Here is a 144,179-nt window from a genome sequence, read left to right as displayed (position 1 = left end):
ACTAACTAAAGCCATTACAGTATATAGGCCACACATTGTTTGTTCATTCACTTATTGCTTAAAAGTCTTAAAAGCTTACCGGTGTCTATCTTTGTTTCCACACAAGTGAGGTGAACAGGAAGCAGTCTTTCTATGCATTCTCAGTATATTTGCTCTTCTCGCTCTTCTCTACAGTTTTAGAACACACAGCTCTCTAGACGTTCCATGTGCGAAAAGCGCCCCTGACTCTGAAACACTGACAAGGTCTACTACCCTAAAGCACACACAAACTGAGCTAGACTGCCTTATCAGCTCACCTGTGTCTCTGGGTTGTGTTAGTTTAAAGTGATAAACCTTCGGTCCCTCCACCCTGATTTATCAATATCTCTGTCTGTGCGTCTTCTCTCTTGTGACCGTCTTCTCTCAGGTAGTCCTCTAGTCCCAATAATCTCTGGAATAGAGGGTCAGCTCTTATTGTGGAGGTGTGACAAAAGAGGAGGGGTGTATGACGCTCAGGTGAACTCTTCACTGCTAGGGTTTCTTTCAACGAAGGCAGGGAAAGGGGGAAGTGTTCTAGATTATATCACTTGCCCTGTGGGTCTCAACTTCCTGTTGAGAGTTAGAATATTACAATACACAAGGTACAATTTGGTAGTGCTTCAGCAGTTTTTTTCTCTAGAAAGTTAGTTTAGCCAGCTACCTACACGTGGTAGTAATCATGGCCGAATAACTGACCAGGCCGGCAGGGCATGTGCCCAGGGGCCCTAACCTCCAGGGGGCCGACATTGATTTTGTTAGTCACTCTCACTCAGATATCATATGAACATGACATGGCAAGTCATGGAAAAATGTGTAGAATTGCAGGAACATTTTTGCAGTTTTAAAGCTATTTCATATTCACCCCATTGCACAATGAGTAGAATTGCATGAAATTAGTTTTAAAATTGCAACATTTTATCTCTGCCCCATGGCAAAACGTGTAGAACTGCATAAAATGTGCTTTAAAACCAAAACGTTTCTTTATGCCCCATGGCAAAATGCATAGAATTGCAGAAAATTAGCTTTAATAAAACAATTTTGTTTCTCTCTGCCATCGAGGGGGACCACTAAAATATTATACCCCAAAAAGCTAGGGCCGGCCCTCCCTCCTCTCCAAACACACACCACCTCCGTTTCCTCAATCCACTCGGTATTCATTAAAAAGTTATTCTCTGCTCAGACACAATGTTCAGCTTGCCATAATAGTCCTAAATGATGTAATTCATCTCTCACTACGATGATAATGGTATGCTACAAACACTGACTCAGAGCATCTTATATCATGCATTGATAAATGTCTTTCTCATTTTCTTGCCAATTTGTGGATTTGAGCATTATCATAGACTTTTATGGTCATTTCTGAATTGTGCCTTTTCAAGGCGCACAACATTTTGTTTTGCAAAGTAAATGATCAGTCTGGTCCTGGGCTTTTACAGATCATGACCAGTGAAAAAATGTACCCCTCCAATATTAAAAAGGAATTGCATTACAAAATCACCAGTTGAACACCTTGATTTCTTAGAGGCGGCTGTTAGATACACATGGTCAGGGGACCTGCATTCCAAACCCTGTTTGCTTCTCACATTCATTAGATAAGGACTGGTTGCATAATCAGCTTGATCTAATATGAAAACAAACTCTCTTTCTCACACCTTAAGAACATGCTGTCTCTCTGAAGGGTATCAATCAAATATCAACCAAAATGAATATATAACCTACCATTTAAGGACCGTTTAGATTCTATACACATTTCTCCTTAGCAGCAGAAGGAAGGAGATGAGCAATGCCAAATGAATCTGAAGCTTGTGAAAAATGCACAGAGGCAGGTTCTCACACATTGCACTCCATAGACCTGCTGTAGCCAATATGGAATGCCAATCACCAGATAAGCTCTTTTGTTCACTTGTGTCAGTTACTGTTACTGTGGGCTGTGGAAAGAGAGCAAGCAAACAACCAAATAATAAAACTTACTTTGCCAGTGACCAGTGTTCCCTCTCATTTTTTTCGGCACTGAGCAAATTTCAGGTCTGCTGAGCGCAAACTTGAATGTTGTGGAAAATTCTGTGCAACTTCCAGCAAGCATTTACTGTGAGTACTGAGGCTGTGCCCGGCTTTCAGTTTCCGTTTTGACAGTGTTCAAGTAGGTTACTGTGGCTAGTCGATCATAATGTAGGCCTACCAGAGTTGCCTACCATCAAAAACAATGGAGATAATGCATCCCATAACATTTTATCATGGAAATAGCTGTTCTATCATTCAGCCTACAATAGTAGCCAATGTGTGGTGTTCAATGTAGACCTACATTCCATGAGAAGTTTGAAAAAACATGCAGGGCTTGACATTAACCTGTTAATCCACTTGTTCTCCAGATAAGGAGGTGACTGGAAATGCTTTTGTGATGTGTGATGCAAGAAACCACTTTACAAAATAAAATGCATTATTATTCCCATACCATTATCAGAACCAGACAAATTATGCTACCCTCTGCATATTGGCTACTTAGCTTATTCAAGCCTAAAAAACAGTGCTCCTTTAAGACCAAAAACAGCTCTTTATCTGACTCGCTTTTCAAAGATATCTAGAGTTGTACACATTTTGTGCTCTTGTGGGAAGCCATCACTCCCCTATTGCTGACTACAAAGGATCTACAGTGCATTCGGAAAGTATTCAGACCCCTTGACTTTTTCCAAATGTTGTTACGTTTCAGCCTTATTCTAAAATTGATTAAATTGTTTTTCCCCTCCAATCTACACACAATAGCCCATAATGACAAAGTGAAAACAGTTTTTTCTAAATGTTTGCAAATTGTGTAGAGGCACAGATCTGGGGAAGGGTACCAAAAAATGTCAGCAGTATTGAAGGTCCGCAAGAACACAGTTGCCTCCATTATTCTTAAATGGAAGAAGTTTGGAACCACCAAGAATCTTCCTAGAGCTGGCCGACCAGTCAAACTGAGCAATCGGGGGAGAAGGGCCTTGGTCAGGGAGGTGACCAAGAACCTGATGGTCACTCTGACAGAGCTCTAGAGTTCCTCTGTGGAGATGGGAGAATCTTCTAGAAGGACAACCATCTCTGTAGCACTCCACCAATCAGGCCACACGTTTGCAAGAGGAATACAGTAGATTGGAACATTGCCGTCATAAATAAATAGCATTTGATGAGAAAACATAACACAAAAACACAACTGGGCTATTTTTATTTTATGATTTATTGAGGCCTCAAAAAATACATGATACCAAATGTGCAACATACTATAGGATTTGTCACAAGCAACAATTTAGTAACACAGTAGTACAGTAGTGAATGTAGCTTCATCAAAGTGCAATTTGTTTGAATGTCTCCAAATTATATTTTACTGTAAATACACTATGACATCAGTACTGTAGGCACATCTAATACTGTAGCCACGTCATATTATATAATCAACAATTAAATTACACCGACATATGTTCTAGAGAAAAAACATACAGTGTATCCTTACCCAAGTTATCACTGACCATAGACACCCCTCCAATCAACAAACACACAGTGAATCCTTACCCAAGTTATCACTGACCATAGACACCCCTCCAATCAACAAACACACAGTGAATCCTTACCCAAGTTATCACTGACCATAGACACCCCTCCAATCAACAAACACACAGTGAATCCTTACCCAAGTTATCACTGACCATAGACACCCCTCCAATCAACAAACACACAGTGAATCCTTACCCAAGTTATCACTGACCATAGACACCCCTCCAATCAACAAACACACAGTGAATGCAGTAGTTCAGGTCTAATTGACTGGTGAAAACACTCATGCATTGTTGCAGCGAGACCAAGTGGTTAGTAACAACTTTCACATGATGGTGTCCCTGTTCAGACACCAAACCATTGTTTACCCCACGCCTGTCATGGTCACCACAGAGAAGCCCACCTTCTCCAGCTTGTCCAGAACCGCCCGGGGAGGCTCGTCCACATGGTAACCACCTTCTCCAGCTTGTCCAGAACCGCCCGGGGAGGCTCGTCCACATGGTAACCACATGGTAACCACCTTCTCCAGCTTGTCCAGAACCGCCCGGGGAGGCTCGTTCACATGGTAACCACCTTCTCCAGCTTGTCCAGAACCGCCCGGGGAGGCTCGTCCACATGGTAACCACATGGTAACCACCTTCTCCAGCTTGTCCAGAACCGCCCGGGGAGGCTCGTCCACATGGTAACCACCTTCTCCAGCTTGTCCAGAACCGCCCGGGGAGGCTCGTCCACATGGTAACCACATGGTAACCACCTTCTCCAGCTTGTCCAGAACCGCCCGGGGAGGCTCGTCCACATGGTACTCCCAACTGGAAATGCAATGATCTCATTATTTGACTGAGAACACATGGCATTAGTACTATACATTTGCACAATGTAAATCCATGGCAGCCAAAGGTTTTACATTTATAAACCAACACTGTGGTGTTTGGGTATTTGTTGTAAATTCATACAGAAATTCAGTAAATGGAGAAAGCATAGTTAGGGTCCATGAAGTAACACTAAGGAATGTGTTTTTACACTACACATTTTTTTACACTACACATTTTCTGTAGATTCTGAGCTTCTTTTAAAAAGCAGTAAATTACGCAAATTACTCACAAGTTGTTCCCCAATATGTTGGTCTTTCTGGCTCCTAGCTTCCCAGGTGTTGGACGTTTTGCTGTCTCTCTGTGTGGCTAAATAATGTTCTGTGGTTTGGGGATGCTTCAGTTGATGGAGCTGGGTGAGTTGTGTGTGTACTGACTAAAATCAGCAATTTCCTGCATTGAGAAGGCATCACCAACACAGATACTATCTTTAATATCCTCAAGGCTGTGCTACAGAGAAAATGACAGACAGATTAAACAAACTGTCTGTAAACTTGTCATTCTGTGCAGACTGCAGAGCAATATTAATGGACATTGAAAAACATGTTTTTCTAGAACCCTTTCATTTCACGCAACAAATAAATCAATGGAATCACCGCAACTATGGGAGTCTGTTGGGACATGGGGCTGACTTGTTACCAAGTACAGGAATTCCTCCACAGAGTTGCAGCAGACAAGTTTTTTTAAATTAACCTCTGTCTTGCTATGCTTTCCTACTTTAAAATGTTTTTGTCTGTGGTTTTATTTGATATTTTATTAAACAATTATTGATTAGCAAACAAATAAAACAAGACAAACATATGTACATGGTAAGAGTCTAAGAATTTACATTTTATAAGTATCAATGCATAGCGACTCGGGGGTTCATTTAAAAGACTTTAGTGTGCACCCAATCCTATGCTAACTAAAACGTGTCTCGGTTTCCACTATTGGCTGTCTGGAGAGGAAGACTGCTTTGGCTGTCTGGAGAGGAAAGCAGCCGGTTGTGATACAGCCTGGAATCAAACCAGGGTGTCTGTAGTGACGCCTCTAGCACTGAGATGCAGTGCCACTGCACCACTCGGGTCTTAGACCATTCCTCCATACAGAATCTTTCCAGATCCTTGATATCCTTCGTCTGCACTTATGGACTGCCCTCTCAATTCAAACCACGGGTTTTCAATGGGATTCAAGTCTAAAGACAGATGGCCATGGCAAAATGTTGATTTGGTAGTCTACTAACCATTTCTTTGTGGATTTTGAAGTGTGCTTGGGGTCATTGTCTTGCTGGAAGATCCACTTGCGGTCAACTTTCAGCCTCCTGGCAGAGACAACCAGGTTTTGGCTAAAATGTCCTGGTACTGGGTAAAGTTCATGACATCATTGACCTTAACAAGGGTCCCAGGACCAGTGGAAGCCAAATAGCCCCATAACAAAGTTCCACCACTATATTTTACAGTAGGTATGCGTTTCTTTTCTGTTTATGCACCCTTATTTTGATGCAAAACCCTCCACTGGTGTGCATGGCCAAAGAGATATATTTTCATGTAATCCAACAAATGTAAACGCCTGGAGTCTGCTAAACGGAATTGGCCCTTAAATTGGAACAGGTGCTTTGGTCAGATGACATGAAAATAGAGCTCTTTGGCCATGCACACCAGTGGTGGGTTTTGCATCAAAATAAGGGTGCATAAGCAGAATATATATATATATATTTTTTTTAATCGTCGCAAGGTGAGGTATTAAATTTGACCCTAAAATGTCTCTGAGCAATTGTATTATTACAAAATATAATTTCCCCCAATTTCTTAGTAAACAATATAGCTCAGTATTTGAATTATTTATTTTTGCTCCTCTTTATTACAGGTGTCAATTTCAGAAGCCACTTCATATCACGTCACTGTGACATGGTTCAATATGGTTTAAGCCATTATATTGCAGTCCCATGACAGCTCAATTGGTGTCAATACCGCTGAGATGTCTTTTTGTGATACAGAAATATTACTTTAACATTCTAATACACAGTCCTTTCAAATGGATGCCATGTCAATTGGTGGAATCATGTAAACAGAGTTAAAATAACTTATATGTAGTCAGGAGATCTAATGATAAAAAATTTTAATACAATGAGTCTTATACAGAAACTATGGTTCTTGAACGTACAAACAAATAGAGAAAATGTAGTCGTTAAGGGTGTCAAACCTTGTTAGTAAGGGGGCATGTACTGATGTTTATTCTATTAAGAGCAGATGTTTGACAAATAAATAGAATTGATCTATTGATGTAGTTGAATGTCAAATCCAAAGATGGTTTAAATGAAAAACACTGGTAGAAAAATCAGACACCCTCGAAAAACAAAATCAAACAAAACAATACCACAAACATACATCTAAATATGTCCACGTCTACCAGTGTAGTTAGATAGAAATATTATTTTACAAGTCCATTGGGTTGGTGAAAAATGTCACATTTCTGTGAAGTTGAGCTCCCTCTGATTCTCAAAGCCGCTATAGGCCCATATACTGTATAATACAAAATGAGTATCCAGTGTAAGCCTAAGCATGGGCAAATCACTGTGCTCCTTAGGGCAATAGGCAACATTCTCTATGCACAGTACCCTCTTGTACTGTAGGAATGCATTCTTCCCTCAGTAATGGGACAGTCCAAAATCATATCAACACAACAGTTATGGCCAGCATCTCCCTATTAGTCATTTTCTTAGCTCTTACCTCAGGGAAGTGTGTACACACAAACACAAGAGCTGCCATTGTGCAAGTCTATGGTAGCGAGTGAGGGGCATAGCCACATGCAGCCATGCTCTCACTCCCTGGTATGGTGCCATCTGAGCTCAGTCCTTGGCGTCACCCACCCCATCTGCGTTGATGGCAAACATGGCTTCAGACTCAGGGAGGCAGGGCGAGTCGTAGATTTTGCAGATCCTTGTTTCGCCGCGGCCTTTCCTCAAGTACAGTCTGAAAACAAGGAGCGGTTTTTAGCTTGATAGCTAGCTGTATTCTTTTAGAACCCAGTGGCTTAATGACTGGTATGCTATGTTTGAAACCATGAGAATGTGAACAAGAGTACAAGTAGTAGTACAAGAGAGTCAATGGAGCCACTCACCGCGTAGTGGAGGCATGTGCCATGATGTTGCCCCCGATAGGTTTTTTAGGGTCTGCTGAGAACATGGCGGCACCGTCTACCTGGGCCACCACCTGATTGGTTATCACCACAGCAACACCAAACTGTGACAAGGCGAGAGTCAAAACAATTTTTTTGCGTTACGACCATACCATGAACGCTAAAAACATCAAATGGATGTACAGAGAAGGGTTCAGAACATTGCTGATATAAACATATTGTATTAGACCGACACAATAGGTAAGGAGTTCAGCGACCAGACAAAACCCCTGTAATTCTAGCCCTGGACTTACCTCGTCTGCTAGCCTTAGCAGCATTCTCAGGAAGCGTCCCAGGTGGCCTTGCCGTGCAGCGAGCTCTCCCCTCCCGGAGTAGTCGGTTCTGTAGAGGGCTGTGGCACTGTCCACTATCAGCAGGGCATACCTGAGAGAGAAGGGGCCATATGGTTAGAGACCTATAGCACTGCAGACTAGAGGTAGGAGTACTTTACTAGGATTTCTTTGAGGGTACTGCCATTATTCCAGATCACTAATTCATGTCATAAACAACAGTATTTACATGGAAGGAAAGCAATTAATGTGAGAAATGGAAAAACATCTGAATGGTCGGAAACCTCAGGAAGAGGGAGGGAGATGGGCCTGACCTGGACTCTGCCATCATGGCTGAGGCTTGGTAAAGCAGCTGGGTCTGGTGGTCTGTGTTAAAGGCCCTAGCGTAGGCTACGTTGTCCAGAACGTCACTCCCAACAAGTCCATACCTAATAAAAGACAACAGTATCTTCTGGTGTGATACAGCTTTTTGAAGGAAGTACTGCATTTGCAATGGTAACTCTGAACAGACAGAAATTGATGCCCGTTATTCCTGTAGAGGAATAGTGTGGCTCCAAATTTCAATCTCTGTCAGTGTCATTTAACCCAGTAGTTACTCCATTGTTATTGTGTTGATCCATGAGAGAACTCACCGCTCTGCTACAGCCAGTAACCTCTCTGGTCTGAAGGTCCCCTCTGTATCAATGTACATGGCTTTTCCCTCTCCACCACCCTGGTCAATGGGCAACTGAGTTGGGGAAAAGCACAATAGATCAAAAACGGAATGTTCTGAGTGCTATCGTCATATTCTGTGAGCAGATGTGATTGGTATGAGATAGGAGTATACAGCCAAGTCTGCCTTTATTAGTATGGGGGAAAAAAATGGCATCATCACAAGTACCTGGCAGGTGACTGCAAGGGTGTGGCACAGCTGTGTTTTTCCTGTCCGGAACTCTCCAAACATTTCTGTGATGGAGCCTGTCTCTATCCCACCTGAGAGAGAGAGAGAAAGCCTTTTTCACGCACACGATGACAAAAAATACATCTGGGCAACTCAAAAATCATGTCCCGAGTCATGACAACAGTTCTAAAAATCTAGGTAACTGGCATAGATCCCAGCCTCACCCTGTAGCAGCTTGTCCAGCTCTTTGGATCCAGTGGAGATCTGGATGATTTCAGCTCGACGTTGGTGGAACTCTGTTGCTGTGGTGAAGCCCATGGGCACTAGTTTGGCAGCTTCAGCCTGGAGAAAATACCATAGAGGAAGATCAGCCACAGTCATAATATCAGACCTAATGTGAACTGTGGGCAACCCAAAATGAGCAGAAAATAAAAACTCAGATTGGAAAATGAAGGTGACCTAACCAGAACTTTGTCTGCTTTGGCCTCACTGATCCCCTTGATGTTAAGCAGCTCCTTCTTGGGGGCATAGGCCACTGCCTCAATGGTGTGGAAGCCTGCATCCTCCAGCTTCTTTATGTCACTGGCACTGATGCCACATTGCTGTGTAGGAAACATTGCAAATGTAGGCCGTCATTGTAAATGAGAATTTGTTCTTAACTGACTTGCTTAGTTAAATAAAGGTTAAAAAAAATATTTAAAAAATGCACCAACACCTACCTCAAGTCTGCTCAGTAGCTGTGGTCCAAAGCTCTCCTCCTCCTCTACCTCCACTCTGGCCTCGCTCCTCACAGCCATCTTGATTTATGGACAGGTGAGGTATGTCTTTCAAAGGGGAGAACGTTTTGACGGTGCAAGAGTTATAACTCTATATAGCTAGTAAACAAGTATTTTTCACTGAGGAGAAAACAACTGCGAGGCAAATATTACTTTCCATTGTGTTAGTTACTGAAACACACTTGATCACGACAGGATTTTTTCCCCGATCGGGAATAAGAAATTATTCTAACTATCAACAGAAGTTACACAACCGGAAATTGCAACCAACAGTTGAGTACAGTACAGTAACGTTAGCTGGTCAAGTTGTTGATGTTGACCTTTCCAGCCTGTTCATGCATCTAGTAATCAAAGAATTATTCACTTACTAAGTGAAATAAGATTTAGCTAGCTAGTTCACCTACTAGTAAGTGTTGTATTTCTTGTTTAGAGACTTGTACAGTCTTTGAATGTGACTGATATTCATGAAATGTAGCGTTACCTAGCATTATTAGGCTAATTCGTTCAGCTGAGCTACTGAATTACATGATCTGGCATGTCTGTGAGTGACTTGGCTTACATCCAAATGTTTAACTCAAAATAGTAGCTAGCTCATGTCGAACCAGAATTCATGGGATAGGATTTATCCAAACGTTAGATAACAGCGTCCACTTACCTCTAGTTTTTATTGCTTGAACTAAAATCTCCCGCTCGCTAGTCAACGTACTTGTTTAACAGGCTACGTAATTACGCTAACCCTTCCCTCGAGTGCTGGGATTGGACAGTGTTGGGCTGCATCCCAATGAAAAACATGTACTTCCTCACTCCCGTTTCATTCCCTTGATCTGCATCTGAAAAATCAATATATGGAAGCAAGCTAAATGTAGTGGTCAGTAAGCACTATATAACCAAGGCTTTTGCTATTTCTAAAAACGTTTGGCTGGTGTGCCGTCATCCATCTGAGCAGTCAGCTGTGAATGCCCTCACTGGCTTGTACAATTATGTTGACTGTGATTTGGGTTCTGACCCTCCACAGGATGTGCGGTAAGAACAATGCTGACAACCTTTTAAGGGTTGTTTTCCTTTTCCTCTTAGCACACACATACTTTTGGTCAGTTCATATGAATCTTGACTGGGAGTGAATCTTGGTGGAATAGGATTTGTGTTAATCCGAATGAATTGTGGTTCGACAATTACAATTACTGATACATAACAGTATCAGTAAAGCGTGATAATTATGATAATTATGCTATATAGACAGGATATATGAACATGAATGAATAACCATAATATTACGCTATTATAACAGCTATAAACAGGGCTATAATCTTAGTAGCATAAACAATAACCTAAAGATGAACCTCTTGTCAGAGAAAGAGAAACCTATTACTGAGACTGACAAAATAAAGACTTATGGCACCCTCTCTCTCCGGCCTGGTGCGAGAGCCTGCTGTGCTGAGGTCTTATCTGATCTGCCCTTGAGCCACAGGGTCGCAAATTACTCTGCGTATGTGCGACCTCCAAGACCTGTCTGGGAGAAGCGCAACAACCGCTTTAATTAACTAAGGCTACTATGGTAAGCACTACAGTATCATACACATATGAAAACTATGTTACCAATAAAACAATGACCTCCAAGACCTGTCTGGGAGAAGCGCAACAACCACTTGAATTAACTAAGGCTACTATGGTAAGCACTACAGTATCATACACATATGAAAACTATGTTACCAATAAAACAATGACACGTATGGCAATGGGCACAAGGCTACATTCTATGAACAATATGCCAAGCAGTATTGGCAACACCAACATGAAATAATAGTAACAACGGTACAATAGAACATATGGTTGAAACTGATCAAAGTTACTAAGTCATTTGTGGTAATTACCCATTATTACACATGTAAAAAATAAATCCAATAAACCCACCTCCAACTTACATTACGATGCACACACCCAATTAATGTATTCTTGTTACTGTCCACAACAGTCCTCAGAAATGTGTCTAACACTCTGATGTGTGCGTGGGTGGGTGCAGTGTCCAGATGTGCCTTTTCAAGCACTCTGATTGGTTGGGAATGGCAGCTATGGATTATTTTATTTTTTTACTTAACCTTTATTTAACTGGGGATGTCAGGTAAGAACAAATTCTTATTTACAATGACGGCCTAACACAGCTGAACCCTCCACTAACCCAGACGACGCTGAGCCAATTGTACACCGCCCTATGGGACTCCTGTTCACGGCCAGTTGTGATACATCCTGGGATCGAACCCGGGTCTGTAGTGACACCTCTACCACTGCGATGCAGTGCCTTAGACCGCTGCGCCACTCAGGATCCCTTAAAACTAAGATAACTAAGGCCAAACAGCCAAACTAACTGGACTGTGCGGGAAATTTAGGAAGAGAGGAGGGGAGCAGGACAGCCTTTTTTTAAAAACAATATTACGACACATTACAAATCAGAGGAGACAATGAGAGGAGGCCACTGTAGACTATTGAGATGCAGCCATATGAGCATACCAGTAATTTCACTGAGGGGGTTTGATTAATCCCACCCAGGCACGCCAGTGTAGGCGTGTTTTCGATTGGCTGAAAGTTGATTGCATTCGAGACCCATTCAAAGCCCACGCCAAAATCGGCTCAAAAACAAGTGAGGTAATAAAGCAATGTGTAGTAATTACTAGGATTCTGTTTTCTCATGCAAAAGAGATTGCTTTTGATAAAAATGCTATATCTGCCTTCCCAATGAAAACTAGTTGACAAAATGACTGAGCAGCGCGGTTTGATTTGAGAAAGGCGTGCCTCCCTCCCTGCTTTTGCCCAATTACTTAACGGGTCTATGCCCGGTGCCGCACGGATCAGCATAATCAAATCGGCCCAATGTAAAAATCCTGTTGACTTTCCATACTATGAAATGATAAATAGTACCAGTCAAAAGTTTGGATACACCTATTCATTCAAGGGTTCTTCTTTATACTATTTTCTACATTGTACAATAAAAACAAAGACATCAAAACTATGAAATAACACATATGGAATCATGTAACCAAAAAAAGTGTTAACATTTTAGTCTTCAAAGTAGCCACCCTTTGCCTTGATGACAGGAGTGATGAGTGCTGCATCAGATGACCTGGCCTCCACAATCACCTGACCTCAACCCAATTGAGATGGTTTGGGATGAGTTGGACCGCAGAGTGAAGGAAAAGCAGCCAACAAGTGCTCAGCATATGTGGGAAGTCCTTCAAGACTATTGGAAAAGCATTCCAGGTGAAGCTGATTGAATGCCAGTGTGCAAGGCTGTCAAAGGGTGGCTACTTGGAATAATCTGAAATATATTTTGATTTGTTTAACACTTTATTTTGGTTACTACATGATTCCATGTGTTATTTCATAGTTTGTCTTCACTATTATTCTACAATGTAGAAAATAGTAAAAAGAAAAACCCATGAAAGAGTAGATGTCCAAACTTTTGACTGGTACTGTATATATTTGTATGACGGCCAGATATGATCTGAAACCCCCATTTGTTCAGAGAGAAAACTGAAGAGCCAGGTTAACAATTTTATGTTAAACCAGTGATTGTTATCATACAGAGAAAACATGGGTAAAAGTTGCAGTTACATTTTAATAATGATTCAGACAATTAACAAAGACTAAATGTTATTGTACTCAAGCTTGTTTCAGTTATTGTAATTCTTGCCATAGTTTTGCTAGAGGAAATACATCAAAGATGTTTGAAATGGCCAACTATTACTATTGATCCCTTATGAACAAAAATTATACAAATTATCAAAACTTATGGTAGAAAACATGTACAATTAAAACAAAAGACAATGTGGCATTGAACATTTACAAATGAAATTGAAACATACACACATTTTAATTCACTACATCAGGGCTGCCCAACCCTCATCCTGGAGATCTACTGTCCTGTAGGTTCAGTCCAACCCTAATTTAGCACATCTGATTCAGCCAGTCAAGGTCTTGTTGAGCAGCTACTTAGTAGAATCAGGTGTGTTAAATTAGGGTTGGACTGAACCTACAGGACAGTAGATCCCCAGGAAGAGGGTTGGGCAGCCCTGCACTACATAGAATAGCCATTGACTGGAACTGGTCTCAGCACAGCAGACTTTCATGGATCCTCTTGACAATCTTGGTCAAGTAGTTCTTGGCTGGTGTGACTGATGATACAATGTCTTCCACCTGGTCTTTTCTGTATATAAAAACACGTATTATAGTGTTAGTTGTTAAAAGGTGCACTGTTGCAACAATGTACAAGTAAAACTAGAAACAAAATGTGTGTCAGAAGACAAATATTAAGTCTTACGTTGCGTTTCCAATGTGATTTTGGAAGTTTTGCACATGAAAGAGACCGAAGGGGTAGGCGGAGGTGACGGCTACTGTCATCTCAAACTTACTAAACGACTTGAGACTGGAGAACAGGATTCGAACTCTGAAATAAAGAGGACAAAACAATAATGAGTTTTGCATTCAGAAAGCTGTTATATGGAACTACATCTATAAAATTCCCTAGAAACATTTAAGTCAATATTCTCTGGTGGTCTGATGGGGAATCTGTCCAGTCTAGGAGTTGTATTTCTATGGTGTTTGAGCTTACTGTGTGTCCACACAGCTGATGTCCAGGATGTCCAGCCTCAGAGCGCCCCACTTCTTCATCAGGTGGATCTCTTCTCCCAGGAGGCGACAGCGGCTTACCACCAGACCCACATCATGCAGCAGCTGGAGAGCGAGAATCAGATATTATACAGCCAAAACGGAACCTCTGTGGACATGCAATGCAATAAAACACCAACCCCTTTTCTGGACTTCACGTCATGTGGATCGTCCCTTTAAACCAAGCCTCACACTTACCACGGGAATGTATCGACTGGTGGGGTACTTCTTGAACCAAGTGGTTTCACTGCCTATGTACTGGCATAGCAGATTGTGTACAAGCCGAGAGTAGCACTGTGACTTTTCATCTGTAAGAAAGAAAAGCTGAGTTGGAAAGGCAAGAGTCCTGTGTGTGGCGAGAACCAAGAAAATATTCTACATTAGTGTCCAAGCTTAATTTCTCCCACCATCCATTTGGCGTTGAAATGTGATGTCCATGATGTTACGCTCAGTCTGTTCACAGACCTCTCCTAAATAAAAGAGCAAAGCATTACAAAAATATTGACATTTGTCTTAAAGCAACCCTTCGGAAAAAAAACTGCAGAGCAAAACTACTATAAACATACTAGCACTTTTGGTGCAAGGAAAGTTATACTATCAAGGAATATATAGCACTACATCATACCGTTAGGTTTCTCAAACTGCACCTCCAACAGCAAGGACTCGTAGAGAAAGCTGTAGACTGTCTTCATGTCATCTTTCTGCACAAACTTCCATTCATTCACTCTGAAACCAAAAGAGGCCAAAAGTGTCATTCAAAGTTGAATGGAATAGTAGGTGTATAAGCAGGGAGGAAAAATATCTGGAAAATGAGAAACGGACCTATCCAGCATGGCAATATGTTTCTCAAGTTCCAGAGTTTCCTTTCGGAGTCTGTCCACTTTGTCCACAGAGTTTATCTTCTGTAGTTTCAATTCACACATTTGCCTGTGGAGAAAAACAAATGGTTTCCATTTCTCGGCACATCCAGTGGAAGGCAGTAAAGTAATACAAATTAAAATCTCAATAGAGACCGTAGCTCTGGCGACGACAAAGAAAAATCCAATTTATTTGCACTAAATTATGATTCAAGCCATGTAGACTTACCTTTCACTTTTAGCAATTGCTTTGTTGACCTTCTCCAACCCTGATAGAACGTAATTCAACATTAAAATGTCAAATACCAAGCACACCATTGATTAAAAATGAAACATTTCATTTAAAAAAGATTGTGGCGTCATACGTTACCTTGCTGCCTTGCTTTCAAGGTTGGCTCACAGTCCTCTACCCCTGTGCCCTCCACAGCTGCAAGTTCTGTGGCAGACAGAAGAAAGAATAAGCATGACAAAACCTCAAATTCAAAATCAATTACCACCACTAATACCTCAATTATCTTAACAGACAAGCATGCATTGTGAAAAATGATATTAAGTCCCTTGGTTCAAATTGAATTACAGTAGAGAATATGAAAGGCTCAAAAGGAGATGAACTCAAATCCAATATACCAGCTTCCAGGTCATGTAGACATTCATCAAGGTCTCTCAGACACTGATCGGTCTTCTCAATATTTCCTCTCAAGTTATGTTGTGCCTCCTGTGAAGATGTAATGGGACATCAACGAAACAGTTTTTTTTTTTTTTACCCCCCTTTTCATGGTATCCAATTGTTAGTAGCTTATATCTCATCTCATTGCTACAACTCCCGTACGGGCTCGGGAGAGATGAAGGTCGAAAGTCATGCGTCCTCTGATACACAACCCAACCACACTGCTTCTTAACACAGCGCGCATCCAACCCGGAAGCCAGCCGCACCAATGTGTCGGAGGAAACACCGTGCACCTTGCGACCCTGGTTTGCGTGCACTGCGCCCAGCCCGCCACAGGAGTCGCTGGTGCGCGATGAGACAAGGATATCCCTACCGGCCAAGCCCTCCCTAACCCGGACGACACTAGGCCAATTGTGCGTCACCCTAGGACCTCCCGGTTGCGACAGAGCCTGGGCGCGAACCCAGAGTCTGTGGTGGCACAGCTGACGCTGCAGTGCAGTGCCCTCAACCACTGCGCCACCCGGGAGGCCAATGAAACAGTTTATTAGCCGAGTTTTACACACACACACAATACACACAAATGTGGAAAGCGTAAGTATTTTTCAGTCAAAGGTAACGAGCAACAAAGCGAAGGGATTTTTGTTCTCATCAGGGGTCTTACCCGAGTTGTGTGCACAAGGTCAGAGTACAAAACTGTTTTCATTTCATGAGATCGCACTTTGCTTCTCTTTCTGAAGAATGTCCTCCTCTCTTTCAACTTTGAACCAACAAGCAGCAACTGGGGAAAATAAGCCACAACATCAAGAGGGGTGGTCCAAAATGGATTAAACTGACTAGTAATAGCAAGAGGGAAATCAATAAATTAAATACCTCTTCATCTGAAAAGCCCTTCGCCGCCTCCCAAAGTGTTCCATTAACAATTTGCAGAAGACTGTCTTGGTCTCTCAGACGTGCTTTCAACCTGAAATCAGAAAGTACACCAAATGGATGAACACACATGGCTTGTTATTTACTAAGCAGGTTACAGATTTGAGCATTGTTTTTTTTATTTATTTTTTTACTTCATCTTACGGTAAATAAAATGCTATGTAAAGTGTCACAATGACATGCATAATTAAACATACCCCTCCACCATTTCTGTGAGTATCTGGCAGTCTGTCTCATACACCCTCTGTTTGGGACGGTTGATATGTTTCTCGATTAACAAGTCCTCTGTTTTGCGATCGAGATCCGACACAATCTATAAGGAGATGAAAATCTGTATTTAGCACCTATGTTTATTGTGAGCGTCAGTAAGTATTATTCTTTGTAATAATTCCTCAAAAGTTAGTATTTTTTTGTGTGTGTGTCAAAATTAAATTCTAAAGACAAAGGTTTAGGATTTACTCTCGCAGGCAGAATACTCTGTCGAGGTTTATGGATGACAAAGTCGATGCTGAAGAGCTTCAGGAACTCAGCCACTGTAATGCTGCCATCTTGGAGTTTCTGAAATTAAATGTGACAGAGCAGTGAAAACACAGTATATCGGAAATGGTATCAGGAAAAGTCCATATAAAAGGGAGTTGTTGACATACCTTCAGTCCATCAGATGTGTAGTCCCCGGTGTTGTCAAGCAGGGACTCGAATTGGCTTTGTCTGTAAGCTGCAAAATGGCATCAAGTTAGTATTGCCTACCTAACCTAGACGATGCACTTTAAAAGGGATCAAGACAGCCAAGGTGATGATGAATGTTTGAATGAGACAGTCGAAATGAGCAGTAAAAGCGTCTCAAAACTCACTTGACGACTCAAATGTGCCCTCACATCGGAGGTTGGAGTTGCTGCTGGAGCCATCAGCTGCAGCTCCTGTACAGGTACTGTCCCACTGAACTACCGGTGTGTGGGGGATCTGTCAGGATAAAATGTGAAAAAATAAAATGTATTAACTCGTATTGAATACATTTAACAAAATAAATGTGAACTGATTAAATGAAAAACAGTATTTACCATTTCTCTGATGTTGTTTTCTGTTGATGGCTTATTCCTCTTTACCTCATCCATGGAGTCATCATGGCCCTCTTCTGGTAGGGGCCTCTTCTGACATTGGGTAACAGTTAGGATCGGCTCTTTAAAGACCTCATGCTCCACAACATCCTTGACCACCTTGCCTAAGAAAATATTTCCTTTGTCGTCGACCCTCTGAGGTGACTTGGTGCCCATAGTTTCTGAGAAGTCCTCTTCACTGCTAATGTCTGGAAGCACTTCATCGTCAATGTTCTCCATCGAGGTGTTGCTCCTCAGTTCATGAGTGCCACCCAAGCTATTCTTCTTCAGAAGTTTCCCAAAACCTGTCACGTTATTGGACTGGTTTGATTCAGAGGGTTTGGCTATTTGTGGGAGTTTGGGCAGGAAACCACCAAATGCAAGGCATTTACTTTTCAAGTTTAAAGGAGCAGTCATATTAGGTTTGTCATTGTGAATAATATGGTCTTCCAAGTTGACACTTGTTGGTCTCTCAGTCATTAATCCCATGGTTTTAGACCCATAGTCTACAGTTGAGAAGGATTCTGTCTCTACACTGTGTTGGTCAGAGGTCCTCATCAGGTGAGATAAAGGTGCAGTGCAGCTACCCATCACTTCAGTGGATTCATTTATCATGCGGCTCATATGATTAAGTTTCAACTGCAGATCTGCCAAACTTATTCGCCTGGTCTTTGCCTTCTTCAAAGGTACATTATCTTCTGTTGAGACTGAAGAGGCAATGGGAGAGCTTTCTGGATGGTTAGGAATAAAGGAGCAGTCTTCATCTTTCAAATCAGGATCATTTCGGTCTGCCAATCCCTTTAGGTCAAAGTGTTCTGTAAGGTTAGTGGGGATTTCTCTAGGGTGACCCTCCGGTAGACACAAGGAAATTGCATTTGTGGTGGATGAAGGGCCCTTCACATTGGTAGGTGCATGTTGTTCAATTTGCGTTGTGACAGCCTTGGTCATCTCCATTTCATGATCCTCAGAAAACATTTCAGTTTCATCTCTGGCCATTTTCTTCTCCTCCAGGTTAGAGGGTACAGCTACAGGATTATTTCTGCAACGTGTCGCTTCTGCTACTCGTTTCACTTCCATATAATTTGCCTGACTAATTGACACATTCCCTAAAGGTGGATTTGTTTCAGGGGAAAACATCATGTTAATAACTTTGGATTCAATTGCAACAGTCTGGCTCCTTGTCAGTTCCATTTCATCAGAGTCAGAAGATGTAGGTGCCTTTTTACTGCAGAGGCTTTCAACACCTAACTGAAACGTAATCTCACCACGTGCACTCTGCTCTGCCGGAGGAACCATCTGCAGGGTCTTACTCACACTGGATAAACGTTGCCTTCCCCTGAAAGGGTCACGATTCCCCATCTTGATGTTTTCAGACTCAATTACAGCGGTCTGACTTCTCGTCATATCCATGTCATCTGAATCTGATGCCCAATGTTGATCAGGTTTGTGACCCACTTCCACGAAATGATTGCCCTTTGCTCCAGTGAAATTTGTCTTTGAGATTGTGGACATCCTAGCTAAGGTCTCACCCCCATGGGCAGAATGTGACACATTTGTTAATATCTGTGCAGTGAGAGCTTGAGTCATCTCCATACAATTGTTGTCCTCCCCAATAAGAGTTTTATTTGAATCCAAAAAGCTGACAAATCTTCCTCTACCACCTTGGAGTGAAGGAGTTACACCACCAAAACCTCTGGTGTCAATAACCCCTGTTTGGCTCCTTGTGATTTCCATGTCATCTGTACTAAGCTCTGCTCTAATCAGGCTCTTCTCAAATGTTTCCTTTTGGTGTTTTGATATGGGGAACAATCTGCCAGTGGTCTCATCTGTCACGTTCAGACCATTTCTGTGATCTATAGATACAGTGAGAGATTTGGTCATGTCCATACCACAGTCATCCTCTGACATATGACTGGGTCTGTTGGAAGCTGACATGAAGGATATACTTTTCCTTGTGTTTTGCGTGCGATTGACCACATTGAGGCTTTTGGTGTCGATGGCAACAGTTTGACTTCTAGTTATTTCCATGTCATCAGGATCCGATATGGCTACAGAAAAACCTTTAACCTGATCCAGCGCCCTCTTCACACTGTTAGCATCGTCTGAGAAATTGCCATATTCCATAGATGGTGGCACATAGGATAGACCCAGGTCAAACTTGGTCTTCGGTTTGCTAAGAGAAGGCTTCTCCATCACACAATATTTGGAATCAATTACAGCAGTTAGGCTTTTTGTGATTTCCATGTCATCAGGATCAGAGGATGCAGGCTCCCATACTTTATTACTTCTCTGTCCTGAAGTCATCTCCATGTTAGTACTCAGATCAGAGTGAAAGGACATCTCTGTTGTGGGGAACAAGCTCTGTAGTGGCTTATTAATTGCTATATGGCTGTTTGACACAATATTTCCAGTGAGGGCCTCAGTCAGATCCATACCATTGCCATCTTCTGAAAAAAACACACCTCTGTGAGAGGCTGGCATAAAAGACAAACTCTTCCTTGAATTCCCTAGTAAGGGAATTTCCGTTAGGGCTACACTTTTGGAATCAATGGCAACTGTTTGACATCTTGTCATCTCCATGTCATCTGAGTATGGATAAGAGGTGCTATGAAAGGTCTGTTGATTTTGCTGAACGGAGGGGATTCTGTTTTCTGGGGGAAACATCCAGGGTGATGATTCACCTTTCTTGGTCGGAGCACACACATTCTCCTGGAGAGGTACATTGAGAGCTGAAGTTATTTCCATGCCATGGTCATCACCTGAGAAAATCTGGGATTTATTGGGATCTGATGTGAAGACCACACTTTTCCTTTCAATTTTCTGAGAGGGATTTGGCCCAAACATCCAAATGGCTTTGGAGTCAATGGCAACAGTTTGGCTCCTGGTCAACTCCATTTCATCTGGATCAGTAGAGACAGTTACCTGGCTGAAAGTGCTTCCCCTAAGCCGTTGCTCTTCAGAGCTTACAGTTTGCACACACTGAAAAACTCCTTTGCCATCTATCAAAGTGGTATGGCTTTTTGTCAGATCCATATGATCTTGTTCAGTTTGCATCGTAGATGTATTCATGAACTGAGGCCCTTGCCTTTGAGGGATAATTGAGCCCACTGTACAGTCTCCCCCCGTTGCTGACAAAGCTGGGAGCTGATTCTCTTGATCAACTCCTGACCTGCGGGCATTGAGCGCAGCAAGGAAACGTCTGTTGTTCGTTTTTTCTGGAGGGGATGCAGCTCTGTGGAATGCCACAGTAGTTGAGGATTTGGGAGCTATTGGATTACACATGGGGCCACTTGACTTCGTTATACTGGCAAGGAAATGTTCAAACTCTGGATCTATACCTCTGGCTAAGGCGGAAGGGTTTTTAAACGGGGCATAATTCTCTGTTGAGTCCTGAAAACACCCAGTTTTACCTTTCTCCATTGAAAAAGTAAAATCCATGTTGTTTCCACAGGTAGGTGTAGTCACATTGATTTCATTTGGCAGAACAACTGATGATTCTGAATCATTGGCGATGAGTATTGTGTGACTGTGAGTCATATCCATAAATGCTGTGTCCTCTCCTGTGAACATCATTGTTTTCTCCCCATAATCATCCTGGTTGAACATTACATTTTCCTATTAGGAGAAACAATGACTTTAGCGTCTCATGAATAGGTAAGTACACAGCAACAGCAATTAACACAGGTAAGAAGCGCACTGGCATGGTCAATGAAATAATTGTCAATGTACCTTGGTTTTTGGCAATAGTTAAAATACTATTCGTATTATATTTTATTGTTATGAATTTCTATGTACCTATATAAACATGGGAAGAATGTAGCTACGCCAATTGAAAGTCTAATTTAAAGAGTCACATTTCTCAGTCATAGCTTACCTTATTTCTTTGTTGTGAAACATGGAGGGGAGCATTCAACAAGGTTTCCATGCCTACATTTACAAATGAAGGTGCATAACAGTTAGGCATCTTGGTGGTCACTGAGTGATTTATACAGTACCTAGTGAGAATGCAAAAAATCGACTTAATAACTAGATTTTAGGCATACCTGTGATTGGTTGAGAACCATCAATGGAACCCGTATGAATGCTTATGTTTTCTGCCGCTGTTAAATCAAATTGCATTTCAGTTGTAAATACGTTACATGAAAAAACATGGACATTTTTTGAAAGGTTGGATAAATTGAAAGTAAAACAAACCCAACTGCCCGAGTTAATAGTCACATTTTCACTGTTTAGCAATTGCAAAACCAGTCACGTAAAACAATTCAGCCAATGTGAAACAAACATTTGCATGAGCCTCCTCACTTAAATACAGTATTGTGAAGCATCATATGCTGCTCTACATTGAGAAGAAAACAAGAAATGTCTCAAGCATACAGTAGGCTTACTTACTAGTTGTGAGGTTTTTTAGAGGACTCCGGACAGGGGAGCCATTCTTCACATCTCTGATAACGAAAAGGTAATAACATTGTTTTATAAGTTTCTTATTTTCATGGTATTGTAGTTTAAATTCCAAATGTGGCACAGTGAAAACGTTTTACTTTGAAAACAGTAGAACATCATTGGAAGTGGCAAAACTGACTCTTCTGGAGATCCTCTTCTCTACTGGCTTGACCACCTCCACCTTGTGAAGACAATAATGCATTGAGTAAAATGACAGAGACATTCACAATTTCCCCAACTGCTATCTATTTAGTCTTTACCCGACTCTCCTCTAGCTCTGGGCCAGTGAATTTGATAGATGTCCGTGGAACTTTCAGGATCTAATTAGATGTGGATACAATATTAATTCAGAGACGTGCTGTTAAAATGGTTGACAAAACATTCTCAAACTAAATAGTTGTATGAGCAACTGTTGTACTAACCGAAGAAATACGCCGTTTGGAGGATCCAACATGATCACTGTTGCAATTTAGAAAACAAACCCAAGCAGTTAACGTACCTAGTAATATTAACGCTATACTTGAAATACACGAGACACGTAACAATAATTACATTTGTCCTATTTCACACATGTAAAAGTGTGTATTATTAAACGTGTGAATTAAAATATAATTTTACATTTAGCATATCCCACCCCCCTGAGACCCCTTCGGAGAGTGAGGTCATGGCCAGGGATAACTTCATGGCTTAATAAAATTGGAAAGTTAGTGAACTACAATTGGGCTATCACTCACTCCGTCCTTGATGCAGCATCAGGCGGCTCCATCTTCGCCGACAGTTATGAAATAAATACATTAAAATAAACGTTAACTGGCTAGCTAGCAATCGTCGTTCACATTGATAACTGAGTGCTCGATGTGTGAAAGAAAAATACACAAATCTACTTAACTAGCCACGTTTGCTAATACACTGAATGACAATTATTAAAATACTTAGCTAGCGAACTAGCTGGTTAGCTAGCTAACGTTAGCAAGAAGCGTTAACGTTAGATGTGTCACAAGTCAAGCGCTAACGTTAGCTAGTTAACTTAGCCATCTAGTCTACTTGAACACATTAATGTTAAAACATTGCAAAGATAATACGTTGTTAATTTGCCACAAAACTACTGTACCGTGTAGCTACTAGTTGTTCAAGTACAATTTTAGATGCCAGCTATTAAGCGTCAAAGCTGTTGTTGGTTTTGAATTTAACCGCCCTCTCTTGAGCATGCGCAGTCAGATAACCTTCTTATTTACGCTATCTAGGTTGTGTGGAAATAAACGTTATACTGCCACCCCTGGACGTCAATAAATCTTCCGCCACTTTTACATCGAACGCTGGAAATAAGTATAAACGTGTAAACACCCTGGACTCCACTTGTTATTTTAGCCCTACTTACTCCAAAACAACTCATATCGGCAGGGCCAGGACCTGTTTTTTATTCCGTTATTCCATTGATACTGTTCCCAGTTTATGTGTAAAAGAAACACAAAGGCAACAATAAAAATGTTGATAATAAAGGGTATTCTGTTCATTTGTTTCATCCAACAAATCTAGTTGGAAGGGATCACTGACAGGCTGAATCCAGGTGGTGAGGGTCGGCAACTACACCTATGCCAAGCTAATTCTCAACACCGCTGAAGAAATTCGGCATGGGACCTCGAATCCTCAAGAAGTTCTACAGCTGCACAGTCGAGAGCATCTTGACCGGCTGCATCACTGCCTGGTACAACAATGATGAGACAGTCTATAGGGAGGAGAACAGAGACCTGGCAGTGTGGTGCCAGAACAACAACCTCTTCCTCAACGTCAATAAGACAAAGGAGCTGATCGTGGACTACAGGGAACGGAAGGACAAGCACCCTCACATTCACATTGATGGGGCTGTAGTGGAGCGGTTCAAGAGCTTCAAGTTTCTCTGTGTCCACATCACTAAGAATCTGTCATGGTCAAAACACACCAACACAGTGGTGAAGAGGGCACGACAATGGCTCTTCCCCCTCAGGAAGCTGAAAAGATTTGGCATGGGCCCTCAGATCCTCAAAACGTTCTACAGCTGCACTATCGAAAGCATCTTGACTGGCTGCCTCACCGCTTGGTATGGCAACCGCACCGACCTCAACTGGAAGGCTCTACAAAGTGGTGGTGCGGGCGGCCCAATACATCCCTGGGGGCGAGCTCCCTGCCCCTCCAGTCACCCGAGCCACAGACTGTTCACTCTGTTACCTTTTGGCAAGCTGTATCAGAGCATTGGGTCTCGGACCACCAGGTCCGAGACAGCTTCTACCACCAGGCCATCAGAATGATATACTGCTAACTCTGGCTGTCTCCCTGCACAGACCTGCACCTCGGAGATTATTTGCACTAACTATCCACACATCCAACCCCTACACACACATTTACACACAAACACACGCACACAAACCCATAAACTCACACAAACCCATAAACTCACACACACAAGCACGCACTCAGAACTCTCTCACACACAGTCAACAGTATTTATATGTAATTTACTCTACTCCATGATCAAGCCACCACCCACTCTATATTTGTAAATACAGTGTAAATACAGTCCACTATTACTACTCCTACTACCTCTTCTATTACTTGTTATTTTTGACTTGACTCTTGTATCATTAATATTGATATTGATTAATGAACTGCACGGCTAGCACATACTCATTTTTCTGCACCTTATATGTGTCGAATACAATTAGATTTTTAAAGGGGGATACTTTTTATCTGAGAAGCAAGATTATTTTACTGTAAAATACTTTGGTAAGGTAAAAAATAAATAACTTGTGTTGAAACCAAGTGGTACGGAAGTGACGTTCCCACAATTTTCAAATATATATATTTTTTCAAATCTTTGGGCTCTTTTCAAAAAGTGAGTTTCTTTGGTTTTGTCATTGAGTACAGTACACGGTAAGGAAGCGTTGTTTTATTACTAATTGGATACGTCGGAATAATTATCCATTAAGTATTGTTTTATTCTGTGGGTGTGGAGGTGTAAATGAGAGTTAGCTACCTTACTACTTCTCCTTGATGCTGATGATAGTTAACGTTAGCGGAATAAACTCCACGGTGAAGGAAGCGTGACGTTAGCTTGCTAGCTAGCTGTAGCCAAGATACCCTAAGAATTGAGCCACTAACGTTAGCAAGCGTATTAACTAGTATTGTAGCAGCTAGATAACATAGACCTAATGTTAGGACTGTCAATATATGACGTTAATGTTACTGAACAAAAATAAACGCAACATGTAAAGTGTTAGTTTCATGAGTTGACAAAAGACCCCCAAAATGCACAAAAGTTTATTTCTCTCAAATTTGGTGTACAGATGTTACTGAGTGTTTCTCCTTTGCGAAGATAATCCATCCACCTGACAGATGTGGCATATCAAGAAGCTGATTAAACAGCTTGATCGCGGTGCAGCGGTCTAAGGTACTGTATTAAAGTGTTGCGCCGTCACTACAGCCCTGTGGTTCGATCCCAGGTTGTGTCACAACCGGCCGTGACCTGGAGTCCCATAGGGTGGCGCACATAGGGGAGGGTTTGACCTGGTGGGCTTTACTTGGCTCGTTGCGCTCTAGCGACTCCTAGTGGCGGACTTCGGTCGTCAATTGAACAGCGTTTACGCCGACACATTGGTGCAGCTGGTTTCTGGGTTAAGCGAGCAGATGTTAAGAAGCGTGGCTTCGAGGGTCATGTTTCGGAGGATATATGACTCGACCGTCGCCTCTTCCAAGCCTTTGCAGCAATGAGACAAGATAGTAATCATGAAATTAGGGAGAAAAATGGTGTAAAAATAACCAACAGCATGATCATTACACAGGTGCACCTTGTGTTGTGGACAATAAAAGGTAACTTTAAAATGTACAGTTCTGTCACACAACACATTGTCAGGTTTTTAAGGGAGTGTGCAATTGGCATGCTGACTGCAGGAATGTCCACCAGAGCTGTTGCCAGATTATTGAATGTTAATTTCTCTACCATAAGCTGCCTCCAACGTTGTTTCAGTCGTTTTCAGTACGTCCAACCGGCCTCACAACCGCAGACCACATGTATGGCATCGTGTGAGCGAACAGTTTCCAATGGAGGCGGTGGGGTTATGGTATATGCAGGCATAAGTTACAGAGAGAACAAAAACAATTGCATTTTATCGATAGCAATTTGAATGTACAGAGATACCTTGGCGTGATCCTGAGGCCCATTGACCGCTGCCATCACCTCATGCCATTCATCCGCTGCCATCACCTCGTTCAGCATGATTATGCATGACCCCATGTCACAAATATCTGTACCCAATTTCTGGAAGCTGAAAATGTCCCATTTCTTCGATGGCCTGCATACACCAGACATGTTACCCGCTGAGCATGTTCGGGATGCTCTGGATTGACGTGTATAACAGCATGTTCCAGTTCCCGCCAATATCCAGCAACTTCGCACAGCCATTGAAGAGGAGTGGGACAACATTCCACAGGCCACAACCAACAGCCTGATCAACTCTATGCGAAGGAGATGTCGCGCTGCAGGAGGCAAATGGTGGTCACACCAGATACTGACTGATTTTTAAGGTATCTGTGGCCAACAGATGCATATGTATATTCCCAGTCATGTGAAATGCATAGATTAGGGCCTAATTAATTTATTTCCTTATATGAACTGTAACTTTATAACCTTATACTGCCCAAACAGATCCACAGATGATGCAATCTCTATTGCACTACACACTGCCCTTTCCCACCTGGACAAAAGGAACACCTATGTGAGAATGCTATTCATTGACCACAGCTCAGTGTTCAACACCATAGTACCCTCAAAGCTCACCACTAAGCTAAGGAACCTGGGACTAAACACCTCCCTCTGCAACTGAATCTTGACAGGCTGCCCCCAGCTGGTGAGGGTAGGTAGCAACACATTTGCCACACTGGAGCTCCCCAGGGGTGCATGCTCAGTCCCCTCCTGTACTCCCTGTTCACCCACGACTGCATGGCCAGGCACGACTCCAACACCATCATTAAGTTTGCTGATGACACAACAGTGATCAACGACGAGACAGCCTATAGGGAGGAGGTCAGAGACCTGGCCGGGTGGTGCCAGAATAACAATCTATCCCTCAACATAACCAAGACTAAAGGAGATGATTTGTGGACTACAGGAAAAGGAGCACCGAGCACGTCACCATTCTCATCGACGGGGCTGTAGTGGAGCAGGTTGAGAGCTTCAAATTCCTTGGTGTCCACATCAACAACAAACTAGAATGGTCCAAACACACCAAGACAGTCGTGAAGAGGGCACGACAAAGCCTATTCCCCCTCAGGAAACTAAAAAGATTTGGCATGGGTATTGAGATCCTCAAAAGGTTCTACAGCTGCAACATCGAGAGCATCCTAACTAGAGGTTGACCGATTAATCGGTATGGCCGATTTAATTAGGGCCGATTTCAAGTTTTCATAACAATCGGAAAACTGTATTTTTGGGCACCAATTTCCGTTTTTAAATTTTTATTTCTACCTTTTTATTTAACTAGGCAAGTCAGTTAAGAACACATTCTTATTTTCAATGACTGCCTAGGAACTGTGGGTTAACTGCCTTGTTCAGGAAAAGAACGACAGATTTTCACCTTGTCAGCTCAAGGGGTTTCAATCTTGCAACTGCACAGTTAACAAGTCCAACGCCCTAACGTTTCTCTTGCGTTCATTGCACGCAGAGTCAGGGTATATGCAACAGTTTGGGCTGCCTGGCTCATTGCGAACTAATTTGCCAGAATTTTACGTAATTATGACATACATTGAAGGTTGTGCAATGTAACAAGAATATTTAGACTTAGGGATGCCACCCGTTAGATAAAATACCGAACGGTTCCGTATTTCACTAAAATAATAAACGTTTTGTTTTCGAAATTATAGTTTCCGGATTCGATCATATTAATGACCAAAGGCTCGTATTTCTGTGTTATTATGTTATAATTAAATCTGATTTGATAGAGCAGTCTGACTGAGCAGCAGCAGGCCCGTATTCATTCAAACAGCACTTTCGTGCGTTTTGCCAGCAGCTCTTCGCAAGCACAGCGCTGTTTTTGACTTCAAGCCTATCAGCCTAATGTGGTGTAACCCATGTGAAATGGCTAGCTAGTTAGCTGGGTGTGCACGAATACTGTTTCAAACGTCACTCGCTTTTAGATTTGGAGTAGTTATTCCCCTTGTGCTGCAAGGGCCGCGGCTTTTGTGGAGCGATGGGTAACGATGCTTTGAGTGGCTGTTGTCGATGTGTTCCTGGTTCGAGCCCAGGTAGGGGCGTGGAGGGGGACGGAAGCTATACTGTTACACTATAGGGATGGAAGCTATACTGTTACACTATAGTGCCTATAAGAACATCCAATAGTCAAAGGTATATGAAATACAAATGGTATAGAGAGAAATAGTCCTATAAATACTATATTAACTACAACTTAAAACCTCTTACCTTGGAATATTGAAGTCTCATGTTAAAAGGAACCACCAACTTTCATATGTTCTCATGTTCTGAGCAAGGAACTCAAACGTTAGCTTTTTTACATGGCACACATTTTTACATGGCACATATTACTTTCTTCTCCAACACTTTGTTTTTGCATTATTTAAACCAAATTGAACATGTTTCATTATTTATTTGAGGCTAAATTGATTTTATTTATGTTTATATTAAGTTAAAATAAGTGTTAATTCAGTATTGTTGTAATTGTCATTATTACAAATAAAAAATAAAAAAAATCGTCTGATTAATCGGTATCGGCTTTTTTGGTCCTCCAATAATCTGTATCGGCGTTGAAAAATCATAATCGGTCGACCTCTAATCCTGACCGGCTGCGTCACTGCCTGGTACGGCATTTGCTCGGCCTCCGACCGCAAGGCACTTCAGAGGGTAGTGCGTACGGCCCAGTACATCACTGGGGCAAAGCTGCCTGCCATCCAGGACCTCTACACCAGGCGGTGTCAGAGAAAGGCCCTGAAAATTGTCAAAGACCCAAGCCACCCCAGTCATAGACTGTTCTCTCTACTACCGCATGGCAAGCTGTACCGGAGTGCCAAGTCTAGGACAAAAAGGCTTCTCAACAGTTTTTACCCCCAAGCCATAAGACTCCTGAACAGGTAACCAAATGGTTACCCGGACTATTTGCATTGTGTCCCACCACCCGCCAACCCCTCTTTTTACGCTACTGCTACTCTCTGTTCATCATATATGCATAGTCACTTTAACCATACTCACATGTACATACTACCTCAATAAGCCTGACTAACCGGTGTCTGTATATAGCCTTGCTACTCTTATTTTCAAATGTATTTTTTACTGTTGTTTTATTTCTTTACTTACCTACACACACACTTTTTTTTTCTCCACTATTGGTTAGAGCCTGTAAGTAAGCATTTCACTGTAAGATCTACACCTGAGCCTCCCGGGTGGCGCAGTGGTTAAGGGCGCTGTACTGCAGCGCCAGCTGTGCCACCAGAGACCCTGGGTTCGCGCCCAGGCTCTGTCGCAACCGGCCGGGAGGTCCGTGGGGCAACGCACAATTGGCCTAGCGTCGTCCGGGTTAGGGAGGGCTTGGCCGGGAGGGATATCCTTGTCTCATTGCGCACCAGCGACTCCTGTGGCGGGCCGGGCGCAGTGCACGCTAACCAAGGTTGCCAGGTGCACGGTGTTTCCTCCGACACATTGGTGCGGCTGGCTTCCGGGTTGGATGCACGCTGTGTTAAGAAGCAGTGCGGGCTTGGTTGGGTTGTATATTGGAATATTGGTATACGCATGACTTTCAACCTTCGTCTCTCCCGAGCCCGTACGGGAGTTGTAGCGATGAGACAAGAAATTGGGGAGAAAAAGGGGTAAAATTAAATTCAGCGCACGTGACAAATAAACTTTGATTTGCTTTAACCCAGTAAAATGTAAATTGTTCCGTGTTGTTTTATATTTTTGTTCAGTATATTTATCACAATGTTTTTTTTTATAATAAACCGTTATGATTGCATTAAATTACTAGATGCGGACAGAGTTAGTTGAAGTAATTAGTTTCCTACACTTCAGTTCCTGCATTCGCACCTCAGTTCAAGCCCCTTTTTCAAGGTGTTTGTCATTCGGCAAAAACGTAACTAGCAAGAATCTGGATTGTCTTCATTTGATATTTCTTCTATTTCAGGTGTGTGACCTGATGGCAGTGCTGCAAAAATGAAGAGCACTGCCAATAAATACGAATTCAAAGCGACATCCATACCGTCAGACGTCAGTTTAGTTCCAAAAACAGCTATTTCTAAGCCTCACAAAGAGAACGTACCAAGGACACTTTCATTTAACAAAGGGGAGATAACTGGCTATCTAATTGTTTGGGCATTTTAAGACCCACTAGCTTTCTCTTTTTTTCCAGAAATAATTTTGTAACCAAAATGCATAAAGGGTAAGATTTCCCTTTTAACCTTTTTTAAATTTGGGAGAAATACAATTGCTAATAAAAAATGCTCATAGTATTCTGTCTTTTGATAGAGCTTCCACCAGACATGGACAGCAGCAGTCAGAACTGGAGGGTCAGAATCAACTTTTAGTGGAAGCCAATGAGGAACTGCAGAAAAACAATTTAGAAACACAGGTAAGTTTGTTAAAGGGATGATTCACTACTTTCCAAACGTATATGTGAGCATAACTGCACTAGGTTTTCTCTATGGGCTGTTGAATGGTCTCAAGAAGAGTGCAATGTTATCTCTTCTGTTCAGGGCTATCTTGTGCACTCATTGTCTCTCTTTTCATTTAATTTTGCAGCTAAAAGTCGCCCAGCTGGAGCAACAATACAGTGACCTCCAAGGAACCAACATCAAGAAACATCTGAAGGACTGCCATGCGCTACTAGTCGCTGGAAATATTGATCCAGGTAATCATTACATCCTGACTAGACTGGCCACGTTACGTTTGTAGCCAGCCATTAAAATAGAACTGGGTTCTATTTGAGACGGTTTATGATATGCAAGTCGTTTAGCTAGCTTGCTGTTGCTAGATAATAGTCCTGGGAGATAAACATTGGGTTGTTATTTTACCTGAAATGCATATGGTGCATACTTTTTAGTTGTTGTAGAATTTGAACCCATACAAAATCGTGTGTTCTCTACTCTGACAATTAATCCAAAGATTAAAGGGGACACCTAATTAGTTTTATGACTTTATTTCTCAGTTTTGGGAGAGAGAATTGGAGAATCTGCACCGCAAAATGAGGATCAACAACGAGTGGTGGTGGTAAGGACTTTCACTTCTTTTTTCATCAATATCGTTGAACAGTCTGTTATTACTTAGGAGGCTTTCACACCAGATTTGTTTGGTACATTTTTTCCAACTTTGGTGCGTTTACTCCCTTAGTTCAGTTCGTTTGGACTGTTGTGAATCTATCCGCACTCTGGAGGGCACTAAACAACGCACCGGGGTTCGCTAACAGAGGGTGCTCCGATTCAATTCGTACAGTGGGGCTGTTCGCTGCAGGTGAGAATGCAGTTCGGACCAAACACAGGAAAATAACCAGTCGTGCAGTATTGTTGGCTGTGAGCATTTGATGAAATGCTTGCAGCATCATAACTTGATATCTCTGAAACATTATTTTTAGTAGCAGCGCATTTGAGTGCATTCGATGCAGGTTAGAGGAGACGGGGGGGCTGTACCGGCGATATGGGCTACTGAATATATCCTATTCACATTGCAGTTAGTGGCTATTGCGTTTTTTTTCTCCCCCATATGAAAGTAATTTGAAGATTGGGACGCACAAGTGAGCTTCATGATAATCATAGATGGATTTAAGGTGAGCATTTTTGTCCAATAAACAAATTACTTGCATGGCATTGACACTTGGCATTGTGAAACCAACCAGACCAAATGGGGGAAAAAATACAATGTATCAAATAATCAAACTCTGATTCGAACTATAGCACAAATCTGTGTGAAAATGCCTTTAGACTCAAATGTTACAGAGGACCTTGTTTGCAGGAATCTGGCTTTGTAATTGTATGTAGTGATTTATTTTTATGGATGTAGACCTCATTTTTAAAATCTCCTATGATGCAGAATATATTCCGGGATCTGTTAAGTGAACTGTGGACATTTGGTGACATGGCAACAGAACAAAGTGCACAACTAACAGTAAGTTCATTATCTTTGACATAAGCATAATTAATCCTGTGTGTATTCCCGATGGGCAAGTGCCTTTGAGAGCTTAAGACATTAAGCTCTCAAAGGCACTTGCCCATCGGGAACCTCTGGTAAGTCTGTTCAAGCTAGAGCTTGTTGAAATGGTCATTGTTTGTTAATTTCCAGGAAGTTCAAAAGTCCATGAAGGATCTCATGGAGGCTCGGGAGCATCTCGTGCAGGAGAGGGATAATTTCTCCTTGGAAGTTGAAGAAACTGAGAAGGCTCTTGAGGAGGCAGAGCAGCTTTTATTGGAGTAGATACTGTATGTGTGTATAAGTGTGTGCTTGCTTTTAATGTAAATGTAATTATAAAACATTTAGTATATTTCATCTAACTCAATTTAAATTGTTAATACTTGCAAAAATAGTTGTTTTTCACTCAGTCTTATTTGATTTGTCTGGAAGACTCCAAATTTAAAAGCGGTTGGACTGCCAGTGTTATTTTAGCCTGGGTACCAGGGTCGTCACCAGTTGCCACAGTCATAAACCCCCACATACAGGATTAATACAATTTCTCTTAAAATCTGATTTTAAACCTAATCGCACTGCTAACATTGTCTATCACTATCTTTTTTTTTTTCCTTCATGAATTTTGACTGGAAACCTGGTACCAGTCTCTTTAGCTAATCCATTCTTCCCTGTATTCTCTCTGGCGAATGATGATGATCTGTAGGTTACATGTGTGCACTGCAGAGGCCCATTGGAGATTTGACAACAATAGAACGTTGAGATTTTTTTTTTTACCTGTGCCTTGATGTTCATAACACTCCACCAACCTGCTCTTGCGCAGTGGAACCCTGAACGATATGTGACCACTTGGTTACAGTGACACCATTCTGCCGAGGACACCCAAACCAGTGGCCACCGTAAAGCCTAAGAGCCTCACCGTCTCTGGAAGTTGCGGTAGCCCTGCTTGGAATCTTTAGCCTATATTGACTATTGGCTGAGACGCAGGGCCAGTTAGGGTAGGCTATGTCAGGATGATTTAATTGGAAATGTTAATTGGGACAAGTTGGAAGAAATAATACCTTTAGGTTATAGTTTGAGATGCATGAATACACCACACCAAAAGCTTGATTTTTATGGCTGTTTTAAAATGAATTTTCTGCAATTCTATGTAGTAATGACTTATGTTCACAACTTGGTCAATTGATTTGATTAAATCTAAGCAAATCATTTATATGATTTGATAGTTCGACCCTCTGTTTACTTTTATTCTGTGACGGGTATATTGCAACCATGTGTTCAAGCTAATCAAATCAGTTTATTTAGCGCTGTCCTTTTTGAACAACTAAGGGCACTCCTCATTTAAAATATCTCCTCAAGATCTGTGTCCTATGACTAATAGTCCTACTCATCACTTATTATTACGAATAGATTACTAAACAAGCACCATAGTGAGAAGTGATAAAGTTAGATCAAAGCTGAATCAATGTCTTGCAAGGTCACACAACGATTAGTTAGTATTTTATATAACAACTGAATAGCATAGCAGGCCTAAAACCCCAAAACATCTAATTTCGAATGAAATGTTAGGATGGTTAGCTGAAGCTGAATAATAAAATAATATATATATCATGCGCCAAAACTGAGCCACAATGCAGTATATATTGTATGCTTTGATTGAAACAATATACAATAAAGGCAAATATTTAACGTCATCTGCTGTAACTCACGAAACAGTAGTTCAAGAAGATGGAAATGCATAGGCTATTCCCATGAAACGTATTGAAATCAATCAAATGATAGGCATGCAGATGCAGTTTCATCGGTAAAACTTGAATAATTATCATTCACGATTGCCAGTGATCATGGCCTATTTTGAAATTAGGTATGCCTAATTTGGTGTTTGAGGGTATTGAAAATATAACATTTTCTTGAGACAATATGTGTGAACATAGGCAAACGATACAATTGGAGGATGTGTTTTATGCATATTTTATATCTCCAACCCTGTTCCTGGAGAACTATCAGGATGGTACAGGATGTACATTTTCATGCTAACCCTAATCTAGCGCAGTTGATTCTAATAATTAGCTGGTTTATAAAATGAAATGGGTGAGTTACAACGGGTTGGAGTGAAAACCCATAGGACGGTCTTTCGGTACAAAATTTTGATTGAGGAAATAATGGCATTTACATTTTCTGTGCTCCCTCATCTAAAAAATCTAATCAAATGTATTTATATAGCCCTTCGTACATCAGCTGATATCTCAAAGTGCTTTACAGAAACCCAGCCTAAAACCCCAAACAGCAAGCAATGCAGGTTTAGAAGCACGGTGGCTAGGAAAAACTCCCTAGAAAGGCCAAAACCTAGGAAGAAAACTAGAGAGGAACCAAGCTATGAGGGGTGGCCAGTTCTCTTCTGGTTGGGCCGGGTGGAGATTATAACAGAACATGGCCAAGATGTTCATAAATGACCGGCATGGTCAAATAATAAAAAAATGTGCACCACACCACTGCAAGTAAGATCTGTGTTAGGTCTGTAACCGGTGGCTGGCTTCATCCATCTGGGCAGAAGCCAAAATGCAACCGCATTACACTTAAAAATTAGTGGTTCAACAACGGTTCTTCTAAGATCCTCATAGTTTTTCGAAGAACCTTAAGATACTTGGCACTGAAAACTGCCCCCAAAAGGTTCTTCCGAGAACCCAATAGTAGTTGGGGTTCATCAAGGAACCACCTTAGTTGGTGGGGGTTCTTGCAGGAACCTAACTGCCCAACTGAAACATTTGGATTTGAAAGGACAGCAGGTGAAGGCACTTAACTGAACAATATTAAGATCTCAATTTAAGGTAAGGTTTGTCCCTTGTATGATCTAAATTGATATTGTTTTATGATGATACCATCTGTTTTTATATGCAAATCTTTCTGACTGAAATTAGACAATTCCATGGATATCAATCAATAGAGGTAAGATGTATGCTATAAGAGCATGTTGAAGGCTAGCTATATTGGGTGCAGATGACTGAACTACTCACGTTTGTCTCTGCAGGTATAAAGACAAGGCATACAAAGGTATGTTATGCAGATAAGATTTACCATCCTCCCTTAACTCTCCCATGAATATCCCATAGGTCTCTACATTATGGACAAGGTATGTGTATGAACCATTATCAAAACTTTTCATTCACATTTACCACAAAAACCAAGGTATGAATACGGTCGTGTGCATGTTTTTGTTAATCGTCTATATAAATACTGTTTTTGGGATTCACAGATGTCACCCTCCCGACACCTCTGAATAAGACAGGGAACCTGCTTGGTCACCATCCACTGCAAAATAATTCTGGCCATGGATACAGAAAACATCAACATGCTAGAGGATATTCCCATTGGACTTGGGGCTCTGCTGGGAGTTTACCTCATATTTGGATATTTTTATTCTGCTTTGCCACTAAAATCATAAACACTGACAACTAAAATATTATGTGTATTATTATTACTACTAACAATACTAAAAATGATAGGGGGTAGTTAAATAATGTACCCTGAAAGGTTCTTCGAGGATCCATTAAAAGGGGTTCTGTGAAGAACCCTTTAAAGGGTTCTTTGTTAATCTTATAGGGGTTCCCCCACAGTTTAAATTTGAAGAACCCCTAAAGGATACTCCAGGAAGCTTTTTATTTTTTAGAGTGTAAGGTTTGTCCCTTGTATGATCTATATTATTGTTTTATGATACCATCTATCTTACGTGTGCAAATCTTTCTAAAACAGAAAATGGACACAATTCAGTGGATCTCAATCCACAAAGAAGTTAAAAAATGTAAGCTATAAGAATATGTTGAAGGCTAGCTATATTGGGTGTAGATGACTGAACTACTCACTTTTGTCTGTCTGCAGCTATACAGAGGAGGAGGCATACAAAGGTATGTCTATTGGTATGTTTTGCAGATCACATTTAGCATTCTTCTCCCTTACCTCTTCAGTGAATATCCCATAGGCCTCCACATTATGGACACGGTATGTGTATGAAAAGTGTTTTTTCCATTCACATTTACCACAAAAACCAAGGTATGAATACTGTTGTGTGCATGTTTTGTTAATAATCTGTATAATTACATTTTGGGGGGATTCATTCTGGCTATGGGTAAGGAGAACATCAATACGCCAGAGGAGTTTACATCATATTTTAATTCTGCTTTGACACTAAAAGCATATACACTGGGAACTAAAATAATGTTATTGTTATGTATTTCACCACAAGGTTATTTGAGGATCCATTAAAAGGGGTTCTTTGAAGATCTTATAGGGGTTACCTCAGTTTCAATCCCCTATATTTTACATCAGGAACCTTTTCCTTTTAGAATGCATAGACAACTAATCTGTACCCCCTGCAGACTTTGTGCCACTATTTTGATCGGCCGCTGACCACATGTCATAGCCTACACTTGGTATAGTCTACACTGTAATAAATTAAACTGGACTGGATGATTTTACCAGCATTGCAATCCAATGCATGCATGATTTATGCAATAAACAGATGTATTGCGGCAATTAAAAACATTTTGGGGCTGTGCTACAGAAGGCTATATTGGTCCACCAATACAGGACTAGTAAAAGGCCCACCACTACTTTTTTGTCAAAAAAATAAAGGGAACACTAAAATAACACATCCTAGATCTGAATGAAATATTCTTATTAAATGCTTTTTTCTTTACATAGTTGAATGTGCTGACAACAAAATCACACAAAAATTATCAATGGAAATCAAATGTATCAACCCATGGAGGTCTGGATTTGGAGTCCCACTCAAAATTAAAGTGGAAAACCACACTACAGGCTGATCCAACTTTGATGTAATGTCCTTAAAACAAGTCCAAATGAGGCTCAGTAGTGTGTGTGGCCTCCACGTGCCTGTATGACCTCCCTACAACGCCTGGGCATGCTCCTGATGAGATGGCGGATGGTCTCCTGAGGGATCTCCTCCCAGACCTGGACTAAAGCATCCGCCAACTCTTGGACAGTCTGTGGTGCAACAGGTGGATGGAGCGAGACATGATGTCCCAGATGTGCTCAATTGGATTCAGGTCTGGGGAACGGGCGGGCCAGTCCATAGCATCAATGCCTTCCTATTGCAGGAACTGCTGACACACTCTAGCCACATGAGGTCTAGCATTGTCTTGCATTAGGAGGAACCCAGGGCCAGCATATGGTCTCACAAGGGGTCTGAGGATCTCATCTCGGTACCTAATGGCAGTCAGGCTACCTCTGGCGAGCACATGGAGGGCTGTGTGGCCCCCCAAAGAAATGCCACCTCACACCATGACTGACCCACCGCCAAACCGGTCATGCTGGAGGATGTTGCAGGCAGCAGAACGTTCTCCACGGCGTCTCCAGACTGTCACGTCTGTCACATGTGCTCAGTGTGAACATGCTTTCATCTGTGAAGAGCACAGGGCACCCATGGCGAATTTGCCAATCTTGGTGTTCTCTGGCAAATGCCAAACGTCCTGCACGGTGTTGGACTGTAAGCACAACCCCCACCTGTGGACGTCGGACCCTCATACCACCCTCATGGAGTCTGTTTCTGACCGTTTGAGCAGACACATGCACATTTGTGGCCTGCTGGAGGTCATTTTGCAGGGCTCTGGCAGTGCTCCTTGCACAAAGGCAGAGGTAGCGGTCCTGCTGCTGGGTTGTTGCCCTCTTACGGCCTCCTCCACGTCTCCTGATGTACTGGCCTGTCTCCTGGTAGCGCCTCCATGCTCTAGACACTACGCTGACAGACACAGCAAACCTTCTTGCCACATCTCGCATTGATGTGCCATCCTGGATGAGCTGCACTACCTGAGCCATTTGTGTGGGTTGTAGACTCCGTCTCATGCTACCACTAGAGTGAAAGCACCGCCAGCATTCAAAGTGATCAAAACATCAGTCAGGAAGCATAGGAACTGATAAGTGGTCTGTGGTCCCCACCTGTAGAACCACTCCTTTACTGGGGGTGTCTTGCTAAATGCCTATAATTCCCACCTTTTGTCTATTCCATTTGCACAACAGCATGTGAAATGTATTGTCAATCAGTGTTGCTTCCTACATTGTAGAATAATAGTGAAGACATCAAAACTATGAAATAACACATGGAATCATGTACTGTAGTAACCAAAAAAAGTGTTAAACAAATCAAAGTATATTTTTATGGAGATTCTTCAAAGTAGCCACCCTTTGCCTTCATGACAGATTTGCACACTTTACATTCTCGCAACCAGCTTCATGAGGTAGTCACCTGGAATGCATTTCAATTAACAGGTGTGCCTTGTTAAAAGTTAATTTGTGGATTTTTTTCCCCTTCTTAATGCGTTTGAGCCAATCAGTTGTGTTGTGACAAGGTAGGGGTGGGTATACAGAAAATAGCCCTATTTGGTAAAAGACCAAGTCCATATTAGGCAAGAACAGCTCAAATACGCAAAGAGAAACAGCAGTCCCATCATTACTTTAAGACATGAAGGTCAGTTGATCTGGAGAATTTCAAGAACTTTGAAAGTTTCAAGTGCAGTAACAAAAACCGCTCTGATGTAACTGGCTCTCATGAGGATCGTAATAGGAAAGGAAGACGCAAAGTTACCTCTGCTGCAGAGGATAAGTTCATGAGAGTTAACCACATCTCAGATTGCAGCCCAAATAAATGCTTCACAGACACATCTCAACATCAACTGTTCTGAAGAGACTGCATGAATCAGGCCTTTATGGTCGAATTGCTGCAAAGAAACCACTACTAAAGGACACCAATAAGAAGAGTCTTGCTTGGGCCAAGAAACACGTGCAATGGACATTAGACCGGTGGAAATCTGTCCTTTGATGAGTCTAAATTTGAGATTTTTGGTTTCAACCTCTGTCTTTGTGAGTAGGTGAACGGATGATCTCCGCATGTTTGGTTCCCACCATGAAGCATGGAGGAGGAGGTGTGTGGATGCTTTGCTGGTGACACTGTGATTTATTTCAAATTCAAGGCACACTTAACCAGAATGGCTACCACAGCATTCTGCAGTGATACACCATCTCATCTGCTTTGCGTTTAGTGGGACTATCATTTGTTTTTTAACAGGACAATGACCCCAAAACACACCTTCAGTCTGTGTAAGGAGAGTGATGGAGTGCTGCATCAGATGACCTGACCCACAATCACCTGACCTCAATCCAATTGAGATGGTTTGGGATAATTTGGACCTCAGATTCAAGGAAAAGCGGCCAACAAGTGCTCAGCATATGTGGGAATTCCTTCAAGACTGTTGGAAAAGCATTCCAGGCGAGGCTGGTTGAAAGAATGCCAAGAGTGTGCAAAGCTGTCAAAGGCAACGGGGTGGCTACTTTGAAGAATCTCAAAAACAAATCAAAATATATTTTCTAACATTTTTGGTTACTACATGATTCCATGATGTGTTATTTCATAGTTTTGATGTCTTCACTATTATTCTACAATGTAGAAAATAGTACAAATAAAGAAAACCCCTTGAATGAGTAGGTGCCAAACTTCTGACTGGTACTTCACATTTTTTTTTTCATATTGATTTTTTAGGGGGTGCTGCAGCACCTTTATTTCTTGTGGCTATGCCTAGCTTACTTTCTAAATTCTCAAAGTGAATACATACTGCAATTCCAAACACATCTTAGTTTTGATTTTACATCTCAACAACATACAACAACTTGCCTAGCTGAATGTTTGTTTTTTACTTTGCTGTTTTATTTGAGGGTCCACATGTCATGGAAAATACTAACTTTATTTCTAGCAATGAGCAATGGCGGAATTGTGCCTTCAAAAAGACGCCATTGCTATTTAACTCTATTGAATGTTGAGATTGCCGAAAGGCCAGTCTCTTTGGCAATGACAAGGACTGTAACGTTAGCTGAAGAGACATGGTACTCAGTGTACAGGTACTAGTGTTTTTTATTTATTAGATTTTTTTTGATTTTCGAAACAATTAAATTTGATACATATTCATACATCTTCATTTATATATATATAATTCAATGTATCTCGTTATTTAATTCAGGTCAGTTGCTATGAGAGTTAAAAAAGACGGAAAAAAAACATTTTTTTTTTATATCTTAGTCGACACTTCTGCACAACTCTTATTTTGAAAGTCATTAGGAAAAAACGCTGCCTACCGGAAGTTAGAGGCGCATCGTTTACACATAGTGTCTGGTGCTAGTTTTTCCACACACTGCTATTTGATTGACTAACTACACTCAGGCAAGCACCCATCTTTGTCGGGATGAACTAAAGTAAGAAACCGTACATGCTTTTACTCTTTTGTTCTAAATAATCCCTGTGTTATGACTGCTGGCAAAATATACTGCAACAACTAATTACATTCATTGCCCCTCCTAGCCTTGCTAGCTTAGCTTGCCATTGCTAGTTATGTGTACATGTAACCTTTGCTAGCTAACGTTAGTTACCTACTGTGGAAAAAAAAGCATCATGTGTTTGCGTAGGATGCTAGATTAAATTGACAAGACAGTCAATTGACCGCTCTAACAATGGAAATACATGGCATCAGAAGGGAGGCGAGATCAGGTAGGACCATTCTAGCCAATTAGAGGGCAGATAGCGCCATAGAGATAGATAGGACTCATCTTTGTATCTGTGCCATCACTTCCCACAGCATGGGAAGCGCCACAGAGGCCATCCCCATTTTAAAGTTGCCCATTTTCTTCTTCGTTGGCTGATTGCTCCCAACTCAAGGCAATCAAATTGTATTGGTCACATAAATGTGTTTAGCAGAAGTTATTGTGGGTGGAGCGAAATGCTTGTGTTTCTAGCTCCGACAGTGCAGTAATATCTAACAAGTAATATCTAACAATTTCACAACATATACCCAATACACACAAATGTAAGTAATTCCATTCTAAGGAATGGAATTAAGGATATGTACATATATGGATGAGCAATGTCAGAGCGGCATAGACTGATACAATAGAATACAGTATATACATATGAGATGAGGAATGCAAAATATGTCAACATTAGTGACTAGGGATTTCAAGTCTATGTATATAGGGCAGCAGCCTCTTATGTGCTAGGGGTAGCTATTTAACAGTCTGATGGCCTTGAGATAGAAGCTGTTTTTCAGTCTCTCGGTCCCAGCTTTGATGCGGTCCCAGCATTGATGCACCTGTACTGTCCTCGCCTTCCAGGTGACAGCGGGGTGAACAGGCAGTGGCTTGGGTGGTTGTTGTCCTTGATGATCTTTTTGGCCTTCCTGTGGCTGTAGGTGTCCTGGAGGGAAGGTAGTTTGCCCCCGGTGATGCGTTGTGCAGACCGCACCACCCTCTGGAGAGCCCTGCGGTTGCGGGCGGTGCAGTTGCAGTACCAGGCGGTGATACAGCCCGACAGGATGCTCTCAATTGTGCATCCGTAAAAGTTTGTGAGGGCTTTAGGTGCCAAGTCAAATTTCTTCAGCCTCCTGTTGCACCTTCACCACACTGTCTGTATGGGTGGACCATTTCAGTTTGTCAGTGATTTGTACGCTTTCCACCTTATGCACTGTGGTCCCTTCGATGTGGATAGGGGGGTGCTCCCTCTGCTGTTTCCTGAAGTCCACGATCATCTCGTTTTGTTGACGTTGAGTGAGAGGTTATTTTCCTGGCACCACACTGTCAGAGCCCTCACCTCCTCCCTGTAGGCTGTCTCATCATTGTTGGTAATTAAGCCTAGTACTGTTGTCGTCTGCAAACTTGATGATTGAGTTGAAGGCGTGCTTGGGCATGCAGTCATGGGTGAACAGGGAGTACAGGAGGGGGCTGGGCATGCACCCTTGTGGAGCCTCGGTGTTGAGGATCAGCGAAGTGGAGGTGTTGTTCAGTTAAGGAAGTCAAATTAAATCAAATCAAAGTTTATTTGTCACTTGCGCCGAATACAACAGGTAGACTTTACAGTGAAATGCTTACTTACTAGCTCTAACCAATGGTGTGGGAAAAAAATAAGTGTGTCGTTAGGAAAGAAATAAAACAACAGTAAAAAGACATTTGAAAAAAGTGTAACAAGGCGCCTGTTAGTCAGGCTTATTGAGGTAGTATGTACATATCATTAAATACATTCATTATGCCCTAATCTATGGATTTCACATGACAGGGAATACAGATATGCATCTGTTGGTCACAGATACCTTACATAAGGTAGGACTGTGGATCAGAAAACCAGTCAGTATCTGTGTGACCACCATTTGCCTCATGCAGCGTGACACATCTCCTTCACATAGAGAGTTGATCAGGCTGTTGATTGTTGTCCCACTCTTCTTCAATGGCTGTGCAAAGTTGCTGGATATTGGCGGGAACTGGAACACACAGTCGTACACGTCAATCCAGAGCATCCTACAAATGCTCAATGGGTATTTAGTATTTTATTAGGATCCCCATTAGCTGTTGCAAAAGCAGCAGCTACTCTTCCTGGTGTCCACACAAAACATGAAACATAATACAGAACATCATTAGACAAGAACAGCTCAAGGACAGAACTACATACATTTTTAAAAAGACACCCTAGGTCTATCTAGGTCAAATAGGGGAGAGGCTTTGTGCCGTGAGGTGTTGCTTTGTCTGTTTTTTGGAACCAGGTTTGCTGTTTATTTGAGCAATATGAGATGGAAGGAAGTTCCATGCAATAAGGGCTCAATATAATACTGTACGCTTTTTTGAATTTGTTCTGGATTTGGTGACTATGAAAAGCCCCTGGTGGAATGTGTATGTGTCAGAGCTGTGTGTAAGTTGACTATGTAAACAATTTCGGATTTTCAACACATTAATGTGAGTTGGCAGGCTATGGAAGAACTGGGACATTTTCAGCTTCCAGAAATTGTCTTCAGATCCTTGCGACATGGGGCTGTGCATTATCATGCTGAAACATGAGGGGATGGTGGCAGATGAATGGCACGACAATGGGCCTCAGGATCTCGTCATGGTGTCTCAAATTGTGCATTCAAATTGCCATCGATAAAATGCAATTGTGTTCGTTGTCTGTAGCTTATGCCTGCCCATACCATCACCCAACCTCCACCATGGGGCACTCAGCTCACAATGTTGACATCAGCAAACCGCTCACCCACACGACTCCATACACGTTGTGAGGCTGGTTGGACGTACTGCTAAATTCTCTAAAAGGACTTGGGTGGCGGCTTATGGTAGAGAAATTAACATAAAATTCCTCAGCAACAGCTCTTGTGGACATTCCTGCATTCAGTATACCAATTGCACACTCCCATCAACACTTGAGACATCTGTGCACATTTTAGTGGCCTTTTATTGTCCCCAGCACAAGGTCCAGCTGTGTAATGATCAGGCTGTTTAGTCAGCGTCTTGATATGCCACGCCACACCTGTCAGGTGGATGGATTATCTTGGAAAATGAGAAATGTTCACTAACAGGGATGTAAACAAATTTGCGCACAAAATGTGAGAGAAATAAGCTTTTTGTGCATCTAAAAAATTCAGCTCGTGAAACGTGGGACCAACACTACTTTTGCATGATGAATTTATATTTTTGTTCAGTGTAAAAATTATTATTTTTAAATCAATTGGTATGCCTATATATCATTATTTTATAAATCCAAAAATGGATGTAGCAACTAAGGATTATACCTTTTAACCAATGTAGGCTTTATAGCCTATGTCAAAGTTTTTAGTTGGGTTTTTCTAAGATGAGACGTGACAGTTTTAGAACAAAGTTGGTTTATTTTGAACGGTCTGGATTTGCAACGTCTCGTGTCGGCTGTTTTATCTGAAATGTTTTAAATGTGGTTTGTAATTGGTCTTTGATCTTGCATTGTCATAAAGCAGTGACATCACTTTCACTCCAGCCATTTATTTGAACACCTGCATGTAGGGTGTGAAATGGTGAGGGAGTTCCAATTTCAAAATTAATTCACCCACGAGCTCGGCTTGAAGTCATTATTCTTGATCTGTGTTGGTTTCCTCATACATAGAGCTCGCCGGCTTGTAGTCCTAAAAAAACGGAAATGAGTTACCTCTGGTTTGTTCGGCCATTTGTATGGTGGAAAGAATAGGGATTAGGAGATCTAATACATTTTGCTCTCTGAGATAATCAGTTAGTCAATATGTATGAATTCTGAAGCCTTTCTGTGCTTGTTTTGATGACATAAATTCACAAAAGTTATGTTAGCTGGTGAAGATTATAGAACAAAACGTATAAGATCTCCTAAGCCTGTGTTTACCACATACCTTATTTTCTGCGTTTATCCAAAACCCCCATTCATTTCCCCATAGGCTTTGGCCAATGAGCCATGAAGGAGTTAGTGCCTACACAAATACTCCATTACTATTGCTCTCTATTGCCACCACTACCTGAAAGTGCCCCTTGCTTCCGACTCTTTGCAAGGAAAACTCTTGGTAGGAGCACTAATTTAAATCGACTCCTTTGACGCACACACCCAATGCCTCCAGAAGTACCTTTTTTGGGCTCGTGCTATGAGACGTAAAGAAGGAAGGATGAAACTCCTGATTTAATGTAATGCTGCCTCGTCCAGCTTTATTACAAACAGAACATAAATCACAAAAGAATGGGTCTGGCTGTGAGGGTCAGCTCAGTTCTGGTATATCCATTAGTTCTAGGGGGCTATGCTAGTGTAAACACAGCTTGGCTATGCTAATTGAAGGGCACTTGTAGTTGGGTACCCCACACTGTAGTTTGTTTGTGGAAGTGTTTCTTAAGCATTAACTCAATAATCCATTTCTAATGCCTACTTAACATTATGAACATGAAAATAACCAACAGCTCCCTAGCTGAGTGTTTGCTGTTCTAATTGGGTAACTAGGCCTAGTGTTTGCGGGACTGAGTCAGAGAAGACTAGTAAGGGCATAGTAATCACATATTTTTGCCAGCTCTTTCACAAATGTAACAATCTCCAGGTACAAGATATACTTCAATAACATTGAAACTGGGTTTTTATTTAAATCTTTGTTAGACCTATACAATTCAGAATCTGATTCATACACATTAGTCTGGCCTAACTTTTGTAAAATAATGTTTCCACAACAGAAATAACCAGAAAGCCTGCTTTTATATTGTGTGAGTGGTTAGCCTACACGGACCCAGGGAGAAGGAACATGCATATATTTTTTTTGATGCAGACATTGAGACATGAGCCTTGCTCTGTGGCCCCTGTCCCCCTAGGGCCTAGGGCAGTGGGATGGTTCTAGCACAGCCATGTGGCTTCTCCTTGCTCTCCACATCATTAAAGGAGAATCCCTGAATCTGAGGCCCAGGGAGTCCCAGTAGGTCTGTTTGCCCAAGCACAGATGCCTCACAATTTACTACGGGAGTAAATTCTACAGATGGGGGGTCTTCTTCCTGGGGTTACACACTATCCAGTTCCCAACACGGCTGCTGGATGACCCCATTTTTCACCCCCTCTAGATAAAGTTGTTGGGATGAGAATGGCCAGCCCATTACATCACAGACCAACAGTTGAGAAAACAGAATGGGGTAGGCTTAATTTCTCTTGTGGCAGAACTTCACCTCCTGCTCTCTGAACGTAAGTCTGAATGCTGGGTTTTTGGCTATGCCTGCTATTGTCTCCACTTCGGTCTTTGAAAGAACTGCAAAGGCAATAGCCAGCATCAGTTGAGAAACAAAACATGAGTGGATTCTGCATGTCATTAAATGGATGATGTGGTTTTGTGTTTCTCAAATGGTCAACATTGAATTCTTAAACCTCTGTTTAATAAATGGTAGTGATACAGTTCAATGCTTTACATAACATGTTGTCTTTGCAGTTGAACTTATATCATCTTAAGAGGAATGCCGATCCCTTTTCTTCTAGAGACTTTTCCCTTATCCACTCATGTCACTAACCTATGTATTGTACAGTGTTTCTGTTATATAGCCTTCTGAGGTTAAAGAACGCAGAGAATCTCAGAATATTCCACTGATTAGAACTCTACTTTGCAAATGTTGTGTTTTTTTTAATCAGTGATTCCAGAGACCAGTGGAATGAGATCATATGCTGTCAGAACTGAAGGCCAGAGCACAGAGATTACTTTCTGCCTTGTTCTAAAAACCTTTAATACATTTTAAACAGTCCCCTTGCATGTTTCACATGAATACAAACAGGCCAGTCAGATGCCCTAAGGTAGGCTCAGTCTTCACAACAGTTTCTATTGTTTAGTCTAATGGAGTATGTTTGTATTTTAATCCTTAAAAAAATAGTTTGTTCAAAATGATAAACTTAGAGTAGATCAGTCTCAGGCGATGAAATCCACACAGAATTGAACTGTTTTCAACTATGCCCACAAGGGGGTAGTCATATGCTAACTCAACGAGAGAGTTTGTCTAAGCTGTGGTAGGAGAAACCCCAGTACGATTTCATATTTCCGGGTCGGGGGGGCAATAATTTGCCTTAGCTTGTAAGTTTTTTTTGCAATGGAATCATCAACCAATTAATGTTTACTTTTCCTCATGAACACCAAGTTAACTGAACCAACAAAATAAAAATGTGGATATAAAATCATGTGATCAGGCCTGAGGTCTTTTGTGGACTGCTGTGAGGACTCAAACAATAATCTGAAAAAGGCATCAACTCAGAGATATACTCTGATCGTAGGGACTTTTAACGTGAGAGGAGGGGAGCACATCCTGGCTGGTGGATAGGGAGGGGTGGTTGAAGTTTCCTAGATGCTGGAGAGGGGAGCACATCCTGGCTGGTGGATAGGGAGGGGTGGTCGAAGTTTCCTAGATGCTGGAGGTGGGCCTAGTCTTCAGGGAACCGTGACCTATTTCCTGCCCCTGGGCTTAACATTCTGCATTGTGTCCAGGTGCTCAGAAGAAAAATGTGACCCAAAATAATGAAGTATCTGTAAGGATAGTTCGTTTTTTTTAGATGATTAAAGATGGCTTGTGTCTTATTGTGGAATGCCACTGTAATGTCAACCATATTAAAATGCCTGTAGCCTAATCAATTAATAAATGTTTAAATTAAGAGAGGGAGAGTAAATCACTAGAGACACTTTTTTTTGAAGATTTGTAAGGCCAAAAGTTTTGTTTTGGTGTCTGCTTAGCTATTTAATTGGTCAATAAAGAGGTTTCATTAATATCTAAAATATCCTGGTGAAACGCTAATAGTTAAACGGAGAGGTCAGGGCTTTGGTATAGCTTGTCCTCTTAACAGACAACTGCTCCCTTTTGTGGACTGCTTTCTGGACTATGGCCTTGATTGTAAATTCCTCGAGTTTAGTATGCCTGGCCAACTCCAGCACAGAACTCACATAGACTGTTACTTTTTCCCTCTCTGGAGTGTCTGTCATATAGGAGGAGCATCTCGGAAGGGTATCTTTCCAAACCCTCTTCCACCCCTGCCACCGTTGAACAACTGGTCCGGACATCTGGCTCTAACAGCTGTTCATGGCCTCATTTTAGACGTACTGCTGTATATGCCCCAGTCCCGTGGTGGTGATCTGGAGCTATCAGCACTCTCAGGACGCGCCATAGAGCTTTCTTACGGTCATTTGAAATGTCATTTTCAGAAGCCCAATTCCCCTTCATGTTCATTTGTAGAATTGGAGAGATCTTTGGGGTTATTTTGCCAATATTCAATGTCTCCAGTTTTTGAGGCTATTCCTAGTTTATCTAGTTTGGCTCAAGACATCTTCCATCTTGCGGTGACATGGGTGAAACGGACTGGTTGGTGCCACTAAAGGCTTGACTGCACACTTGCCATCTACAGCTGATATCATTGAGAGGCTCTCATCTAGATGAAAAGGAGAGAGACGGGTGGATCTAGCCCCTGCTCCCACTTGAGTCAAACACATTGCCATTTCTAATCTCCCTGTAGCGATTTCATACTAAAACGTGGCATGGATAAACCACGTAAAGTTGTATCTCTTATGTGGAATTGAGTCTTTTTGTGTAGGAGAACTGATGGGAATCACTATGGAAATATCCCTTGGTTATTGGAAATGCTGAGATTGAGCAAGATTGCATGACTTCAACTGTCAGATTGAAAGGACTGAGACTGGAGTAATTAGACTATATCCAGGCCTTAGATCATCTATGGGACGATGAGTCAACTCGACCTGAAGTTCCCTGCAAGTTCATGACCTTTTAACTTCAAGCCAGTGGCTCTGGAGGCAAAGCCTACTTAGTGACCTCAGCAAAGTAGCCATTGACTATATGACAAATGCGTCTTTTAGCATTGGGAAGATAAGGTAAACGGAATCAGTTTGATTTATTTCACCATTGTTTTTGTAGAGGCTCTTGGCCTGTGATTTTGAAGGTAGTGGAACTGGAACAATTTCTAAGATCATTTTTAATAACCGACAGTTTTATATTCAACTGCCACTCTTTTATATCTGTTTTCCTCTCCTTTTCCAAATGAGGAAGAACTCCAAAGTCTCTTCAACTACTTTCACATCCACTTGTCTTTAACCTTCGGTTACAGCTGAATTAATCCCTCCATCAATTCTAGGCTGAAGTTTACGATATTCATTTCTAGACACCATCCTAGGTACTGGGATAGAGCACCATCTTATGTCACCTCACTATATCACAGTCCTCTATTATAAACCTGTCCTTGCTTGATGGTCTCTGTATAAAACTTCTGTCAGCGTTCACCTGGTACAATGGCATGTGGGTCGTCAGCAGGCAGGCGGATGGGATGGATCCTGGCCTCTACCAGGCAGTATATCACGTCAGCTCTCTATCACAGGGCTTTACGGAGCCCATAATTGAAACCAGGCTCCCGATAGGGCTGCTTCTCTGAATCTCTGCTTAGATGGAAGAAATCGATAGTGCATGGTGCTCTTCAAAAGTCATATGTGAAATATTAGACTTAACCATTACACTCTGCTCTCAGCTATTTGACCTAGGCCCATAGGATAAAGCAGAGAGAACAACGCATGGCTCTGTCTTTCAGATTGCCCGGTACTGCCATCTCAGTCTGCGGCGCAGCTGTCACTGTTTGTATATTTGATATACTGGGGATGCTGAAAAGAAACAGGTGTTGTATATTAGTTCCACTGTTTTATTTCCCCAAAAATGTGGACTGGAGTCAATAGAGTTGTCAGAGCACGTTATTGTAATATATGGCTATCTGACTTTTAAATTGACCATTGCTACAAACCATCACCCTCCCCCTTTCCCCCAGAAAGAAAAGAGGGGGGGGGGGGAGGAGAGATAATGCAGTTCAGGTGGACTGACCTCAAAGAGAGATGAGAAAGATGGAAATCTCTTTGAAACTTCCCCCCTCTTTCAATACGTTTCATTGGTTACCTGCAGGACACACTGTATTCTTTCAAAGTTCTTGCAGGGAAATTGGATGGGGAGTTAGTTGGCTAGTATGGAAAGAGCTCTACATGTATTTGTGATACTGTACCTGTTGATAGGACCATAGACCTATAATCAAACTCTGATCTCCGCTTCGTCTGAGCTAAATGTGCCAAATATTCATTCTTCATTACCTGTAAATATTCCATGAACATGAGTGACGTTAAGGAGGATCCAGCCCCGCCAACACTAACCTAACACATTTCCAAAAGCTTGTCTTGCTTTGGCCCGCATGAATGCTATTTGGCTGCGAGGCCTGGGGTTGTGAGGGGTGACTGCATCAGTGTTTATCTTACCGACCCGATCCCCAAAGACAGGGCCTTATTCTCCCGCAGAGAAAAATCTCATTAGGGTTTGTTGCACAAAACACAGAATGCTGATCCCTCGCAGGCTTTTTCTCTGGGACACATGTTTCTAACTGCTGTCTGACCCGGGCTCTTGAGCTTGTCCAATCCCATTTGGCTCATGTGCCTCCGAGCCAGGGCTCAGTTACCCAGCACCCATCTCAAAAGGCTATGTTTTTATTTCTCTCACCTTTGACCTCGTCAATAGAGACAGATCCATTTGGTACTGTATAGGGGTGGGGGTGTTTGATGCATGAACACCTCTTTGTGTAGGTGTTTTGGCCTTTATGTTATTGTGATAAATAATGCGAGTAAAGTGTGAGTAAAGAACAGTCACAGCTTGTCTTTGTCAGTGAGTTATCATCAGTGTAAGCCTGTCCGGGCCCATGAGGCATCCGATCCGCAACTGCCCATTCCTGGCAGCTATGTCTCTTTTGGTGTCTAAAGGCTGTAAATTCAGTCAATGACGTCAGGGCACTGGGCTGACACCATGCATCAAAGACTCACTTTAAATTCATGTCTCGCCTTCCGCCTGAGATGACTCTGACAATCAATAACGCTGGACTGAGGATATAGCAGTCGCCCCCGCTTGACTCCAATCTCAACCATTAATTGAAGTCTGTGCTTTTCGGGGCTGAGGATATATCTTGATGGAGAGGTGACATTGACCATAAAAGGAGGGGAAGAAATGCACACACGCGCACACACACACACACACACACACACACACACACACACACACACACACACTGCAGCAGACTGAGAAAGGTGCTCTGTGAGAGCCCATTAGTGCTTAACAGTGAAAGGCCAGGTCCCCATAGGAATCGGTGGAAGGAAGCTATGTTGAGTAATGGTGTGCACATGGAATATGTAACTCACTAAAGAGGCACTTTCAGCACCTTGCATGTGATTTCCAAGAGACTTCAGGAGGCTGGGGTTTTGCCTCTTTTTATGAACTTAAAATGTGTTTAAGTTATTCTGTTTTGCCTGTTTCCATTGTAATTTTCTGAGGAGATTAGGCTATTTCCTGTGGTTTCACACTATGGAGTTTTTCCTTTTGTAGACACAGAATAGAAATCAATAACCTTGAGGTTGACCAGTCCGTCTCCAGTTCAAAAAGCCGCCCTGAGGCTGAGAGCCCTCCATCCTCCTCCCCTTGCAGGCAGGATGTTTGGAACAGGTGTTTGGTGACAGGGTCAAGGATGCGTTTTCTGAATAGTGTCTCTGGTTTGTCTGCCAAAGCAGTTAGGCCTATGGGGGTATATGGAGGTCCCTAGAGAGCTTGCTGGCCCATGCAGCTAAAGCATATGGCGCCCCCTGATAGACGCCAGCGTCTGTTCTCACTCCCTGTGTGCTGGGCTCAAACTTCAGCATAGCATGCACTCTTTCAAAATAGCAATTAGCCCATCTCATGATAATCTATACTAAAGCTAAGTATGGCAGAACTAATAATGAAGAGACATAGCGATCCCCTTTTAAAGCAGGATTTTTGTTAAGATCATCTGGTATGCCCGAAATAGCGATACTCTCAATCAATATTCAACCATTTTTGGTTTTACGATGAGTCTTTTCTGAAGGTGTCAGTTCCCAGCAGACTTCTTCTATGAAAGCGTTATGCTTTCTCAATCTCTCTGCACTAGGCATGCCTTAATTGACTGAACCCTTTTCAGTCATTGGTTGCTTCTTTTTGGCATCCATTCTGTAGTGAGACCCATTAGAATATGCCTAGTAATGGAATTCAGAGGCTGTGTGGATGGAAACATGGTCTGAATGATCATGTCAGAGACCCAGCCACTATAGAGATTCCTCTTCTGTTGGCTTCTCCTATCGTGGCCAGATGGGGCCCTAACCTGCTTGCCCTCTCTATTGCTGACTCATAGCCTGAAACTCCGCTTCCATAGCTGGGCTCCCGTCATTTATCACGTCCGAGCTGAAGCCTTTAAGAAAATTGCAGTACTTTAGTCCTCTACGTTTCCTACTGAAAGGCGTCCAAGAGTCTGAACCCTTAATTCAATAAGAGATAAATTGAAAAAATGTGCAAATGTAAGCTGTATTTGCTGGCCAGAACCTAGGAGTGGATTTCATACCCCCTCGTTCTCTGTGCTGTAAATCTTCCCAGAGTTTCATCTGCTTGGCTCCGAACAGTTAAGAAACTGTTCATTAGACTGACACAAACCAGAGAGAACCATGAGGGCGGGAAGTGGCTCTACGTACGCAGGAGTCTTGGATCGGGCCCAAGTGTCTGGCCCCTGAGGGCCTGCTGATTGGGTCACTATGCATAAGGTGGGACTGGGATGGAAAGGCTTTGGGGTCAGCTTAATCCATTTCTTTTGTTTCAGTCAACAGAGGCCTTTGTGAATTCTGAGCCCATCCATAAATTGGGCTGAAAGGCACAGCGGCTGCCAACAAACGATTTAACATGCGCTCCGTCCCCTCAAAGGAATACTGCTTTTGATAGCGGTAGCCAATGTTTTCGCTGAAATGAAGTATTTGATTTAATTGTGGTTTAAAATGGTGCGTTTCATTTCACTACTGTGAGCTGTTTGCTTTTTTTTGTCATCTTGCACTAGTTTGATGGACGACCAGAAATGTTCCTATGTCAACCAATAGAAGAAACATATTTTGGGTTGTTTAGTGATTTGATTTAAAAAGCACATTTAGCAGACAGGTTCTGATAAGACCTCTTCACACACACACAGCGAAGGCGACATTTGGCTTGTAATTTCCTTGGTTGTTTTACGGGATAATGGGTAGCCCGTAAGGGTAACAGTAAGTACTTGAAAGGTCTTCTCTCTTTTTTTTAGTACTGCGTTAAAATCCAGGTAGCAGACAATGGACCCTAATAGATATCTATGTAGCTGTACTGTATATTAAGTAATACACAGATCAAAAATATCAACTCAACATGTAAAGTGTTGGTCCCATGTTTCATGAGCTGAAATAAAAGATCCCAGAAATGTTCCATATGCAAAAAAAGCTTATTTCTCTCAAATGCTGTGCACAAATTTATTTACATGCTTGTTAGTGAACATTGATACTTTGCCAAGATAGTCCATTCACATGACAGTTGTGGCATATCAAGAAGCTGATTAAACAGCATGATCATTACACAGGTGCACCTTGTGTTGGGGACAATAAAAGGCCACTCTAAAATGTGCAGCTTTGTCACGTAACACAATGCCACAGATGTCTCAAGTTTTGAGGGAGCGTGCAATTGAGATGCAGACTGCAGGAATGTCCACCAGAGCTGTTGCCAGAGAATTGAATGTTAATTTCTCTACCATATACCACATCCAACATCGTTTTAGAGAATTTGGCAGTACGTCTAATCGGCCTCACAACCGCTGGCCACGTGTATGGCGTTGTGTGGGTGAGCTGATGTCAACGTTTGCTGATGTCAACATTGTGAACAGTGCACCATGGTGTGGTTATGGTATGAGTAGGCATAAGCTACGGACAACCAACAATTGTAATTTGAAAGCACAGATACCGTGACGAGCCCTGTTGTCGTGCCGTTCATCCGCCGCCATCACCTCATGTTCCAGCATTATAATTCACAGCCCCATGTCACAAGGATCTGTACACAATTCCTAGAAGCTACAAATGACCCAGTTCTTCCATGGCCTGCATACTCGCCAGCAAAGTCACCCATTGAGCATGTTTGGGATGCTCTGCATTTACGGGTACGACAGTGTGTTTCAGTTAGCACCAATATCCAGTTACTTTGCACAGCCATTGAAGAGGAGTGGGATAACATTCTACAGGCCACAATCAACAGCCCGATCAACTCTATGTGAAGGAGATGTGTCGCGCTGCATGATGCAAAATGGTGGTCACACCAGATACTGATGGGTTTTCTGATCCACGCCCCTACATTTTTTTTGTAAGGTATCTGTGACCAACAGATGCATATCTGTATTCCTAGTCATGTTAAATCCATAGATTAGGGCCTAATTTATTTATTTAAATGGACTGATTTGCTTATATGAACTGTAACTCAGTAAAATCTTTGAAATTGTAGCGTCCACTTTGAGAAGCAACTTCTACCTAAAGCCCTCCTTCCACTGTTGATAGCCATGGAAGTTCTCAGGGATGAAATGGGCCCTGCGGCTTGACAAGTAGACGCCCAATTCGCCCCCCTCATTCTCACAAATGTATCCTACTTTTTACGAAGTTTGTCATTTCATCGTGTGACGCTGACAGTGGAGCGTTGTGCGATTTTGGAGAACCTCAAACCCAGCTTTTAGATATGCTGATATTATAACAATGTATTTAAGAGTTTTGCTCTGAGTTACTATAACATGCGTTTCTGGCATTGAGAAATATAGTAAGTGCTTACACTCCCGTTTTAAACTGATGCTCATTTTGTTATGGATTCCTAGTGAAATGGCAGCTCAGCCTCGCTCAGTAAAGTGGCTGACTTGACGTTGCCCAGGGCCCGTCTTTAGGGTAGTTTTCTTGGTTAAAGAGGGGCTCTGTTTAAGCCACAGTCAAGGCCTTGTGTCAGAGTGTTTACTAATGTGATTCTCTGTAGCACTGGCAGCTCTTCAATCCCCATTTATATGGTCTGTCTGGGCCCTGATTGTGGAGTGTGAAGTATTGAAGGAGCTGCTAGCTTTCTCCCAGACCTGAGATGGAGTCTCCTGTTTTGTTTTTTTGTACCCTCCTGGCCAGGTCATTACCATAAAAGAGAATGTGTTCTCAAAGGGGAACCCTGTTAAATTAAGGCAATATTCCTTCTACTCCTCCTCTTCCTCCAGATATCAGAATTTGAAATGTACAATAAGGTGAAATTGTTGTTTTAATGGTAACCTGATGGGACGATGCCTTTTGGCCTCGACTTTAGCTTGACTTTATTTCCCCCTTACTCTCCTCAGTCCACCCTGGTCTACGTAAGTGATAACAGTGAAGAAAGGCACATTTCCTCAGTTTCCCAACATTTCGTCCAATATGTATTTTTTTATTCTTTGGCTCATGACCTCTTTTTGTCAGAGACGAGTACAGTCTTTTTTTCCCCCCTCTTTCAAAAACAAAAGCTTTTCAGAGGAGCTCTTATGGCCAGCCAGCTTTTTACTGACACACACACTTGGCGAGGAGGTGGTAGTCTTACTTCACCCTTACACTGGTGCTGTTCTTGATCGTCTCTGGCTGTCAGAGCAGAGCGGACGTGAGCCCTCTCACGGAAACACCCCAGGAGTCAAGGGCACCTCTTGAAGGTTCCTGCTAGAGGGAGTGGCGGGATTAATGCTGACTGATTTCCCTGTTGGTGCCTTTGACGCAGGCTCCTCCAGGTTATCACCCCACCTTTGGCACTGCATGTGTTCTCATTAGACTATTGTGGAACCTTGTAGCCATCTGCAGCAGTTCTTACAGCAGGCCAGGCCACTGATTGTGGAGTGTAAAGTATTGAAGGAGCTGCTAGCTTTGAAGGAGCTGCTAGTATTGAAGAAGCTGCTAGTATTGAAGGAGCTGCTAGCTTTGAAGGAGCTGCTAGCTTTGAAGGAGCTGCTAGTATTGAAGGAGCTGCTAGTATTGAAGGAGCTGCTAGCTTTGAAGGAGCTGCTAGCTTTGAAGGAGCTGCTAGCTTTGAAGGAGCTGCTAGCTTTGAAGGAGCTGCTAGTATTGAAGGAGCTGCTAGCTTTGAAGGAGCTGCTAGTATTGAAGGAGCTGCTAGCTTTGAAGGAGCTGCTAGTATTGAAGGAGCTGCTAGCTTTGAAGGAGCTGCTAGCTTTGAAGGAGCTGCTAGTATTGAAGGAGCTGCTAGCAGACCTGAGCAAAAGAGTCTCCTGTGTTTTGCTGGACATAGCATGCTACCAGGCAGCCCCCTCATCCGTTAGAATGGGAGACTGGTCTTTGTCAGTTGTCTACTTGCACCCAAGCTTGCCCCTGAGTCATGTCATTCCTCCTGTACTGTAAACACAGGGATTTGATGGAACCCTGGAGACGGTGAACCCACTGGTTGCCATTAGATGGGAAATATGTGCTTTATCTCCAGGGTCAATCACATTCTTATTTATGGCTGTTGTGATGTTTTCATTAATCGTACTGTTGAAGACATGAACACTCATTTTATGACTGAACACTCATTTCATCAGCACGCAACAGTTTGATGCATGTTCACTTGCAGTCTGACTTGTCTTCAACCAAATTATACAGACTGCCTGGAGTCATTCAATTCAGGCTATGTGAATATGTGCAAATCATTTCATTTCAAATGTATTTTAGAGCACACTTCTAAAAGTAATATTTTCCTATCTTTGTTTGACAAACTTCTCACAGGTCACAAATCCCTCGTTGGTTAAGCTGTTCAAAACCCCTCTGGTTCATTTAATCTGTTATTTTTCACTTGGAAACATGAACTTCCTGTTATTCTTTTAAAAAAAGCAAAGAATATTCTAAAACATCTCTCCCCATTCTCATTATGGTGGCTTCAAACATTTTTGTAAAAAAAAAAATGCATGCATGCTTTCAATTTCGTCCCTCCCGGCCGCCTCTTTCCATCCCTCTCTTCGTCCAGAAACAGAACCAGCTTTGTTTTTGTAACGATCAGTTAAATTACACTTCCAAAGCTCAAGGTCAGAGCGACTTCCCCTTTTTTTGTTTTGATTTAAATGGCACTTAGCCGTGCTACTGTAGCTAATCAAAAGGATTTATGGGGTGCATCACTTTGGCCTGGAATGAGGGGTGTTTGTTGACACCCTCCTCTGGGTGTTTTGGACGTTTTTTATTCACCATTGTTGTAGCTGATGGAATGGAAGGCAGGTGGGGAGACCTTCCACTTGTTTGGTAGAAAGCACAACCCTCTCCTTCCGCTTATCCGGAAAGTCTGTGTAAGCTTTCATAATTACATTGATCTTGAGAGGGTTTTACGACCTGCTGACGCAGTCTATCACATTTCAACATGGCACTTGTTAACGGCCCTGGTGTTTTGCATATTCCAAGTTCACGTCCAAACATGGGTGTTTCTCGGGTTTCCTGTTAATTGGGATTTTTCACATGACCCCGAAGGAGAGGAAGAGGAGCGGACAGACAGGCAGACGAGGGGTGCGTTTTTGGGCCTCAGAGCGTTGCCAAATGGTTCCTCTCCTTGATTGAGTCAGAGAGACTGTCAGGCCAGAGGCGTGGACTACGAGAACCAGATGTTGACTTCCCCTCTGTCTCCATAACCCTAAAAACAGATTACAGTATATTCCTGGTATTAGAGGCCTCAATAAAACGCTGTTTCGCAGCATTGTGCATGTTGCTTTTGTGTTTTATTTTCGCTTTAAATGCAGGAAGTCATTATTAGGCCATCTTATCCGAGGAAATGTATCGCTCCCACGAGTTTCCACCCGATCACATCTTTTGGACTGGTTTGAGTGAACACAGCAGAGGCTTGCTGGGTTAATGAGCCTGCCCTCCCTGCCAACCAATGGCACTGCCATCTTTATACCCAGACCTCTGCCAGCCTAATTGTTTACCTTAGAAATAGCTTTGGACAAAAACCCTCCAAGCGCCCTAAATCTGTCTTGGGCACTTATTTGGAATTTATGTGTGATTACTTGCCATTAAGTGCCTTGGGAGGGAGGATTCATAATAGAGTGGGTGATGTGGGTAGGACGTCTTAGGCCAACTTACGATGGACGACCACAGTAAATGAAAGTGAGCAGTGAAGGATGGGACAGATTGAGAACATTTGGTCAAACTGCCTCCGGCTGAGCGTCTTAGCCCCCTAAGTCTCTCGGAACGGCAGGTCATTGTTGTGTTCAAATATGCTGACCTCTAATGAGAAGGCAGGTTAGAGGACGACCTGGAAGCGCTTTGTCTGCATCTCCTGGGAACACAAACACCAACAGTATGCACAAGAACAGCTGCAGGGTTGCTCCTTGTCAGCGGATGCGTACTGACACTTATTTGTCAATTCGCTGCAGAAAATATATGGAGGGGCTTGCAGTGTGAGAAAATGCAGATAAGGGAATGTGTTGTAGGTGGATAACTGGGAATCAGTCACTCAAATATTTGATATTAAACTTGAATCTAACAGGATGGCTCCTCGTCAAGGCTAACCTTTCTTCAGAATTCCTGTGAAAAATTATGTCACCTGATAATGATATAGTAGTCATTCCCAATATTTGTTTGTCTCTCACCATTCATGTCTATCTTTACAGATAATCAATATTTTGTTAATAGCTATTCCGCCCCCTATGGAATGAAGGTGACGTTTGTGTGTGTGTGGTTTTCCTTCTTACTAGCTCTTTGGAAAAATGTACTTACTATATCGCTGTGAAAAGGTGGTAGTCCTACCTAGGTATCTTAAAATGAATGCACGAACTGTAAGTCCCTCTGGATAAGAGCGACTGCTAAATTCCTAAAATCTAAAATGTTGGTTTGGGTTTTGGTCTTAAGGTATTTCAGTAGTTCACAGATTCAATATTGAGGCTTGGATGTTATGGTTTAGGGCTGATTTTGGTCCAAAGGGCATCCCATACGCTCCTTTTTCAGCCAGCCATTTTTTTTGATTTGTTTAGAAAGGATTACCTCCGTCTATTTTGGCTTTGGTGTTGCCTTTTTTTTTTTTTTTTTGCTTTTTTTTCGGTTCGTTCTGCTCTTTCATCACTGCAGATTTCCCATGTTGATATCCCCATGTCATCCGATCCCTACGTATTTCTTCCTGTCCTAAAACCCAGTCCCATATGGTGTACAGTGTGACTTTCAGAAGCAATTTACATATCTAGCATGAAATCGAACAGTTGAAATAAGACACAGCGGAGAGATGCTTCTTGGCGCCGCTCCAGGAAGGGCAGCGGTTGTTAATCTGCTTCCTGGGCTTTGCGTTTTCTCCCTGTCCTTAGCTGTTAAGCACTTTAGGAAAATGCATCTTAAGTGCTCTTTCATGTTTTTTGTTGTTGTACTTATTGAGTTGAACTTGCATGTAAATTCGCAGCACAGCATACTCAGCGAAGAGATCAGTGAATGGCGAGGAGGAAGCAAAGTGCTAGAGTAATTCTTGATGTAGATCGGGGACTGCAGATGTAAATGAGCTGTAAGCTAAATCTGATGCAGTGCATCATTTCTCACTTATGAGACTTATGTTTTGCTGTACATTGTCACTGTTCCAAATAAACGTAATAAATACATGTATAGGAGACATTCTCTCAAGACTGCCTGTCTGGTTTTTGCTCAGTTTAGTTGAACCTATAGAGGGTGCTTTGGCTTTTGAAGTTTTCTTTCAACTTGAAAGGAACATAACTTTTGATCCAGTACAATTAGGAGAGACATCCATGTTGAATAGAATAAGACAGTAAGCCAGCAGGAATCCAAATGGCTATGACTCATTTCTCAGATGTAAAACAAAATGGTAGAATGCTTTTTAAAAGCAAAAATGGAATAACCATTTCCTCAAAAGTAGTCCACCTCTTCCACAAAGGCGTTCGTGAGTTTATATAGGCCTACCTTTACTCTGGTGGTGGAAGAGACCAAATACTGAATCTTCTTCAAACTAAAAACAAAGGGTTCTTTATCTTTGAAATCTATTCAGACCATTGGAAACTTCGCTGTGAAGCAACGCTTATGATTCAGAAGGGAACCGTTTTCTCATGTCATTGCTGGTTTTGAAGTCCTTCTGAAGAGTGCCTCCCCCCGTTCTCTCTCCTTCAGCAAACTGGCCATTTGTTATTTTTCTATCTTCCTTTCCTCTTAGGATTTTGTTGCCAAGGCAATGGTTGAGAAATGTGGCCCTGGGATGTGTGTGTGTGAATGCGTCGGAGGAATGCCTGTGTTAAACATGGCCATAGGATCCTGTCAGACCCCAAGGCACGGGAATAAAAGAGACACACTGGTGTCTGAGGATGCTCTTCACTCAAAGGAAATGACCCTGCGATACACAGGCACAGCCCGAATTCCTGCCCTTGTGTTGTCATCGCAAAAGTAAATACTTTGGGCCATGGTTTTGTCGCTAAATCAACAGGCTTTCTTTCCCAGCTTAAAGGGATAATCCACCCCCAGAAATAAATATCATGAAACTGTCAATTTGATGGAAGCTTGTTCTATCAGTGGGTAAAGTACACATTTTTCCCAGGATTTAACTTCGAAGTGGTCCATCTGTGAAATCAGGAAATTGTGTAGGATACGTCATAGCTGCATGGTTCTCGTCGCTGGAGATCGGGGATTACACACTCTTATTTCAAAATGCTTTTAAAACAATTGCCTGCACCCCAGATCGCCAAATCAACCAATAGATAGTATCGGCATACTTGTATATAACACATTCATCCATTTACTGTGCATTCCGAAAGGAGCTTAAATGGCGCCGGAGGAGATGGCAGCCGTTTTACGGTCTCCTAACCAATTTTTTTTCGCGATATTTGTAAATGATTTTGTACATAATGTTTCTACAACCGTATCTTATGGCAGAAAAGAGCTTCTAGATATCAGGACAGCGATCACTCACCTCGGATTATTCAAAGATTCTTTCAACAACAACAACAGCAGAAGCAAGCAGGACTCGCACGTTATTCTCCAAACACCCCACAGGGCAGACATCCCAATTATTCGCAAAAGGAAGCGACACAGAGGAGCCGGATGCCTCGTCCAGACCTGCAGAAGGCAGGTAGGAAAGCTGCCGTTACCGTCAATATTACTCGCCAACGTGCAATCATTGGACAATGAACTAGACGAGGTACGATCACTAATATCCTACCAACGGGACATCAAAAACTGTAATATCCAATGTTTCACCGAATCGTGGCTGAATGACGACATGGATATTCAGCTAGCGGGATACACGCTGCACTGGCAGGATAGAACAGCACACTGGTAAGATGGGGGGGGGGGCGGTCTGTGCATATTTGTAAACAACAGCTGGTGCACGAAATCTAAGGAAGTCTCTAGATTTTGCTCGCCTGAAGTAGAGTACATGATGATAAATTGCAGGCCACTACTTGCCTAGAGAGTTCTCAGCTATACTTTTCGTGGCTGTTTATTTACCACCACAGACAGATGCTGGCACTAAGACCGCACTCAGCCAGCTGTATAAGGAAATAAGCAAACAGGAAACCACTCACCCAGAGGCGGTGCTCCTAGTGGCCGGAGACTTTAATGCAGGGAAACTTAAATCAGTTCTACCAAATCTCTATCAACATGTTAAATGTGCAACCTCCTGATTCCTGCTTTCAAGCAAAAAATGTAAGCAGGAAGCACCAGTGACTCGGTCTATAAACAAATGGTCAGATGAAGCAGATGCTAAACTACAAGACTGTTTTGCTAGCACAGAATGGAACATGTTCCCGGGATTCCTCCGATGACATTGAGGAATACACCACATCAGTCACTGTCTTTATCAATAAGTGCATTGAGGACGTCGTCCCCACAGTGACTGTACGTACATACCCCAACCAGAAGCCATGGATTACAGGCAACATTCGCACTGAGCTAAAGGGTAGAGCTGCCGCTTTCAAGGTGTGGGACTCACCGCTATGCTCTGCGACGAACCATCAAACAGGCAAAGCGTCAATACAGGGCTATCATACTACACACCCCTACGCTCATCGGATGTGGCAGGGCTTGCAAACTATTACAGACTACAAAGGGAAGCACAGCCGCGAGATGCCCAGTGACACGAGCCTACCAGACGAGCTAAATCACTTCTATGCTCGCTTTGAGGCAAGCAACACTGAGGCATGCATGAGAGCATCAGCTGTTCCGGACAACTGTGTGATCTCGCTCTCCATAGCCAACATGAGTAAGACCTTTTAAACAGGTCAACATACACAAGGTTGCGGGGCCAGACGGATTACCAGGACGTGTGCTCCGGGCACGTGCTGACCAACTGGCAGGTGTCTTCATTGACATTTTCAACATGTCCCTGATTGAGTCTGTAATACCAACATGCTTCAAGCAGACCACCATAGTCCCTGTTCCCAAGAACACGAAGGCAACCTGCCTAAATGACTATAGACCCGTGGCACTCACATCCGCAGCCATGAAGTGCTTTGAAAGGCTGGTAATGGCTCACATCAACACCATTATCCCAGAAACCCTAGACCCACTCCAATTTGCATACCGCCCAAACAGATCCACAGATGATGCCATCTCTATTGCACTCCACACTGCCCTTTCCCACGTGGACAAAAGGAACACCTATGTGAGAATGCTATTCATTGACTACAGCTCAGTGTTCAACACCATAGTACCCTCAAAGCTCATCACTAAGATAAGGAACCTGGGACTAAACACCTCCCTCTGCAACTGGATCCTGGACTTCCCGACGGGCCACCCCAGGTGGTGAGGGTAGGTAGCAACACATTTGCCACGCTGATCCTCAACACTGGAGCTCCCCGGGGGTGCGTGCTCAGTCCCATGGGTCCTCAGATCCTCAAAAGGTTCTACAGCTGCAACATCGAGAGCATCCTGACAGGTTGCGTCACTGCCTGGTACGGCAATTGCTCGGCCTCCGACCACAAGGCACTTCAGAGGGTAGTGTGTACAGCCCAGTACGTCACTGCATGCCATCCAGGACCTCTACACCAGGCAGTGTCAGAGGAAGGCCCTGAAAATTATCAAAGAACCCAGCCAACCCAGTCATAGACTGTTCTCTCTACTACCGCATGGCAAGCGGTACCGGAGTGCCAAGTCTAGGACAAAAAGGCTTCTCAACAGTTTTTACCCCCAAGCCATAAGACTCCTGAACAGGTAACCAAATGGTTATCAGGACTATTTGCATTGTGTGCCCACCCCTACCCCTCTTTTACGCTGCTGCTACTCTCTGTTTATCTTATATGCATAGTCACTTTAACTATACATTCATGTACATACTACCTCAATTGGCCCGACCAACCAGTGCTCCCGCACATTGGCTAACAGGGCTATCTGCATTGTGTCCCACCACCCTCCAACCCCTCTTTTTACGCTACTGCTACTCTCTGTTCATCATATATGCATAGTCACTTTAACCATACTCACATGTACATACTACCTTAATAAGCCTGACTAACCGCTGTCTGTATATAGCCTTGCTACTCTTATTTTCAAATGTCTTTTTACTGTTGTTTTATTTATTTATTTACCTACACACACACACACACACACACACACACTATTGTTTAGGGCCTGTAAGTAAGCTACTACACCTGTTGTGTTCGGCGCACGTGACAAATACACTTTGATTTGATTTATTCAGTGCCCTTGACTTTTTCCACATTTTGTTACCTTACAGCCTTATTCTAAAATGGATTAAATAAAAAAATCCTCATAAATCTATACATAATACGCCATAATAACAAAGCGAAATCAGGTTTTTACAAAATACCTTATTTACAGAAGTATTCAGACCCTTCGCTATTAGACTCGAAATTGAGATCAGGTGCATCCTGTTTCCATTGATCATTCTTGATGTTTCCACAACTTGATTGCAGTCCACTTGTGGTAATTTCAATTGATTGGACATGATTTGTAAAGGCACACACCTGTTTATATAAAGTTCCACAGTTGACAGTGCATGTCAGAGCAAAAACCAAGCCATGTGGTCAAAGGAATTATCCATAGAGCTCTGAGACCTGAAAATAGCTGTGCAGTAGCGCTCCCCATCCAACCTGACAGAGCTTGAAAGGATTTGCAGAGAAGAATGGGAGAAACTCCCCAGATACAGGTGTGCCAAGCTTGTAGCGTCATACCCAAGAAGACTCGAGACTGTAATTGCTGCCAACGGTGCTTCAACAAAGTACGGAGTAAAGTGTCTGAATACCTACAGTTGAAGTCGGATGTTTGCATACACTTAGGTTGTAGTCATTAAAACTCGTTTTTCAACCACTCCACAAATGTCTTGTTAACAAATGATAGTTTTTGCAAGTCCGTTAGAACATCTACTTTGTGCATGACACAAAAACAGATTATTTCACTTGTAATTCACTGTAGTATCACATTTCCAGTGGGTCAGAAGTTTAGATACACTATGTTGAACTTGCCTTTTAAACAGCTTGGAAAATTCCCTAAAATAATGTCATGGCTTTAGAAGCTTCTGATAGGCTAATTGACATCATTTGAATCAATTGGAGGTGTACCTGTTGATGTATTTCAAGGCCTACCTTAAAACTCAGTGCCTCTTTGCTTGACATCATGGGAAAATCAAAAGAAATCAGCCAAGACCTCAGAAAAAAAATTGTAGACCTCCACAAGTCTGGTTCATCCTTGGGAGCAATTTCCAAATGCCTGAAGTTATCACGTTCATCTGTACAAACGATAGTGCGCAAGTATAAACACCATGGGACCACGCAGCCGTCTTACCGCTCAGGAAGTAGACGCGTTCTGTCTCCTAGAGATGAACTTAATTTGATGCGAAAAACTCAAATCAATCCCAGAACAACAGCAAAGGACCTTGTGAAGATGCTGGAGGAAACGGGTATCAATATCCACAGTAAAACAAGTCCTATATCAACAACCTGAAAGGCCGCTCAGCAAGGAAGAAGCCACTGCTCCAAAACCGCCATGAAAAAGCCAGACTAGGTTTTGCAACTGCACATGGGGACAAAGATGGTTCTTATTGGAGAAATGTCCTCTGGTCTGATGAAACAAAAATAGAACTGTTTGGCCATAATGACCATCGTTATGTTTGGAGGATAGGGGGAGGCTTGCAAGCCGAAGAACACCATCCCAACCGTGACGTATGGAGGTAGCAGCATCATGTAGTGGGGTTGATTTGCTGCAGGAGGGACTGGTGCACTTCACAAAATAGATGGCATCATGAAGAAGGGACATTATGTGGATATATATTGAAGCAACATCTCAAGACATCAGTTCAAGTTAGTTAAAGTTAAAGCTTGGTTGCAAATGGGTCTTCCAAATGGACAATGACCCCAAGCATACTTCCAAAGTTGTGGCAAAATGGCTTAAGGACAACAAAGTCAAGGTATTGGAGTGGCCACCACAAAGCCCTGACCTGTGTGGGCAGAACTGAAAAAGCGTGTGCGAGCAAGGAGGCCTACAAACCTGACTCAGTTACACCAGCTCTGTCAGGAGTAATGGGCCAAAATTCACCCAACTTATTGTGGGAAGCTTGTGGAAGGCTACCAGAAACATTTGTTAAGCAATTTAAAGGCAATGCTACCAAATGCTAATTGAGTGTATGTAAACTTCTGAACCACTGGGAATGTGATGAAGGAAATAAAAGCTGAAATAAACCATTCTCTCTCCTATTATTCTGACATTTCACATTCTTAAAATAAAGTGGTGATCCTGACTGACCTAAAATGGAATTTTTACTAGGATTAAATGTCAGGAATTGTGAAAAACTGAGTTTAAATGTAGTTGGCTAAGGTGTATGGAAACTTCCGACTTCAACTCTATGTAAAGGTGATCTTTCTGTTTTAAAAGTTTTAATACATTTGAGAGAAAAAAATCTAAAAACCTATTTTTGCTTTGTCATTATCTATTATCATCTATAAATATCCCAAACAACTACCTCTTCCCCTATTGTATTTACTTATTTACTTTGCACCTTTGCACCCCAGTATTTCTACTTTGCACACTCATCTACTGTCAAATCTACCATTCTAGTGTTTTAATAGCTATATTGTATTTGCTTCGCCACCATGGCCTATTTATTGCCTTTACCTCCCTTATTTATTTTATTATTATTATTATTATTTATCTTATTTTTTTATTTGGTTTATCTTGGCCAGGTCACAGTTGTAAATGAGAACTTGTTCTCAACTTGCCTACCATGGCCTATATATATTTATAAATTTATTATTTATGGCCTATTTATTGCCTTTATCTTCCTTATCTTTATCTTATTATCTTATTTATCTTATTGTTATTATTTATCATATTTATTTATTTTATTTGCTTTATCTTGGCCAGGTCGCAGTTGTAAATGAGAACTTGTTCTCAACTTGCCTACCTGGTTAAATAAAGGTAAAAATATATATATATATATATGGGGTACTGTGTGTAGATTGATGAGGGAAAAACTATTTAGGCCTCCCGGGTGGCGCAGTGGTCTAGGGCACTGCATCGCAGTGCTAGCTGTGCCACCAGAGACTCTGGATTCGAGCCCAGGCTCTGTCGCAGCCAGCCACGACCCGGGAGGTCCATGGGGCGACGCACAATTGGCCTAGCATCGTCCGGATTAGGAAGGATTTGGCCGGTAGGGATATCCTTGTCTCATCGCTCACTAGCGACTCTGTGGCGGGCCGGACGCAGTGCACACTAACCAGGTGAGGCTGGCTTCCAGGGTGGATGCGCGCGGTGTTAAGAAGCAGTGCGGGTTGGTTGGGTTGTGTTTCGGAGGACGCATGGCTTTCGACCTTCGTCTCTCCCGAGCCCATATGGGAGTTGTAGCGATGAGACAAGATAGTAACTACTAACAATTGAATACCACGAAATTGCGGAGAAAGGGGGCTAAAAAATAAAAAAAACTATTTAGAATAAGGCTGTAACGTAACAAAATGTTGAAAAAGTCAATGGGTCCGAATACTTTCGCAATACTGAACAAAAATCTAAATGCAACATGCAACAATTTCAATGATTTTACTGAGTTACTCTTCGTATAAGAAAATCAGTAAAATGAAATACATTCTTTAGGTCCTAATCTATGGATGTCACATGACTGGGCAGGGACACCGCCATGGGTGTGCCTAGGAGGGCATAGGCCCACCTACTTGGGAGCCAGGTCCACCCACTGGGGAGCCAGACCCAGCCAATCAGAATTAGTTTTTCCCCACAAAAGGGCTTTACTACAGAGCAATACTCCTCAGTTTCATCAGCTTTCCGGCTGGTCTCAGACGATTATGCAGGTGCAGAATCTGGATGTGGAGGTCTTGGGCTTGTGTGGTTACACATGGTCTGCGGTTGTGAGGCCGGTTGGACGTACAGCCATATTCTCTAAAATGACGTTGGTAGAAAAATGAACATTAAATTCTCTGGCAACAGCTGTGGTGAACATTCCTGCAGTCAGCATGCCAATTGCAAACTCCCCCAAACTTGAGACTTCTGTGGCATTGTGTTGTATGAAACAAATGCACATTTTAGAGTGGCCTTTTGTCTCCAGCACAAGGTGCACCTGTTTAATCAGCTTCTTGATATGCCACACCTGTCAGGTGGATGGATTGTCTTGGCAAAGGAAAAACGCTCACTAATAGGGATGTAAACAAATTTGTGCCCAAAATTAGATGTGCTCTTCTAAACAGTGTAACAAATTATTCAACTCAGTTTCTCCTTCAAGTACCATCTCACAATGCTCCCTGTGTGTCTGTGGGAAACATGGGAAAGGGCTGTTGTTTCCATAGCAATGTCCTCTGTACTCGCTCTGGTCATAGGCAAACTGCAAATTGAACTCAGAGAGTTAGACTCCTAAATTGATAGTGTAGTTTGTTTAGGCGATTTTACAGCTAGCTACTTCATATGCTGATATCAAATCAAATCAAATTTTATTTGTCACATACACATGGTTAGCAGATGTTAATGCGAGTGTAGCGAAATGCTTGTGCTTCTAGTTCCGACAATGCAGTAATAACAAGTAATCTAACTAACAATTCCAAACTACTGTCTTGTACACAGTGTAAGGGGATAAAGAATATGTACATAAGGATATATGAATGAGTGATGGTACAGAGCAGCATAGGCAAGATACAGTAGATGGTATCGGGTACAGTATGTACAAATGAGATGAGTATGTAAACAAAGTGGCATAGTATAGTATAAAGTGGCTAGTGATACATGTATTACATAAGGATACCGTCGATGATATAGAGTACAAAGTGGCATAGTATAGTATAAAGTGGCTAGTGATACATGTATTACATAAGGATACCGTCGATGATATAGAGTACAGTATATACGTATGCGTATGAGATGAATAATGTAGGGTAAGTAACATTTATATAAGGTAGCATTGTTTAAAGTGGCTAGTGATATATTTACATCATTTCCCATCAATTCCCATTATTAAAGTGGCTGGAGTTGAGTCAGTGTCAGTGTGTTGGCAGCAGCCACTCAGTGTTAGTGGTGGCTGTTTAACAGTCTGATGGCCTTGAGATAGAAGCTGTTTTTCAGTCTCTCGGTCCCAGCTTTGATGCACCTGTACTGACCTCGCCTTCTGGATGATAGCGGGGTGAACAGGCAGTGGCTCGGGTGGTTGATGTCCTTGATGATCTTTATGGCCTTCCTGTGACATCGGGTGGTGTAGGTGTCCTGGAGGGCAGGTAGTTTGCCCCCGGTGATGCGTTGTGCAGACCTCACTACCCTCTGGAGAGCCTTACGGTTGAGGGCGGTGCAGTTGCCATACCAGGCGGTGATACAGCCCGCCAGGATGCTCTCGATTGTGCATCTGTAGAAGTTTGACTTTGGTATTATTGTGTGTAGCTACTTTTGCTATATAGCTAGCTCGCTACTTAGCCAGCCCAGACTGGGAGCATTGCATTGTGGGTTTTGTAGTCGACTTGAGCTGCAACAGATTTCCACAACAAATTTCACGTTATTAACAACAAAATGAAACCTTTGTACACATAAAATATTGTTTTCGCATATTAGTGTTATTTAACACTGTTTAATCATAGAAATTAGTGGTTTGAAGGACGATTTCCTCGAACTGAGCTCAAGTGTGAAGAACACTAGTTGTCTTAATGTCCATTTTTCATAATTTAAATAATCTTCAGAGAATAATACCCATCAAACTCAAATGCATCCTCTCAGAAGAAGATTCGTATACAGGAGATTTCATGGTTTTGAACTTGCCCGATAAATTAGAGTGACTCCTTTGGAAATTAGTGGTGACTGTGACTCAAGCCAAGCCTCATTGGAGTAATTGGCTAATGCCATGCTGGGAATCTGCCGTCCAGTGGCCAGGCAGGGGGAGATTAAAATAATTTCTGAGCAGGATGTATGTGAATTAATTGGGCCTGTGTTTAGGACTTCATCTAAATTAGTATGGAAGGGTTTTCCCCTCAAAGATCTTAGACACATTTTTGTACAACAACAGAGACCAACTCTAATCCAGAGGGAAATGTATTTGTTTATTAGTGTCGCCGCAAGAACCAACTGTTGCTATTCTACTGGAATTGTAAAGAAAATGCACGTTTTCTTACTATCCTTAAAAAAGTGACAATCTTAGTTGTTTGGCAGACTAGTGTGTTTGTTAGTACCTTGGCTTGTCTTTTTGTGATGTAAAGCTAGATGTATTTCCTTGTCAAATGCTAATGATGTTCCTTACCCCTCCTTCTAATACAGACCATATGGTATGTGTGTTGTAAATGGTAACATGCATAGAACATGCAGGCTACATAGCAGGGCTGGGAATTGCCGGGAGCCTCACGATATGATATTATCACAATACTTAGGTGCCGATACGATATGTATTGCGACACTCGCGATTCGATACTCGTGATTCAATACTGTGATTGTATTGCAATTTGATGTTCCAAACATATTGCTCAGAGGGACAAGAGAGCCATTACAAAAAGGTTTTGATCAGTCTTGGAAATAAAAGTGCTGAAAATGAAAACATGTTGGCTCATTATTTATAAAGACGATGGAGAACAAGCTATAAAGGAAAAATACAGGAATATTGGTGCAGGTACAGCCAACGAGCACAAAAATGTAATTGAGATATTTTGTCAAAACGATACGATATGTAACTGTATAGACCCCCCCCCCCCCACCCCCCCATTACTAGAATATGTAAGTGGTCTCTGTAAAAAAAAGTCATGCTGAACAACTCAATTGGATTATGGAACTCAAGCTTGCGTCATGGTGTGGTGAATGGAGACCTAGGCCTATGTCAGAGAGGAGTTCAGTAGCTTTGATTGATTAACCAGTTCTACAGTTTGGACTGAAGCTTGCTGGGTGAATTAATAATCTGAGGATCTTGAAGACTGCAAACCCATTTCTGTCCCTTATGGTAAAATCCCTGTGACCTAAAGCTGTTAAACCAATTTACCAAAAAACTCTCATCCGTCCACATTTTTCTCCATCACTGGCTGCTGTTCTCTTCATGTGGCTGTCTTCGCACACCTTGGTAATTGGTGATGTGGACCATATGTTGGCTTTCAATAGCAGTCTGTTCAGTCGGTGGCACCAGGACTTCTCCTTCCCGGTAACATAGTAGTTGTTGTCTTGGGGAAGGGGAGGAATATCTTCCTGTCCTCTTCTCCCACCTTCCTACCACCAAACCCCTCTTGGTGGAGCGTTGTGCTGTTGGGAAGCTGGTCATTGGGCCTGGCTGTTTTGAAAAAGGCTCCACAGCCCTGCTGCTGACGGTGTCTAATTTTCACAGTGACCTCCTGTGACCTTATTAATGGGGCAAGAGCGGCAGGGCTGCTGTGACCCTTCCTCTCGGGGGTCAGGTGGTTGAGCAGGGAGCAGCCATTAGCTTGAGAGGCTCTTTTGAAACTCCCAGGAAACATGTCACTTTCTCCTTCCCCCTTCTCCCCCAATTAAAGTGATTTTCCTAACTTTTTGTTTTCCAGGCCTGCGAGTTGGGAGATGTTTTGAATCAGTATTTGTAGGCATTTTCTGTGAGGAGGAGAGCTTTTTTTGAGGCCTATTAAAAATGGATGAAGCTGTTTACTAGCACCATTTTTCGGAGTAGCCTAATTGTCGTTGTAGGTTTTTGTTGGAAAGGTAGCCTATTTGAGGCTGAAGTTCAAGCATGTTTACTGGTTGTTCTTCTTTATAAAGTCTGCTGCATACACTGGCTCAGGGCTGGCTTTGCTTGGGGAGCCATAAAACATGACGCGTCATCAGGTTCAAAAGGTACATTATATCACCATAGAGAGCCAGCAACTCCTCAGCATGATGAGATTGCCAGAGTGAAACTTCCATCAAGTTTAGCTTCAAGACCCTCACTTTTTCACTTTTTTTGTGTTTTCTTTTGTCTCTCTTACAGCTTGCCCCATTGTGAATCCCTTTCCAATCTGAACGCATGAACAGCATCACTACGTTGGACAATATCACTCCCCTGGTAAGTATTTTACCTAGTTTTCTCTTTCTTCTTATATAACAAGCATAACAATTTACTTTGCAACACACACAGATTTGACTGATTAACAAGATATAGGCCTAATTCCTCACAACCAAGTACATATCCAGTACTTTTTTCTTGACATTTAATTTATATATATATAATTAATTTTTACTAATAGTTACCAGTACTTTGTCTTCAAAGAACTGTTGGACTATAATGATTGCAACTTTCATGTAATCAAACTCTGAGTATATTTTTCACAGTGAATACACTCTGTTTTCTATCATACCCTCTCCCCCTTTCCCATTCCTCTCTGCTTGGCGGGCCCAGACAGGCTCTCTGTGTAAGTCAAACACAGTTTTTTTTCTGCTCTTGCTACAACTGGGTCAGTGAGAAGCACAAGGTGAATCTGTTTACCTACAGCTCACACAGGCTGCCCTACTGAACCTGACTTGACGCACACACACAAACACACACACAGAGCCATGTCAAAAAGATGACAACTGTTACATTTTGCAAGGTGTTCCTAAAGTCAAGTTGAAGACCAGACTGACCACTGTCCTTCTCTTTGACTGTCGCTTTGTTGCATAAAAATCGATCAGATAAATAAATAAACAGGTGTATGTTTTTGGGCTTGTGCGTGGGTGCCAGTGTGTGTGTTGACGTCCAATATCTGACTGTGCATGTATGAAATGTGGAGAGGAACAGAATGGAGCAGCTGGGTCTGCTTTGTTGGCTTGTTTTGTAATGTCAGAGTCTGGTGTTGATTCAGAGCAAAGCTGCATGCTTTACACCTTTCCTGCACAGCTGCAATGATTCTGCTCTTAATAAGGTCCACATAAGACAAAACTGGAGGGGACTGGGTGGGGGGTAAGGAGTTGGGGGTGTACGTAGGTGGGGGTTGCGGTGCAGCTCGCCGAGTCAAAATATGACTGCCGCCTGCGAGGGAATCTAGCAGCTGTGTTGACCGTCTCGTCTGACTGTGAAGAGAGGCACTGATTATAAAGTGCAACATTCTGGAAAGCCAGCAGTCTCGGTTAGGAACGGCTTTGATCATTTAGCATTGTAAACTGCTCCATCATCTAAGGCCTCAGGTAATACACTGGTTTATTACCTTAATGAAGGGGTTGAAATGTTTATCTACAGTACTAAGCCCTCAAGCACTTTTGTGGCCAGCGATGAAGAATCCTTTTGGCAACGACCTGAGGGATGAGCAGTTTGTTAGTGCTCATTTGTGGCAGCTTTGGAGGAAAATGTTGTATTAGGCTACTTAAAGTTTATTATCTGTTTATCTTGATACACTTTCCTCAATGCACTTGTAGATTAATGTATTGAGAAAGCTCCTCTCTGCTTTGACACATTGAAATCCACAAAGAATACAGTCTGTATATATATATTTTGGGGGGGAATTTTACCCCTTATTCTCCCCAATTTCATGGTATCCAATTGTTTTAGTAGCTACTATCTTGTCTCATCGCTACAACTCCCGTACGGGCTCGGGAGAGACGAAGGTTGAAAGTCACGCGTCCTCCGATACACAACCCAACCAAGCCGCACTGCTTCTTAACACAGCCGCACCAATGACAGAGCCTGGGCGCGAACCCAGAGTCTCTGATGGCACAGCTGGCGCTGCAGTACAGCGCCCTTAACCACTGCGCCACCCTGGAGGCCCTTAGGATTTTAATTTGATCAGTTTCTCACAGCAGGAAAATAACCCTGCAGCAACAGGAAATGTGAATTATTGTGTGGATTATAATTAATGGCCATTTTTGTAGGAGTTGATACGTTTTTAGTTTGGGGAAATCAAGTCTGACATTTTAAATGACAAACTTTAGAAGCCCTTTAAAACCTTAAATACACATCCCCAGTGGTACAGCGGTCTAAGGCACTGCATCGCAGTGCTTGAGGAGTCACTACAGCAATGGGTTCGATCCCAGACTGTGTCACAGCCGTCCGTGACCGGGAGAACCATGAGGCGGCGCACAGTTGGTTGAGCGTCACCCGGGTTAGGGGAGGATTTGGCCGGTAGGGATTTCCTTCTCCCATCGCGCTCTAGCGACTCCTTGTGGCTATCATGAAATTGGGGAGGAAAAAGGGGTAGAAGTACAACAACAAAAAGGATAATAAACTACCAGTTTGCATTTCCTGCCGAGCAGGACATTTCCTACAACAACAGGGTGATCAAATGAATATTCTACATTTATACCCACCTCATGAATGATTCAACCCTAGCAGGAGATTATTTGACCTAATGCTCAGTCACTAGTCATTAATGACCCAATTCTGAACAGCAAACTATCTGGGTTTGACACCTCACAACTGACTCGACCATCGGCAGGTATAGTGTGTTCAGTAACGGAGGCCCTAACTCTGAAACTCCTGGTTGGTCACTGATTGGAGATTTAATTTCCCTTACTGATTATCAATAGCAAATTGGAGGAGTTGGGTTCCTTGCTGCCAGAAGGTTTCACCAAAGGCCCGATGTAGGCTATTCATAACTAGAGGCAATACTCTGCCCTGTAGTTCATTTTGGCTGTTGTTTTGGCTCATCTTTGGTCTATTGTGATGGCAGTTCCGCCGGTGGTCCCATGTAAACAGCTCTCAAAGGGGTTCCCCTCTCCTAGTCTCTCTCCCAGAGAGCCTGTGCCTCTGGTTTAAATGGGGTAATTGATAGTAGAGGATGCCTGATCCTGGTGTCTGGTGCTAGGAAGGACCAGCTCTGTGTCTCTGACCCCTCCTGTACAAAGGGACCCTCTCCTCATCCCTTCTCTCAGAAAGCTGGGAAGAGTAAATATTTAGCAGGCCGCACAACAATGGCTCGCCCAAACTCCAAACTCATGGCTAAAGGGACATTTGGCAGAGGGGGAACTAGTTGGCTAAATCTGGAGTAGGGGTTTTTAGGGGGAAAGGAATCTCTCATGCTGAAGTCTAATTTCTAGAGCGGGTTTCTAGAGCGGGTTTTTCCCTAAATACACACTACCGTTCAAAGGTTTGGGGTCACTTAGAAATTAGAGTGTCTAGAGTTGAAGAAAAAAAAGATTTGCAAAGAAAAGCCATATCTGACTGGCCAATAAGAAGAAAAGATTAAGATGGGCAAAAGAACACAGACACTGGACAGAGGAACTCTGCCTAGAAGGCCAGCATCCCGGAGTCGTCTCTTCACTGTTGACGTTAAGACTGATGTTTTGCGGGTACTATTTAATGAATCTGCCATTTGAGGACTTGTGAGGCATCTGTTTCTCAAACTAGACACTCTAATGTACTTGTCCTCTTGCTCAGTTGTGCACCGGGGCCTCCCACTCTTTCTATTCTGGTTAGGGCCAGTTTGCGCTGTTCTGTGAAGGGAGTAGTACACAGCAATGTACGAGATCTTCAGTTTCTTGGCAATTTCTCGCATGGAATAGCCTTCATTTCGCAGAACAAGAATAGACTGACGAGTTTCAGAAGGAAGTTCTTTGTTTCTGGCCATTTGGAGCCTGTAATCGAACCCACAAATGCTGATCCCCCAGATACTCAACTAGTCTAAAGAAGGCCAGTTTTATTTCTTCTTTAATCAGAACAACAGTTTTCAGCTGTGCTAACATAATTGCAAAAGGGTTTTCTAATGATCAATTAGCCTTTTAAAATGATAAACTTGGATTAGCTAACACAACGTGCCATTGGAACACAGGAGTGATGGTTGCTGATAATGGGCCTCTGTACGCCTATGTAGATATTCCATTAAAAATCAGCCGTTTTCCACTACAATAGTCATTTACAACGTTACACTGTATTTCTGATCAATTTGATGTTATTTTAATGGACAAATAATGTGCTTTTCTTTCAAAAACAAGGACATTTCTAAGTGACCCTGAACTTTTGAACAGTAGTGTATATTTAAGATCCTTCACACTGTTGAAGTGATCAGACATCCTTTCTGTCAGCGCTCTCTCTCCTCTGTTTGGAAAACTACTTCAACTCCATTATGGCACACATTTTCTTCCGTTCTTCTACCCCCCTCTTTGACATTCTAACACTGACGTGTGTGTGTGTGTGTGTTTGTCTTTTTTACAAGCCAAGTTACCAGCCTTCCTTTAGACACGCTCTGAATTTCCTTTCTCACTACCCCCTCCCCCACACTCTTCTATCCTACATTAGATTAGTTGCTTGTAAACCTTTGTACAGTACTACATCTCACTTAATGCCCACACAATGAAAAAGGGGTTTTGCAGTGTAAAGGCCTCTGCCGGGTTCCATTGGAAAGGCCTTAAAGCAGGTTTTGTCTCCCGTGCGCCACCATTGTGACTGACATTAACAGCCTAGAGGACTGCAGGCCGGTGTAGGGCGCACGGTGCGAAGGCTGTTCCCTGGCCAGGGTGAGAGGGAGAGAAGCATGGGATCAACACTGTGATTTACTGTAACTCGTAAATCCTCGTCATTTACTGCCATAATTACTCCTCCAAAGGTGTGAAGTGCTTCAACAAAACATAGTGTGCTGGGATGAATGGGCCGGGCCCCCCACTCCCGAATCATTCTGGCTGGCACGATTACGGCTGCCACGGCAGAGAGAGCCCAGTCCAGGGTCACTGAGCCTCTCAACACTGGGAAGGCTCACTTCTCCCACTGACACAGAGTGGAGGGGAGGGGGAAAGCAGGAGGGACATTTTGACACAGCGTAGATGGTATTAGAAAAAAACTCCAGCAACCGTCTTTTCCAATGATATAACTTTAATGTTAAGTTGTCATTTATGTATTTGCATCATGGAATAGAGTGCAAAGACCAGTCATCACTGGCGATAATCTTCCAACACTCCAGACAAACAATAAGTCGTGGTTAGAATGAATGAGAGTGAGTAGGAATCAACACTTCAATGGTAAAGGAATGAAACAAACAAACAGGATCAATATGGAAAACAACAGGCTGGCAATCTGTCTCTGTTGGGTTTCTATTGGGTGTGTTTTAATTGGTCAAGTTAAAGCGGTGTTGGTCGTGCTACTCTAGCAGACTAATGGGCTGAGCATGTAGCTGAGTGAGTACTGAAGGGTTGCAGGCCCACGGCTGTGCCAGGCAGCCAGCCAGTGGTTTATGAACCACTCTCCTTCACTTGTTCCTTAACATTCTCCCTGTGTTTGCGTGTGTGTTCGATTATGGATGTGTAGTTGCGAGTGTGTGTGTATATACATATGACACAGGCCTGTGAAAGGAAAAAAGCGCCCCCTCGTTGTAAGGCCTTTAAGGGAGGCCTGATGACCCAAAGCATGATGTAATTCAATAAGCCTGTCACTAATAATTTCCCACTTCTTTTAATGGGCTGGAGATTGATCCAGGTTCTGTAGCATGGCCCCATTTTCTCTGGGCGGGGTGTTTTTCCTGCTCCATCCATTTTACTGCCATATTTCACTGTTTATAAATATTTATGCACATATACAGCTGTCTAATAAAGACTAGGAACTGGACGGCTTTCCAGTTTTCATTTTTAAGATCTTATATTTTGCTGGTGGAAATGCCAAAAAGCTGTACCCACCCTTTTAATAATAATAATAACAGCTTGTTTTCTCACGTAAAAGAAAAATGACAAACAGACCTTCACCCCTATAAGTATGCATATACATGCTCTCTTACATACACAAACATACCCTCATACACGACATGACCATAGGTGTGTGGACACCTGCTCGTCGAGCATCTCATTCCAAAATCACGGGCATTAATATGGAGTTGGTCCCCCCTTTGCTGCTATAACAGCCTCCACTCTTCTGGGAAGGCTTTCCACTAGATGTTGCAACATTGCTGCGGGGACTTGCTTCCATTCAGCCACAAGAGCATTAGTGAAGTCGGGTACTGATGTTGGGCGATTAGGCCTGGATCGCAGTTGGCGTTCCAGTTCATCCCAAAGCTGGTCGATGTAGTTGAGGTCAGGGCTCTGTGCAGGCCAGTCAAGTTGTTCCACACAAAACTCGACAAACCATTTATGTTTGGACCTTGCTTTGTGCACTGGGGCATTGTCATGCTGAAACACTAAAGGGCCTTCCCCAAACTGTTGCCACAAAGTTGGAAACACAGAATCATCTAAAATGTCATTGAATGCTGTCGCGTTAAGATTTACCTTCACTGGAACTAATTGGCCTAGCCCGAATCATGAAAAACAGCCGAGAGCATTATTCCTCCTCCACCAAACTATGACGGTACCACGTTGAAAGTCACTGAGCTCTTCAGTAAGGCCATTCTACTGCCAATGTTTTTCTATGGAGCATGGCTGTGTGCTTGATTATATACACCTGTCAGCAATGGGTGTGGCTGAAATAGCCAAATCCACTAATTTGAAGGGGTGTCCGCTATATACTAGAAGTATATAAAAGTATGTCCATGTCTGCTTCGTACCCTGATGCTGTGAAGTGGATGGATGGGTCGGGGCGTTCTACACAAACACAGGGAGTTGTGAGGAGATACCTGTAGCTCTCAGGCCTCTTTCTTCTGGGCTCCTGGTACTGTATCAGTTTCCGTTTGATGTACTATTTGTTTTTAGGCCCGGGGCACCAACGTTTCAGATGCTTTGTTAAGTGGATGGGCTGTCAGAAAAAGTTCCCACAGTCATGAGTGAGTGACCTTTTAAAAAAAAAATTCTAACTGAATTTTTTTACAGATAGGGACTTAGAGATGAGCTCCTCCTCTCCTCCCAAACACACCCACCACCCTCCACCTACAGTATCAGGGCCACATGTAAGTGTGACAGTCATGAGTACACACGTGAGTATTTATAGTCTACATTTGTTAAAGCTCACATTTATCTTGTGGCCTGCTGGTGTCAGTGACTGCTGCGTTCCCATGTCTCTCTGCTGATACTATTGCCCCACCCCCTCCACACACACACGTTGGTTTACATTCATGAATTCACCCCTCACCACAGAAATCATCCTGATTGAGAGAGAACTCCGGGAGAACGTTTGAGAAAATGGTCTATATTCTATAATCATTTCTTGATGGGCCCAACTTGTATACAGTCATTCTGTTGTTGGATTCTTCAGCTTGTTAGGGGAAGAATTTTAAAGGTTTGTTCCATCAAACTTGCGACACTAGCCCATTAGCATATGGCAGCGATCATCAGAAGCCATAAAGAGGGAAGCGGTGTGCCTTCAGGGCTGGACTGGTTTTTATTTGGAACCACTTAAGATATTCACCTGTGTAAAATTGTTTATCTTGGAAAGAATGGTAAATAAATCCACTTGGGCCTATAGCCAATCATAAAGTGCGCAGAGTGCCCGTAAAAGCGTAATTAGACCAGTCTCAGACCAACTTTTGACTTTGGTTGCCATTCTTTACAAAACCCTCTTAACAACGTATAGCTGGTTAGCTGCCAAGAGCAAAAAAAAATCAAAAGGCTGAAGGCCATTACTCACTCACTCCGGGAAAGGTTAATGCACTGTTCTGTACTGGCCTTAAGGTGTATATTAGTATTATTACTTAGCCGTGAACAGATCCAATAACTGGGTCTGCACTTTACGTGTAAAAAAATAAAATAACACAAGGGAACGAGGGGGGAAAGAGAGAGCTGTGAAATGCTCTTTGTGTTCAAATGTCAACACATTTTTGTATTTTTCTTTTCTGGAGGAGCAGCTGCAGAGGCCTAATCCCCGTCTCACTGGTGTACTCCCCTCCGTAGGGAGCATGACAGAGTCCAAATGCCAGCCACTCCACTCTGCCCCAACCCTCCTAGAACCAGTCCCATTAGTGGGGCTAATACACCCCCTCCTTCCCTACTCCGTCCTGGCCCCAGAAAGCCCACTTGTCCTTGGGCCGCTGAGTGAGATGACACAGGATGAAGTCACTCCATTTGTGTTGGCACAGAGACCGGACCGATGCCGGGCTGCCAAGAGTTCTTGGACACGTCTCGCTCTGGTGAGAGGGAGAGGAACCATAAGGTAGAGTTTTTGTCGCAGTACGGTGGGCCCACGTCCAGCATTACTTTTGCACAACCTGTGTTGAAAACCCCACTGAAATAAGACAATATTGTAAATTGAGGTGGTGATGTTATAGAATGCATGACACTGAAAGTTGGGAGAGGTTCCTGTTCATGTCTTCACTCCTAGTGTTGACATGCTGACGTGAGTCAAAGCCACTTTTTGTATGTTATTGTTTTTGGATGTGTGTACCCTATTATCCATAATTCCAGTCATTTTGCGCTCTGACAGTATTTTGACAGTGGTGTGTGATCTCACAGCGAGATTTTTCCCCTCTGTATCCGGTGCTGTGTGATTTACCTGCTGTGGAATCAGAGGGTCCCAGAGACATTTTACATCCTCGTCCCAAAAAGGTAGCTAGCGGAGGCCAGAGTTTGACAGACATCCTCCCACCCCCTATCCTTCCCCTCAGAGGCCGGAGAGGAGCTGCCCTGTCCTGTGTTTGTAGAGCAGGGGCTAGGGGGAAGTTTGACTCTGGAAAGCTTTGCCTGTGTTTGGGCAATTCCTCAAAGGCTTAGCCGACCTGATGAACAAATGCTACATTTGGGCTCCTCAAAGAGTCTCTTTCCATTACCCCCACCGGCAAACCCCAGCCTCCTCCTCCTCCCCCCCCGGTCAGCTGGACTGCCCTGTCTGTCTCAGCCCTTCGTTAGCATCTCAGCAAGCCCAAGATCAAACAACATGGACGGACTCCTTCCTTCCACTGTCACTCTGCTCTATCATTTGTAGTGCCAGTCTCAGTTTTCTACTGCTCTGAGCGACCTAAACGTAACATGTAAAGTGTTGGTCCCATGTTTCATGAGCTGAAATAAAATATGACAGAAATTTCCCATATCCACAAAGTTTATTTCCCTCAAGTTTTGTGCACAAATTTGTTTACATCCCTGTTAGTGAGCATTTGTCAAGATAATCCATCCACCTGACAGGTGTGGCATATAAAACATCTGATTAAACAACATGATCCTTACACAGGTGCACCTTGTGCTGGGGACAATAAAAGGCCACACTAAAGTGTGCAGTTTTCTCACCTGAAGTTTTGAGGGAGTGTGCAGGAATGTCCACCAGAGCTGTTGCCAGAGAATTTTATATTCATTTCTCTACCATAAGCCTCCTCCAACATCATTTTAGAGAATTTGGCAGTACGTCCAACCAGCCTCACAACCGCAGACCATGTGTATGTAGTCATGTGGACGAACGGTTTTCTGATGTCAACATTGTGAACAGAGTGCCCCATGGTGGCGGTGGGGTTATGGTATAGGCAGGCATAAGCTATGGACAACCAACACAATTGCATTTTTATCGATAGCAATTTGAATGCACAAAAATACTGTGACGAGAACCTGAGGCCCATTTTATTATTTTTTTTAAAGATACAGTGTCTTTGGAAAGTATTCAGACCCCTTGACTTTTTCCACATTTTGTGACGTTACAGCCTTATTCTAAAATGTATTAAATTGTTTTTTTTCCCTCGTCAATTTGCACACAATACCCCATAATGGCAAAGTGAAACCAGGTTTTTAGACATTTTTGCATTTTTATATAAAAAATAAATAAATGATATCACATTTACACAAGTATTCAGACCCTTTACTCAGTACTTTGTTGAAGAGCCTTTGGCAGCAATTACAGCATCGAAACTTCTTGGGTATGACGCTACAAGCTTGGCACACCTGTATTTGGGGAGTTTCTCCCATTCTTCTCTGCAGATCCTCTCAAGCTCAGTCAGATTAGAAGGGGAGTGTTGCTGCACAGCTATTTTCAGGTCTCTCCAGAGATGTTCGATCGGGTTCAAGTCAATCGGGCGGCAGAGTAGCCTTGTGGTTAGAGCGTTGGACTAGTGCTGTTTGAATGAATGCTCACGAGCCTGCTGATGTCTACCACCGCTCAGTCAGATACTTGTATGCTCAGTCAGATTATATGCAACGCAGGACACGCTAGATAAACTAGTAATATCATCAACCATGTGTAGTTAACTAGTGATTATGATTGATTGATTGTTTTTTATAAGATAGGTTTAATGCTAGCTAGCAACTTACCTTGGCTTACTGCATTCACGTAATAGGCAGTCCCCTTGTGAAGTGCAACGAGTGGCAGGTGGCTATAGCGTTGGACTAGTTAACTGTAAGGTTGGAAGATTGGATCCCCCGAGCTGACAAGGTGAAAATCTGTCTAACCCACCATTCCTAGGCCGTCGTTGAAAATAAGAATGTGTTCTTGAGTGATTTGCCTAGTTAAATAAAGATTAAATAAAGGTGTTTGAATTTTTTTTAGTCCAAAAATACAGATTTCCGATTGTATTGAAAACTTGAAATCGGCCCTAATTAATCGGCCATTCCGATTAATCGGTCGACCTCTAGTTGAAACTGGAGCAGCAGCACGACCCAGGTGGACTGGGGACAGCAAGGAGTCATCAGGCCAGGTAGTGTTGAGGCATGGTCCTAGGGCTCAGGTCCCCCGAGATAGAGAGAGAGAATTAGGGAGCATACTTAAATTCACACAGGACACTGGATAAGACACAATAAATACTACAGATATAACAGACTGACACTAGTCCCATGACACAAACTATTGCAGCATAAATACTGGAGGCTGAGACAGGAGGGGTTGGGAGACACTGTGACCCCGTCCGACAATACCCCCGGACCAGGTAGGATATAACCCCACCCACTTTGCCAAAGCACAGCCCCCACACCACTGGAGGGATATCTTCAAACCACCAACTTACTACCCTGAGACAAGCATAGCCCACGAAGATCTCCCCCACTGCATGAACCCGAGGGTGGCGCCAACCCAGACAGGAAGATCACGTCATTGAGGGACAGCTATTGGGGAACTGTGGGAGGGTTTGGGTTCATGTTTTTTGGCCTGGTGGGAGAATTGTCAATGTGCCCTTGAGCAGGGCATTGACCATGGATGCTTCTAGGTGTCGCTCTGAATGGGAGTCTGTTGGATGACTTTTATGGTGTAGTTGTTGAGCAGCTTCACTGCAAGTATATTGTATGTTTCAGATATTCAATAAAAAAAAAATATTTAAAAAATAGTGGTCCTAAAACGGAACCTTGAGGAACACCGAAATTTACAGTTGATTTGTCAGAGGACAAACCATCCACAGAGACAAACTGATGTCTTTCCGACAGATCTAAACCAGGCCAGAACTTGTCTGTGTAGACCAATTTGGGTTTCCAATCTCTCCAAAAGAATGCGGTGATCGATGGTATCAAAAGCAGCACTAAGGTCTAGAAGCACGAGGACAAATGCAGAGCCTTGGTCTGACACCATTAAAAGGTAATTTACCACCTTTGATTGCAGTCTGTGCTATGATGGGGTCTAAAACCAGACTGAAGCATTTCGTATACATTGTTTGTCTTCTGTTTGCTGTGCAACGGATTTTTCAAAACATTTTGAGACGAATGGGAGATTCGATATATAGGCTGATTTTAGTTTTTTGTATTTTCTGGGTCAAGGTTGGGCTTTTTCAATAGAGGCTTTATTACTGCAACTTTTTGGGAGTTTGGTACACATGCGGTGGATAGGGAGACGTTTATTATGTTCAACATGGTCCAGTATGCAGCTTGAAGGTTTAGAGGCCATAACTGTTTTCATCAATGTGTCAAGAGATATAGTATTAAAAAACTTGAGTGTCTCCCTTGATTCTAGGTCTTGGCAGTGTTGTGCAGACTCAGGACAACTGAGCTTTGGAGAAATAGCCAGATTTAAAGAGGAGTCTGTAATTGTTATTGTTATTCTCCTCAATTAAGTTGGAAAAATAGGATGATCGGCCAGCAGTGAAGTGAGGGCTCTTTGATACTGCAAGGTACTGTCTTTCCAAGCTAGTCGGAAGACTTCCAGTTTGGTGTAGCGCCATTTTGGTTCCAATTTTCTGGAAGCTTGTTTCAGTGCTCAGGTATTTTCAGTAGACCAGGGAGATGATAGTTTCCTATGACAAATGTTTTGTTTTTAGGGGTGCGACTGCATCTAGGGTATTACGCAAGGTTAAATTAAGTTCCTCAGTTAGGTGGTTAACCAGTTTTTGTACCCTGACGTTCTTTGGTAGGTGGAGGGAGTCTGGAAGGGCATCTAGGAATCTTTGGGTTGTCCGAGAATTTATAGCACGGCTTTTGATGGGTCTTGGTTGGGGTCTGAGTAGATTATTTGTTGCGATTGCAAACGTAATAAAATGGTGGTCCGATAGTCCAGGATTATGAGTAAAAGCATTAAGATCCACAATATTTATTCCACGGGACTAAGCTACGTCCAGAATATGACTGTGGCAGTGAGTAGGTCCGGAGACATGTTGGACAAAACCCACTGAGTCGATGATGGCCCCGAAAGCCTTTTGGAGTGTGTCTGTGGATTTTCCCATGTGAATATTGAAGTCACCAAAAATGTGAATATTATCTGCCATGACTACAAGGTCCGATTAGAAATTTAAGGAACTCAGTGAGGAATGCTGTATGTGGCCCAGGAGGCCAGTAAACAGTAGCTATAAAAAGTGATTGTTATGTCTCTGGCTGAGCCACTCAAGGACGTTCAGGAACTTGTCCTGAAGCCACTTTTAATTTGTCTTGGCTGTGTGCTTAGGGTCATTGTCCTGTTGAAAGGGGAACCGTGGCCGTGAGCGCTCTAGAGCAGGTTTTCATCATTCAGTTCATATTTCCCTCGATCTTGACTAGTCTCTCAGTCCCTGCAACTGGAAAAACATCCCCACCACATGATGCTGACACCACCATGCTACACCATAGGGATGGTGCCAGATTTCCTCCAGGCGTGACACTTGGCATTCAGGCCAAAGAATTCAATCTTGGTTTCATCAGACGAGATTATCTTGTTTCTCATGGTCTGAGAGTTTTTAGGTGCCTTTTGGACAACAACAACATGCTGACATGTGCCTTTTACTGCGGAGTGGCTTCCGTCTGGCCACTCTATCATAAAAAGGCCTGATTGGTAGAGTGCTGCAGAGATGGTTGTCCTTCTGGAAGGTTCTCCCATCTCCACAGAGGAGCTCTAGAGCTATTTCAGAGTGACTATCAGGTTCTTGGTCACCTCCCAGACCAAGCCCCTTCTCCACCGATTGCTCAGTTTGGCCGGGCAGGTAGCTCTAGGAAGAGCCTGGGTGGTTCCAAACTTCTTCCATTTAAGAATGAGGCCACTGTGTTCTTAGGGACCTTCGATGCTGCAGAAATGTTTTGGTACCCTTCCCTAGATCTGTGCCTCGACACAATCCTGTCTCGGAGCTCTACGGACAATTCCTTCAACCTCACAGCTTGGTTTTTGCTCTGACATGCACTGTCAACTGTGGGACCTTTATATAGACAGCTGTGTGCCTTTCCAAATCATGTCCAATCAGTTGAATTTACCACAGGTGCACTCAAATCAAGTTGTAGAAACATCTCAAGGATGATCAATGGAAACAAGATGCACCTGAGCTCAATTTCGAGTCTCATAGCAAAGGGTCTGAATACTTATGTAGATGAGCTATTTCTGTTTTTATTTTTTAATACATTTGCTAAAATGTTCACTCTTCACTTTGAAATTATGGGGTATTGTGTGTGGATTGCTGTGTTTTTTACATTTATTTAATACATTTTAGAATAAGGCTGTATTTTAACAAAATGTGGAAAAAGTCAAGGGTTCTGAATACTTTCTGAAGGCACTGTATGTGACCAAGAGCATATCTGTATTCCCAGTCATGTGAAATCTATAGATTAGGGCCTAATGAATTTGTTTCAATTGACTGATTTGCTCATAACAACTGTAACTCAGTAATATATATTTCCACACTATGAGGTTGAAATCATACTGTGACATTTTGAATATTATGATAAAGCCCTTTTAATGTAAGAGCTGTTTGAAAAGACTGCTTGAAATTTCAGCGTGTTTTGGTGGGATGGAGTTTTGGCCTGCCTGGTGGTGACATCACCCGGCAGTAAATTAGTTAATAGACCAATAAGAAAGAGAGGTTCCAAACCTCTGCCAATAACAGCTAGTTTTCAGTTTTCCCCTCTCCAGACCACTCCCAGACAGTCCTAGCAAAATCCTTGTTTAAGAAAGGGCTCTTTGCTAAGAAGTTATATTTATTTTTTTACCATTTTAAACTGAAAACAATCACAGTAAGGTACTTGATTTGTACCCAGAAATGATTCAATATTGAGATAAATATAGTCATTTTTTAATATATTTTTTTGTGTCATGACCAGAAGAGGAAGTATACCGTGGCTCCTCTAGCACTTGAGGAGAAGAGGTGGAAAAGGGACTGAGGTGGAGAGAGAGAAAGCAGAAGGTGCACTGCCGCTGTATGCGAAAGGAGGACAAAGGCCCAGTCGCACTGCTCCAAAGCCCTGACACCATGTGAAATCCTTTGTAAAAACAACTGTATTAGAGGGCCTGCTTTTGTGCCAAGGGGCTTTATGAGGGTGGTTGTGGGTTGGGAGGTTACGTCCCAGTCCAAAGCTGGAGCAAGGCTGAAGAACAACCCACTGTTCTAAGAATCATTTCCCCTTGTCTTCCCAAACATACAAATCTAAGTTGTTTTGTCGGTTTGTGTTCTGGGATTGTCAAGTGTTTGGCCTAGTAATTCCTTGTGACCTAAAATAAGTGTGTTCTTGATCATCACAATAATAGGCCTATTCCATCCTGAGAAGACTTGAAAGGAAAGGACCAACCATTTATCAGCAAATAACAAAAATGTAATTTCATTGGCTCTGCCATCAGTCTATCAAGGAGCAGGACACTAATCCGGACACTTCTAAAAAATCCAGCTATGCCCTCAGACAAACCATCAAACAGGCAAAGCATCACCAACACATGTGCCACGCTGATCCTCAACACTGGGCTTAGGGGTGCGTGCTTAGTGCCAACTTGCACTCCCTGTTCACCCACGACTGTGTGGCCAAGCACGACTCCAACACTATCATTAAGTTTACTGACAACACAACAGTGGTAGGACTGATTGCTGACAACGATGAGACCGCTTATAGGGTGGAGGTCAGAGACTTGGCAGTGTGGTGCCAGGACAACAACCTCTCCCTCAATGTGAGCAAGACAAAGGAGCTGATCGTGGACGGCCCAGTACATCACTGGACCTATATACCAGGCGGTGTCAGAGGAAGGCCCAAATAATTGTCAAAGACAATTACACCCTAGTCATAGACTGTTGTCTCTGATACCGCACGGCAAGCGATACCGGAGCGCTAAGTCTAGGAACAAAAGGCTCCTTAACAGCTTCTACCCTCAAGCCATAAGACTGTCGAACAATGAATCAAATGGCCACCTGGACTATTTACATTTACCCCCCCCCCCCCCCCTTTGTTTTTACACTGCTGCTACTCGCTGTTTATTATCTATGCAAAGTCACTTTACAAATGACCTCTAACCTGTATCCCCGCACATTGACTTGCTACCGGTACCCCCTGTATATAGCCTCGTTAATATTATGTAATTTACTTGTTACTTTATTACATTTTTTACTTTAGTTTATTTTGTAAATATTGTCTTAACTCTATTTCTTTATCTGCATTGTTAGTTAAGGGTTTGTAAGCATTTAACGGTAAGGTCTACACTTGTTATATTCGGTGCATGTGACAAATAAAACATTGATTTGAGTATAGAACAGGTACTTGTGATCTCATTTACACCTCCAAGCTGTCCATCAACACCTATAAGAGGAATGCAGATTATTAGCACTACGGCCATCCAGCTACATCACTCCACTATCTCTTTTATTTCAAGCCAAGATTTTTCCATCTTATTTTCATGTTTTTCTTCTCTTCCGGGAAGGAGGCAGGTCATATGGCTACAGCATGTGGCTGGATGTAGTTTAACTTTCTCCAGCTACTCCAGCAATTCCTTGCGCTTTCCGTGAATCTCCAACTAGGCAACAAGGATTATTCAGCACATTGACTATTCTTCTGTCTTTGGTCATGGGGAGACTGGAGACGTGAGGCCTCAGTTAGTGCAGATACAGTTTAGTTTACTGTAATAATCTTAGATTTCTCTTTGGGTCTTGCCTGTCTCTGGCAGTAAGTCCTGGCTGTCCCTGCAGACTTGGGGAGAGTTAATCGGCGGGAGATGTCCGTCCTTACTCTTGAGGTGTCAGAGGGGATTGGGTTTCCCTGGGTATTCCCAAATCCAGACACACAGAAGCCACAGAGCAATGTGAGCAATGCTGCAAGATACTGACCCCTCCCCCCATTACCACATGCAGGGGTTGCACAATGGGGTTGTAACATTACCTGACGGTTCCTGCCTGATTTCAGCTTTCATGATTGCCTATTAGGTCACCGTAAATGTGCTTCCAAATCAAAAGCGAGTTGGATCATGTTTAATTTATAGCAGGAAGGCTTCGTGCAGTGCGTGTTTTTTCTCTCTTAGCTGTTTGATGTTTTATGTCCTTGGAATGTGCAAGAGGGAGCGGCTTTGGCTCTACCTTGGGCATTTGTGCTGCATTTTGTTTAAGCATAGGCTTAAATGTATTCTGCATCTGTGTAAACCCGAATGTGTATCTTTTGTATGGGATCATTCAGTTGTCTACAGTAAAAAAAATTGTCACCCTAGTACTTTCAACATTACTTTGACCCTTGCATTTAGGAAGAACAAGCTCCAATTGATCATGCTATTTTAAAACGTTATCACATTTCCATTGGTGCTCCAAATCTTAACAGGGAACAACTGTCTTACTCCAAGTCAATTCCTGTAAGAGTTTAGAAACAACTCTCTCCCTTCCTACTTCCCTCCATTTATTTTGTTGTTGGCTGACCCTGTCAGTTTGATGAGCTGTGGGTGATCATTGCTGGGACCAGTATGCTTTGATTACAGCTCCTTCCAGTTACTGTGCCCTTTGATGTGGTTTCTCTGCCGTCCAGGGCTGCAGCGGCCTGCCAGCTAGCCAGGCTCTTGTTATTTCAAAGGGGGAATCCTCGCTCGACTCGGATGGCCTGGGCTGACCAGGCAGATGACCACCACAGGCATGGCTGGATACTGATACGCCAGGCTTTAGTGTGATAATCCTACCCACTCATGAGGTTTAATGGGGCTATAGGCACTGCCCTTTAACTGTAAAGCTGTTTATTCACGCAGAGCTAACTAGCCTGTAATATAGCCTGTACTCAACTGTATATTAATAGGTGATAATCATGTTTGGTCACACGCACAAGCTTTCTTGTTGAATGGGACCTTTTTGGTTCTGAGTTGTTCTTTTTATAAATCACTTGTTATTTTCTATTTGTAGCCTACGTAATGTAGTGTAGGTCTACTGGATGTCTGCTTTGCAAGTAGGCCTACATTAGGCTATATTGTTATTGTTGGCTCGTATTCATTTAAACAGGGAAAGTGTTTGTCTAAAGATTTGTGTTGGATGTGGAGAAGTGCTGCTAGGGTAACATTACGATAGCTTATTGAAGCTACAGAATTGTAAATATATACTGTATAACACACCACAATGTATACAGCAGTTTACGATTCAATGAAAGTTGACTTGTGGTAAACGGTGTTAAACACAACTGTTCTAAACATAGAAAACCTAGGATACTTTCCATGTAGCCAGCACCCTACTGCAGTGCACTGCATATTATGGTGTGCTATATGAACTGTGTCCTGATGCTAGCAGACAGCTGAAATTAAAGCCAGGTATGACCTCTCTCTTCCCAGGATTCCACGTGATGAAGAACCACTCCTGCTGAGCAGAATGCTCCGAGCACAAAAAGTTATTTTCCAAGAGTCTGGAAGATGAGCTCTTCCATTTTCATCTTGTGGGAAAGATTGTGATATTGCATGGTATAATGGAGATATGACAAGGGTGAAACAGTCCAAAGGATATGGTAATCACTTTGTTGTGTGGCCCAACTGTTGCTTGAGTTTGGATATTATCAGAAAGTCCACTGTGAGTTTTCAATCAAACCACAGTTATTTCAATGGGAATGGGCAGGGTGGAGAGGTCTATGAGGTAAATGGGAGTATATTTTTAGGGGATTATTAAGTTATACACAACACAGCCAAAGGACTGAACATATCTAGTGTACAATCTTTAATTTGATGTGTGATGCCATGGATGGGGTCATAAAGAAGGGTTTTAGGTCAAACTAAACAAAGAAGTGATTATTTCACGACTTAAGTAGTCTGTTGACAGCTGATTTTATTGGTCAATTTAATTTGTAAACTTGATGTTGGGTCATTTTTCTCTCACATGTTCTCTGACTGGGAATTTGTGTAAAATGCATCTGGATGCCTAGATTCAATATGTTCCGCGGTAGATCCGCGTTAATGGGTGCTTATCGCAATGTCCGATTGAGCCCATATACAGCATTTACCGTGAAGATAACGTTGCCCTTAAAAGGTGCATAGCGGACAAAGCACGATTGGATTGAATCTGGGACTTTAGAAACCTCTCAATAATAGTCAGTGATTGACTGAATAACATATTCATCCTAAAACAAGCTCCTAATATTTTTTTCCTTTTCCTGTTGTGATAATGAAATAAGTCAGATACTCATAACACTCAAATGTTAGTTGTTTGTGCTGTTTCCTAGTGGTGATGCACCTCCGTTCCTCCAGCTGTCGTGTGCTGCAAAGGCACTGATTGGGTTAAAAGTCTCAGAGCATCATAAACGTCCTATCAGTGGGCTAGTGCGCAGTCCCAGCCCACCGCCTACCCGAGACAGGGTGCATGTGTTTGTCATTCTGCCTGTCCGCTTCCCCGTTAGAAACTAACTTCTTTCGCTGCGACTTGTTGCTCTCTTTTTTTGGAGTGTTTTGTTGAACAAGTGGTGGATACTGTAAACCGAAGCCATTTTCGGTTAATATTTTAAACTTCGACGAGCACGAACGGAACGCAAACATCCAGAGCTCCAACACTTCGATAAGGTATCAAACCTGTGAAACGGTGTACTTTTTATGTATCCGTTAAATGTCGACTATGGATTGATCCTCTGAAAATACGGATGTGTTTATACCCCTGAATCTTAAACGGTTTAAATATATATGTGTCTGTTGTTCCTACTGTGTATGGTACTAAAGAGGGGTTTTATAATAATATACAGATAGCGGATTCCGTCTCCGCTGCTGCAAAGTATCGGAACGACATAATGAAAAGGGCAAGTGATGTTACGCCTAATGGGATGTCCCGGTCTTTTTCTGAACACCGGCGTAGCTTCCTCTCAGAATATTTGTTTTACACGCTTTTTCCTCTCATTGTGTAGCCTACATAACTTTAGTTGATCAACATTATATTTGGTAGGCTAATAGGCCTAAATTATCATACCGACATAACGGATAAGCGTCTTGTGTGACAGCAGCTTCGTATAAAAAGTAGAAATATATGAAATGGGGAAAAAATGGTGGTCATAGCTTACTTTTGAAGATTTAACAAAAACTGCGTTTGACAAATATTTATATCGTTTCCTATGTCATAATGGTGCAACATATTTACATTTTTTTAAAAATTCCTTATCTGTGGAGCAATGCATTATGTATAATAAACGATGGTTATTAATGTATACAATAGAAACAACACATTTCTTGTCTATCTTCATTTGAGCTTCACATTGATTGTTTGCAGCATGATTTTATGATTACTACAGCAGACTAGTTTATTTACCTATTTTAACATGAGACACTACTAGCCTTGAGCAAGCCAACTTCATATAGGTATGTAAAACCCAGCTGTGGAAATGGGCCAAAGGGTCAGCCTTGTCAAAAGCTTCTCCGTCACTAGAATACGAATGCCACAGTCCTCATACGTAGGTAGTCCTCTCAGGCATGTGCTTGTAGTTTCCAAGATGTTATTAGGCTGAAGTTATTAACTGTCTTGACTGAGTCCTCATAATTACCGTCAATTAGCTTTAATTGAAGGGATGAGGTACTTTGCCTCCTGCTGCATACCTGGTAGTTGCACAGGTCTCACCCCATAATCATGAACTCAACTTGAAAGCAGAAAAACTCATCCCGTTATTCTCAACCTTTCCAGTTTCCACAGACCTCATGTCGGTCAAACAGTGACTGTCACTTCTTAAAACCACTGCACTCAAAACCAAAATGAGTTTTCAGATCAGTGTTTGCAGATACACACTGAAAATAGGAGCTATAAATAGTTCATTGTTTATTACTAAAAAATTAAAAATGAAGGACATTTTGTCAGCGTTTGTTTTTAGGGCATCCGTCCCACACTGATTGATCCGTTATTTCCTAAGGGCACAGTCCCCTGTTTGTGTCAGACTGCAGATTGGCCTAGATGTCTCACCTGGATGGCAACCCTCACTAATGGAGCACACACAGCCTCCCGCTGAATTCCTGTGGCAGTGGAGCAATGTTGAAAGCAGATGTGTACTGGTAGAGGGATGCATTATTAGGTTGTGCAACTGATTATTTAGCCAAGAATAATCACAATTCCATTGACAAAGGTCCAGGCTACTTACATAAGTCTCTTTTTCATAGTTTTTAATTGTTTCATTGCCAACTTTTCAGCTTTAAAAAAAAAATCATTGTTCGTAACTTGTCATGTATGGTAGACTGAAAACGTAAACCGAGTTTCTGCTGCACTGCCTGCTATTCGGAGCTCTTCAGACAGAGGTTGAAGTTCTTCCCCCCCCCCCCCAATCCCACAGCTCCGACCCGACCTGGCTGTCAGTCTCATGTTACCCCCTCACTCATGTTGAGGCGTCGCAGAACACAATCATTCACTGCGTCGCATGGCTGTTTCCCTGCATGGACATGAAGTTTAGCCAAGTAGGCTATATGATATATCCTAATGGGTGTCGGTTGAACACAAACACATTTAGTTTGCCATCAAAATATTTGATATAGCCTACGACTGTGTACTGTGTTTGCATGCTGTCTCACATAGAGGCAACCCGAACTTCGAGAAATGGGTCTGTAGTGAGTTTTTTTGGAGGGAAAGTTATTTGCAAGTAAGCTGTGTCATGAGTCAAGTTTGTTTTGACAGATATGTGAAGGTTTTTAAAAGCAAAATGTCTACAAGGCCGGTAAAATAAGGAAGCCTTAAAAGACCCATTGCAGCTGTTTTTATCTCCATTTCTGGGTAACAATTAAGTACCTTTCTGTCATTGTTTTCAATTAAAATGATCAAAAATAGACAGTATTGTGTGGGAACTAGTGAGAAGTCGGTTTTCCTGACAAACTCAGCCATTAGTCTTAAAGGGAGATGAGGTTCGCACAGGACTCCCCTTCACAATAGACTGAGTGCGATTTATTCATCTGGGTTTACGTCAAGTCTGTTTCAGCGGGGGTTGGAGTTGGGCAACGTTCCAACTTCACAACCCACCACAACCGTGCATTACCTGTGAAAGGCAGTTCACTGCTTTTGAAGTGTGTCAAGCCAATCATGGTTAAACCGCAGACATTCTTTTTTCCCCTCTTACTCTAAAATGTCCCAACTGAAGGTATTTTACATTACACATATACATAGCCTGAACATATTCTGTCATAGGGGCTGAAACTCTAGCATCATAAAGACTTGGAGACCTCTGTTTAATCTCATTCTGTTGAAACCGTTTTATACATTTCATAATGTAGAGAGAGCGCAGGCTTCCCTGCACACAGGCTGCCAATTCATACCCTGTCATATTCATACTTTATAAATCACACTTCAGACAAAAATGGCAATGAAGAAGAGAAATATGGTTAAAGTGACTAATATTTGCTGTTTAGCTTTGAGTAAATCAATGAAGATTGATCCCTTGACTTTCGTCTCGCTTGTACCTGTTCCCAACCTCTTCCTCGTCTAGAAAGAGCAAGGTAATAATCTGTTTTGCTAACCGTTCGTTGCATTCTGTTCAGATCTGAGTTTTGAGCGTGAACCCTTGTGCGTTTTACGCTCTCATTCTCTCCCCTTTGCCCACACGGTTCCCTGGGCTCAGGCGTCCACGCTCTCCTCTTGCTGGTCCGCTCAGCTCAGCTCATCAGCTCTGTGTGAATAGAGTCAACATGGCTGGCTACAGTAAAGAGTTAACTATGCGCCTGTCTGCTTTTCCTCCCATTTTTTTCTGCAGAGGAGTGGCAAACCCCGCGCCAGGCCGGCAGGAAGAGGACCATGGCCCTGAGCAACGCCAACGGTGACCTCCTCTTCCTCAGCAATGCCAGCATGCCACCCAGCGTTACCACGATGGCCAGTGGCACTAGCAGCCCAGCTTCCAGTGCCAGCCTCAGCAACACGGAAGGAGGGGACGGCAGCGTTGTTTCCACACCTAGAACACAGCAGAGGCATAGGCACCAACCAAGGCCAACGCCTCCACACAAGGAGCCCCAGCAGAGATCCAGAGTGAGTCTGGACGGGGGCGCTGTCAAGCAGAACGGCTCCCTTAGGGCCCCTTCCTCGTCCACCTCCTCTTCACACCTCACAGACTCTCAAAGGTTGGCCAAGCTCCTGCCCTCCACACTTTCCACCACCACCTCCCCCTCGCCTCCTCAGCCTCCTCCGCTGTCTCCACCTCCCCCGTGCTGCCACCGCTGCCCATTCCATCCCCCCTTGTGCTGCCACGGCAACCAGCAGGAGTGCCACATCTTCCAGACCCATGCTCCCGCCCTGCAACTGCACCCGGGCTCCTGCTCCTGCTGCCTGCAGGCCTCCCCTCCATCCCTCTGTTTACACCACCGCTGGCAGGAGCACCTCCAGAACCAGCCCAATGTGGCCGGCCTCAGGTACGTGTGTGATGACTGTGTGTTTGTGCGCCAGTTCGTGCTTCTCTCTGCCATGGGGTGGCCTCAGGCATATCTCTATTACCTGCCTCTCCAACAGAAGCCCTTTCATTGCATTTCCCTTCCGAATGGGTGGTGACTGAATGCTTACTAACATGTCACAGTTAGGGTTGCACAGAGAGGGTATGTTAGTGAAAACTTTTGAAGTTTACCAGTAAACTACCAGAATTTGATGGCAGCTGTGAATAAAGACAATAGTTGCAGAGTGAATTGAAAATGCCATTGTTGATTAGATGCTTTTTTCATTAATTAGGCTTTTTTTCCTTCTTGAACCAGATGGACACTGAATAATATGGACACGGATATAAAAAATGAATACATTATACAGTACCAGTCAAGTTTGAACACACCTACTCATTCAAGGGTTTTTCTTTCTTTTTACTATTTTCTACATTGTAGAATATTAATGAAGACATCAAAACTATGAAATAACACATATGGAGTCATGTAGTAACCATAAGTGTTAAACAAATCAAAATATATTTAGCCACCCTTTGCCTTGATAACAGCTTTGCACACTCTTGGCATTCTCTCAACCAGCTTCATGAGGTAGTCACATGGAATGAATTTCAATGTAAAGGTGTGCCTTAAAAGTTAATTTGAGGAGTTTCTTTCCTTCCTAATGCGTTTGAGCCAATCAGTTGTGTTGTGACAAGATACGGGTGGTATACAGATGATAGCCCTATTTGGTAAAAGACCAAGTCCATATTATGAAAAGAACAGCTCAAATAAGCAAAGAGAAACGACAGTCCATCATTACTTTAAGACACGAAGGTCAGTCAATCTGCAACATTTCAAGCGAGCGCGATGATGAAACTGGCTCTCATGAGGACCACCACAGGAAAGCAAGACACAGAGTTACCTCTGCTGCAGAGGATAAGTTCATTAGAGTTACCAGCCTCAGAAATTGCAGCCCAAGTAAATGCATCAAAATTCAAGTAACAGACACATCTCAACATCAACTGTTCAGAGGAGACTGTGATTCAGGCCTTCATGGTCAAATTGCTGCAAAGAAACCACTACTAAAGGACACCAATAATAAGAAGAGACTTGCCTGGGCCAAGAAACACGAGCAATGGACATTTAACCGGTGGAAATATGACCTTTGGTCTGAGTTCAAATTTGAGATTTTTGGATACAACCGCTGTGTCTTTGTGAAACGCAGAGTAGGTGAACAGATGATCTCTGCATGTGTGGTTTCCACCGTGAAGCATGGAGGAGGTGTGGGGATGCTTTGTTGGTGACACTGTCTGTGTTTTATTTAGATTTTAAAGCACATTTTACCAGCATGGCTACCACAGCATTCTGCAGCGATATGCCATCTCCTATGGTTTGCGCTTAGTGGGACTATCATTTGTTTTTCAAGAGGACAATGACCCAAAACACACCTTCAGGCTGTGTAAGGGCTATTTGACCAAGGAGAGTGATGGAGTGCTGCATCAGATGACCTGGCCTCCACAATCATCCGACCTCAACCCATTTGAAATGGTTTGGGATGAGTTGGACCGCAGAGTGAAGGAAAAGCAGCCAACAAGTGCCCAGGATATGTGGGAACTCCTTCAAGACTGTTGGAAAAGCATTCTTCATGAAGCTGGTTGAGAGTGTATAAAGCTGTCAAGGCAAAGGGTGGCTACTTTGAAGAATCTTAAATCTAAAATATATTTTGATTTGTTTAACACTTTTTTTTTTTTGGTTACTACATGATTCCATGTGTTATTTCAAAGTTTTGATGTCTTCACTAATTATTCTACAATGTAGAAATGAAGAAAAACCCTTAAATGAGTAGGTGTCCAAACTTTTGACTGATACTCTGTGTGTGTGTGATATAAATACGCTGCATGTATCTCCTGGTGAGACACATGCAGCGTATTAATCCACCCATTGTAAAATTACTGTTAAATAGATGAGAGAAATTATTCAGTTATAAATTACAGAACATTACGGTAGCATACCACCCTAGTCACAGTGTTTAGCGATAATGTTATGGGTGATATGCAGTACCATATGTACATTACTGTTTAAGAATATGTACATACATGCATGCCACAGCATTGGACCCTGTATTGAGAAATTAATACATAGTTTTAAATGCCTTCCTTTCTCTTCTCACACACTTCTAAATGCAGCTATATAATCCCTCTGCCTGCCTGTTGTCCCAGTCCTGAATGTTCTGCTATGTGGAGGTCCAGGTTGTTGTCCTCGGGAGATAACCTGTAGGCCCAGGGGTCAGCTAAGCCAGCAGATGCAGGGAGGAGGAGGGGTCAGCCAGCCAGGCACCCAGGGAGCACAATACCAGCCCCAGAGCCACCAAGCCCCAATGAAAGAGAGCTTTGAGAGCCCCAGGGGATACAGGGCCGCTGTCCTTCCCCAGGCCCCAGCCCGTCCAGTCAATCCACAGGGAATGTCCCCCTGGCCTCTCCCAAGCCTCCCCTCGCTCATCGGCTCTGAGGCTTTTCTAGGAGAGGTGCTGATGGTTTGATGGTCTGTCTGTCCTATTTCCCAGACAAACAGACAGTACCAACACACAGCTCAGCCAGACTAGATCATCTCTGCAAGTATGTCTCTCCTCCCTGCTCCATCTCCGTATTGTAATGGTGGACCAGAGGGAGAAAGACCCTCAAGTACATGTTTTGAACATACACTAAGAATCAACAATAGTTTTGACTCTTGTGGGAGTTGTATATGTTTGTTCTTGGCGGTGTATGACTAGTTGTTAGAGGCTTCGGTAGAGTTTTGTCTTGGGACACGTGAGTTTAAAGTTTTGAATAATAAAAAAACACGTGACTTGCACATTCCCTGCCGGGACATATTTAGCATCTTGTTTTTCACCCCTCCTCCAAACCACAGACTGAACCATTATGAAAGTGGAACCATTTAATGCTTTTCCTAATCGTTTACACAGTTCTATATTTAACTCCACAGCAAACATAATAAAATATAAATATTGAAGATGTAATTATTTACTCAGCTCAGCTCCTCTTCATGGTAGTAAGTACTTTCGGGTAGGTTGATTTGTGTAAGACTATATTTTTGCTTACTTTTCGCATGGAAATGTCCTGCCAAATGGATTTAGATCCCTGTAAGTCCATTAGAGAGATGCTCTCTGTGGGTGGCTGTGAGAGCTTCGGTTTATGTACTCGTATTGGGTGGGTACAAACTCCATCCACGCACATTATGCAGTTGGGTGGGAAAATGTGGCAAAGAATAGCATTTCAGCCATTTGGATGCATTCACTGGCATCTGTGGCTTTCGTTAAAAAAAAAGAAGATATATATATATAATCCATGTCTGAATGAAGAGCAGATGTTCCTCTGCCATGTGCCTCTCTAATGTTCAACGGCTCTGTATTTAGTAAACAGGTCCCTCTTGTTCTGTGATGGCAGGTTTGAATTAAAGGCCAATGTTGAGTTGCTCTCAAATCCGATCCCCTTTACAGTGGTATTGTGCCTCCAATGTCTCCAGAGAGATTGGAGATTGGAAGATAAGAGAGAAGGATAAGCCTGGCTGTCTGGTACAGTCTCCCAGTCCCTGGCTGGCCCCAGACGTTCAGGGCTTTGGGCATCTCCTTTTCCCCCGTGTTGGAGCACGGTGCGCCACAGAATCCCTCTTCGCATGGAGGGAGAGGCCTTTTAATGCCTTGGTAATTTGAGGGTACGCAGTCAGACAAGATCGTGTCAAATATCAGTTTGATCTCAAAGGCTGTAATCCGCAAGATTAGGCAGAGGATTATGTGTATGATCACAGCACTTGGTCGTTACGCCCAGCTATGGAGACCCCCTCCTCCTTCCGATAAGGTTGCACTGGAGTTTCTTCCCCAGGGCTTTTCAGGCTTTTGTGTGTTTGTCCAAGAACTATACAATCAAGAACTATAGAGCTCCTGTTGAGACACATGCAGCGTATTCATCCTCCCATTGTAAAATGACTGTCTCTCTCAATCTCTCTCTTTTACTCTGAGAAGTGAATGGATTTATCCTTGGATGTAAGGATGGAAATCCACTATGAAGGAAGAGGTCAGCTCAGCAGAACGGTTGAGCAGCGGAAGGATCTATATGGTGGTCTGGGAAATGCATTAAGATTGTCAGTGTCTGGTAAGATGGTGACTGTTTTTCTATGATTTGAGGATCAGGGGGAAACGATCAGTCAGAGCAGTAGATAAGTCTGTGACCTTGGGAAGTCAGCTGTTTGGCTGCCGTTTGACTACAGTTAGCCTCATCGCAATAGGTTTTCAGGCTCTGGGTTCTTCCAAGCCTGTAATTTGTTTTGATAGAATGCTCTCAAGGCACCTTTTCAGCTCCAGCTGCACTCCCAGATAGAGAGTGGCACCTACCTGTGCTGCCGAGACTGGCCTGACCTTTCATGGCTGAACAACCCCCAAAGAGCCCGCTGACACTGAACTATCCAGGGTCACGTCATGATTATAACCTCGCTCTCCACTCACCCGGGGAGGGCTTTTGCCCATGCATCGCTTCCTGCTACATTCCTGTTATTTTAGCGGCCACAAGTTTGGATTGGTTTCATGCCTTCTCGGATAGCAGGCATTTCTTCCCTTTTCTATAGAAAGGTCTATTTTTGTTAACTCACGCCTGTTTGATTTCGTACTCAAGTACATTTTTTTGACTGGAGGTAGGGGGTTTCCCTGGTGCACAGGAACACGTATTAAACATGACACCTCATCCGGCCTGAACGTTTCATTATATTGGATGAATTTAAGAATTCCTGTCAGTTGAATATGACATGAATTCATAGCCTGTCATTTCTGAGAACTCCCAAAGGTTTCCCTTTAAACTTTTTATTTTATTTTTTAAGATCACGACTCGTATCTTTCCCCAGTGAGAGATCTCTTTTGGAAACATTAACTCATATACCCAAACTGTCTGACAGCTGCAAGCCCCGACCGGCCAGGCGGCCTGAAAATGATCTTTGTGCGATGGATTTCAGGGTGCCAGTTTGACAAGGCTTTGCGCATTATCAAGAATAACAACTGTTTGCGATGCCTGCTGCGGTCTGAGGAGCCTGGAGTCCTCAATGTGAACCCTTGTGAAGTAGCAGCAGGGCTTTTCACGCTAGCATTTTATCCATTTGGCCCATTAACCACTATACAGAGACATCCATCACGCCCAGCCTCAACACTGACTGCTAAAGATGCACCCTGGTGTCTGTGGGGAGATCAGGGGAAAGGAGAGACGAGCACCGCCTGCCCCAGAAAGACACAAAACACGAGGGAAAGCAGGGATGGAGGGAGGGAGCGGCCTGGTTCTATTTTATCTCCACCCTGTAATTCCACAGAACTACCCAGTTAGTTTCCAGAGCGTTCTGTTGGCTTCTTAGAACAGGTCTGCATCTATGTGGAGTGAGTTAAGCACAGGCAGTAGCCTAGTACACCACGGCACGCACTCCAGCCCATTCCTGATCAAGGTGTGTGTGTGTGTGTGTGTGTGTGTGTGTGTGAGAATGATTTAGCCTGCTACATGAGTACAGGGAGAAGTTCCACTGAGAAACAGGTCAACACTACTCTGTTTCTGCCCCCAGGGCTCAGGGTTGCGATGTTGTAGATAATGTTTTTACCCCATGCATACCTTTACACAGGACCAACAGAATTGGGCCAAAAAGCTTTTTTCTTCCCCCTCAGGGACAATTTATCACCTACTTTGACACTCCGAGACACTTCTGCCTGTTGTAAAACTTGAGCAATTGGACCCTCTGGGCCAGTTACTTCAGCAGTTCATTTGCTGTTGAAGGTGGCAATCTGGGTCTCTTAAAAGCTTGTAAGCCGCGTTTGTTGATGTTAGACGTTTTCACCTGAAGAAACCCAACTTAATGATCCAAGTTACATGTTGTTAAGTCATGAACATTTCAGGAAGTTCTAAAGACCAGAGGGTAAGTTCACGCCCTTTTTCAAATGTCAGTATTATAATGTAAGAGGGGGGATAGAGCGGGGTAGCTGTGGCCTTTAGTGTGGTGTTTTTCCTTATTCCTCCCTGAAGGATGAGTGATGGGAAGAAGTTCACCAAGGACAAACGCTAGTAGTGTGTCCCATGTGTGAACCTTCCCCTACTCCGGCTGCTCTCGTCCACGGGTGAGGGAGTTGGGGGGTGAGAGTGAATCAGGGGGTGAGGCAGCTGACCCCCGTACCTGCGCGGGTGGATAATAAGAGGGGTGAGCTCCCAGTGGCTCTGCTCCAGACCCCGCTTTATACTGTATGGCCCCTGAGCATGAGGCAAAGCAAAGCCCATAAAGGTACCCACCCAAGATCAAAGAGCCATACTATCCTATAAACCAGGATCAAAGCTGGATCTGAACAGCACTCTGTCATAACTTCAAATTAGGTTGCTCTCTTTTTTCTTCTTCTGGTGGAGGGAACAGTTGTTGAGGCTTCATGTGGATAAAAGGCTGACTGTGGCTGGCTGGCTGGTATTATCTCCACACTCTGAGGCTCTAGGCCTGCACTACAGGTTCTCCCACGGCTGACTCGGCTCCCTGGGGAAATGAGCATAATGGAAGATTTGATAACATTTGTGTAATGCTATATAAATAGTTACTAGCATGTAACATGAGCCCTTGTGGATGCCCTTATAACAACCTGTCCAAGTGGTGTATATAAGGTCAAGGAATAATCGCTCACTCGTATGTACAGAATTGCATGGTTTATTTTGTTTATAATGGACCTTTGTCAAAATGGGTCCAGTAGGTACACTTCGCTCCAGTGCTACAATCAGTGCTACGCCCCTCTCATTTGTTCTTATAGTAGTTCAAAACCTGTTTTGAGCATACACTGTTGTATTTTTCATCCTGGATTTAATGAATATTCACACATTTATATGAAAATGCATGCAGCTCGGTGTCTTGACGTCACTCTGATGTACTGTAGACGTGAGGGTTCCTATGAATCACTTTGCTTTGTCTCTTTTTTTTCTTCTCCTGCTTCTGTGCACTTGGTGAACTTAGCTAACGGTTGGAATGTTCCAGTTCGGCCGGCCCCCTCCTCACACTCACTCTCTCAGCCCAGAGAGGACAGGTCGGACTCCATCACTGACGCTCAGCCTCACAGTCCCAACAGCCCTTGGCCGTGGTCTGCAGCTCACCAGACACCTCTAAGATGTCACAGCGCCGTCTTGCCAAACCCTCTTTGTCAAGAGCTGCGGTTAGAGCTGGAGAGCCTTCAGACACTGTGGCCTTAGATGGCCCGGAGAGAGCAGAGAACATGTACAGAGTAGTGTGAAGAGGATGTCTGGGGAGAAGGAGATGAAAAGGGTGAAAAATTGATCTCTTTACGCAAAAAAATCATCTGATTATCTCTGAGATCAGTCCCAGGGCAACAAACAGTAGCATGCTGGATCAAAGAGACCCAGGCAGGAGCTAGAGGCACCGCTGTGCTTGAAACTGGATATTGTAGGTAAACAGAGGAATATGTGGTGCTTGGGCTTTTTTAAAATGAGTTTACCTTTCTGTCTAGACATGTATGCACCTTATCACATAAGTCTTAATGGAGGGCGTACCTTGACATTGGGCCAAATGATGTGTGGGAGGTTTAGTCTCAAAATGGCCACCACAACAGGCAGGGCAACTCTAGCCTGGTTACCATTCTATTGAACTGTTTAGCCAGCATGACAACTGCAATAGAGTTGGCTAAAGCAGTAACAGTGTGTCAACTAAGGGCGGGCAGCTCATGTCAAGCATGCTAAAACGTCCAGATCTCCTTACCAGGCAGCTTCCAGGACTTAAGTTGTTGGACGTCTTCATAAAGACACTGGGAGAGCAGATGACTGGTCAGCACAGCTGCTTGCCGTTGGTTCCGCTCCTTGACTTTGTGCAGTAGAGGAGTCCCGGTCATGCAAGCAGCAAATGGGAACACAGTCTCCCATATTTCAGAAGCCCAGTCCTCCAGGTCTGACGGCGGATGTTGGACGTAATGGGTTGGGGCTGGCAGCTGAAAGCGATTGGTTCCGCTGCTGGGAGGTCTTGTGGAGCCTCTTGTTCTGAATGTGTTCAGCAACAGTAACTTAGACCTGTTGTTCTGCCATAGGAATAGGCCAACATATAACACACTCGTCTAGTACTGCCTCCCGTCGAATCTGTGTCAAGACTGACATGACATCCATAGTCATGTTTATGATATGAGATGTGTGATTATTCATTAGTATTGGCGGTATTATGTAGGAATTGGGGTTGGGCGATATTAAGGTGGCATCGTCTATCGATGATGATTGACAGCTATTGTCAATGGTGACGACATTGTGATGTGACAGACGATGGTTTAGCCTCTTGCAGCAGGGCAGCACACAAGTGACATTCCTAGTAATTTGCCTGTTCCTATTTGCTATAACTTATTTCAATAAATATTTGATACAGAACGCAAGAGAGGAATGTAGTCCAGACAGAGCGGAGAATTCCACCAAAGCAGCGCGAAATGTCAGAGAATATTGTCTGTCGGATGCATGGGCTTTAGTCTATAGCTTACACCCATTCATATTTTTTGTTAATGTAATGTACACCTTAACTATCTTGTGTTTTAGATGTTTTAAAAAAGGGACTAATAATGAGAAAACAAATAATAAAAATGACAACTTTAAGCTAAATAAGTTATGCAGACCTCCAATCGAGGTTGCAAACCAAATGGCCATTAACCCATCCTCATTCCTCTTACTGGCCTATCATAAAAGCCTTAAGACGAGTTAAAGTTATGAAAAATGGCTTATATATTCTAGGCGACAAAAGGTCCTAAAGTTGTGGCTTTCAAAAATAACCAGAATGAAAGTCTGTAGCCTAAGCCAAGGCTATTCTCAATCACCGGTTTATGATGGATGAAACAAATGCTTTCCCCCCTATTTTATTAGGTAAAATAAAGCAATTATTATCCCGTTCTGAAGACAGTTCCTCATCAGACAGTTATTGCGTCATCACAGCTCACCACACATATACAGTTGAAGTCGGAAGTTTACATACACTTAGGTTGGAGTCATGAAAACAACTCGTTTTCAACCACTCCACAAATTTCTTGTTAATAAACTATAGTTTTGGCAAGTCGGTTAGGACATCTACTTGTTGCATGACACACGTCATTTTTCCAACAATTGTTTACAGTCAGATTATGTCACTTATAATTCACAATTATATCACAATTCCAGTGGGTCAGAAGTTTACATACACTAAGTTGACTGTGCCTTTTAAACAGCTTTTAAAATTCCAGAAAATGATGTCATGGCTTTAGAGTCAATTGGAGGTGTACCTGTTGATGTATTTCAAGGCCTACCTTCAAACTCAGTGCCTCTTTGCTTGACGTCATGGGAAAAATCAAAAGAAATCAGCCATGACCTCAGAAAGAAAATTGTAGACCTCCACAAGTCTGGTTCATCCTTGGGAGCATTTTCCAAACTCCTGAAGGTAACACGTTCATCTGTACAAACAATAGTACGCAAGTATAAACACCATGGGACCACGCAGCCGTCATACCGCTCAGGAAGGAGACACGTTCTGTCTCCTAGAGATGAACGTACTTCGGTGTGAAAAGTGCAAATCAATCCCAGAACAACAGCGAAGGACCTTGTGAAGATGCTGGAGGAAACGGGTACAAAAGTATCTATATCCACAGTAAAATGAGTCCTATATCAACATAACCTGAAAGACCACTCAACAAGGAAGAAGCCACTGCTCCACCATAAAAAAGCCAGATTACGGTTTGCAACTTCACATGGGGACAAAGATCGTACTTTTTGGAGAGATGTCCTCTGATCTGATGAAACAAAAATAGAACTGTTAATGACCATAATACCATCGTTATGTTTGGAGGGAAAAGGGGGATGCTTGCAAGCCAAAGAACACCATCCCAATCATGAAGCACGGGGGTGGCAGCATCATGTTGTGGGGGTGCTTTGCTGCAGGAGGGACTGGTGCACTTCACAAAATAGATGGCATCATGAGGGAGGAAAAGTATGTGGATATATTGAAGCAACATCTCAAGACATCAGTCAGGAAGTTAAAGCTTGGTTGCAAATGGGTCTTCCAAATGGACAATGACCCCAAGCATACTTCCAAAGTTGTGACAAAATGGCTTAAGGATAACAAAGTCAAGGTATTGGAGTGACCACCACAAAGCCCTGACCTTAATCCCATAGAAAATTTGTGGGCAGAACTGAAAAAGCGTGTGAGCAAGGAGGCCTACAAACCTGACTCAGTTACACCAGCTCTGTCAGGACGAATGGGCCAAAATTAACCCCACTTATTGTGAAAAGCTTGTGGAAGGATACCCGAAACGTTTGACCCAAGTTAAACAATTTAAAGGCAATACACTCAATTAGTATTTGGTAGCATGTAAACTTCTGACCCACTGGGAATGTGATGAAAGAAATCAAAGCTGAAATAAATCACTCTTTACTATTATTCTAACATTTCACATTCTTAAAATAGTGGTGATCCTAACTGACCTAAGACAGGGAATTTTTACTAGGATTAAATGTCAGGAACTGAGTTTAAATATATTTGGCTAAGGTGTATGTAAACTTCCGACTTCAACTACACACACACACACACACACACACACAAACAAACCTGCTCCATGCTGCAGCTCCTCCTCCAGAAAGGGATATTAGAAAAGAGTTGCCTGCACTTAGACTCTGCCCAGGCTTTCAACAACATTAACTTTCGTCATGATTCAACTAGTTGCGTTCGATTTTGCATTATAGCCCAACTGTCGTTATTTTGTTTTAAATACAATTTTGGTTGGCCAATAGGGGGTGAAATGGCATCATATGGGTACATACATAATCACGATAGGAAAAAGGTTGACATCGCCCAACCCTAGTATGGTTAAAATGTTCATCATGGACCTAGCCTATTTAGCAAACATCTGAACACCATACGTTAAATAATTCACGACACGTCATTATTGGCATAGTGACTCGTGTATTGCGTAATTCGCCCTTCTTGGACTAGTTGACAAAGATGTCTGCTGGTTAGCGCAGTGCAGGGTTGGTGATGGCATGTGCAATACCCTCACATTCCTTGGATTGTGGTTCTGAAGCCCCTGGACTCAGGGGGTTAAGCTGGTTGCTATAAAGGGAGCGAGGTCACAGGATAATAAAGACATCTCTTGGACAGCTTGTAACTATTGGCTACAGTGTTGAAATCCGGCCTGTTTGCCTGGAATTTGCACACGCCCATATTTCAATCCCAAGAATGTGGAGATGGCAGGTGTGGCCTCCAGACCCAGTTCACTGGCGGATGTAGCTGTCCGTGTCCCTTCTGCACTCACACATACACACTGCGCTTAGACTTATTATACAGCAATAATCTCTGATTCAAACTCATATTTTCTCATACACGCTTGCATCCAGAGGCCTTATCTCCAAATAAACCTTATCAGAGACCTGAGTTGTGTAACTAACTTGAAAGTACAATGTTACAGTATTATTTCTTACAAGCTTGTATGTACCTATAATCTATTTAAGGTATACAGGGGAAGCTGATGAGCCCTGACTGAAAGGGATGCTTCTGGATTTTGGCAATGAGGCCCTTTATCTACTTTCCCAGAGTCAGGTGAACTCATAGATACCATTTTTATGTCTGCGCCCAGTATGAAGGAAGTTGGTGGGAGTTTCGCGAGCCAATGCTAACTAGCGTTAGTGCAATGAGATACTATAGACTTCCAGTCACTGCGCTTATGCTAGGTTGCAATTGTGCTAGTAAACAACTACCTTCAAACTGCACGCAGAGATATAAAAATGGTATCCACGAGTTCATCTGACTCCCTTATTTGTACAACTGTCACTATGGCTGGAGATTTTCACTGTTTTTAAGATGTTTTTGTTTTAACCGGTCAAGTTATTTAATGGATGGAGGGGGGACTTTGCATTTGTTTCTCCCTATCCCTTTAAGTGCATGCTTGTGGCTACTCCCTGATGAGATATATATATATATATTTTTTTACTCAACATTTCGCTACAATATGTAATGCCTAATGCATCATGCTGATATTTGGATTCCACCCTCAAGCCAATCTTACAATTCCATCGCTTGAATGAGCCTCTAATTGTGTGCAGTGTTCCAGCGAGTTTTAATCACAGGAGCGAATAATTGAGAGTTGACAGTAATTGCTCTTGCCCTAACTTGAGAGCTTCATGCAGCCCCCGATTTCCAGAAATATCTGCCGTGTCTGTTAGCAGTTTTCCCCCCTCAGCTCTGTGACCCCTGACCCCTCTCGCCTCCCTTCACTCCACCACACGTCAACATGGCCGCCTCAGCCTAACCCAGCCACTGCTCCAAAGTTGCTTTATTTATTAACCCAGTGATCCATAAACATTCCCCTTTCTGATAAATAGAATAACATTTAGGAAGGGTAACTGTTGTAAGTTTGTGGAAGAAATGTGGGGAGTTTGTGTGAACAGGGACTGGGAAAAACCAGACTCGTGGTTTGTCATCCTGCTGGATTTAGAGACTGCGATCATCAGTCAACGGATTTCTCCTCCCCACCCCACTGCCGCCTCCTTAAAAACATTTTTAGTCTGCGTTTCTTCACATTGCTGCTCTCATTGACAGATTGGATAACAAGAGAATTGAAACACAAAGCTTGTCTTTTGAATGCCAACTTCAATTCCTAATCTTGGCCTATACTTTTTTGAAAGAGGGGGGAAAAAAAACATTTGAAAGTTTGTTTCATGTGGAAGCCATAGTATCTGAGGATATCTGTCGTGAATCCACAGTATAGTCCTCTGTTTAATACATCTTATTTGTCTGAAATGCAATCATGATCCAAAACAGATCTCGCAGATAAATAGGCAGCAGTGCTCTTTTTGATGGCTCCTCAACTAAAGATGTTTTATGAATCCAGTCCAACTATTTCCAATAACTCTACTTCATTCTGGACCATAATATCTCTGTCCCGAATTCCGCCGTTCAAGGCCCCTACATGGAAACTAATGGACAGCACAGAAAAGCAATAAATTAAGTTCGACTTTTCCATGGCAAACAATGCTAACTTAAGGGGGATCTGTTTTTCATTAGGCATTGTTGGTTAGGATCAGGCTGTCACATTTTAAAAGGTGAATCACTGGCTATTTTTCTTGAATGCAAAAGTATAGCAAGGAGTCTCACTCCATTTCTATGTGGTAGTGTTAATGGGACTTACCTTGTCTAGAATATGCTAATTGTTCTAAGCCAGTTCCATACAACATCTGGTTGTCGTATTAACATGTCCAGCTAACTTTAAAGGGGATTTACTGCCTCCCCAGAAGTTGTTAGTGGTGAAAAATTCCCGCCAATAGCTATTGTCCATCTCTGCCTCGCCGTGCCATGGCAACCACTAATTATAGCATTCCATGGATTCCCTTTTAAAGGGAAGGAGGAAAAATACATCATCTCTTGGCCATATTGCTCCAATCACGCTGAAATATCCTGTGTGCGTGCGCTGTGATTGGCTGAGGCAGAGGATCGTCTGAGTCCACTTCCTGTTTGGGATACTGATTTCCTTGTTTTCGTTTCTTGTGTGTAATCTTACCTAGTCCCTGATGTGGGCTGTGAGGTCTGTGCCAAATTGTGACTGGTAGTGCAATACTCATGCAGGTTGCAGTGAATAGAATGTGGATAAACATCAAGGCTGCAGTAGAAATCATGATGTCCTTCCTTGGACATAAAGTTAGGACAGTGTCCATTTCCACAGATTTCTCTGTCACAGCTGTGATCACGTGAGTCTCTCCCCATCTCCTCTCTCTGTCATTTGCTGTCATGAGCATTGTGCATATTGCATGTGAAGACATCTCCAACCCACCCCTTCCACTTCTACTCTCCCCCTGCCCTCACCCTTCTGGCCTTGCTCTTATCTGTACCGGGCCTGTGTGATCCGGTGACAGTATCTGATTCCCTCTGACTCATGCTTGCACTCGGCAGCCCGGAGGCTTCCCACTGCTCTGGGAAGGTGCTGATGGTTAGTCCAGACAAATCCAGAGCAGCTGAAAGCTTCATATGGCAACGGGGAAGCCCAGTGCAGATCCTCTCTGTCTGTGTTTATGGCACAGGAGACATCACCACTAATGGGACTCTAGTCCTCTAAATCTTTTAGCTAAGCTTTACAGATTCTTCATGCACTGCAGCAGTGTGTGGGGTTTTTGTAGATTAGAAACACAAAGCTGACCCAAAGAAAGTGATTTGTGTTGCCTAAAACAGTTAGCGTAATAGATTCTTCATTCACGTGCACATCTGTGCATGTTTTTTTTATTTTTATATATATTACCTAAAGAACAATTGATTGGTATATTTAAAATGAAAAGTTACACTCGAATGGGGCCTCTTTTTGGTTATGTTAGTTTGAATACTGCGAGTTGTTCCCCACAAGGTGTGTGCTGCATTGCTGCTCAAAAACATGTTCCCCCTGCACGGATGCCGAGGCAAATCTGGTTTTGATTGGCTGTTGCTTTGACTCCTAAATGTAAACCTGATTTACCTCCCTTTGTTTTGCAGCCCTGCAAGGCCTTTTCGGTTCCCCAAAAGGTAAGACCTCCCAAAAATAAATATATATATATATATTTTTTTTTTATTAAGAAAGCTTTTCTCTCTCCTTGAGTCCATCAAAACCCAGCCGAGCTGTCATTCCTGTGTAGTGAAAAGGGCTCTCTGTACCTGGAACCTGCTAACAGTCACCCATGCTCCTTTACAAAAGATGCCTTTAAGTAGTTTCTCATGTCAGAACACTGAATATACTTGAATAACTACAAAATATTCAATAATGGCATTTTAATGAGCACCTTCTACTCTTTTTGATGTTCTACTGGTGTATCCGTGTGCCCTTCTCTTTTCTGCGTGCTTATCAGTACATATAATATTTATATAGTTATAAAGCCATCAGCCTTGTGTTTAATCAATACCTGTCCTTCATCTTCAGCTATGCAGAGCTGATTGCTGATTGGCCAGTGGTGGTCCTGGGGGTGTGTACAGTCCTCATCGTGGTGTGTGCCCTGGTGGGTATCCTGGTGCCAGACCTGCCAGACTTCTCAGACCCTTTACTGGTGAGTAGGCCGAGCCGACGGAAAGCACACCACTTTCTCCATAGAAAATCTTGGTCCTTATTTGACCAAGATGGACAACATATTGTTTCGCACACACTAAAATCATTATATTGAGTGGATGTCAAAGGTGAATTTCCTGGTAAACTAAAAAGATGTCCTCTATTTCTTCAGGGATTTGAGCCACGAGGCACAGCCATAGGCCAGCGACTAGTCACGTGGAACAACATGGTGAAAAACACAGGGTACAAAGCAACCCTGGCTAACTACCCATTCAAGTATGCGGATGAGCAGGCGAAAAGGTAACAAGTATAACCACGCAGATCCTGTCCATTTGATGTCTTCCTCCTAACCCTTTAGTGAAGCAGGCTAGATCAGGTTTAGGCCTCAGGCCAGGAGTGGAGTGATGAATGCTGCCGAGAGACAGACAAGCAGACACACTAAATCTCAATCCCATCCTGCAAAAGGATCGGTGGGGAGGTTGTTCTATCCCAGGCCCATCTTCCATTACTTATCCCGATCACTGGGGGCCCGGTGAATATTCAAGGGCAGGTGTGTGTTTGCGCGTGGACTTGGGGGGCCTCCAGGGCCAGACCTGTCAGCAGGACTCTCTGCCTCAGCCCCTCAGTCTGCTCTGACAAACTCCTGATTAAAGGGCCATCCTGTCTGTCTCGGTCAGAGGATGTCACTCCCTGAAAATCCCTCTATGACCTGGCTATTATTATGATATTTAAAATAATGATAACAATATGATTGTGTCATACATCAGTAGAGTGATCACTATCACTGGCTTTGTCATCACTAATGGGTTGGGCTAAAACCATTTCCTTCATTTGTTTAAGAATGACGCTATTTTTAACTGTCTTTTTCATTTTGTTACCAAGTGAAAAATTAGTATGTATGCTTTAAGTGGATTACATCTCATTCTTTCATGTAGATCTTCAGAATTAAAGGAACCTTTTATACAAATGTATGAAATGTCAACAGTGTAATCACACTTCAACTTTTTATTCCAGTCACCAAGAGGACAGGTGGGCTGAAGATCACTTTGACAGAGATAAAAGACAAGCTGACTGGGACTTCAGTAAAGACAGTTTCTTCTGTGATGTCCCAGGTACAAACTCTTCACGCTTCTTCTGTTTGTCTATTAAGGGTTTGACTGACAATGCTCGACTGTGATGAAATGCTAACCAGATGCTCTTTACTGTATGTGTAGGTGACAGATACTCTAGATTAGTATTCACATCTGCAGAGGGGAAGAACCTGTGGAACATACAAGCAATTAAATCTATGTGCAATTTGGACAATACACGGGTAAGTGGAACATCACTGTTGAAGATGTGCCTCAGCATTTTCTCATTTCAAATGGTGCAATAATCCCCATCATATTAGTCATGTTATGGCTGGAGTCTGATCTCCTTGGGTCAATAGTTCTGTCCTATTCTAGTCATACTCTGTTCTTATCTCCTGTTGTGTTGTCCCCAGGTGCGCTCCCACCCTCAGTACTGGAGCCTGTGCCAGCGCACCACTGACGCCTCCTGCTGCCCCAGCTGGACCCTGGGAAACTACGTTGCCATCCTCACCAACAAGTCCTCCTGCCAGAAGATCACAGAGCGCGACGTGTCACACACCCTCAAGATCCTGCGCTCCTGTGCCAAGTACTACCACAACGGAACCCTGGGTCCCGACTGCTGGGACATGACCACTCGCCGGAAGGACCAGTCTAAGTGCACCAACGTCCCCCGCAAGTGCACCAAGTACAACGCCATCTACCAGATCCTCCATTTCCTGGTGGACAAAGACTTCCTGAGCCCAAAGAACACAGACTACCTTATCCCCACCCTTAAACACAGCATGTTGTTTTCCCCGACAGAGAAAGGGGAGACCATGATGAACATTTACCTGGACAACTTTGAGAACTGGAACTCCTCGGACGGCGTCACCACCATCACGGGGATAGAGTTCGGTATCAAACACAATCTGTTCCAGGACTACCTACTGACGGATACCGTGTATCCAGCCATAGCCATAGTAATTGTGCTGGTTGTGATGTGTGTGTACACCCGCTCTGTGTTCATCACCCTGATGACCATGATTGCCATCATCAGCTCCCTAATCGTGTCCTACTTCCTGTACCGCATGGTGTTCGACTTTGAGTTCTTCCCCTTCATGAACCTCACGGCCCTCATCATCCTGGTGGGCATCGGGGCAGACGATGCCTTTGTCCTCTGTGACGTGTGGAACTACACCAAGTTCGACAAGCCCAACGCTGAGCTGTCGGAGACAGTGAGCATCACTCTGCAGCACGCCGCCCTTTCCATGTTCGTCACCAGCTTTACCACGGCCGCCGCCTTTTATGCCAACTACGTTAGCAACATCACCGCCATCCGCTGTTTCGGCGTCTACGCCGGAACGGCCATCTTGGTTAACTACATACTGATGGTGACCTGGCTGCCAGCCGTGGTGGTGCTCCATGAGCGTTACCTGCCCAACATCTTCACCTGCTCTAAACCTCCCCACCAGCAGACAGGGCTTTGCACCCGCACCCTCTGGGCCAATCTGTGCCAGAAAGCAAACAAGTGCCTGTTCACCATCTCTGAGGCTTCCAGGATCTTCTTTGAGAAGGTGCTGCCGTGCATCGTGATCAAACTGCGTTACCTCTGGCTTTTCTGTTTCCTGGCCTTCACAGTGGGAGGGGCGTACGTGGTGTGTGTCAACCCCAAGATGAAGCTACCCTCTCTGGAGCTGTCTGAGTTCAAAGTGTTCCGATCCTCCCACCCGTTTGAGCGTTACGACGCTGAGTACAAGAAACTGTTCATGTTCGAGAGGGTCCACCATGGGGAGGACCTGCACATGCCCATCACCATCATCTGGGGGGTCACCCCCGTGGACAACGGGGACCCCCTCAACCCCAAGAACAAAGGCAAGCTGATGCTGGACAACACTTTCAACATCGCCAGCCCGGCCTCCCAGCTGTGGATTCTCAACTTCTGCCAGAAGCTGAGGAACCAGAGCTTCGTGTTCCAGTCGGAGGAGCAGGACTTCACCAGCTGCTTCATCGAGACCTTCAAGCAGTGGATGGAGAACCGGGACTGTGAAGAGGCCTCTGTCTACCCCTGCTGCAGCCAGTCTACCTTCCCCTACAAGCAGGATGTCTTTGAGCTATGCATCAAGAGAGCCATCATGGAGCTGGACCGCAGCACCAGCTTCCACCTGGACAGTAAGACCCCCGGTCCTCGCTTCGACATAAACGACACCATCCGGGCCATCGTCCTGGAGTTCAAGAGCACCTACTTGTTCACACTGGCCTATGAGAAGATGCACCAGTTCTACCACGAGGTGGACACCTGGATTCAGGAGGAGCTGAAGAATGCCCCAGACGGGCTGAAATACGGCTGGTTCGTCAGCAACCTGGAGTTCTATGACCTGCAGGACAGCCTATCAGACGGCACGCTCATCGCCATGGCGTTGTCCGTGGTGGTGGCCTTCGTGGTCATGCTCCTCACCACCTGGAACATCATCATCAGCCTCTACGCCATCCTCTCCATCGCGGGGACCATCTTCGTCACAGTGGGCTCGCTGGTGCTCCTGGGCTGGGAGCTCAACGTGCTGGAGTCGGTCACCATCTCGGTGGCAGTGGGTCTGTCGGTGGACTTCGCCGTGCACTACGGAGTCGCCTATCGCCTTGCCCCCGAGCCTGACCGCGAGGGGAAGGTAGTCTTCTCCCTTGGCCGGATGGGTTCTGCTATCGCCATGGCGGCGCTCACCACCTTTGTTGCCGGGGCGATGATGATGCCGTCCACGGTGCTGGCCTATACCCAGCTGGGCACCTTCATGATGCTCATCATGTGCATCAGTTGGGCCTTTGCCACATTCTTCTTCCAGTGCATGTGCCGTTGCCTGGGCCCCCAGGGCACCTGCGGACAGATCCCCCTGCCCAAGAGGTTTCAGTGCCAGGCTTTCAAAGAGGGCACCACCAACGTCCCCTCGCCCCAGGGCAAGCATGGCACCAAGTACCAACTGGACAGTCGAGGAGGAGAGGTGGAGCATGAGCATTACGAGCTGGAACCGTTAGCCTCGAACCAAAAGAACGAGGAGAAACCTGCAGAGGAACAGGAGACGTGCACCCAGCTCTATAATGGAATAGCCCCCCACTCTGCCCCCTGCACACACATCCCCTTTAAGAGCAAGGCAGAGTCTGGCAGAGGTCCCTGCTCTGAAAATGGACTGGGCATACTGGCGACTGATGCCACACCCAGATGCCAGTACTCCCATAACACAACCTGCACATGTGGAGATCCCCCTCACCAGTCTATGGGTATGCAGTGGACCCCCCACCCATGTACTCAAGCCACCCAGGAGTCCCCATTCCCCCTCACAGGCAGCCATGCCAACAAAGGCCAGACCCTCCTTTCCACTCTGGACGCAGTCTACAAACCAATAGGTTGCCGTATGCACTATGTCCACTGTCCCCCAGCCCATTTCCACCACTGCACCCCGGGCAGGGTGCCCAGACAGGGCCCTCACACCTGCCACCTCAGAAACTACTGTGTTCACACTGTCCCCCTCACAGGTGGCCTCCCCAGGGACCAACACTCTGCCCCAGACCCAGCTGGGCTGGAGGAAGTACACCGGACTGGAGCATCCTCTGGCCCTAGTGGCAGCCCCACCACCCCAGCCCAGACTCACAGGCCTCCTGCCTCCGCTCTGGGCTGCACATTAGCTCACATACACACAGGGTGCTGCATAGCCAATCATGAAACACAGAGGGCGGAAGAGAAAACGGTAAACGCTCCAAGGGATCAGAGCGTGGATAATTTTGTGTCCACTACGATGCAAAAGGACGCTTGTCATAAGATGCCTGGCAACAAGAAGCTTGAAACCAGTACTACTCCCGTCACATGGGAAGAAAGTGTCAAAACGTGCAAACAGAACCCCAAAAAAGAGAGGGCATCCTCAGCCTCTCCCAAGAAACTCTACTGTTTTAACAGGACTTTAAAAGTAAAGTGCAATTCTGTCGAGTTTAACGCGCCAAAAGCTGATGCCAATGTGCCTGCTCTTGCAATAAATTCAAAACCCGCATCTGAAAGTTTATGTTGACAGCAAAGAGACTATATCTAAAGAGTAAACACTTGTCATATCAAGCTGTCATGAGCAGTGTCCCTGTGCAATTAAAGTGTTTGGGGGATATTTCACTGACCAAGTGCCTTATGTCGTTCATGTAAAAGTATGTCCCTATATATTCTGTGATTACTGTTTCTACTGTGCAGATATTGGTTTGATCGGTCAGATGTACTGTATTATTTTTGAGTACACTGAAATTTTATGAAGCTCTAACCTGTTTAAGGAATGGTGAACCATTGACTTTATTCCATAAGAACCACAGGCCTTAGTAGTCTGTTTCACGTTGCCACATGCCTTTTGGTCCAATATGAAAGATGTACTGTATGATTATAAAGTCATTTTAACAAGATTGTCTGTCTCTTTCCACTCCGCTCCTACAGTATGAAATGAAAAGTATATCGAGGGTTTGTTCAAAGGGCACGGTTTGAAATAACACCTGTTTCATTGTCTCACTGCTGCTATAGTCTTTAGAAGATTGGCTCAGTCTGGCCTGAGGCCACAGTGCTGTGCTGGGCTCTTTGCTCTCCTACACCACACAGACGTTTGATTTCTAATCTTCACTCCCCAAGAGCCTGCATCACATTCCAAGCAGGTCAGAATCCTACACAGTAGGACAGAATCATACACAGCAGGACATCAGCAGGTCTCAGACATTTTTGCAGATGCTCTTATCTAGAGCGACTTACAGGGGGCAATTAGGGTGAAGTGCCTTGCTCACGGGCACATTTATTTTACCTAGTTGGCTCGGGGATTTGAACCAGTGACCTTTTGGTTAGTGACCCAACACTCTTGACCATCTACACATGTAACTGAGCAATTTTCTAACAGACAACAATGATGTAAAAGGCATGAATTATAAAGAGAAAATCTAAAACCCAGGAATAGTATAACTCCTGGGTCCTATCGTTTCATTTTGTAACATATCGATTACATTCTGTTTACTCCCTTTGTTAAAAGTATCCTATAAATTGACCAATTCCATTCATTCAAAGTCCTGTGTTTTATTTGCTGTTCTGGCTCCTGCCATCCATCCCACCTAAGAGGTTTCCCTGGTGGTCCAAGATCTTGGCCAAACCTTCTGCTGCAAAGCAAACATATACATTAGACCGCCAGGCTCTGCAGGCAGTATGACTCAGCACAACAGACAGAGTTATAATTATACTTTCAGTCGTGAATTAATGTCAGATATGCAGCTCTGAACTAGGCTACCAGACGCCTGTAATTATCTGTGAGAGAGAGGCCAAGGTGGTACTGTAGCCCATCTCCCTTAGTCTCCGACACCATCACCCACTCAAATCCACAGATCAGTTTTAACATTGATCAGGGGTACAATGAAACTATATGGTGTGAGTGAGTAGAAATTCCACAAGCAGCTGCAAAGTCCTCTTTCTAATTGTTCCATTCCTTTTCTATCTCACACTTTAATGTGCATAGTTCCTGTCTGACCCTTGCCCAGACATTTCTTAGCTGTCAATCACATATCTAGTTCCAGTCAGTACAAATCCCCATCCCTGTTCAGCCCTGACAATCTCTGAGGGGTGCAGATGGGACCTCTGTCACTCATAGGCGCAACTGTTTGAACCTCACTGGCTGGAAACTTTCCAAAATGACATGTCTCCTGTGTAAACTTGCCCTTGTTTACCGAGCCCCAATGTTTCTGCAGTCCTGACCTGAGGAATTCCACAGAAAAAAAACGATATGCACCTTTGACTGGGGAAGATGGCTATCCACATCTTTCTTTTGTGTGAACTCTCACTACAGGGAGAACTACAAGAAAGACACATGGCACAAATTGACAGACTTATCTCAGATGGTTAACGGAAGCATTCTGCCAATCTGATCTTTACCTGAGAAAATTGTACTCGGGGAGACTGCTCCTCATATCTAAGGAAGAAGGTCTTCAATCTACTCGATCATAAAGAACTAGCCTCTAGTGAGTGTACTGTCAATTAGGCAGAGAATGATGAGTGGTAACCCATAGTGCCATGAGTTGAGTTCCTTTAACTTGGTATTTCATCGTGCACAGCACATTAAAATGATCCAAGATGGCGTAGCAGTCAGACGTCCTTGTCCTGTCGTGTCCCTTGTATATATCGTGTCGCATATCCTTTAAAATATTTTGCTAAACCTCGTCATCTAAATACTCTCCTGCAACCCGCCTCACCCAATGTGGCGTGGATCTGCTTTTTTCTCCTAAAGTATTTATATTTACTTCGGATCTGGAATCCCTCAACTGAAGCTAGCCAGCTAACTACCAGATATCAGTCAGCAAACCATTGCCAGCGGTCATCAGCTAACCTTCAGCTCGGAAAGCTCTCGCCAGTTCGAACAACGTGACTCTAACCAGAGCATAACGGACCTGTTATTTTTATCCCCGGATTCCTACCGCAAACTGAACATTTTCATCTGTTATTCACAACTAGCTAACCGCAATCCCGGATAACTACTCCTGGCTAGCGTTTCCATCCCAGAGCAAGCACCAATTTAGCTTGAAGCTAGCCCGGCCAGGGCTCCTGTGCTACCACCGAAGCATACTCCTGGGCTACAACATCGGCCTGCTAGTTACCTAGAGCTACTTGGAACCCTACTAATTCCACGACTGGTCTATTGACGTCACCGCACGAAGAGGCAAAAACAGACTTACCCCCATCACGACGTCCCCCCCCCAAAGGCTAACTTTCTAGCCCCTGCTATCTGCTTGCTTGCTAACCCGGTCTGCTAACTGCTAAACGGCCGGGCTCTGGTCTGCTAACTGCTAGCTTGCCTGCCCGGTCTGCTAACTGCTAGCCCTTGCTAACTGCTTGCTTGCTAACCCGGTCTGCTAACTGCTAGCTTGTTTAGCTCCGGCCTACTAACTGTTAGCTTGCTAACTGTCTGAATCGCCATGTCCCCAGCCAGCCCAACCACTCACTGGACCCATATGTTCACTTGGCTACGCATGCCTCTCTCTAATATCAATATGCCTTGTCCATTACTGTCTTGGTTAGTGATTACTGTCTTATTTCACTGTAGAGCCTCTAGCCCTGCTCAATATGCCTTAACCAACCATGTTGTTCCACCTCCTACATATGCGATGACATCACCTGGTTTAAACATCTCTAGAGACTATATCTCTCTTTTCATTACTCAATGCCTAGGTTTACCTCCAATTTACTCACATCCTACCTTACCTTTGTCTGTACACTATGCCTTGAATCTATGCTATCGTGCCCAGAAACCTGCTCCTTTTACTCTCTGTTCTGAACGTGCAACAGACGGCCAATTCATATAGTCTTTAGCCGTACCCTTATCCTACTTCTCCTCTGGTGATGTGGAGGTTAATCCAGGTCCTGCAGTGCCTAGCTCCACTCCCACCCCCCAGGTGCTGTCATTTGTTGACTTCTGTAAAAGTAAAAGCCTTGGTTTCATGCATGTTAACATTAGAAACCTACTCCCTAAGTTTGTTTTACTCACTGCTTTAGCACACTCTGCCAACCCAGATGTCTTAGCCGTGTCTGAATCTTGGCTTAGGAAAACCACCAAAAACCCTGAAATCTCCATTGCTAACTATAACGTTTTCCGCCAAGATAGAACTGCCAAAGGGGGCGGTGTTGCAATCTACTGCAAAGATAGAAAGTAATACAGAACTCTGCAGGCCAAGTCTGTACCCAAACAATTTGAGCTTCTACTTCTAAAGATTCACCTTTCTAGAAAAAAGTCTCACTGTTGCCGCTTGCTATAGACCTCCCTCTGCCCCAAGCTGTGCCCTCTATACTATATGTGAACTGATTGCCCCCCATCTATCTTCTGAGCTCGTGCTACTAGGTGACCTAAACTGGGACATGCTTAACACCCCGGCCATCCTACAAACTAAGCTTGATGCCCTCAATCTCACACAAATGATCAATGAACCTACCAGGTACAACCCCAAATCAGTAAACACGGGCACCCTCATAGATGTCATCCTAACTAATTCGCCCTCCAAATACACCTCTGCTGTTTTCAATCAAGATCTCAGCAATCACTGCCTCATTGCCTGCATCCGTAATGGGTCTGCGACCAAACGACCACCCCTCATCACTGTCAAACGCTCCCTGAAACACTTCTGCGAGCAGGCCTTTCTAATCGACCTGGCCGGGGTATCCTGGAATGACATTGACCTCATCCCGTCAGTAGATGATGCCTGGCTATTCGTTAAAAGTGCCTTCCTCACCATCATAAATAAGCATGCCCCACTCAAAACATTTAGAACTAGGAATAGATATGGTCCTTGGTTCACGCCAGACCTGTCTGCCCTTGACCAGCACAAAAACATCCTGTGGCGTTCTGCATTAGCATCGAATAGCCCCCATGATATGCAACTTTTCAGGGAAGTTAGGAACAAATATACACAGGCAGTTAGAAAAGCTAAGGCAAGATTTTTCAAACAGAAATTTGCATCCTGTAGTACTAACTCAAAAAAGTTCTGGGACACTAAAGTCCATGGAGAATAAGAGCACCTCCTCTCCAGCTGCCCACTGCTCTGAGGCTAGGAAACATTGTCACCACTGATAAATCCACTATAATTGAGAATTTCAATAAGCATTTCTCTACGGCTGGCCATGCTTTCCACATAGCTACCCCTACCCCGGTCAACTGCCAGGCAACCTCCACAGCAACCCACCAAAGCCCCCACCATTTCTCCTTTACCCAAATCCAGATAGCCGATGTTCTGAAAGAGCTGCAAAATCTGGACCCCTACAAATCAGCCGGGCTAGACAATCTGGACCCTCTCTTTCTAAAAATTATCTGCCGAAATTGTTGCAACCCCTATTACTAGCCTGTTCAACCTCTCTTTCATATCGTCTGAGATTCCCAAAGATTGGAAAGCTGCCGCGGTCATCCCCCTCTTCAAAGGGGAACACACTCTTGACCCAAACTGCTACAGACCAATATCTATCCTACCCTGTCTTTCGAAGGTCTTCGAAAGCCAAGTTAAAACAGATTACTGATCATTTCGAATCCCACCATACCTTCTCCGCTATGCAATCTGGTTTCAGAGCTGGTCATGGGTGCACCTCAGCCACGCTCAAGGTTCTAAACGACATCATAACCGCCATCGAGAAGAGACATTACTGTGCAGCCGTATTCATCGACCTGGCCAAGGCTTTTGACTCTGTCAATCACTACATTCTTATTGGCAGACTCGACAGCCTTGGTTTCTCAAATGATTGCCTCGCCTGGTTTACCAACTACTTCTCTGATAGAGTTCAGTGTGTCAAATCGGAGGGCCTTTTGTCTGGACCTCTGACAGTCTCTATGGGTGTGCCACAGGGTTCAATTCTTGGGCCGACTCTCTTTTCTGTATACATCAATGATGTTGCTCTTGCTGCTGGTGATTCTCTGATCCACCTCTACGCAGACGACACCATTCTGTATACTTCTGGCCCCTCCTTGGACACTGTGTTAACTAACCTCCAGACGAGCTTCAATGCCATACAACTCTCCTTCCATGGCCTCCAACTGCTCTTAAATGCAAGTAAAACTAAATGCATGCATTTCAAATTGATCGCTGCCCGCACCTGCTCGCCCGTCACTACTCTGGACGGCTCTGACTTAGAATACGTGGACAACTACAAATACCTGGGTGTCTGGTTAGACTGTAAACTCTCCTTCCAGACTCACATTGCGCATCTCCAATCCAAAATGAAATCTAGAATCGGCTTCCTATATCGCAACAAAGCATCCTTCACTCATGCTGCCAAACATACCCTCGTAAAACTGACCATCCTACCAATCCTCGACTTCGGTGATGTCATCTATAAAATAGCCTCCAACACTCTACTCAACAAACTGGATGCAGTCTATCACAGTGCCACCCGTTTTGTCACCAAAGCCCCATACACTACCCACCATTGCGATCTGTATGCTCTCGTTGGTTGGCCCTCGCTTCATACTCATCGCCAAACCCACTACTGGCTACAGGTTATCTACAAGTCTCTGCTAGGTAAAGCCCCGCCTTAACTCACTGGTCACCATAGCAGCACCCACTCGTAGCACGCGCTCCAGCAGGTATATCTCACTGGTCACCCCCAAAGCCAATTCCTCTTTTGGTCGTCTTTCCTTCCAGTTCTCTGCTGCCCATGACTGGAACGAATTGCAAAAATCTCTGAAGCTGGAGACTCACATCTCCCTCACTAGCTTTAAACACCAGCTGTCAGAGCAGTTTACAGATCACTGCACCTGTACTTAGCCTATCTGTAAACAGCCCATCTATCTACCTACCTCATCCCCATACTGTGTTTATTTATTTTGCTCCTTTGTACCCCAGCATCTCTACCTGCACATTCATCTTCTGCCGATCTACCATTCCAGTGTTTAATTGCTATATTGTAATTACTTCGCCACCATGGCCTATTTATTTCCTTAACTTACCTCATTTGCACTCACTGTATAGACTTTTTGTTTTCTTTTGTTCTACTGTATTATTGACTGTATGTTTTGTTTATTCCATGTGTAACTCTGTTGTTGTATGTGTTGAATTGCTACGCTTCATCTTGGCCAGGTCGCAGTTACGAATGAGAACTTGTTCTCAACTAGCCTACCTGGTTAAATAAAGGTAAAATAAAATAAATAAATGGAGTCTGAGGCACAGCCGTATCCTGAAGTTCACCTTACATAACTACCATAGATTGGGGTGGCAGGTAGCCTAGTGGTTAGAGCAGTGGGCCAATAACTGAAAGGTTGCTGGGCACACAGTGGTTGAATCAACGTTGTTTCCACGTCATTTCAATGAAATTAGGCTGAACCAACGTGGAATAGACATTGAACTGACATCTGTGCCCAGTGGGCTGTGACTTCTGAGAGAGGATGAGGTTATTCTCCGCTCCTCCTTACAGCAGGAAGTGTTACTCTACCTGGTGGCATACAGTTTTCAGACATAGACTCTATATTGAGGAAGTAGGGAGGAGATAAGATTTTCTGAGGATTTAAAAAATGACAAAGTTCACAATTATTATTCGAGTAGTAGAGAAGTTGGAATGTTTTATTAAAAGTACCAAAATCCTTATATTAGTTATATTACAACGTGTAAATGTAAACCACGAGAACTTTGCATTGTACACACTGCAAAACACAATAATCATAGATGGCGCCGACAGACATGGCAGCTCTGCTTCTAGCGCCAAAGCAATTTCGCAGTATTTTGATTTGTGTGTTATTTCTTTCATAAAAAAAAAAAAACTTCCAAAAATAGAAGCATTTCGCTACACCTGCAATAACATCTGCTAAATATGTGTATGTGACCAATAACATTTGATTTGATTTATACAGAAGGTAACGTTTCACAGTTCCAATATTAGTGAATAAAGGTTGACTGCCACCTAGTGGTCAAAGACAAGCTATGCCAAAAGACAGAGGACACTCTCCATTTTGCCTGTAATCAATATGGTAAAAGTTCTTAATGCTATACAGACAAAATAAAAATTACTGATGTAAGAATTCACAGTACAGTTAAATAAGATTTTCGCTTAAGCATACAGGCTGTGGAAAAATGAGTCAACAACATTAAGTTCCAACTGTCATATTTACAAGTGTGATACCCCCATTGTTATCTTTGGCAGTGTTCTTTTTGTCCTTAAGAATCTTGGACATGAGCTTCTCATAGAACCATTGAATATCCTGTGTGTCCTCCGGCCACTGCAGGTACTCCCTCTTCTGGGCAAAGGTCCTAATGCCTTCATGTTTCATCAGTCTGTAATGGGGGACATTCCCCACGACCACCATGATGAGAACATCTCTGAGCTCCTCCAGCATCCTGCTCTGAGCCAGGGTAAAGGCCTCCAGGCACCAGCCGTCCTTGAGGAACTCTTTAGAGACGATACAAACGGTCTTCCTGCTCCCCCATATGGCGTCCCTGATATTGAACAGGTGATCTTCACCTGGGATGAAGTCTCTGACCTCGAAGCAGCAGCGGAGGACGTTTCGCTCCGCGAACTGAGAGTCTAGTCTGTTCAACAGGGCGGTTTCTACCCACTTGTAGTCGTTGTTGCTGAAGCATAAGTAAGCGTCGTACCGAGGCCCATCAGCAGAAGGATCCCTCCTAGGGCCCTCAAGGATCCTGGCGGTCAACTTTTTATAAACTTTGAAGAGGAATCCACGGAGACGAGCAAAAACGATTGATCCGACCATGATCAGGATGATGAGCGCTGTGCAGCCGATGAAGAGCGAGAGCCTCAGCTCCTGAACCAGCCTCTCGTCATCCTCCTCACACGATATGACTGAGCTGTAATTCAACAGGCTGATGCCATGGAGATCTGAAGGAAATTCACAGCTGAATTCATTCACGCCAGGGTCAGGAAAAGTCACGTTAGTCCCTTTCAGCCACGTCAGAAAGTCCTCCAGACCGCAGTCACAGTGGAATTGATTCCTATACAGGTTGATCCAGCTGAGAGAATGGAAAGCTTCTGGGTCAGGAGAGGCCAGGAAATTGTAAGAGAGATCAACTGTTTTGAGACTCTCTGGAAAAATGTCTTGTTTGAGGTATGTGAGTGAGTTGAAGTGAAGATCCATCTCTTCCAGAGAGATGAGGCCTTTAAATATACCATCTGGGAGAGCCTGCAGGGAGTTAAAGCTTAAATCCAGACTTAAAAGCTTGCCAAGATGTTGAAATACATGCATACACTCTCCCCGTGCCCATATCATCTGCAAGGCGATGTTCCTTAGCTCAAGCAGCTTCAGAGAGTTCACAGCTGGCACTGAAATATTATTGTTAATGGTGCACCACTTTATGAAGTTGTTACCATACCAGAGAAACTCTATGTGCATTAATTTAGCTAAAACTGTGTATACATCCTCTAAATTAGTTAACCTGTTGTTTTGAACATTAAGTATGATCGTATTAGGAGCAAAGACAGAGAGGCCCTCTAAGGATGTAATCTTATTATCAGCCAAACGAAGAAGTTGGATGTTTGGTAGGGGTGCAAGAGAACCATATGTACCTAGTCCCCGAATAGAGTTTCCTGTAAGATCCAGAACTTGTAGGTTTGGAAGTCCTTTAAATGCCTGATATCCCAATGCACCAATATGGTTGTAAGATAAATCTAGTTCTAAAATACTGGGTAGATTGTCAAACGTGTAAGAATAGATTTCCCCTATAAGATTGTGTGACAGGTTGAGCCTTTGTACATTTTGAAGACCAAAAAACGCCTCCCTGTCAATCTGGTTAATTTTGTTTTGGGCTATTGTTATGTCCTCTACTTCTCTCAGCGGACTGAATACTGCATATTGCAATGTAAATATAAAGCATTTGGACAAATCTAGAATCTTGACACTACTATTCTTGAGGCCCTCAAATGTTTGCCTGTCTGGGTCTTTCACATTGCTGAAACCAAATGATTTCCCCATGGTGCTGTGTTCCAGAATAAGATGGTGGATTTTGGTCCCTTGGATTGCATTGAAAAACAGTTTTGCCTTGTCCACATCGAATCCATTGGAAGATAAGTCAAGTGTCTCCATGGACATGTTCTGAAAAGGATTTCCACATCGTTTCCAGTCAAAGCCATACTGAGTCATGCTATATAGATAGAGGCTGTTCAACTTGAGGATCCGAAAGTGTTTGCCTTGAAAGCCAAGCAAATCTTCCTCACATATGCTTTCCATCCGGTTTAGGGAAACGTTTAGCTCTTGGAAATCGGTCATGTTCACAAAGAATAGAGCAGGTTGGATTCTTTTCACCTGGTTACCATACAGATCTAGTGTTTCCAAGGAAACCAAGGGCTTGAGATAGTCACCCTGTAAAATAGATTCAGTCAGGTCACACCTATACAGAGAGAGAGCTCTCAGGTTGGACAGTCCCACAAACGCATCTGGCTCAATTTGTAAACCTGTGTTATACCCTAAATAAAGCACTGCCAAGTTTTCCAGCCTTTGAAAGGTGTTAGTTCTTATAATAAGCCCATTCACTTGTTGCCAACTGAGGTCCAGTTCCTTTAACCCTTCAAGCCCAGAGAAGGATGTCTCATTGATCTCACTGATGTAATTATCTCTCATATACAAAATGGTAATGTATGGAGGCAGCGCAGGGACCTGATATAGAGACTGGCTGGTGCAAGCTGCTATAGAGCCATATATTGGGCATTTTGGGGTGCATTTCACCACCTGCAGGTATTCTCCAAAGATAGCCAGCAGTATAAGGTTCCTCATCATCCCCCTGGCAAAAAGTAGAAAATAATGCAAATTATTTAAAAGGATTGCTATTCCATCACAGGGCTACAGTACATCAATTAATTGGATGTACAGTAAGAGTCAAAAGTTTGGACACACCTACTCATTCAAGGGTTTTTTCTTTATGTTTACTATTTTATACATTGTAGAATAATAGTGAAGACATCAAAACTATGAAATAACACACATGGAATCATGTAAACTCAGCAAAGAAAAGAAACGGCCCTTTTTCAGGACCGTCTTTCAAAGACAATTCGTAAAAATCCAAATTAACTTCACAGATCTTCATTGCAAAGGGTTTAAACACTGTTCCCATGCTTGTTTAATGAACCATAAACAATTAATGAACATGCACCTGTGGAAGGGTTGTTAAGACACTTAGAAGCTTACAGACGGTAGGAAACGAAGGTCACAATTATGAAAACTTAGGACACTAAAGAGGCCTTTCTACTGACTCTGAAAGACACCAAAAGAAAGATGCCCAGGGTCCCTGGTCATCTGCGTGAACGCGCCTTAGGCATGCTGTAAGGAGGCATGAGGACTGCAGATGTGGCCAGGGCAATACATTGCAATGTCCGTACTGTGAGACGCCTAAGACAGCGCTACAGGGAGACAGGACGGACAGCTGATCGTCCTCGCAGTGGCAGACAACATATAACAACACCTGCACAGGATCGGTACATCCGAACATCACACCTTGCGAGACAGGTACAGGATGGCAACAACTGTCCTAGTTTCACCAGGTATGCACAATCCCTCCATCAGTGCTCAGACTGTCCGCAATAGGCTGAGAGAGGCTGGACTGAGGGCTTGTAGGCCTGTTGTAATGCAGGTCCTCACCAGACATCACCAGCAACAATGTCACCTATGGGCACAAATCCACCATCGCTGGACCAGACAGGACTGGCAAAAAGTGCTCTTCACTGACGAGTCGCGGTTTTGTCTCACCGGGGGTGATGGTCGGATTTGCGTTTATCGTCGAAGGAATGAGCGTTACACTGAAGTCTGTACTCTGGAGCGGGATCAATTTGGAGGTGGAGGGTCCGTCATGGTCTGGGGCGGTGTGTCACAGCATCATTGGACTGAGCGTGTTGTCATTGCCGACAATCTCAACGCTGTGCGTTACAGGGAAGACATCCTCCTCCCTCATGTTGTACCCTTCCTGCAGGCTCATCCTGATATGACCCTCCAGCATGACAATGCCATCAGCCATACTGCTCGTTCTGTGAGTGTCAATGTTCTGCCATGGCCAGCGAAGAGCTCAGATCTCAATCCCATTGAGCACATCTGGGACCTTTTGGATCGGAGGGTGAGGGCTAGGGCCATTCCCCCCAGAAATGTCCGGGAACTTGCAGGTGCCTTGGTGGAACAGTGGGGTAACATCTCACAGCAATAACTGGCAAATCTTGTGCAGTCCATGAGGAGGAGATGCACTGCAGTACTTAACGCAGCTGGTGGCCACACTGACTGCTACTTTTGATTTTGACCCTCCCTTTGTTCAGGGACACATTATTCAATTTCTGCTAGTCACATGTCTGTGGAACTTGTTCAGTTTACGTCTCAGTTGTTGAATCTTGTTATGTTCATACAAATATTTACACGTTAAGTTTGCTGAAAGTAAACGCAGTTGACAGTGAGAGGACATTTCTTTTTTTGCTGAGTTTACAGTATTACAGTAATCAATAAAGTGTTCAACAAATCAAAATATATTTTATATTCTTCAAAGTAGCCACCCTTTGCCTTGATGACAGCTTTGTACACCTTAGGCATTCTCTCAACCAGCTTCAGCTGGAGTGCCTTTCCAACAGTCTGGAAGTAGTTCCCACATATGCTGAGCACTAGTTGGCTGCTTTTCCTTCACTCTGCAATCCAACTCATCCCAAACCATCTCAAATGGGTTGTGGTTGGGTGATTGTGGTGGCCAGGTCATCTGATGCAGCACCATCACTCTCCTTCTTGGTCAAATAGCCCTTACACAGCCTGGAGGTGTGTTTTGTGTCATTGTCCTGTTGAAATACAAATTATAGTTCCACTAAGCGCAAACCAGATGGGATGGCGTATCGGTTAATTGTGCCTTGAATTCTAAATAAATCACAGACAGTGTCACCAAGCAAAGCACCCCCACCTCCTCTTCCATGCTTCAAGGTGGGAAATACACGTAGAGCTCATCCATTCACCTACTCTGCCTCTCACAAAGATACGGCGGTTGGATTCAAAAATCTCAAATTTGGACTCATCAGACCAAAGGACAGATTTCAACGGTCTAATGTCCATTGCTTGTGCTTCTTGGCCCAAACAGCTTTCTTCTTATTATTGGTGTCCTTTAGTAGTGGTTTCTTTGCAGCAATTCAAACATGAAGGCCGACTTCACACAGTCTCCTCTGAACAGTTTATGTTGAAACGTGTCTGTTACTTGAAGTCTGTGAAGCATTTATTTGGACTGAATCCAGCCAACATGTCAGATTTCAAAAAGGCTTTTCGGCGAAAGCATAAGAAGCTATTATCTGATGATAGCACAACAGTCATCCTGGTCCCGTTGCAGAAAAACAGCCCCAAAGCATGATGTTTCCGCCCCCATGCTTCACAGTAGGTATGGTGTTCTTTGGATGCAACTCAGCATTCTTTGTCCTCCAAACACAACGAGTTGAGTTTTTACCAAAAAGTTTTATTTTGGTTTCATCTGAACATATGCCATTCTCCCAATCTTCTTCTGGATCATCCAAATGCTCTCTAGCAAACTTCAGACGGGCCTGGACATGTACTGGCTTAAACAGGGAGACACGTCTGGCACTGCAGGATTTGAGTCCCTGGCGGCGTAGTGTGTTACTGATGGTAGGCTTTGTTACTTTGGTCCCAGCTCTCTGCAGGTCATTCACTAGGTCCCCCCGTGTGGTTCTAGGATTTTTGCTCACCGTTCTTGTGATCATTTTGACCCCACGGGGTGAGATCTCCCCAGATCGAGGGAGATTATCAGTGGTCTTGTATGTCTTCCATTTCCTAATAATTGCTCCCACAGTTGATTTCTTCAAACCAAGCTGCTTACCTATTGCAGATTCAGTCTTCCCAGCCTGGTGCAGGTCTACAATTTTGTTTCTGGTGTCCTTTGACAGCTCTTTGGTCTTGGCCATAGTGGAGTTTGGAGTGTGACTGTTTGAGGTTGTGGACAGGTGTCTTTTATACTGATAACAAGTTCAAACAGGTGCCATTAATACAGGTAATGAGTGGAGGACAGAGGAGCCTCTTAAATAAATTCATAAAAAATCCTACAATGTGATTTTCTGGATTTTTTCCCTCATTTTGTCTGTCATAGTTGAAGTGTACCTATGATGAAAATTACAGGCCTCTCATCTTTTTAAGTGGGAGAACTTGCACAATTGGTTGCTGACTAAATACTTTTTTGCCCCACTGTATTTCAACCCTGCAGGAACCACACAAAACGCAGAAATAAAATATAAATCATGCCTTACCTTTGACGAGCTTCTTTTGTTGGCACTCCAATATGTCCCATAAACATCACAAATGGTCCTTTTGTTCGATTAATTTTGTCGATATATATCCAAAATGTCAATTTATTTGGCGCATTTGATCCAGAAAAAAACAGCTTCCAAAATATCTCAAAAGTTACCTGTAAACTTTTCCAAAACATTTCAAACTACTTTGTAATACAACTTTAGGTATTTTTAAACGTTAATAATCGATCAAATTGTAGACGGGACAATCTGTGTTCAATACAGGAAGACAACAAACTCACCCTACTTTTCCAGTCATGCGCCTTCTCAAAAACTACACTTCAAATGACACAAATTCAAGATGTCTGTACTTCTTCATTGCACAAAGGAATAACCTCAACCAATTTCCAAAGACTGGTGACATTCAGTGGAAGCGGTAGGAACTGGAAACAAGTGCCGTGGTAATCTTGTTTCCCAATGAAAACTCATTGAATAGACAGTGACCTCAACAACAACTAAAATTCTGAATGGTTAGTCCTCTGGGTTTTGCCTGCTACATAAGTTCTGTTATACTCACAGACATGATTCAAACAGTTTTAGAAACTAAAACTAGTTAGAATATTTTCTATCCAAATCTACTAATAATATGCATATCTTATATTCTTGGCATGAGTAGCAGGAAGTTGATATTGGGCATGCTATTTATCCAAAAGTGAAAATGCTGCCCCCTATCCCAAAGAGGTTTTAACAAGGCACACCTTGTACACCACTTCCAGGTGACTACCTCATGAAGCTGGTTGAGAGAATGCCAAGAGTGTGCAAAGCTGTCAAAGGCAAAGGGTGGCTACTTTGGAAAATCTCAAATATATTTGTATTTGTTTAACACTTTTTTGGTTACTACATGACTCCATATGTGTTATTTCATAGTTTTTATGTCTTCACTATTATTTCACAATGAAGAAAATAGTTTTAAAAAATAAATACAAAATTCCCGGGAATGAGTATGTGTGTCCAAACTTTTGTCTGGTACTATATCTCTCAGACTTGGAGTATCCCCTTCAGGTGAGACATCCCTTGGCTATAGAGAATGCACATTTATCTATCTGTTTGCACTGAAAGGTCCATAGTCCATTGGTTCTGTCCCAACCTGATAATGAAAATCCCATATTTGTGTGCTGAGTACACAGCCTTACTCTGTAGTCACAATGCTCACATAGGGCTGTTTGTATTATATGAATGAATCACTTCTATCCTGTACACCAATCCCACTGTGCTGGTTGAATCAATAAACGTTGTTTCCATGTAATTTCAACCAAAAGAATCAATGTGATGACATTGCATCTACTTGGAAAACTGATTGGATTTGCGAAAAGCCATCAATATAAGAGCATTTTATATTTTTCACTCAACTTAACCTAATTCCAATGACATGGTGATATTTTTTGTTGATTTCACATTGAATTCACATTAGGTGACAACTCAACCAAATGTAAAGGAAAAATAGACGTTGAACTGATGTCTGTACCCAGTGAGATGAGAGCATTGGGCAATTTAATTAGGGCCTCAATTTTTCTGATGTGGCAGAACTCTTATCATGTAAGCAGAAAGGTGTATCCTGACACTTTTTCGGTAAACAGCTGAGCAGTGGTGTAAAGTACTTACGTTTCTGGGGGTATCTGTGATTTACTTTACTATTTTTATAGTAAAGTATATCAAATTAAATAATGTACTTTTTACTCCATACATATTCCCTGTCACCCAAAAGTACTTGTTACATTTTGCCAGGAAAATGGTCCAATTCACACACTTATCAAGAGAACATCACTGGTCCTCCCTACTGCCTCGGATCTGGCGGACTCACTAAGCACATACTTCATTTGTAAATGATGTCTGAGTGTTGGAGTGTGCCCCTGGCTATCTGTCAATTTAAATAAACAAAACAATTGTGGCGTCTGGTTTTATATATACTTTTACTTTTGATACTTAATAAGTATAACTAAAACCAAATACTTTTAGACTTCTACTTAAGTAATATTTTACTGGGTGACTCAGTTTTACTTTAGTCATTTTATATTAACGTATCTTTACTTTTACTCAAGTATGACAATTGAGTACTTCTTCCACTACTGCAGCTGAGTGATGGGGCTCGAAAACTGTAACCACTGATGGAACAAGGACTGACCATCCAATGGAACAAGGACTGACCATCTGAGAGTTTTGAAGCTCTACAGTTTTACTTTACAATTACAGTGTTTGCAAACAATTGAGTTAAACAAGCTTACATGTTGGGTTATGATGTGGTTAGTTAGACATAAGCTCGTGAGGCATGTATTCATTATATTTTTCAAGAATCAGAAAATGGATGTAGGCCTACCAATCCCAGATTACCCCTTTAAATGTACTTCTCTAGAGGCTGCAATTCTGGAACATTTTATAAAGTTGCCATCCAAAGAACTGTGTGACGTGTTAATTGACTCCAAGATGACAGCAATTGTTCATGTCTGGTGCTTCAATGCGTATTGGTGTCTGCATTGTAACCATTCACGTCTATAATTTGGGTACCAGTCTTTTTAGCTAACATTCCACAATTGACACTTGTGTTGGCACAGGAGTAGTAAGGATTGGAATGTTTACTAAAAAGACTGGTAATAGCTGAACTGAGACGGCAACCAGGCTACCATTTTTATTCTTCTGATATATCAACTATTGGCCGACACAATAATGCAATTATTATAGTAGGCCTAAACAGTAAGTTAAAGGTAAAAGTTGTGTTACCTGAAGTCATGCGCGCGCTGATAACCGAAATATGCGTCGAGCTGGTGAGTATGTTTATGGGATAGGTTACACCCCTCTCAGATAAGTCAGGCACTGAGCGAGTCGGTTATCATGGCCCGGTGCCCCGTGTAGGGGGAGATTTTATTTTACGACTAATGGAACGAATCCCCCTACTGTTTTTCATAAATTCCTCCCCAGAAACGGGGAGGATCTAACTGCAGACATCATCTCTCAGGCCCCCCGCTATACTGCCACCTACTGGTGGGAATAGTTTATAGACATCATCTCTTAGGCCCATAATCTCTCAGGCCCCTCTCCAATGCCACAGGGGCCTCATTTATAAACGTTGTTTATGCACAAAATCTGCCCCCAAAACACGCGTGGGCCAGTTTCACGCAAAAGTGGGAGTCTATTTCCTATGATGTATTTCATTTCCATCATCATTGCAGAATAAATTCCCAACAAGTTAGGAAGGCCATTCTCATTTAATTGGACCACTTCACAGTAGTAAATTGATAAGTTATTTCAAGTGTTTTGCTCTATTTGACCCGGTCCGAAGCGCAGTTAATGGTAGAACAGATGGTTCACCTTTTCCAATGACTTTTGAAGGCTACGTTTAAATACTATAATGTCACATTTCTCAAGTAGACAATATTTCATTTATAAACATAGATAAATATAGTAGATAAAGTGCAATCAGAAAGTATTCAGACCCCTTCCCTTTTTCCAGATTTTGTTACTTTACAGTCTTATTCTAAAATGGATTAAGTTATTTCCCCCCCTCATCAATCTACACACAATACCCCATAATGACAAAGGAGCAAACAGGTTTTTAGAACTGTTTGCAAATGTAATAAAAATAAAAAACAGAAATACCTTATTTACATAAGTATTCAGACACTTTGCTATGTATTGTATAGCACACCGTATTACTTATACAACTAATATAAGGACAGGACATGAGACGGGAGTAGAAATGAACATGGGCATTGTTTAAGGCATTTCACAGGAAGAACATTCCAAGCATTTCAACGTAGGGGGGGGGGTTTACAGGTGCCCTAAAGGGACAAAACTAGAATATCAATACCCAACATATTCCTCCCCCTTTACTTTTGATGACCTGTAAGGAAAAAGTAAATATTCACTGTTTTGCATATTGTTTTCTTTTTAACATAAATTATCTTAATGTAAATAAATGAACTTTTCAGAATAACATTTTATGAACTAGGGAAAGAGGGTAGACTGCCTCAGTTACCAGATTTAACCCTGGGGTGTATTCTGCCCCAATGTCAGAGGTTAGTCTGAACTAAATAGTCAACCTGTCAGGGGGTCGTCTTTCTCTTGCAGGGTAATGACGACGTAGAGGTGAGTCTACAGTCACTTTGTCTCTGAGTCTGAGTGGTGATGGTGTATGCCCAGACTGGGGTGCAACAGTACCCTGAGTAGGCACTCTGGCTGGTTCAGGTGAGACTGGAGCACTTTCCACATTTGTATGTTGCTGCAGTGGATTTTCAGGTGATGGCTCGTAGTCATGGTAGGACTCCAGTAGCTGATCTTGGTTTGTCACTTGACAGGAGTCATCTCTGAGTTTGGTCACTGGCAACAGTTGAGCCACGTATCTCCTCCAGATGATGTTTCCCGGTGTGTCAACTGTGTAGGACACAGGCCCTGTTTGTGCAACCACTGTGGCTGGTATCCACTTTGTAAGCTTATTAAATATCAGTGATACTATCAAGAGCCGTGTGGGGTTTCCTTTTTCTTCATCTGGTATCCACTTTGGACCTTTGCAGTAGTTCCGAGCAAGAACTCTCCATCTATGAAGCTTCTGTCGTTGCTCCGTCTCTACCTGTGCTCTCGGTTGTGTCTGTACAACCTGTTTAGTCTTTGGAGCTCTCAGGAGGTCGAGTCGTGTGCGAAGCTGTCTGTGTTTCTGTAGGGTAACAGGAAGGTGTATAGGCACCTATTGAGGGAGCCCTTCCCTTGTGATGATTTTAAAGCTTGCTTCATCGTTTGGACAAACCGTTCAGCGAGGCCGTTCGTTGCAGGGCGATACGGCACTGACTTGATGTGCTGAATTCCCTTTGCTTCCATGAATGACCGGAACTCTTCAGACACCAGTTGGGAGCCATTATCGCTAACGAGTTGCGTTGGCAAGCCGAAGCGACTGAAGATTGACCGTAGCTCTTCGATGGTTCTCTCCACTGAGGTGCTCTTCATCACTATGACCTCAGGCCATTTGCTGTGTGCGTCAACTACGACTAAGAACATACGATCCTCCAGTGGGCCTGCATAGTCTATGTGGACTCGCTGCCAAGGCTCCTCTGGGAAGTCCCATGGGTGTAGTGGCGCTAGCTTTGGCATGTTCCTCATCTTTTGACATGCAGAACATGACTTGACCTTGTCTTCGATAGCTGCGTCCAGACCTGGCCACCAAAAGTAGCTGCGTGCAATCTCCTTCATTCGTACCATGCCACAGTGCCCTGAATGGAGTTCTTCAAGCACCTGCCTTCTCAGTGGCGGCGGTAAGATGACTCGAAAAACAGATGTAACTGGGGCGTTCGTCACTTCCTTGAAGTAGAAGATTTCAGCCTGGGAGTGCTCAGTGTGTGTGACAGGTAAGGGAAGCCTTGAGAGGCCGTCTGCATTGCAGTGCTGCTCAGACCTTCTGTACTCGATATCGTACTGGTGAGCAGATAACAATAATGCCCATCGCTGCATGAGGCTGGCTGCAAGTGACGGAATGCTGGTGTGGGGACCAAAGATGGAGGTGAGGGGTCTATGATTCATCAGCAGTGTTAATCATCGGCCAAACAGAAACTGATGAAATTTCTTAACTCCAAGCACAATGGCGAGTGCTTCACGCTCTTGCTCTCGGCTTTACTTATGCTCCGTGATGTGAAAGCAATTGGCCTTTCTTCACCTGATGGAATGATGTGTGAGACAACCGCACCAACGCCATAAGGCGATGCATCACATGACAACTGTAATGGCAAGTTGGGGTTGAAGTGGGTTAGGGCCTCTGACTGAGCTAAGGCTGTTTTCACTTTCTTTAAGGCCTCCTCACATCTGTCTGTCCAGTTCCACTGCTTGGTTTTGTTAAAAAGTTCATGCAGTGGCTTTAACATGTTAGCTAGGTTTGGCACAAACTTTGCGTAGTATGTCAGTAGTCCTAAGAATGATCTCAGCTGACTAACATTCTGTGGGGATGGAGCTTCAGCTCCGGCCTTCACCTTCGATGGCGCCATGTGGAGCCCCGAACTGTCGATGACGTGGCCCAGGTACTCAACAGAGGATCGGAAAAACTTGCATTTGTCCTTCTGGACCCTCAAACTGTACTCCTCCAATCTCTGTAGTGTAGCGTTCAGGTTTCTCAGGTGGTCCTGCTCGTCTTTGCCGGTGATGAGTAGATCATCGAGGTAACATTGGACCCGGTGAGCCCGCTCAGTATCTAGCTCTCTGAAACAAGGCCGGAGCTGAGGTGATTCCAAAAGGAAGCCTCCAGTACCTGTACAGTCCTTTGTGAGTCACTATGGTCAACAGTTCTTGTTACTCTTGGTCCACATGCATCTGTAGATAGACTTATGTCAGGCCTATCTTACTGATTTTTTGTTCTCCAACTAAACCAGAGAAAAGATTGTCAATGAAGGGTAGTGGATATTTTTCAGCAGTCAAGACTGTGTTAATTGTGAGTGAAATCACCACAGAGTGAGCCATTTTTGTTTATGACTGGAACAACAGGTGTAGCCCATTCAAAAACATTCACTGGATTCAATACTCCACTCTCGACTAGTCTGTTTAGCTCAATTTCAACTTTTGGTTTTATGGCGTATGGGACAGGTCTAGCTTTGAAGCATTTTGGCTTGCTGTCTGGTTTCACGGTCAGTTTAACTGTTATGTCCTTCATACTGCCAAGTTCTCCTTTGAACACATCCGTCTTTCCTCAATATCCCTTGTAGGTTTGTGTCCTCTTTTGCAGCCATGTGAATTTCCTGCCAGTTTAGTTTCATCTTTTCCAGCCATGTGCGTCCTAGCAATGCTGGATGGTTGCCTTTCACAATGTAGAGTGGTATCTTTACCTTCTGTTTGTTGAGCTCCACTGTAACAATCACACTTCCTCTCACTGGAACAATCTCTCCGGTGTATGTTTTCAGCATCATCTTTCTGGGCTGTAGTGTGAGGTGATGTAGTTTCTCCTTGTATACAGCCTCAGACAGCAAAGATATGGTTGCTCCAGTGTCCACTTGCATCCGTACTGCGTTTCCATCCAGTAGCGATGTCACCCAGTATCCATATCCATTGTCTGAAATGGACAAAACATGCAAAGATTCTTCCCCTTCAGACAGGGTATCACTTTGTTCATCCTCTGTGTGCTCCATTTTATGACCTTTCTTTTTGTACTCTCCTGAAGTCGCTTTTCCTTTGTTCAGTACTTTTGTTTGATTGTCTCTTTTTGTTTTTACATGCACGATTGATGTGACCATTTTTTCCACAACTTCTGCAGTCTGTCTTTGCACCAACGCTCCTCTGCTTGGTGACCTGGTTTCCCACAGCGATAGCATGGCTTGCCACCTCCTGCCTTGTTTTTTTAACTCCGTAGACACCTTATGCATTTGGGTCGATGCACTTAGCTGTTGTGCGTCTTTATTTGCCATTTCCATTGACGTACTCACTTCTATTGCTCTCTGCAATGTTAAGTTACTCTCTGCAATGTTAAGTTACTCTCAGTCAAAAGGCGTTTCTGAATTGCCTCGCTGTGCATGCCACACACTAACCTATCACGTATAATGTCACTCATTGATCGCCCAAATTCAGTGTTCAGATAACTGTTTCAATACAGCCACAAGCTGTGAGATTGATTGCCCCTCTTGATTTCTCTTGACACCTGAATCTCTCTGCCCATTATCAGTGGTTTGGGAGAATAATGTCCTTTTAAGGTAGCCACAATTTCATCATATGATTTATCACCAGGATTTTCAGGCATTACTAGGCTGTGCAGTAGATTGAATGTTTTTCCTCCCATAACAGTCACAAATGTTGGCACAACGACTTCTGCTTTAATTCCATTTGTCAACACAAAGTACTCAAAACGTTCTGTGTAAGAACTCCATTGTTCCACAGATTCATCAAATGTTCCTATATTTCCAACCAATGCAGGCATTTTCGGTTTATTTTTCTTTCTCACACTTTTCAGACGGTCCCTTACTCCCAGACCCATTTATTTATTTTAACTCACGCTGACTTCACTTTCTCCTGCAGCGAAACTCTTCCTATCCCTCGAGGGTCTCGTTGCTGTGACATCAAAAGCTAGCTAGCATCACTCGACTGGCTAGCTCCACGTTTTGTCTGCGTCTTTCTACAGCGGAATGTATTTATTTTTTAACTCAGACTTTCTGCCGAAGATAATGAGCATAAACGTGAGAACGTTTCTTCCTCGTCGCCAGTTTTGTTGTATAGTACACTGTATTACTTATACAACTAATATAAGGACAGGATATGAGACGCGAGTAGAAATTAACGTGTGCATTTATTAATGCGTTTCACATGAAGAACATTCCTTTAACTAATAATGAGAGGCACAATCAATAATCAATCAATGTATCACTTTTATTAAAAACGTATTATAATAAGGTGGCTGGTCACCCCAGCCACGCAGGTGAGAAGGAGTGAGAGCCTCCTGTACAAAGATTACAGGAGCTTTTACATAGTCAAGCTACCCCATGCAAGCGTCTGCATAACATGCCACCCTATGTATGTGTGTGTGAGGGGAGATAACTGGGTGAAAAGGTTGCCTCAGTCTGTCGCAACTGAGTGAGGACAACAGGGGCCAGAATGACAGGAAGTCACTCCAGACATACTTCCTCTAACAGTTGCTCAACGGATCCCCCAAGTTGGGCAAGCAAGCTCCTTTTACTTTCCGCCCAGATGATGTATGGTCATACTCGTCTCACACACACACACAAAACATGAATTTTTCCCCCAGCAACAGGCTCCAAACAGAACAACAGCTCTATCACTGGTGTGAAGAATATAACACTTTGCCCTGTCTCCAGTTAAGCTAAGAGGAACCAGTTAATTTCTGTCTTTCACATTCCCCCCTTATAAAACCTTCAGTTAAACCCTTACAGAGTTCAAATATTTTTTTAAACAATAAAATGAAAAGAATAAAAGAGATAAAAACCCTTCTGGTGTTAGGCACTGCCATACATGGTAAATAACATCATTTGGGTTACTGAGTTTAATCCCTTTTTCTGCCATCAGCACAGTCTTCTCCACATCAAATAGTATTTAGGAAATGACCATTGACTCTGGGACCACGTCTTCCCTTTAAAACACCATCTGCAGTTGCCTCTCTTAAGACAATGTTTACAAATCAGGTCAATTTGTGCCCTGTGCTCAAGGTTTGGATCAATATCATCAAAAATGTATTTTAGTAATAGATATGGGTTGTCGGATTCTGGGTAAACTTTGAACATGGCTATACTAGAGACATGATAGATCAGAAGTAATATTATAGTATCTGCGGGGTGATAGAGAATGGTTGTTACATCAGAGTTCATGGTTATCTGTAGGAGACAGATGGCTTTGGAATGTGCTGGGTGGATGGGAGGAAGTCACGGGAGTGCTATAGGTGATACAGGTGAAGAGCTTTGGATTAGACATCAAGGGGGTTGAGGTCAGGTCAGGTCACCTTAAGGGAGGCAGAAAGGTTGATTACTCTATCACTTCCTGTCAAACCATAAAATATGTTAGGATTGGAGAGAAGGTGGAGTGTCTAAATTGGAGTACATACATACATACATACATACATACATTACATAACATACATTACATAACATTACATACATTACATAACATACATACATAACATAACATACTTCTGATCTATCATGTCTCTAGTATAGCCATGTTCAAATACATAAATACATACGGTGGTGGAAACATGTGATGACTGAATGCAGCTGTAGCGACCCTTTGGGGAGAATTAAACTTCGTTAAGCTTCTCTAGTGTCCGTCGAGTTATTGACTCTGAAAATAAGAACCTAACAAGGTCAAATAGATTAGGATCAGTTTCACTCTCAGGATCAGAGTTCAACCTCTCCATTCACCAGGGCATGCTGAGAATAGTGTCAACATCTTTAGTACACAACTTCTTTACCCATGTCACAATTAGCATAACATCAATTGAAACAATCAATCCATAATACATTAATTGCTTCACTCATACAGTTAACATACAAATCAATTGGTCCGTTTAAAAAAAAAAAATCCTTCAGTTTACAAATCATAATCAAAACCCAATTAATTATCCAACCCAAAATTAAAATGAAAATGCTTCAGTGATTCACATTTGTCCCAGTACTCAAAGTTAAAACCCCTCATTTTAGCACACATTGACACTGCGAGAATGTCATTTATATTAATGTTGTAGAGTTAAAATGGTTATTCGATCAAACCTCAAATTATTAAAATAGTACACAACTCCGGACAGAACAACCAGGTTGAGGGTCAGTGGCCAAAGCCCGCGAACAGGAATATTCCAAGTTCAGACAGAAGGGGGGAGTCAGATCTGATGATGATCGCCAGGAACTTTACTTTTGGTGTCTGTTTTTAATTGTTGCGTTACTGGTGCTGCGTGTTGATGTTAGGTAGGCAGCTACAGTAACTGAATGATGTTAACATCTTCGGGTTTTGTTTCATTAAATGTATTTTATTTAATCTAGGTGCTTGTGTCACCTACTATCACCCTGGTACTACCCGTAGCTCCCTTTCTCCTCAGTACGAGAAAACACAGAGAATGGTATGTGTTGCAGATTACTCTTTTGTAGAAGTCCATAACATTAAATAAATAAAACATCCCGTGGTTAATGCTGTAGATATTGTTATAAGGGAGTGTGAGACTATTGAAACATGTAACTTTCAGAGTTTTATTGTTATTAATATAGTTTAGAGTGCTAAAAGTGCTGCTGTTGCTAGCTAGCATGCCTTTCTGTGATGCAGACGGTTAGCTGAGCTGCCGACTGGTGCTGGCGTTGCATTATGGGAGATGTAGTTTGGTCCTCTACGGTCTGAATGGAATAGAGGTGATTTCACGTTGTAACTTGTTTATGTTGCAGTGTTTTTGTACATGAGTTGTTGTATTTTGGTACTGTCAACACTGAAAGCACCTAGCAATGTATTGGGGATGTGAGACAGGATATGTGTTTTACCTTTCTTCATGCTCCTGTGTAGAACAACTTGTCAGATGGTGCATTGGAGACTGATGTGTTCCTGTCCTGTCTTTTCACAATACTATTGCAGGTATGGTTCTATTGTCAAAGAATTAAGATTATACATGATTTGTATTAAGGACTGGTTATTTTATAGTATACATTATGGCTTTATGTATGAGTGTGATTGTGTGAGTCTGAGAAAACTAAATGTAAATGTAAACCACGAGAACTTTGCATTGTACACACTGCAAAACACAATAATCATAGATGGCGCTGACAGACATGGCAGCTTTGCTTCTAGCGCCAAAGCAATTTCGCAGTATTTTGATTTGTGTGTTATTTCTTTCATAAAAAAATAGAAGCATTTCGCTACACCTGCAATAACATCTGCTAAATATGTGTATGTGACCAATAAAATTTGATTTGATTTATACAGAAGGTAACGTTTCACAGTTCCAATATTAGTGAATAAAGGTTGACTGCCACCTAGTGGTCAAAGACAAGCTATGCCAAAAGACAGAGGACACTCTCCATTTTGCCTGTAATCAATATGGTAAAAGTTCTTAATGCTATACAGACAAAATAAAAATGACTGATGTAAGAATTCACAGTACAGTTAAATAAGATTTTCGCTTAAGCATACAGGCTGTGGAAAAATGAGTCAACAACATTAAGTTCCAACTGTCATATTTACAAGTGTGATACCCCCATTGTTATCTTTGGCAGTGTTCTTTTTGTCCTTAAGAATCTTGGACATGAGCTTCTCATAGAACCATTGAATATCCTGTGTGTCCTCCGGCCACTGCAGGTACTCCCTCTTCTGGGCAAAGGTCCTAATGCCTTCATGTTTCATCAGTCTGTAATGGGGGACATTCCCCACGACCACCATGATGAGAACATCTCTGAGCTCCTCCAGCATCCTGCTCTGAGCCAGGGTAAAGGCCTCCAGGCACCAGCCGTCCTTGAGGAACTCTTTAGAGACGATACAAACGGTCTTCCTGCTCCCCCATATGGCGTCCCTGATATTGAACAGGTGATCTTCACCTGGAATGAAGTCTCTGACCTCGAAGCAGCAGCGGAGGACGTTTCGCTCCGCGAACTGAGAATCTAGTCTGTTCAACAGGGCGGTTTCTACCCACTTGTAGTCGTTGTTGCTGAAGCATAAGTAAGTGTCATACCGAGGCCCACCAGCCGGAGAATCCTTCCTAGGGCCCTCAACGATCCTGGCGGTCAACTATTTGTAAACTTTGAAGAGGAATCCACGGAGACGAGCAAAAACGATTGATCCGAACTTGATCAGGATGATGAGTGCTGTGCAGCCGATGAAGAGCGAGAGCCTCAGCTCCTGAACCAGCCTCTTATCATCCTCCTCACACGATTTGACTGAGCTGTAATTCAACAGGCTGATGCCATGGAGATCTGAAGGAAACTCACAGCTGAATTCATTCACGCCAGGGTCAGGAAAAGTCACGTTAGTCCCTTTCAGCCACGTCAGAAAGTCCTCCAGACCGCAGTCACAGTGGAATTGATTCCTATACAGGTTGATCCAGCTGAGAGAATGGAAAGCTTCTGGGTCAGGAGAGGCCAGGAAATTGTAAGAGAGGTCAACTGTTTTGAGACTCTGGAAAAATGTCTGGTTTGAGGTATATGAGTGAGTTGAAGTGAAGATCCATCTCTTCCATAGAGATGAGGCCTTTAAATATACCATCTGGGAGAGCCTGCAGGGAGTTAAAGCTTAAATCCAGACTTAAAAGCTTGCCAAGATTTTCAAATACATGCATACACTCTCCCCGTTTCACTCAACTTTGAACATAAATCCAATGACATGGTGCCATTTTTCATTGATTTCACGTTGAATTCACGTTAGTTGACAACTCAACCAAATGTAAATCAAAAATAGACATCGAAATGATGTCTGTGCCCAGTGGGATGAGAGCATTGGGCAATTCAATTAGGGCCTCAATTTATTTGATTTGGCATAACTCTTATCATATGAGTAAAAAGGGGTATCCTGACACTTTTTAGGTAAACAGCTGAGAAATGTAACCATTGATGGAACAAGGACTGACCATCTGAGAGTTTTGAAGCTCTACAGTTTTACTTTACAATTACAGTGTTTGCAAACAATTGAGTTAAAAAAGCTTACATGTTGGGTTATGATGGGGTTAGTTAGACATAAGCTCGTGAGGCATGTATTCATTATATTTTTCAAGAATCAGAATGGATGTAGGCCTACCAATCCCAGATTCCCCCTTTAAATGTACTTCTCTAGAGGCTGCAATTCTGGGACATTTTATAAAGTTGGCATCCAAAGAACTGTGACGTGTTAATTGACTCCAAGATGACAGCAATTGTTCATGTCTGGTGCTTCAATGCGTATTGGTGTCTTTGCATTGTAACCATTCACGTCTATAATTTACGGTCTAATTTGTTATAGTCGACATACGACCCCCCCAAAACAATAGTCTGGGTACCAGTCTTTTTAGCTAACATTCCACAATTTACACTTGTGTTGGCACAGGAGTAGTAAGGATTGGAACGTTAACTAAAAAGACTGGTAATAGCTGAACTGAGACGGCAACCAGGCTACCATTTTTTATTCTTCTGATATATCAACTATTGGCCGACACAATAATGCAATTATTATAGTAAGCCTAAACAGTAAGTTAAAGGTAAAAGTTGTGTTACCTGAAGTCATGCCCGCGCTGATAACCCAAATATGCGTCGGGCTGGTGAGTATGTTTATGGGATAGGTTACACCCCTCTCAGATAAGTCAAGCACTGAGCGAGTCCGTTTAGCATGGCCCGGTGCCCCGTGTAGGTGGAGATTTTATTTTACGACTAATGGAACGAATCCCCCTACTGTTTTTCATAAATTCCTCCCCAGAAACGGGGAGGAGCTAACTGCAGACATCATCTCTCAGGCCCCCCGCTATACTGCCACCTACTGGTGGGAATAGTTTATAGACATCATCTCTTAGGCCCATAATCTCTCAGGCCCCTCTCCAATGCCAGGGGCCTCATTTATAAACGTGAAGCTCCCTGAAATGTAATATTGTAAGAAAAACAATATGTGAAGAAATATACGTGAACATAACATGAATTTCACATGAAATGCACAATAACCACAAAGAACAACATTTGAAAAGAGCAATATTACAACTCCAGATAGCAGGGGAGAGAAAGAGAGGAACAGACAGTGATAAGAACATTGACAAATACTGGCCAATAATGTACTTCACCATACACACACCAAAACATCAGAATAGGTCATTCTTGAAAATACAGGATTATGTAAGAAAAAAAATAAATCTAGCCTCCCGGGTGCCACCAGAGACCCTGGGTTCGCGCCCAGGCTCTGTCGTAACCAGCCGCGACCGGGAGGTGCACAATTAATTGGCCTAGCGTCATCCGGGTTAGGGAGGGCTTGGCCGGTAGGGATATCCTTGTCTTATCGCGCACCAGCTACCCCTGTGGCGGGCCGGGCGCAGCGCGCGCTAACCAAGGTTGCCAGGTGCACGGTGTTTCCTCCGACACGTTGGTGTGGCTGGCTTCCGGGGTTGGATGCGTGCTGTGTTAAGAAGCAGTGCGGTTTGGTTGGGTTGTGTAAACGGAGGACGCATGACTTTCAACCTTCGTCTCTCCCGAGCCCGTACGGGAGTTGTAGCGATGAGACAAGATAGTAGCTACTAAAACAATTGGATACCACGAAATTGGGGAGAAAAAGGGGTAAAATCAACACACACACACACACACACACACACACAAAAAGACATCTAAACAGATCAATGAAAAATAGGAAAACAACAGTTGAACAGGGAGACATTTTTACAAAAAAACATAACAAGAACTGCTTGCCTGCCTGTCTTTGAGAGAGAAACGATAGAGAGGAGCAAGCAGGGCTAGACTGGAGCCAGAGAATCACGATACCGCAAGCCAACACAGTCTCCGGGATGGAGCAAGCCAACACAGGCTCCGGGATGGCGCAAGCCACCACAGGCTCCGGGATCACCTCAATCTTTGAAACCCTGATCCTCCTTAGCTCTGATATGTCAACTAGGACAAACATGGACTAGAATAGAAAGATAGAGATTGCTATTACTATGACTGCTATTATTACTATGACTACTACTATGACTACTACTACTACTACTATCACTACTACTATTACTTTTTATTTATTTTATTTATTTCACCTTTATTTAACCAGGTAGGCAAGTTGAGAACAAGTTCTCATTTAAATTGCGACCTGGCCAAGATAAAGCAAAGCAGTTCGACACATACAACGACACAGAGTTACACATGGAGTAAAACAAACATACAGTCAATAATACAGTATAAACAAGTCTATATACGATGTGAACAAATGAGGTGAGATAAGGGTGGTAAATTCAAAAAAAGGCCATGGTGGCAAAGTAAATACAAATAGCAAGTAAAACACTGGAATGGTAGATTTGCAATGGAAGAATGTGCAAAGTAGAAATACAAATAATGGGGTGCAAAGGAGCAAAATAAATAAATTAATTAAATACAGTAGGGAAAGAGGTAGTTGTTTGGGCTAAATTATAGGTGGGCTATGTACAGGTGCAGTAATCTGTGAGCTGCTCTACTGTCACTATTACTATGACTACTACTATTACTATGACTACTACTATTACTATCACTATTACTATGACTACTACTATTACAATGACTACTACTACTATTACTATCACTACTACTATTACAATGACTACTACTATTACTATTACCATGACTACTACTACTACTATTATTACCATCACTACTACTATTACTATGACTACTACTACTACTACTACTATTACTATCACTATTACTATGACTACTACTATTACTATCACTATTACTATGACTACTACTATTACTATCACTATTACTATCACTACTACTATTACTATTATTATGACTACTACTATTACTATCACTATTACTATCACTATTACTACTACTACTATTACTATTACTATCACTATTACTCACTGGGTAAAAAGGCAGATGACAACAGACAAATAAAGTTTGTATTCATCAGGTGTGTCTGTTTGTGTACCTATATGTTGGAATGTTTTACACTTGAACTCCTTCAGGTCTGCGAGAAAGTGTATAACATGTGGGTTAATTGCCAACGGCTTCCTCTGAACGACCTTTCTGGTCTTGCGGCTCACTCATGCTTTCGCTGTGCATTTGGTTCCTTCAGTGTGTGCTCAAGCCAGGAACCTGCACAACCCAACATAGAATATATTAAATCAGTTGAGGCATTGAAAAAATAACAATAAGAAATATCATTGCAATGTAACTAACAAATGCTAAATGTAAGTGTTGGATCAATGATTGTTCAATGCTTACCTCTGTATCAGCCCCAAGGTTGCAGAGGCCAACTCCTGGTATTCTATGTTAAAAACATAGAAGGTGCTGAAGAGCACAAAGGGCAGCAGCAAAGTTGGACTCACTGTCCAAATCACAGACCACTCTCCCCTCGATCGACGCCATTCATTTTGAGGAATATACAGTGCCTTGCGAAAGTATTCGGCCCCCTTGAACTTTGCGACCTTTTGCCACATTTCAGGCTTCAAACATAAAAATATAAAACTGTATTTTTTTGTGAAGAATCAACAACAAGTGGGACACAATCATGAAGTGGAACGACATTTATTAGATATTTCAAACTTTTTTAACAAATCAAAAACTGAAAAATTGGGCGTGCAAAATTATTCAGCTAAGTTAATACTTTGTAGCGCCACCTTTTGCTGCGATTACAGCTGTAAGTCGCTTGGGGTATGTCTCTATCAGTTTTGCACATCGAGAGACTGAAATTATTTCCCATTCCTCCATGCAAAACAGCTCGAGCTCAGTGAGGTTGGATGGAGAGCATTTGTGAACAGCAGTTTTCAGTTCTTTCCACAGA

General features: G+C 43.1%; 5 protein-coding genes, 1 long non-coding RNA gene and 1 pseudogene across 8 annotated transcripts in view; 1 reads left to right on the top strand and 6 right to left on the bottom strand.

Moving 5' to 3' along the window:
• The window catches only part of LOC139415611 (cdc42 effector protein 3-like), a 3,619-nt gene extending 3,217 nt beyond the window's left edge, over positions 1 to 402 (bottom strand). Inside the window, exon 1 of one of the 2 annotated variants that reach the window (XM_071163725.1) lies at positions 297 to 402. The gene's annotated coding sequence lies outside the window, so the exon portion shown is untranslated. The other variant, XM_071163726.1, reaches the window with a different exon arrangement.
• Positions 403 to 6,489: 6,087 nt separating this feature from the next.
• Positions 6,490 to 10,228, bottom strand: LOC139415180 (DNA repair protein RAD51 homolog B). The gene is made up of 10 exons (XM_071163073.1): positions 10,167 to 10,228; positions 9,455 to 9,559; positions 9,200 to 9,337; positions 8,960 to 9,077; positions 8,736 to 8,827; positions 8,488 to 8,582; positions 8,170 to 8,283; positions 7,820 to 7,949; positions 7,509 to 7,630; positions 6,490 to 7,360 (listed from the first exon to the last, which is right to left on the bottom strand). Exons 2-10 carry the CDS (start codon positions 9,530 to 9,532, stop codon positions 7,237 to 7,239), a joined length of 1,011 nt encoding a protein of 336 aa, XP_071019174.1. The 5' UTR covers positions 9,533 to 9,559; positions 10,167 to 10,228; the 3' UTR covers positions 6,490 to 7,236.
• A 2,873-nt stretch (positions 10,229 to 13,101) lies between these two features.
• LOC139415426 (kinetochore scaffold 1) lies at positions 13,102 to 22,921 on the bottom strand. The gene is made up of 24 exons (XM_071163525.1): positions 22,890 to 22,921; positions 22,578 to 22,614; positions 22,416 to 22,475; positions 22,254 to 22,336; positions 22,105 to 22,157; positions 21,759 to 21,815; positions 21,590 to 21,642; positions 17,680 to 21,330; positions 17,473 to 17,581; positions 17,269 to 17,336; positions 17,081 to 17,179; positions 16,819 to 16,934; positions 16,565 to 16,655; positions 16,356 to 16,472; positions 15,655 to 15,742; positions 15,398 to 15,463; positions 15,257 to 15,296; positions 14,993 to 15,097; positions 14,796 to 14,896; positions 14,578 to 14,640; positions 14,369 to 14,478; positions 14,115 to 14,236; positions 13,824 to 13,949; positions 13,102 to 13,709 (listed from the first exon to the last, which is right to left on the bottom strand). Exons 1-24 carry the CDS (start codon positions 22,919 to 22,921, stop codon positions 13,613 to 13,615), a joined length of 5,544 nt encoding a protein of 1,847 aa, XP_071019626.1. The 3' UTR covers positions 13,102 to 13,612.
• Positions 22,922 to 40,447: 17,526 nt separating this feature from the next.
• On the top strand, positions 40,448 to 113,989 carry LOC139415184 (protein dispatched homolog 1-like). Of its 2 annotated transcripts, XM_071163080.1 has the most exons (9): positions 40,448 to 40,555; positions 70,805 to 70,879; positions 92,821 to 93,469; positions 107,975 to 108,004; positions 108,396 to 108,519; positions 108,691 to 108,818; positions 109,533 to 109,630; positions 109,733 to 109,830; positions 110,002 to 113,989. In XM_071163080.1, the coding sequence occupies exons 3-9, from the start codon at positions 92,862 to 92,864 to the stop codon at positions 113,614 to 113,616; spliced, it is 4,701 nt and encodes a 1,566-aa protein (XP_071019181.1). In that variant the 5' UTR covers positions 40,448 to 40,555; positions 70,805 to 70,879; positions 92,821 to 92,861; the 3' UTR covers positions 113,617 to 113,989. The 2 variants fall into 2 exon arrangements, with proteins under 2 accessions (XP_071019181.1, XP_071019180.1); XM_071163079.1 differs by lacking the exons at positions 40,448 to 40,555; positions 70,805 to 70,879 and adding an exon at positions 89,198 to 89,677.
• A 6,630-nt stretch (positions 113,990 to 120,619) lies between these two features.
• On the bottom strand, positions 120,620 to 130,239 carry LOC139415195 (toll-like receptor 5). Its single transcript, XM_071163095.1, has 2 exons — positions 130,047 to 130,239; positions 120,620 to 123,808 (listed from the first exon to the last, which is right to left on the bottom strand). The coding sequence occupies exon 2, from the start codon at positions 123,802 to 123,804 to the stop codon at positions 121,165 to 121,167; it is 2,640 nt and encodes an 879-aa protein (XP_071019196.1). The 5' UTR covers positions 123,805 to 123,808; positions 130,047 to 130,239; the 3' UTR covers positions 120,620 to 121,164.
• Positions 130,240 to 135,632: 5,393 nt separating this feature from the next.
• Positions 135,633 to 138,553, bottom strand: LOC139415201 (uncharacterized). Its single transcript, XR_011634947.1, has 3 exons — positions 138,254 to 138,553; positions 136,975 to 137,086; positions 135,633 to 136,734 (listed from the first exon to the last, which is right to left on the bottom strand). It is a non-coding gene; the product is annotated as an uncharacterized lncRNA (long non-coding RNA).
• A 77-nt stretch (positions 138,554 to 138,630) lies between these two features.
• LOC139415194 (toll-like receptor 5) lies at positions 138,631 to 140,008 on the bottom strand (annotated as a pseudogene).
• Between the last annotated feature and the right edge of the window lie 4,171 nt (positions 140,009 to 144,179).

The sequence above is a fragment of the Oncorhynchus clarkii genome, chromosome 8 (genome assembly GCF_045791955.1).
Source record: "Oncorhynchus clarkii lewisi isolate Uvic-CL-2024 chromosome 8, UVic_Ocla_1.0, whole genome shotgun sequence".
NCBI lineage: Eukaryota > Metazoa > Chordata > Actinopteri > Salmoniformes > Salmonidae > Oncorhynchus > Oncorhynchus clarkii.
This window is presented reverse-complemented; position numbering and strand designations above follow the sequence as displayed.

Coding starts and splice junctions, on each gene's coding strand:
- LOC139415180 (XM_071163073.1), bottom strand. CDS start 9,532: ATGGCTGTGAGGAGCGAGGCCAGAGTGGAGGTAGAGGAGGAGGAGAGC. Junction 8,583..8,735: donor CCCTTGCAGTCACCTGCCAG/GTACTTGTGATG, acceptor TCCCCAACTCAG/TTGCCCATTGACCAGGGTGG. Junction 7,631..7,819: donor TGCTAAGGCTAGCAGACGAG/GTAAGTCCAGGG, acceptor GCCTTGTCACAG/TTTGGTGTTGCTGTGGTGAT.
- LOC139415184 (XM_071163080.1), top strand. CDS start 92,862: ATGGCCCTGAGCAACGCCAACGGTGACCTCCTCTTCCTCAGCAATGCC. Junction 108,005..108,395: donor CCTTTTCGGTTCCCCAAAAG/GTAAGACCTCCC, acceptor CTTCATCTTCAG/CTATGCAGAGCTGATTGCTG. Junction 108,520..108,690: donor ACTTCTCAGACCCTTTACTG/GTGAGTAGGCCG, acceptor CTATTTCTTCAG/GGATTTGAGCCACGAGGCAC.
- LOC139415195 (XM_071163095.1), bottom strand. CDS start 123,804: ATGATGAGGAACCTTATACTGCTGGCTATCTTTGGAGAATACCTGCAG.
- LOC139415426 (XM_071163525.1), bottom strand. CDS start 22,921: ATGGAGCCGCCTGATGCTGCATCAAGGACGGA. Junction 22,337..22,415: donor CAGAGCTAGAGGAGAGTCGG/GTAAAGACTAAA, acceptor TGTCTTCACAAG/GTGGAGGTGGTCAAGCCAGT. Junction 13,710..13,823: donor AATCACATTGGAAACGCAAC/GTAAGACTTAAT, acceptor TTTTATATACAG/AAAAGACCAGGTGGAAGACA.